Source organism: Macrobrachium nipponense, chromosome 17, assembly GCF_015104395.2.
Source record: "Macrobrachium nipponense isolate FS-2020 chromosome 17, ASM1510439v2, whole genome shotgun sequence".
Lineage (NCBI taxonomy): Eukaryota > Metazoa > Arthropoda > Malacostraca > Decapoda > Palaemonidae > Macrobrachium > Macrobrachium nipponense.
In genome coordinates, this window is record NC_087210.1 from 58,300,616 (window position 1) to 58,420,938 (window position 120,323).

At 41.7% G+C, this 120,323-nt stretch overlaps 2 protein-coding genes across 2 annotated transcripts; both read left to right on the forward strand.

Annotated features, from left to right (window-relative positions):
• The first annotated feature begins 8,987 nt into the window (after nt 1-8,987).
• LOC135196260 (uncharacterized protein DDB_G0284459-like) lies at nt 8,988-36,740 on the forward strand. The gene is made up of 5 exons (XM_064222954.1): nt 8,988-9,337; nt 13,310-13,518; nt 13,716-13,912; nt 14,486-14,638; nt 23,215-36,740. The coding sequence occupies exons 1-5, from the start codon at nt 9,042-9,044 to the stop codon at nt 23,659-23,661; spliced, it is 1,302 nt and encodes a 433-aa protein (XP_064079024.1). The 5' UTR covers nt 8,988-9,041; the 3' UTR covers nt 23,662-36,740.
• Nucleotides 36,741-43,880: 7,140 nt separating this feature from the next.
• Nucleotides 43,881-113,824, forward strand: LOC135196261 (uncharacterized). Its single transcript, XM_064222955.1, has 5 exons — nt 43,881-44,216; nt 95,617-95,749; nt 111,746-111,877; nt 112,188-112,362; nt 112,828-113,824. The coding sequence occupies exons 1-5, from the start codon at nt 43,918-43,920 to the stop codon at nt 113,631-113,633; spliced, it is 1,545 nt and encodes a 514-aa protein (XP_064079025.1). The 5' UTR covers nt 43,881-43,917; the 3' UTR covers nt 113,634-113,824.
• The last annotated feature ends 6,499 nt before the right edge of the window (nt 113,825-120,323 follow it).

Sequence of the window (120,323 nt, forward strand, 5' to 3'; positions counted from 1 at the left end):
TATATATATATTATAATAATATATATATATAATATATATATATATATATATATTATATATATACATATCTATATATACATATATATATAGATATATATATATTTACCAAATATAAATACATGTACTATATGTACACACACACACACACACAATTATATATATATGCATGTATGTATAAATAGATATGTATATTTTGTTTTAAAGATATATATATATATATATATATATATATATATATATATATATATATATATATATATATATATATATATATATATATTTTTGCATTTAAAGATTTTCCATGATCTTATAGTGTTACTGGTAACATTCTCACCCTGTTCAAAAACAGATGGATACTTATTTGAAACCAAATTCATCCTCCAATATTCTCAGTTTTGAATTAAGGGTGGGTAGCAGTGAGGGTGAAAAGGTCATAGGGCTAGCAACCTCATCCCAAAAGGATATGAAACCTACAGCCACAACCTGGAGCTTACACACTCCCAATGGAAACTTTTTAAGCCAAGGAATGTTCGCTGTGAAATACTTCCTGTGTGAGTTCTCTGATAGCACAAGAGAGAGAGAGAGAGAGAGAGAGAGAGAGAGAGAGAGGGAGAGAGAGAAAACGAAACTGTTACCATGAATGGTTTTCAATCAGGCGTCTCTGATGGCCTTCGTCGAAAATTCGAGAACAAGAACCTTGTAATTGAGCATGTTAGGAATGCCAGTTTCTTGCTCTCCGGAGACGCCATCTTGGGAAGACCGCTGAAGAAGACAACGGCCGAATCAGGACATTAGAGAAGTTTGTGACGTGAAAAAACTCCCGAATGCGGGGTGGTGTTTTTAATAGCGCTAATTACCTCTTTTTATCTCTCTCTCTCTCTCTCTCTCTCTCTCTCTCTCTCTTTGTAAGGGAATGTAACGGAACCTACAGAAAGTTGTTTATGTATCTTAATGGCCGCAAAACAAGAAAGAATATAAGTAAAATGAACAATTGCGAACTGATTTTATTTCTGGTGCCTACACTGAGCTAGAAACAGCCCATGAGTAGGAACTAGTATAGTAGATTCACATCAGCAGTGCATTTGATGTCTAAGCAAGTCCCTTACGACGCTCCTGATTGGCTGCTGATAAGCCATTCACAGGGCTGGAAACTCTCAATTTCTCTTGAGAGCTCACATAGGCAGGATGTATGTTCCACCTCTCTCGAGAACTCCCATAGTCAGGATGTTCCACTTCTCCTGAAAGACGTACTCCTCAGGAGAGGTGGAACATAGATCCTACCCATGTGAACTCTCGAGAGAGACTGAGAGTTTCCAGGCCTGTGACTGGCTTATCAGCAGCCAATCAGGAGCGTCGTAAGGGACTGGCGTAGACATCAAATGCACGGTTGATGTGAATCTACTATAGTAGTAAAGCCGAACTGCATAGTTAAATGTGGCTCTTGAAAACGTTAACGAAGGCTTATGACACACGCTTTATAATATCAAAAGATTAAGTGAGACGGGGTAGAGTACGTCACAGAAAAGACAGGACACTAAATCACTTTTATAGTCAGGTGGAATTTTCGACTACTTTCCCAGCTGGATAAAACACAGCTGGGTCCTGCATGAATCATCCTCTCGGGCTTTCTGGTAATCGTGGATTCTGAGCTTTCCTTTGAAACCACTACGAAGGTTCTGAGGACCTGTGCTGAGCGCCTACGTGGTTGCATTTCATATATCTCTAGTGTTATCTACTTAAAAGTAATTGACAATAACATGTACGACGTAAACAATCAAAGTGTTTTAATGGATATCAGAAATAATCAACCATTTGACAATTGAATGCTATAAAAAAAATACCGTGCTCACGAGATTTATTTTACACACCAACGAGTAGATCCCTATATATATATATATATATATATATAATATATATATATATATATAGTATATATATATATATATATCATCCATGCACACACTCACATACGATATATATAAATATATATATATATATATATAATATATATATATGTATATGTGTGTGTGTGTATGTATGTATGTATAAGGATGATTCATTCACGGTCCAGCCGTGTTGTATCCAGTTGGGAACGTAATCGAAAATTCCGTCTTATCTGGAATTTACAGGTAAGAAACTGCTCGTTGGTGTAACATACATACATACATACATAGAGACTTCCACTGGTGTAATCACTATCAGCGGTCATTTTCCATCATTTCGTGACTTTCCAGAGGGGAGAACCATTGTGAGTTTCCCCAGCAATATTCGCTACGTCATCAGTGCAACTTAAAGGTGGAATCCGGGAAAATAACGAGGCCTTCGGAGGTCATAAAACAAATGGATCTATTCTCTTCTCTCTTTTCTATCGTACCTCTTTCTTTTCATTCGCACTATTTTATTTAGCTGAGTAACTTGCGATATTTTGTCTCGTGTATGTTGAGTTATGCTAAAATACATTATAATGAGTGCCTGTGTGCAATGGCATTAGCAGATAGTGCATAAACAAACGAATGGTCATCATTTTGCAGTTTAAATCCTCAGCAACATTTAGAATCCTGGTCAGTGTTGTGTCGCATGCTAAGTTGTAAAGATTTATGCTCGAAAACCTTTGCATTGTTGAAGAATATCTTTGGTTATTCTGTCTTTATCCCCATTGTTTGTTAGCTCACTTTACTGTTTCTTCATGCAATTTTAACCATCAATTCTAATACATACAGTAACGAACCGGACCGTCCCAATTTCCATTTATTTGTTAAGTAAGTTCCCTGACCATTTTCATTTGTTTCAAGATAAAGGTATCGTTTTTGGAAATCTTAACAATATTTTTGTATGTGTATAAGCTAAAAATTAGTCGGATTTCTTAATCGTTTCAACACGTATTCAAAAATTGTATTTTAGACTTTCCAGTTGTACGTTATTGAGGTATTAGTTATCAGATCTATAAAGATTTTATTGTGCATACCTGAATTTTAATTCATCTGACTTAGATGAAATAATATTATAACAGATGTCCGAACCTGTTCCAATATACTGGGACAGGGTAGTGGCCCCTTGGAGGAATAATTGTCCTCCAAGAGTGGCCCAGGGATGGCTAAGGTTTGATGGGAGTGGGTTGAGATCACAGGAGGGGACGAGGAACGAATAATGAAAGTGAAACAGAAAAGAAAGTATGAGACAGACCCGTATCCATATGAGATGATGGTGGTGATGTATAAGCCGTCATTCATGAGTCTTGAAGGTCAGGCCCTGAGGCGTTCTTTTTGCTTACTCGGGGAGTGAACCTACAAACTACTTTGTTGTTGTTGTTGTTGTTCTTGTTGGGGGTTGGGAAGCCCTTTGGAAAAAAAGCCTTTAAAGATCTGAAAAAGGTGTTTCACGCTGAGTTAAAGATACAGGGATTATTTTAGGATAGGATATTTATGATTTATTTATTAGAATGAAAATGTAAAAAATAGATAGTGTGCATGTTAAACAATACAGAACAATTAATTATAATAAAATATACCGTATTTAAATAAAAAATTTCGTTGGTGAAACAATGGGCGATTTGACAATATATTTTAGCACGCGCCCCGAGTAAGCTGGAGGGTGGATCACGTCTTTTCCAAATGTTATTTGTGACTGTGTCCAAATAAAGGTGTCTTTTCAGGACCCTTTCCCTGAGCCTCTTCTTGGTGTTGTCATCCGATTTTTCCGCGCTTTTCGTCTTATTTGGGATTTTGACTTAACTTTGAGTTGCTGGTCTACAGCAATGTCTATTTGCATTCTATGCTTTTATTTTCAACATTTCTTTCCTTCACCGTCATCTTTTTCCAGATTCTTCTACATTCTTTTGTAAGAACGAGGCCAGTTGTGGACTTTCCATATTCTTTCACACAACGAATCCAGTAATAGACTCTCCATATTTTTTTTTTATTGAAACTTCAGTGCTGTATTAGAATTTCCACAATTCTTATTCATAATACTGAGTTAAGCAGTACGTTGTTTTATATTTTTTCATACGAAATAATTCAACTGTACACTTTTTTGACAGTTTTGTGAGCTGATTCCAAAGACAAATGACTTCACAGCTATTGTTGCTGAGACTGAGCACCATTTCAATTAATGTTTATAATTTACAAAAATACAGTATTTTCTTTCAATTTTCCTAAAGTTTTCTTGGTACTTAATCCGAATCTCTGAGCAATTTCTAAGGAGATCTGACGGTTTAGTAAAAACCCTTCAAAGAGCGACCCAGTAGCCGGGCATCCTCACACATTGAAAGCGGCTCCCACCCACCCCAGATCTCAACTCATCATCTTCTTCTTCTTCTTTATGATTAATTTTTTCCATCGGAAGATATCACATAAAGTACGACGCCCAAGGGAAAAGTGGCGAATATTTTTCGAGGAGGGTTAAAGTGGGTCTCTTTGATCTTCCCGCTCCCTTCATAGGAACCGAAGCAAAGGGTTTAATTTGATCCAGACGCAGTCTACTTCATTTGATCGAAATATGCAGAATGTGTTTTATGTTTGTGGGTGGAAGGAGGTACTTGTGCGTACTGAGGGAAAAAGGACCCATGCACATTGAGCCTTTCATACATTTGGGCTATCCTAAGTGTTCCTAATGCCAATACTTTTGCTAGTTTTTTTCATAACATCTTTTTTTTCAGTCAATTCTTGACTTTCTAACTGCAAGACTTACTCTTGCTATAAAACTGCCAAGTTTAAGTCCTCTCTCTCTCTCTCTCTCTCTATCTCTAATCTCTCTCTCGCTCTCTCTCTCATCTCTCTCTCTCTATATATATATATATATATATATATATATATATATATAGATATATATATATATATATATATGCGTGTCTGTGGATCAGAGGGAGTAAAAAAAAGACACAAAGAGAAGCAAGTGGATGTAAGTCGAAAGCTTCAGCGATTCAGGTCAATATTGTATTAGCTGACCAAGGAAAACTACGATATATGATAATTCTCACAGTAAAGTGGGTGCATTTTTATGCTCATTAATTTAACATATTGCTTAATTCGTAAAACATTTCCCTATAAAAAATGAACAATCACAACGTGACGGAAATACTCGGATACATTTTGCAATTTAAAAGGCTTCTCGCACGAAAACTTGTTGCTGCTTGGTATGAACAATTTTGGTAAACAGATAAAAGCGGGAACGAATTTATTTAAGCTCTACTCTGACGTCACAGGCGGGATGCAGTATCAAAATTGTTCGTTCAATTTTACTTTTTACCCACGATAAATTCATTTAATATAGTATCACCAGATGATATAGTATAAAAAAGGAAGCAGTACTGGTGAATACTTATTTTTGGTCATGCAACACTACGATACAAAACTAAGCTACTCCTGAGGTAAACCTATCGGAATATTTTGAAATACTCTTAAGGTAACTGAAATATTACAGCCCACGCTTCGTAATGGAGAATGGTGATTCAAACTGCGTTTTTTTTTTCTTTTTTATTTGTTCCTATCGCACTGTGACTGGGGAATTTTCTAAGACTTTCGTCTTCTAACTTTTATGAAGTGACCTTCACTATGGGAACTAGTTTTATTAATGGAGGACGCGGAACGCCGACATAATCGATAAAGGAAGACCATAACTCGCTGTAGTGGGTGCCAGTCTTCTGAATGTATCGTCTTGTCCCGCATGAATGAAAAAGAAAACTATCATTTCTGCTTCGTTTGTCTTGTATATTTCATTTTACTTCGCTTGACTTCTTTCCGGTTATTAATCGTACAGTTGGTAGTCGGCAATGATGAGAAACATTATCTTTGACTGAACATAAGCATATACTATTGTGCGCAAATTCACTAAACACAATAACATTTATCAGTTAAAATCATGTAGCCTCCAGCTGTAGCTAGAAATACGGATGCTAGCTCCTCAGCTGATTATCATTACTATCCGACTAATATTTGGGTCGAAAAATTCTGAAACGATTAAATTACAAGTGGTGTGGGTGTGTCGTTGTCTCGTATCAGTTTCTTAATACTTCGTTTGTTGAGCTATTCTCTTTGACTTATATTACCACTTAGAAAGTAAAAACTTTGGCTCAGAATATGAAAAATAAACAATATATGAATTAGTGTCATCAAATAAAACTCTTAAATCCCCAGACAATTTCATTCGTTGGCCGATAAGAAAGTCTGAGTGACGATAGAATTGAAAAAGCGAACAACAACGGAAAGTTAGTACGAAACATTTCCCACGCAGAGAGAGTTGTGTCGATACCTTGGTTTTATAATATTTCGCTTTCTTTCTATTGTTTCAGCTTATGGGGGTGTCTGTTCATCTGCTGTGCAAAAGGTTTACAATTAGGTTTTATCATTCACACCTGCTTAATCCATCTAAAGCACCCGCCATACAAGGTATGTTACTATTTCAGTAAGGATACTTCTCACTCGCGACAGATTTGCGTGAATGAAAAAACTGCAAAATCACTGGCAGCTGGATATTTATTTTTATTTCCTCTAACCAAAGCCAACAGCGCAAAGTTTTTGGGCTGTGGATTCCTGGAGTGGCACTCTAAATCTTCACGTTGCCCTTTTGGTGTTTTACTGTTAATTTTCATTTGTCCCGTTGTTAATTTTCAGAATAAAATCTAACGAGCGTGAACGAAACTGCCCTTTCGTTTAATTGTATATTCATGATGCAAAGCAGTCTATCTGAGTGATACCACCTGGCACCAGCAACATACGTCCACAAAGCAATGGTAAAAACGAACAAGTTAGAAACGACAGAGTCACAGGCACTGCCGGTTCTGTTTACTGCCGCGAATGTCAAGGTCGAACGTACTTATTTTTTACTTATTTTTATTGCCCGTGGGGAATCCCGGACATAACCCGTTACACGATCGCAGGAGACCGAATAAATTAAGATTATGAGACAATTTATTGCTATTCAGTTCAAATGTTCTCTCATCGAATATCGGTTGAAATATGGATTTCAAGTGAACGCAGTTTTTTCCCCCCACCTAGCAAAGAATGTATTAGCGTAGCACTCCGTGACACGTGAAAGTTTCAGCAGCAACGCTTAGTGAGTGTCGTGTCTGTCATGCTTCACCACTTCACACGTGCTCGCTGTGAGAAACGCTGGTCGTGCCACTGAAGTGTACGTTTCAAAGCGATTCCCTTCTTAGGCGTTTTCTCTTTGGAATACGCTCGCTCATGCTAAGAAATTCACAAGGAAGATTTCACGTCTAATTTCCGCTCTTATGCTGATCGTAGTATGAAGAGAAAATAACGTTTCGATAACGACATAATGCAATTTTTTTATAACGATTACCTGTGCGAAGCGGTTATGCAAGGTAATGTAGCGAAGGGCAAGGTCATTTCTTATTGAGAATTACCTGACATTCCTTTCATTCTGATCACGCACACTTGTTGCTAGTCTTTTTTTTATTCGGTTTACCAACGTTGTTCCCTCCCGCTCTCTCTCTCTCTCAAACTAGTTTGTACGATAGTAAAGTACTGGCTAGGATTTCAATCTACATTATAGAAAAACACTTTGTAAAATCTAATTTGTAGTTATTATTGAGAGAGAGAGAGAGAGAGAGAGAGAGGGGGGGGGGGGGGGGGGGGTGGAGTGGTAAGCGTCCTGATTTCTTGAGATTGTCTTTAGAAGATGCATGTCTTGTAGCATCCTAGAACCTTGGACTCCTGCGAGTAGATGCCAAATATTGTGTGGAAGTCTTACGGTTTTACAAATGAATTTGTCAATTGGTCAGAACTAAAGTGAAAATGAAAACAATGGTAACAGAAATATATACTGCAAACAATTTAAATATATAGATCATGGAAAAAATGATAGTGTATATGAGAAAAATCCGATCTGGAACAGTCTTATCAAATTAAAATGTAATAAAGAAAAATTCCACCGTAGGCCTATTTATCGGGAACCTTTATGTTTTTTCTTGAGAAATACAAAGGATATTTCAGAGGTTATGATCAGAACAGGTTTGCTAGTTTTGGCTCTACCAGATAGATCTTATGCTCCCAAAAACCATCTTATAGTAAGTAGTATAATTAATCATTGTTACTCTTAAGGCCTGTCCACACTATGAAACACTGTTTGGAAACTAAGTTAGCAAACCGTTTGAAAATTGTTTGCAAACAAAGTTTACAAACTGTTTGCAGAAACTTTTTACCATATTTTTGTTTCACCTTCAGAATGGAAAACATTCACTGCATCTGTATGTTTCTTTTTTTTGATATATATAATAATTAATAAGAAATATTATTACTTAAATAATAGGATATATATATATATAGATATATATATATAATAATATTATAATTATATATATATATACTTATACATATGTGGGTATATGTACATGTATATATTCACATATGTAGATGTGCATATGTATACGTATATTTATATATAGTATACATACGTATGTATGCATGTGTGCGTGACATGCTCTTTTTTCTAAAAACTTCTCCGCCATCTCTTTTTCTTTCTCTTATCCCTTCTCGAGTGCATTAAAACTGCCATGCAAAGTGCAGTGGCTTACTGCACCAATAGCCATCCCGACGGCAACTGAGGTCTGGCCAGGAAACGTTGTTTGCAGTTTCCAAGCTGTTTGTAAACCGTTGACAAACAGTTTTCAAGAAACTTTTTGCAAACAGCTTGCAAACTTTGTTTCCAGACAGTGTTTCCTACCGTAGACAGAGCTTGACAATGATCAACAGATTGACGACTAATGGACCAATAAAGCTGGCTTTTGTGTTACTCCGAAAAATTTTCAGTGGCTTAGTTATAACGATTAATACAATTAAAATTGCCCAACAAAGGTTTAAACGGAACGCAACGTCTTTAGTAAATTAAGGCTTTTAGAAAGCAAACACTGTCAACTAATGTGATGCTACGCAAAACTAGATCAAATGAGACTGATGGGCGTTTTGGAGAATGGGCGTTGGGAGGGAAGAGGGCCCTCCGGATTACAGGAGGATTTCAAACTGAGCGGGCGTTCCCATACGTGGCTTAAGTCGTGACGTCATTCCACAGTCAAAACATAAAAGATGGCGATGGCAAACATGTCTAGTGGTATGTGCCAGCAAATGGTTGTTCCAACGGCTTATCACTTTCCCCAGCCACAGCCACACCCGACTCCTACAGTGACACAGGAACCTGAACAAAAGAAAGAGCCAAAAAAGAGAAAAAAACCCGCTGAGAAGTCGAGTGGCGAGAAGAAGAAACCAAGGATCATAGGCCAGAATACGGATTATGTATCAGGCCTTAGGTTTGACAACGATGATCAACGCGGGGAATGCTCCAGGTGTAACAAGAAAAAATGCTTTAAGCATATTGATGCCAAGTAAGTGTTCAGAGCGACGTGTCCGGTTCACTGACAGAGGTTGTTGACGATGACAGGCCGGGATAGGTTACGTTCAAACTTGGTTTTATGAATGTAAACAACTACCAAGTGGGATAGCTAAATGTACCCCAATCGTAGGTTAAGAAGGAAGGCTGGTCCACTGTGGTTTGTGTTTTTAACTTCAGTTGGTTAACAGTTGTTTAGATGGCTTGCAGTGGGAAAAAGAAAGGATACGTATGAATATCGTGAGCTTGCTTGGAATGTTGGATGAACATTGATCACTTGGAAGTTTGACACTACTTAACACTTTGGTAAGGCTGACCTTATTGGCTCGAGAATTTTAAAAATGCAAAGATGTCCGTAGACCCATGAAATTTTAACAACTTTCAATTGTTACAACAGTTAGTTGTGAATCATTAGACTGGTTAGTGAGAGATTAGTGCAAGATACTCTTATGATAATTTGCCGTCCCCCCATAGCTAGCTAGGCAGAACAGAGTGCCACCCTGTCAGTGATATAACACAATGCAATTTTTTTAAGTATTGAAAGAATTTATGTAATCTTGAATTGCTCTTGAAATGGTTCACTGTGACTTGATACCATCCCATACAAATGAATACCTATACCTAGCCCTATACCTAGTAGCCTGTTACCAATGTATGCAACTTGTTATAAATACATTTGTCTTATGAAATTAGTTGCTCTTCATCTCAAACTTTTAAATGTATTGTAAAAGCGGTAAAAGTAGAAACAACACTACATTTGTGCCATACCTATCTGAGATATGGCCAATACCAGGTAACAGCCCAAGTTAGATTGGTGTTAGGTTAGGCTAATCGCTATAACGACGTATTGTTATAGAGGTTGTACATTAACGTGCTCCCCATCGTAAAATTACAAATTGCAATTGCAACATCATTAAATCTGTTTAAAAAAAGGTTTACCATTATGTTGGGGAATCTTGTATCATTTCTTTGGAGTAACTTTTTGGTATGAAATTAAAAATGGTGTTGACTATAGAAAAAAAATTTCCTTATACAAAGAAACGGTAAACCTTAGTATTTACCCAGAAATTTTGCAGTCAAAAGACAAACATGTACAAATTACAGATATCGGTAGATCTATGTAACTATTCTGTGGCGACCTACACTATGGCAGTTGCCGTTTTTCTGTGCAGTATATGCTTATGCATAGCCATAAAAGATTCATTCTATAAGTATATTTATCATTGCCATAAAAGATTCATTGTATAGCCAAAGTACAGTACAATAAATATCTCAAATAAGTCATCTTATAAAAGATATCAGTGGTTACATGGTACACTGATGGCTTTACTTTACCAGGTTTTTTTCCACCCTCATATAACCCAAGTCCAGTTATTATTTACATTAATGCCCATCAGTATAGCTGATTAAGTTGTTAATCTCCTTTAGTGACTGATGGAGATGACTAAACCAGGTCTGTTACTTATGCCTAGCACTCCATATATCCAGTGATATCTGGGATGTATTTTCTATATTTTTACATGGAATTTTGTTAGTACAAAATGCATTTTCAAATTGTTATTTTTATATCAAAGAGCAAGCTCAGTATACCTAAAGTACTTTGCAATTTAAATGTTAAACTTTAGATAATATATTCATAGGTCTATTTCTAAAAAAACTTTTCTTTGTTGGTTTTGATTTTGTGTTTTTGCTTTGAGTTGTTTGTGCTAAGAAAAAAAAAAATATACGTACGAGTTCTTTCATTTAGTGTAACATCAGGACACAAGTACATAAAAATGAAGGCAAGGAAAATGGCTTTTTTTTTTTTTTATAGTTGTAACATCATCAGATGTCATTTCAGAAATTAAGTGTACTTAATTTCAATCATCATGTATTGACATATTGTAGTGCCAAAGACCAGGTCAGTAGCCTTATATAATGAAAATTGACATAATTAAAAATTTAGGATATTTTAAGATTGAGTTCGTGTTGAATTACCATACTAAATTCATCTCGTATAGAGTTGGTTTTAGTTTTGGTAATTTATTCTGTGTAACTTATAATATTGTAAGGATCTTTTTATATAACTTATATTTAATAGTTATCCCAAATATTCAAAGTTAGGCTAACCTAATACAGCTCTGTCAAATGTTTTGAGTGTTTGGTTAGCCTTCAGTCTATATTTTTAGTTTAATCTTTAATGAAAATTCTGTACCCACATTACATATTTACTGCTATCAGTTCAGAGGCTGTTTATCATTGTCTGATGAGTTACAGCGTGCATGCTTGGTGGGTTATCTCCCCACTAGTATTGGTAGGAAGAGGATCATGTTTTTTCATATTATTAATATTATTCAGAAGATTGAACCTATTTGTATGGAACAAACACACAAAGGCCATTAACATGATATTCAAGCTTCAAAAAAAATAATTAATTGACAAATAGATAAAGATATAGTAAAATGCAAGGAAAATAGTGTTAGGGTAGTAATGTGTTGCATCTTTGCTTGAACTTCTGAAGTTCCAGTTGCACAACTTCCTCTGGGAGGAAGTTCCACAGTCAGAGGATGTGAGGAAAAAAACTTGAGTTAAGCTCTTGACCATCTTTATGGTCATTATATTAACCCCAGGCTGTGTAAACTTAGAGGTTGGCCAATTTAAGAAGACAAAACCTCAATGGAAAGAGGGAGATATGCAAATGCACAAGTTGTAAGAAAATAATTAAAGTATTTTCCTTACCTTTTATGAGAAGTTGAAAATGACTATTTACAACCCCCTGTGGGTCCTCTTTTACAAGGCAATTGTAAATTTTACCAAATGATACATGTTTTTTCTTTTAAATAGATTTATTTTATTTTATAAAATATTAATTACAGCTCATACACTATCAGAACATTTATGAACTAAAATCAGTAACAAATGATTATTATATTTGTTGTAAAATATGACCATAAATTTACTTGGATTCAAGATGCAGTAACATTTTTGGATTATACATGTCTTTTCTAATATTTCTTTGCAAAATTACAATTATAACTGACATACTATCATAAAAGATAAGAACCAAAACCAGCAAGCACCCTCAGTAGTTGCTCAAACTACTGCTTCCTTCTCTCTCACATGACGTCTTATTATATATTTGCTCATAGATATACCCAGGGGTTCTTGCTGGTTGTATTTCTTATGTTTTATGATAGTATGTCAGTTATAATTGTAATTTTGCAAAGAAATATTAGAAAAGACATGAATAATAAAAAAAAGTTACTGCATATTCAATCTCAGGAAATTTATGCACATATTTTACAACATATATACTCAGAATTTGTTACTGATTTTAGTTTGTATCTGTTTTGATAGTGTATGAGCTATAATTATGATTTTATAAAATAAAATAAATCTATTTAAAGGAAAAAATGTATAACTTCACAAAATTTACAATTGCCTTGTAGTCAGGATCATAACTAGCTCATGAGCTGCTTTCTTTGTGCCAGTTTAAAAGTTGCCATTTGTGAATTTATTAGCTGTAGAAGTATGTAATGGAAACTTTCTTGCCCGATTCCTTCAATCACTGGCGCGTAGTATTAATGCTCACCATGAGTGGATCCATCCACCACCCAAAACCTGTTATTGCTACTCATATGATGGTATCTCTTCATTAAGGGTTAAACATTGCTAATATCTATTACTGATTATTGATATGTCAATTTTTAAATTATTTAGGGAAATATTTGGCCTTTACTGAGTGCCTAATCAAAATTTGTTAGACTGTTTTGGATAAGAAAATCAGCAAGAATGCTCAATGTAGAGTGCAGCATAAAGTTAGGAATACTGTACAGTACATATCTATTTTGCTCTCTATGAAAGTGAATAGAAAGTACCTGTATGCTCATATATTCAAATACAGAAGTTTTGTATTGTAGTACAGTATTAAGTGAATTAATTTTATTAAGGTCCAGTAAGTAGTTTTTTGTACATTTTTATTTTCCAGAAATAAAAATCAGATGTCCAAAAAGACTCCTGAAGATACGGTGCTACAGATGAAGAAACACATGTTGAAGTTACTTTCTCTTCCTGATTATACTGTTTTTTGTAAAACTGAACAGAAAAATGGCCAATTAGATATAGATATTTCTAAGATGCATCGGTCGTACTTAGAAGAGCATGAACCTCAGGCATTTGAACCACCACCTTCCAACGGTTAGTATTTTTTAAGATTTGTTATATCAGTATTATTTAGCAATTGCCTTTCAGTGTGACAACAAAAGTTTTTTTTTTAAATATTGTACATTGATTAATCAAGGAATGCACTATAGCATTTAACTGGAACCCTCTCAAGGAAGCTTGATGACATTGATTTCTTAGGTTTTGATATGTGAATATTTTGTTTTTTCCAGATCCCAGTAGAGAGTACAAACCCAAAGTAAAGCAGTGGCTTTATAGAAAAATATTCCTTGACGAATTTAAAAATTTTGACTACAATGCTTGTAAGCGCCTTCTTGGTGACCTCCGTCGTAGCATTGAGAGTGTTATGTTGCAGAAGAAAAAGAAAACACCAAAGCCTAAGCCACCTGCTCCCCCTCCACAACAACAGGTAATTAAAAAAATTTTTAATGTTTCCTTTTTTAGTCGTACATACAGGTATTTCAGTAAAATATATAACAGGTTTTTATTAATCTAAGTTATAACAACCACCATACAGCCTTCTGCTACTCTGAGATCTATGATGAATGATTTACAAATAGTTGGATAGCTTGGAAGAGTTGCTGTGAAGAAGGGCTTTAATATCCAAGAATAGTGACTAAATTCTTTGTGCAAGGTAAAGATGAATAGATGTGTTGTATAGTGATTGAATTGCTGCTGATGTAACTTCTCTGTAGGTGTATGAAATATCTAAAATTGTGGAAGTTTACTGCCTAGGGGTTCATCTGTGATTTTGTGTGGGAGTGGTGGTTGTGTTGTTTATGCCTTGGAGCCATCCCTTGTTAGGGGAAATGGCTAAATATTGAAGAGTATGCGCATACAACCTGTGGAATTTATTTGTAAACAAATTAAATTTTTTATTGGTTTATCAAATATGCAAATATGAAACTAGTTAAATTAGTTGTATTTGCTAATTTGACTTTATCCTTCTGTGAAATATGATGTTTCTTGTAATTTTCTGTAGGTCATGCCGCAGGACTACAGCATGAATAACAGTCACAATGTAAATAATGGAGGACCTGCAGATATGAGTCGTACAGTTGCATTACCTCCAGGGACAATTTTTGCCACTACCTCAACACATCCACCTGTTAGTAATGCTGCACCAGGTTATCAAGTAAGTTTATGTTTGTTATGCTTCATGTTTAAAGCAGCAGTTTTTTGTCAGAATACAAGGATCATGCTTTTATTGATTGTGCACATCAATTTTTAGCTTCCTGTATCAGGATATGAAGAGTACTCACAAAAAATGTTATTGTTATAATACAATTAAGTTTGTTCATACTTACCTGGCAGATATATATATAGCTGTATTTTCTGAAGTCCGACAGAATTTAAAAATTCGCGGCACACGCAGTGGGCGGCCAGGTGGTAGTACCCATTCCCGCCGTGGGAGGCGGATATCAGGCACTATTCCCATTTTCTATTCATATTTTATCAGTGCCACTGTCTCCTGAGGGGAGGTGGGTGGGCACTTTAATTATATATATCTGCCAGGTAAGTATGAACAAACTTAATTGTATTATAACAATAACATTTTGTTCATGAAACTTACCTGACAGATATATATATAGCTGAATCCCACCTTCGGATGGTGGGAAGAGACAGAATAGGATTTTTTGGGAAACTAAATTAAGTAGATGATATACATCTTGGTTCCTCACCTGTTAGCATAGCCGACTTCGTGATTACTGTCACCAAAGTCTGCTTCTGCGTTACTAGAGTTGCCAGCGAGGTAGAGACCTGTAATGCTGGTGCGCTCTAGATGATTTGTCAACGGGGGCGTGACCACAATGTGACTAGACCATATGACCATACTTCTGAGGGCACCGAAGCTAAAACCACCACCTGACCTAACCTATCAAAGTTAGTTCCATAACTTCTAGGCTAAAGAAAAGGAACGCGCCTCAAGCGACCAACCCTTCAAAGTTAAAAGCACACCTATCCCTTTTCTATAGGATAGGATTCGTGTTGCTTCCTGCCCCCAATAATATATCTACGGAAATGTATGGTCCTAGCGACTTACAGATCTCAAATGTCGTCTTCACATCCCGTCGGAGTGTGAAGTGAACCACAGAGTTGCTTCGCTAAAGCGTGGCACTCAGGATGTTACTGAGTGTCATGCTCTGTTGAAATGCTTCCAGCCGCGCCCTCACCTCTTGAGCATTCATATTAAGAAAAAAAATCTCAAATCTTTATGCAAACATAATGATGAGACCTCTTAAAAGAACTCCTTGGCTATAATGCCAGGGTGTTCTTGGACATGAACCAGTCTGGTCTTTTACGGAACACCGCAGATTGTCGGGAGTGTGAAGCGAACACAGAGTTGCTTCGCTAAAGCGTGGCACTCAGGATGTTACTGAGTGTCATGTTCTGTTGAAATGCTTCCGAGGCCGCGCCCTCACCTCTTGAGCATTCATATTAAGAAAAAATCTCAAATCTTTATGCCAACATAATGAATGAGACCTCTTTAAAAGAACTCCTTGGCTATATGCCAGGGTGTTCTTGGACATGAACCAGTCTGGTCTTTTTACGGAGCACCGCAGATTGTCCGTTGACCTTGACTTTCTATAGTTTTATCAAGATAAAACTTGAGAGACCCTACAGGGCACAGGACTCTAATGCCCTTGCCCAATAATTTGTGCCATACCCTTGGTCTCCAAGCCTTCGGGTCAAGGGTTAGACAGGTTTTCGTTCTTATCAAGAACGGAAGGCTTAGAGGACAGACCGCATTATGTCCTTTAAAGCCAAAACCTCTGATGATGGCTAAAACTTCACTAACCCTCTTTGCCGTGGCTAGAGCGGTTAGAATATTAGCCTTTCTGGTCACGTGTATTAAGTTCGCAGAAAGGATAGGTTCGAAATGCTTTTGGCATCAGAAACTCAGACTACGTCTAAGTTCCATGCCGGAACCTTTGATCCAGAGAATTTCAAGATCTCCACAGACCTCAAAGATCGTGAAGCTTTGTTGTTTGACAGAACCGAATCTCTGAGCCTAGAGGCCGTCAACAACATATTTGCATATTCTACAATAGTTAGGACTTCTAGCTTATCTCATACTTCAGACGGAAAGATAGAACCATAAGGAAATTCACAGAGGTCGAGTTGGAGGAATAGTCATTTCCCTTCACTTACTCCAGAAACGGCCTCCTCCGATTGAACACTGAAAATAGGCAGCACTGCTTTGCCTTGGCCAAGAGACTGCCATCTCTTGAAGATCTTATCGCTATGTACTGTTGAAGACGAAGGTAGATATTGAATGCAACCTACGTCTTCACAGACGAATCGAGAGAAGGATTCTCAAGATTCTGAACCTGTGCTTACAAATGACTGAAAACGCTAACCGCTATTTCATTGCTGTCCGGTGAGAAGTCGTAGTTGCAATGAAAGCGGGGCGTTCTTCAGTAATGAAAACAGGGGAAAGCCGCCTGAAGAACTGCTTCTCATGGGCTGAACATTTGGAAGTAGAGCTGTCAGGTCGGAGAGTAGGCGATGTCTTTATGACATATCTGTTAATTCGGGATGAACAATGAACAATAGTACACCTACGAATATGAGATATTTTAAAGACAAACTCAGATGTCTGCAAAATCATTCGCATTATCGCAGTGCGATGCAGCGGGAGACTTGTACAGACTTCTGTTTACCGTGCGGTAAACAGTAAAATGAATAAGTCTAAGAGATATCTCTGTTGAAAATTCTCGCAATATCGAAGGCGATGGAATCTATCGTCACAGCAGTAGATGGTCCTTCATAATTGCGAGAATCCCTTTAATCAGAGACCTAAGTCCAAGATTGTTGGGCAGAGATACGGTTCGGTAGTCAATCAAAGCAGGGGAGAGAGAGAGACATAAACAACCGTGCATCTCGGAGGCCCAGCTGATACTGAGCTGCTATCAGGCACAGGCAGTTCAATACGCAGTAGCAGAGCCTGAGCTCCCGCTGACTCGTCATCCTGAGTTGCCAGGTAATCCATATTCCACAAAGGAATGCGTTCGGCTAGAACCACCGAGCATAAAAGATATGCTCGAGCAATTATATTTAGGCGAAACGAATTTCGGTAAATATAAAAGTTGAAATGGTGTTGTCGTGACAAAACCATAAGTATATAAAATTGAAACAAACTCCTGGGAGGTTGCAGGCAACCCCGAGTTGCAGTTCAATTAGAATACTTCTCGTCTAAGTCGCAATCCGTAGAAAAACTAGGATATGCGCCTACCCCTCGGACAATTCAACTGCTTAGTAGAATCATGTCGCGAGGTTAATATACGTAGTATATTTATAGGATTCTGAACAACGATCTCCATCCTAAATTCTTTCCTTCAAGAAAACAAAATAAGGATTGGAGATCGACCACCTTCGATCTCTATCAAAGAGAGTGAAGGAGAATTCTCCTCGAAGGAAAGCTTCAATGGTGAACAGAATACTAACTGCCTGAGTTGCCAGCTACTCCCTTTACGAAGGAATAGGTATGATATTATCGAGCAAAAGGAAACTCTCAAGCAGGCCTATTTAAACGAAACAGAATTCGCTAAATACAGAAGCTGAGTTGGTGTTGTCGTAACAATACCTGAAGAGTTGTTCTTACTCCGAAAACTCTTGGAAGGTTGAAGGGAGTGTCAAATAAATACATTAGAACAACAGTTCTTTCGGCTTCTATCCGCAGAGGTAAATACGATATGCGTAAATGACTTGACCCATGCGTTAGCAAAATGACGCAAAGATAAACTACATAAGTATTGTAGTAATTTGAACATCAAATTCTCTACTACATCTTTCCTCGACGAGGAAGAGAGAAAGAAAGGGAAAACGACTGTCCACGTTCTAATGAATGAGACTTTTTAAAAAAAAAACTCCTTGACTCTTTGCCAAGACTCTTTGCCAAGAAAAGGGAGTAATATTCGAATAGAGATCATCAAGAGAACCGAGGATCGAAAAGGACCGTTCAATGTTCTTATGATATTGGACATAAGACTTCCTGGATCTAGTCTACAAGTCTTTTTCTTACTCCCCGGATGAGCCTCTGAAAATGAATGAGAGCTCTTCCGAAATTTGTTAATGAGTTTATCCGCTTAAACGATAAAAACGTTAAAATCTATGTCAATGAGAACTACCCCATTTATGAGGGGTCCCCCACTTAAATGACAATGGGGAAAACGTCCTGACTTGACAAAACTATTAGCACTTTGCTAATAGGGGAAAACCCTTTAACATGACCGAAAGTCACCCAGGAATCCGAGTATATAATCTTCCCGATTCTCAAAGAAATCGATGAAAGAGGAAAGAGGGATCGAAGAAAAAATTCGGGTATGTCTCTCCGCTAACTCCGAATCCTTTTTAAAAATTTCTGTAAAGAAATGTCCTCAACAGCAATTAAGACGCCTTCAACAAGTCTTTTCTCTCGCAAAGCGTCCTGCCGAGCTTCCACCGAAGCGTCCTGGCGAATGTCCACAAAAGCGTCCTCATAAGCGTCCTGCTGACGTCCTCAGCGTCCTCAAAAGCGTCCTGGGAAAGCGTCCTGCTGAGCTTGTCCTCAAAAGCGTCCTGCTGAGCGTCCTCAAAAGCGTCCTGCTTAGCCGTCTTGGAGCGTCCTGCTGAGCGTCCTCAAAAAACGTCCTGCTTAGCTACGAGCGTGTCTGAGCAGAGAACACCAAGTCTTCTGAACGACGTTTCAGAGAGGAACTCGTTGAGCGCCTTGATGCATACAAGGCCCGCCAAGAGGCGTCCTGGCGAGCGACCTTGCCAACATCTCAATGTTATGACGAACCGCGTTTTGCGTATGACGTTGAATATTTTTAAGGGACGTCCTCATGCGAGTCTCCATGGAGAGCCGCACGCTGCTCCTGAAGAGTGTGAACACTAAAGAAGACGTATGGCTTTCGTCTTCCGCAAGGTGCTTGCCGAGCGTCCTGGAGAATGTCTCTACTTATAGGACGTCGAGCACCTCCAAAAGCTTCCTCACGTCTAAATTGCCCTTCTTATGCCGACCAGAAACATAAGTTGTTTGACTGTGCAAAGCAGCTTGCCGGCCGTCAAACTTATCAGCTTGCTTTTTCGAAGTAAAGCGAACGTTACATAACGTATACGGAGCGCCATGAGAGAGGAGACGAATACTGAGTTGCTCCTCCAAAAGGTGGAATCAAGAATGTCCTTGATTACCAAATTCTTTTGGAATGCTAGCGAGGTTGAAACAGCTCTAACTTCATGAGCGTTCACTCGCAGGAGGCTCAAATCACTCTTCTGGCAAGATGAATGAGCCTCCTTAATAATGTATAAATGATGTATACATGAGCGTTCACTCGCAGGAGGCTCAAATCACTCTTCTGGCAAGATGAATGAGCCTCCTTAAATGTCCCTTAGGAAAAGAGCCAGTGCATTCTTCTAAAAGGGAAAATGTGGTCTCTTTACTCTTTCATCCTCTCGTGACGAGAGAGAGGACGTGAAGCGTCCCTCTTTCTCTAAAGCTTCTTTAGGGGGCGCGAGTTCCTTCCGAGAACTCCAACCCCTGTGTGGGGAGGACGCCTCGGAGGACGAGAAGCAATCCTTCAAGATTCGTGCACGTGCTCGATCTTCGGCAGCCTGGGAAGCGACAACAGGACCTGCCGAAAGGAAGCCAGATCAGCATGAAAAACCCCTAACCCTCCTTCGGCTTTTGACATGCCCTCTCCCTGGTTTCCTGGGAGTCCGACAGAGGTCTAGGCCTAGAGGCGTTATGGGGCCGATCTGACGTTCCCTCCTAACGAGAGAGAGGACGTGAAGCTCCTTTTCTCTAAAGCTTCTTAGAGGGCGCGAGTCCTTCCGAGAGCTCCAACCCTTGCGCGGGGAGGACGCCTCGGAGGACGAGAAGCAATCCTCAAGATTCGTGCACGTGCACGATCTTAGCAGCCTGGGAAGCGTCAACAGGTTCTGCCGAAGGGACGCCAGATCGGTGGGGAGCCCCCGTAACCCTCTTGCGGCTTTCGACATGCCTGGGAGTCCGACAGAGGTCCAGGCCTAGAGGCATTATGGGGCCGATCTGACGCCCCCTCCACAACACAAGGGGCACTACACTTCACAACACTGATTGGAGAGCGAGCACTTTAGTCTAAGATTACTTGATGTAATCCTCTAGCAGACACTTCTTCTAGGCCCGTAAGCCATACCACAGGGTTAGGCAAAATAAAATCTACAGGAGGTTAGAAGGCTTATTTCTAACTTCTGTTTACTGTGGAGGAAAATTCCTGATTCTAACACGCTCTAAAATGTGTACATGAATCCTCCTTCTTCCGTAATCAGTCACACATTACACTAATTACATTGAACTTATGCAAAGAAAACATGTAAACGTCATATATACTAAGCGAGTGTCTACCGAAAGTTCCGGTAGCCTCACCTTACCATGCAGACAACAAAGTCTGAAACTAGGCTAACTAGCTTCAGACATCAAATGCAATGAAAAAATTTACGATAGCGTATGCCTAGCCACAAATCCAAGTTAATAATCGAAAGAATAATTAGGATACTTAAGCGGCTAATGAAGTTTTCAAAATCCTAGGCGGAGGTCTGTAAACAGTTGTTTACCGACCGGCGACAGAAAAAATATGAATAGAAAATGGGAATAGTTCCTGATATCCGCCTCCCACGGCGGGAATGGGTACTACCACCTGGCCGCCCACTGCGTGTGCCGCGAATTTTTAAATTCTGTCGGACTTCAGAAAATACAGCTATATATATATCTGTCAGGTAAGTTTCATGAACAAAATGTAGTTTTCAATTTGTGAAAACACTCAATGTCAACCACTTTAGATACCAATGTACTCATAGGCTATAATAGGGTGGTCATGGGCTACACCAGTATTATCTGCACAGTAACAGTAAAAATTGTTGCTTAGATGTTGGGAAATTTTATATCCAATTTTGTTGTCGTGTTATTTTAGTATTTTTTATTCTATCATTCAATAAGTAATTTTGTATTCTAATATCAATTATATGATTCCATATCTAATATATAATTTTATATACATAGACATACATTTTAATGCATAATGTTTCCACATAACAGCAACATGAACAGTATTAAGTTTCAGTCAAGAGTCAGCCATGAATCATAAGATTAAATGTACAAGTCAGTCAGTTTTGCATTTGTTGCATTTGTTATCCAATGTAGCACGAAGAAACATGTACTTGAGAATACTATCCTTAAATCAACAGTAGAAAGTGTTAATTAGTACGTATATACTTTATAATATCTGTATGTATTTGATAGTCAGTGTTATCTAAGAACTCTGATAACTCATTCTAAAAAAAAATCAAGGCAAGGTTTGTGTGAACATGTAGCTAACAAATTTGTCTAACTGATAATTAACTTCCTTTACAAGGCCTAGTCTTTGGAGCCAGTTGTAACACCAGGCAGGTATCACCTTTAGGATAGGAGTTAGAGAAAGCTTTGTGATCTTACTAAGTCCTCTTCTTATGTCATGGAATCCTCTGAGATATAGGTTTTTGGCATTACCAATAACTATGTTGCACATATGAGTTTTCTTCCTGGAGTCAGTCAGCGCCTACACATTACAAGCTCCTTGTTTTAATCTCACAGGAGATCTTTCTCTCTTATTAGATTCCTTTTCTGACCAAAGAATTAAATTCCTTAACTAGCATAATCCCTCAAAAACTCCATGGTTCTTGCAGGTCATAGCCAGCATTCTAGGACATCAGCATCTTGACCCTCCCTCCTAAATTGGGATTTGGGGTTGTATGAGAGTAGTATCAAGTTGGTTGTGCACCAGATCAAATAGAAAAAGCAATTTCATTCAAACCCATCATTCATTAACAAGCACCCTCCTCCCAACCCCATTGAGTTAGTAACTAATAATCCATGCTCCATAAATTTGTGGCACAAATGCAGTTATGTAGTTTCTGCTTTTGTCTAGAAAACAAAGGACTACAGAGACTGGAAAATTGGAAAACCATGGATACTGGATGTATTTGAGTGAGCAATTAGTGTTAAAAGATAATTTTTTTTTCTAACATATTGACTTAACAGTACTGCAGAGGATGATTATATCCAGAAAAGGCATTAGTAGTAGATAAGGCTTTGTTTTCCATTGCATTAATAGTTATTTTCCAAAAGAATAAAAATATCAAAGATAATTTTCTGTTAATCATTGTCTTATCTTGAAAGAAAAGTATCTTCTTCCCTGAGTGTAAACTATGATGTGGAACTTTATTGTATAATTAATAAAACTGGCCCAGCATTGTAGTAGCAGAATTTTGGTTTTTTGTATGGACAGAAGTAAAGAATTATCTAGAATATATGATTTATTATAGGTTTATCTAAGCATATAAGGTAATCCAACTGTTGATACAACAAGAGTTCACAGAGATTTAGAATGATTTTTCTAAGTTATAGATGTATGTCATTGTTCATCCAGTAACAAACTTGTTACAAGTATTAAAAAACAAAAGATTCAGTGGATTTTGGTAAGGTTTAAAGTATGTAATACCATACAAACATTTGAAAATTACGGGAAAGCTGGTGTTTATGGTCTTTTATCTGTGAATCTAAATTTTTCAAAAATAATTTAGAGCTTTCAGTGTAGCAGAATAAAATTGAATAGAAAACGTAGTTAGTGGACCCTTAAAATTAAGGTTTTTAGTGAAGAAATTTAATGAATTTGTGTCAAGGAGTAAATATATTCTTTCACTTTTCCACAGCCAAATTTAATGAACTTGGGGGTAGATGGTTCATCTGCACCAGTTTCCTCAATGGCTGCAATGGGGGCAACATCTACCTTACACAACTCTTTAGCAACATATATGACTCAGCAAGCACAACCAAATTTGTTGTTTGGTTTAGGTCAGCAGCAGCAGCCTCCACCTGCCCAACAACAGCCTTTAAATTTACAAACTAATCATCAAGGACAACCAACAATGCAACCTCCACCTCCCCATCAACCCCCTGGAGCTACTGCAGCTCCTCCAGCAGCTGCTCCTCCATTACCGCTAAACTTACATAATCCGTATTACGTATCTTTAGGGCCTATGTTACCTCTCCCTATGTCCACACCTCAACATAATCACCAGCAACAGTTTCAGCAGAATATGCTGCAACAACAGCAAGGCATTCCAGGGGGTTTTAATCAGCATACTATGTATCAGTGAGGCAAGGTGGCCCCTAGCCCCACCCACTACCCGTCCTCTGTGCCAGCGCAACATAGAAACCATCAGTATTCTCCTTACACTCGCATGCCAGCTTTAGTTGGCACGTACCAGTATACTTGGTCCATGGCACAAAGTAATTCATTGACTTCATCTAGACAAGTGAACTTTCCTCCATCATTTACCTCACAACCTCAGCATCCGTATTTAACACCCAATTCAGTCCCTCAACTTCCTCCTCAGCATTTTCCACATGCTCATCATCCCCCAGTTCCAGTATCACAGTTGTCTTCCACCACACAGCATCAGTCACCTGTTACGCTCACACAACCATTATATCAGCACCAGATCATGAACTGTTCCATTCCAACAAGAACAACTGAGCATCAGAAAGGTCCAGGTGTTGAAGCTTCCCCAAACCCAGTTCCTTGCACATCTGCATCTTCCCAGCCATTTTCAACTTGCGATCTTAGTTCAAATGTGCAACAGCATCCTCTCCACACCACTGAAAATAACTCGCAGGATATTTACAGGGAAGCTACTTTACCAGTTTCAACACAATAGAAATAATAGACCTCATGCTCATACATCATTATGGGTATTACTCGTTGTCATGTCTTTCCAGTCATCAAGACAGGTTGAATTCTTGTCAAAAGTCTTGTCAATGGACTGTTTTGTGCTAAACTGTGAAGGGAATTCCCTTTTGAGTGATTTATAATGGTACTTTTTTTCTTGTTTTTGGTTGTGCTTAAGTGGATAGAAAGTGCAGAAGCCCTTCAATGTGCTAATTGGTACAGATAAGGTTAGTGGCCATAAATGAACAATGTATTTTGGTGGGACTTTGGGGCCGAGCTGTCGTTTTTACTGCACCAGTAAGATATAAAATACAGTTCATGTAAACCCAAATGAATTTTTTATTTTTTGAAAATCATACATAGTATATTACAACTAGATTAAATCTTTGATATTAGTACAGTTGATGTACCTATTTGATATATAGTATTTAGGTATTTCATTTTATTGTTTCGAAAGTAACTTGTATTATTATTATTATTACGATAAGTTGCTTAACAAGAAAAGCCAAATTATCAAAAAATTACTATCCTTTAAATGTGGGCTTCCCGTAAGGATGGAATTTTCCTTATTTAGAATACTCTGAGAGCATATTGTTGACTTTAAAATTACAGGTGGATGTCCAAATATCTGTGATGGATTGAAATATTATAGTATTGTTTTATTATTACACTTCTAATCATTGTATTGACAGTGATTATTGCTGATATTTTTAGTTTAAAATGTAAGTTGATTACCCATGGACAAAAACCATTCATTTTTAAAAGTAAATTACATTTTGTGATCAGTGAATTCTATGCAGTATTTTTGTGCTTTTTTCAATTGTGTGCTAAAGTGCCATTACCTCCACTTTCCAAGAAAGGTATTAGCTGATATCTGAGGAAACCTTTAGTTGTGATGTAAGTAATGAACAGGTCGAACAGATCTTTTGAAAAAATGTTTCTCTCGTGACTTGGTTAATCTCTTTCTTGTTAGTCAAGGGTTAAATGTAGGCATAATTTGCATGTGGTCTTATTGAATATGCAGGAATTTTTGAGCTATTTTATTTTTTGTTACATAGATGTGTATATAATTGATGATGTTTATAACTTTCTGCCATGCTGTATGAGGGATTTCTGTTATACAGAATTCAGTATGGTTACAATTATGTATTTTTGTCAGATTGCATTATAAAACATATATTTTTTGGCCATATTAAGGGTAGGTAACTTGCCTTTTAAAAACTCCAGCAGTGATCAAAATAAACCATTATTATGGAAATTCATGCATTGTCATTTTATTTTGTGGTCAGTATGTCAATATTAGAATAAATACAATGGATAATAAGATGAACTCAAACTTATAAAAAGTGGTATTTTAGGAGACTTACTGTTAACTACCTAGGGAAACTCTCCAGAGAATTAGGGCATTGATCGGTGTGATAGATATAATCTCGATAGAACTAGAAAAACAGAAAGCCAGATATATTTACGGGCATTTCAAAATTTAGGAGACAATTCAGTATTTCTCCGTTTGAAAAATGTGCATGACAAAATTGATGGCTGTTACAAACAGAGGGTCTGAAATTTTATAGATGATTTTTACACTAGAAAAAATATGGTAGTTCAGTCAAGGCTCATTTGTATTTGGTTTAAAAGTCATGAGAATAAGGCATAAGAGCTCATGATGTCAATCTCTTTTCCTCTGATTATGTTGCCAATTATTATTTTATATTTGTATGAATTTACTATTGACAGCTTTGTAATTTTTTTACTATATAGGCTTGCATTACATAGTTATGATCGCAGAGATAGCTATGGGTAAATTTTTGGTTTGCAAGCTTTCTGACCCCAGGAATCCTTGTAAGTTGGACAATAGACTTCCATGCAATTGTATCTGGGGTCCAGCAAATGTTCCATTGTCTTTTGTATAACCAGTGGTGTTAGGCTCTACGTCAGAAGTTCTTTCTGTGATTTTATGGATATATTTCTTTCTGTTTTCTTCCTTCCTCATGTAACTTCACACTACTACATTTTGGTTATTCAAGATTTGAGTCCGTCCTAATCCATATGTAGGAAAGAGCTTTGACTGTACTTAAGGTATGTTTGTCTTGATCCTACTTCTTTGTATTTGAAACATATCATAGGTGCTGTTAGAGTGCATTGATGTAGAAAGCAACTGTGTGACAATGAATAGTATGTTTGTGCTCCAGCAGTGTAATTGGAAATGGCCTGTAAGAACAAAGATACGTATATGATTTTATTAAATTGGTTAGTTTTTAGAACTGAAGATCACTATCTTCAGTGTTTTGTCATCCCTTTAACTGAATGCCATAATCATTTTTTTCTTGGTTACTGTGATTACAGGAATTTGTTTCCTAGTACCTGGGCAAATAAGTTTTTTAGTAGTACTAGTTATACTAAATCTCAATTACTACATAATTATTCATAAGGTTAATTTGTGTAATTGTACTGTAAAAGTACAGTTGATTTTTTCAAATCTTGAAGTGTATAGCTATAACCTGTAATAATTACCATAACCAAGTAGGTTGTGCTGGTAGAATGGTGAAAAGTATTCAGGTTTTGACAAATTTCAGAGATCCTATCTTAATGTTTACTGTCTAACAAGACTACTGTAAATTTTCTACTATATACAAACCAGTTCCTAAATAGTTCTCATGCACTTTAGATTGTACTACCAATTCCTGTGTCTTATGTTTTCTTTTTTCAGTTCTTTAAGCTTTTGCTAGTATCTTTCATATATGTTGTTATTCTGATTTACAGTATATGTGTGTCATGAATTTTATAACTATTATTATATTTCATGTTGAAGTAACTTACTTTTTAAGTTTTGACAGGCCTTGGTTTCTTGGGTAGAATGTGTTTAACCATGTTGTAATTGCATTTAATCATTTTTCATGGTTGTGTGACCATTTGATAATTCTACTGGAACTTAACGTAGGTTTGGATTTGTCTGCAAGGCTCATGATTTGGTTTCTTGAGTTGGTATTTATTAATGATTCAAGTGTGCCAGCATCAGGAAATTTATTTTAGTATTTTAAATACATTCAACTTTTCTTTTGTTGAGTGGAAAAGAATTGGAGTAATATGCCTTTCATGTCCACCTATTAAAAGGTCTGGTGGAGGGTTACTTAACATCTGTCATTTTTAAGTTTCTCTGATTCCTATAATCTTTTTAAGAACTGTGGGTGTCCAGAGCCCGTTATGGTGAATTTTTTTTTTTTTTTTTTTTTTTTTTTTTTTTATAATATTGGCAATAGAAGCACAGTATAATTCGTAAGTTTTATAGTTTTCTCTGCCTTTTCAAAGCATTTTGAAAATTTGTTAGTTCTTCATACTTATTTTGTATTCAAATATTTAACGGTATTTTGAGCTCTGAAAAAATAGAGGTTTGGGAAAATGGTTGTTGAAGGTTTTTCTAAGTGCAGTGACTGCTGTGTGATGTGTAGACACAAAACCCCACATTCTTTTCACCAAGTGTTAATCTTGCTTTTATCTGTTTGGTGTCTAAAAAGCTCAAAGTTATACTATTGGTTTACTGTGAAATTCAGAGCCTTTTCCCGGTGTTTTTCCAGAATAACTTTTTCTGTGCATTTGACAAAGATATCACTTAGCCATAGTATACTTTACATCCCTACCTAATTTTTGGCATAATTTTTTATTACTTATATTAGAAAAAAGTATATTCACAAGAGTAAAATAAAGCAGCCGAAGCCAGTGGTGGAACACTCCAATGTATGGGTTCAAAGTTATATGTGATGTAAACATATGAAGATGGCCAACTCCTCCCACGAGGAGATGACGACAAATAGCTGTCTCCGAAATTGTGAATGAATATTCGTACCTTGTCAAGGCTTCAAGAATGGTCCCCGTGGTTGCAGGACAGCTTTTGTGATTCGACTTGCACAATTGTTTAGAAGTGAGGAAGCCCGTGGCAAACCTTAAGTTAGCTTGAACAGGTAAATGAATAATAGGGCCCTTTTTTTTGGTAACAAGTACACCCAGACATCCAAGGCAACCAAGTTTACGTCATTTGTTGACTTCCATAAGGTGCAGAAATACCATTATATATGCTCCAATTATTACAATGATCATCACTGTCATATTAGGAAAAATATCAAAGGCGTCACGACGAATACCGGTTTTCTTCACTTTGTTAATTGATTTTTAATTATATAATTTTTCAATGGAGAAATAGTGATAGAAAGTAATATCTTGGATTACTTGTGGAAACCCTTCTCTTCAAGGGTTCTATCATTCTACCTCATGGCATAAATCTTATATACTGCTATCACTACTACAAAATGTAAACAAGGAGTAATGGTTGTATTTCATTGTTGCCAGAGGTGGAGACTTTCACGAATAGCCAATCATCCATCGAGAAGGAGGCAAGTTAATAACGTCATTATATCTTTGAAAGACATTCCTCTGAGTTTGCTGGCGATGTCTACAAGAAGTCAGTGTTACTCTTATAATTACCAGAATTATGCAACTTCTGTAATACAGAATACAGTAAAAAATTAGGTAGGGATGTAAGATACCCTGTGACAGTGTCATCTTTGTCAGGTACGTTGATAAAATTTTTATCGGAAAAACACCTGGACACTGGCTGTGATTCTCATAGTAGTCTGGTATGAATATATTCAGTCTTAGAGAGGAATGTGGTAGGGTTCTTGGGGTTTTTCAGAATCATGAAAAATCTTGAAATTACAGACAGGCAATTATCTTGTTTCATCAAACAAGATAATTGCCTGTCTGTAATTTCAAGATTTTTCATGATTCTGAATATTTTCAGAATATTTTCGAAAATTTTTAACAGCCTTTTGTGTGCTTCAGATATATTTTAAGGGAAAAAGGATTTTACAATGTGTTTTGTGTTTTGCATGAAGGCCAAAATCTTATGTTTTCACTGATGAATTCTCTTGTTTTCACTGATGAATTCTCTAGAACTCTTTTTGTTATTGCATTTAAGAGCCTTTGTCCTTTTTTTATTTTTGTGGTTTTCTCCACAAATCAAGCCATTATTAGAAAGACTCCTATGACTCCAAAGGTAATACTTTAAATAGATCATTAGTTAGTGGATCATGTACATTTTTGATAACTGAAACACCATTATATATATATATATATATATATATATATATATATATATATATATATATATATATATATATATATATATATATATAATACACCTTAAAAGAATTCAAGACTAATATAAAAGATCAGTATGTCTTTGCTGTGAAATTTTTGGAGATTAGGCTAATTTCAATTTGACATTTCTATAGCTTTAAAATGAATAAGTTTTTCAAAAGATCTCTAAGAATTAGCCTTGTCTTTTCAGCATTCAGATAATCTCTCTATTATGTTGTTGAAGGTCAGAAATGATATTGAGCATCTGAATTCTTGTGAATATTTGTAAATGTATGTGTTGCTTCTATGTAGGTGGTGATGTGACATGGTGAAGTCACAATTTAGAAATATTTTACATTTCATTATTTTATATGTATTTAGCAGTTTTAATCTGAATATTATTCATTTGCTTCACCACAAGAGCATTACTTATAAATAGCCTTTACATGGTAACAAAATCGCTACAGATGATTTAGTCCCTATTTAAGCAAGAAAAATAGAAGTGATATGGTTGTACTTTGCATTAATGAGAGGATCCCAATCTCAGGCAGCCATCAGTCATATTATCTAGATGTTTATACATATAGACTAAATTTACTCTTGTGAAGTCATCTTACACTTCAGCTTATTGTGATATTTGTGACAAATTACACTTTTATACATGTCACCCATTATACTTTTTCTGATTTCCTTATCAATTTATTTCAGTTGTGGTTTATGTGTTTCAGCCATGTGATGGTGATTAATAATTTTTCTTGATTTCTGGAAATGGAATGCAGGAAACTGGATTTGGTGTTTTTTCCTCCAGTGTGCATAGAAGTTTAATAAGAATTTTTTAGTACTGGCTTCAGGTCTAGGGTGAGGTTTGCACTTAATTCCATTCCTTGTAAATATTTGGTCAATTTTAGTCAATTTGGTGTGGGTAAGTTTGAGCTTTTTTGTTAATGGTTAGGGTATTTATTATCTTATTTGATTCTTTGATAGAGATTTTGCTTAATTTGTAGGATTAGTTACTTAGGCATAAGTTTCCATTCTTTTCTTTTAGCCTTAACTCTTGGAAGTATTTGCTTATTTTTGTCTTGGGGGTTAATGACTAATGTCGTCAGTGTTAGTTTATTAACATTACTGTTGTACTTTTTACCTTTTGCTGTTTTGTAGTACATGATCTCTCAAACATTTACATTTTTGGTGCGCTGTATACTTTGTGCATTATTGTATCTCCACATTATTTCTTCCGTTTCATCTTATCTTGCTCAATTTAGGATTTCTAAGTGAGGGCATCCTTCATTACTGGGTAAAGCTTGCAATGCCCCTATGTCAGGCATTGAATTGGACCATATCTAGTGTGTAATAGATACCAGGGTCAATAATGTTTTTCCAAATACACTAGCCGCTTGTGCAGATATTTATTGGTAAAGTAGTCAGGATTTTAATACAAAGAGAAGGTGCCCTCAAGAGCAATGCAGCAGAATTTTGGTACTCTCCAGCATGTGAATATTTGGCCCTAGTCCTTAGCTTCTCAGCAAGACCACCTTTATTTGTTTAATTTTAGGATTTACCTTTGTGCCTGAGTTGTCAACCAATATTGCTCCTGCTCCCCTTTCCTTTTGCCCTGCTCCTGCTGAGGTAGTATAAGCCTGTGCTCCTGCTGTGACTAGGTTGATACCTAGTGCCTCTCCCATTGCCTTAGCAACTTGCAGAAGCAGATGTACATGAAGAGCAATTTAAGAAGAATTGACTAGCCTATCAGAAGAAATTGTGTTGCTTGTTAAAGAAGACTCCAAAGGTGTTCATTTTTGTCAAATGAACTGCAACAGTTTAGCACTGTTAAAGCTTTTATCAAGTGCCATTCTGATGACAGGAACCATGAAAAGAGGTGTTTAAGTTTTGATAACCAGTGTACTCAAAATGCTGGAAGTGTGATTAGAGCTACAATCAGAGTTGGTCTCCCCTTTCACGACCAGTGTTGCTCTGATATTAAGTCATTCCCTCTTTCATGAATAGTGCTGTTGCCATGGTCAGAACCATTTTTCCTTCATGGCTTGTGCTGCTTCAGTGACCAGAGCATTCCTACTCTAATGGTTGGTGCTTCTGATGACTGAAACCATGACCCAAGCAGCTCTAGTTGACTGGAGTTGATTCAACTTTCAAGACAAGTTTCATTTCAATGACTGCTCAAGTCTTCACCAGAGGAACTTTGACTAGAGCATAGTAAGCAGTAAATTAAGCACTTTTTTTGGAAGGAGCCACAGAAAAGAGAAATCTTCATAGCACCCAGTGCTTCTTTGAGGTTTCGAGTGTAGATTAAGTGTGCTGTTACAGGTAAGGACTGTAATAGGGACTCTAGAAGGTTCTGATGACCATATAATTGTACAGTGGATCATCCGTGTACACCACAAATGCTTTTCCTGTTAGTCATTCACTTCAACTTTATGTTACGACATCTTTAATCTGGAGAGTCAGCTGAGCACTTTAGATGGATCCAACTAAGTCAGAAGATTTATTCCTGTTCTTTGAGCTTTCTCTTACGGCCAATGCCATCACACCTAAAATTGCAGACATCTAGGAACTTACAGAGGGGATGAGCATTTGAGAGGGGTACAATAGGCCCATGACATTTCAGTAACTTTTCTAGCTTCTAGTCTTTGGGCTAAGGCACTTGAAAAGTTACTGGATGTTCAACTCATTTCCTATGTCCACCTTTGAGTATGAAGACATGATGTTCACAGTTTCAGAAGGATGGGACACTTTTTAAAGAAGTTCCTTGCCATAGCAAACTGGCTTAAATTTACCCTGGACCAGACAATGTCTCCTAGGTTGAGTAAACACTATTTAAGTGGCCACTGCTTTATAGAAAGATTGTTTGAAGGTGTAAATGATAAGACCGACATCACAGCCATTAGAACAGTGATGAGGAATCTGAGAATTTCCAATATTGGATGTAGGCACATTGTCAGAGACTGAGATGCAGAAATAGAAGGAATTCACAGGAGGCTGTCAAGTTTACACTGCTTATTTATCAAAGCTCATGAATTTTAGGACAAACAATGAAACTGATAGTAACTTGAGACCCTGGGATCTTCCATCCATGTGCTATATTACTAACTGATTGCCATTTATTTCTTTACATTTTAATAGGGACTGAAGAGACTGGGAAGATTTTATGACCATAAAAATGGCTAATTATAAGTACATACAGTAATAAATTGAAGGTAATTTATTCAGATTTAAGTTTGCCATAACTGACTTCATTATTTACTATTTTGACACATTGAAAGTTGCATATGTTTCCTTTTAGTATGGATATGAAGGCACCACTCTTTTTATTGGTTTAGTTGCTCATTGTTTTAAAATGCCTTTGCCATGCCTTTAGTTGAGGGTAAACAATTATCTTTCATCAATTTTGGTTATTATTTTTCCCGTAATTTGTCTTTCTTTTGCTGAAGTTCCTTATCAATCATTTGCATCTTACTTCATCTTCAAAATAATGTGCTACCCAAATGAAATCCTGGTGATTGTTTTGTCATTTTAGATATATGAAGAAGAGCATCTAGGTTCCTTTCTCATTATGATGATTTTGTTGCTCAAGAGAACTACTACTGTTGAATATATTAACAAAGATGTTTCAGTGAAATTAAAGTGAAAATGAAAAATTAAAATAAAATGTCAACTAATATTAGATTACTAAGTTTTTCGAGGAGACAGGAAAATAAAGTATGAACAGAAAAACACAAAATTAAGTTATATTAACTTTGATTTCACTTTATCATGACTTCGTAGATGACTCGTATTAGTTGTCTTTATCATTTTTTTTTTTTCTAGATGACTGTTAGTTGTTATAATTCAAAGCTCTTATGTCCAGGTTATTCAGTTTATTGTGTTTATTACTTGAATACTTTCTTGTCTTGCCTTATTTCATTTTACTATATTGAATAAAAAAGATGTAAGATACAGTGATAGAATTTGTATGTTCTATTTAGTGTCCAGAAATATCCATTGTACCAGGTTGCATTATAATTACTCCTATCAATTTTGTTTATTCTCATATAATTTGAAGGTTAATTGAATGTAGGGATGAACTGAAGAGTTTAGAATGTTTTTCTCATTCCTGATAATGAAGTGTTATCATTATAGAGTTCCTAACTTTTCAATATGTCCAGAATTTTACTGTGAAAATATGGTCTGCATAGGGTGTTAATTATTACAAACATTTTCTTTATGGCATTTAATTGCTGAGCTCTTAGTTATGTTATCTTTTTGTTGGAAGGAAACTCAGAATCTAAAATTGAACTCCAAGGAAAAGATTGTACGTATTATTGTATTCTATTCATGAAGTACATTTCCTAACTTTTGTCTAAAAACCAGGAATTTACTCCAGAAATACGTACTCTGGTTGCAACGAAGCATTTATAATTTATATTTTTATTGCTGGTTACCTTTTAATTAGTCATCTGTTAGCAGTGTATTCATGATTCAAGTAGAAATAAACTGAAATTAATACATTATTTAATGTTATTGAAGATTGCATGGAGCACACAAATTGTTTTGCCATTAAGATGATTTCTACTTACTGATGAAAATGAGATTTGTACATAGAGACTATTTTGCTGAGAGTACACTTGCACTAGAGTAGCAGAAATTATAACATATTGTAAGAGTCATTACAGATAAAAAAAAAACTTCAAATAAAGTAATATTTACATTAGCACAAGGAAAGGTGAAATGTATTAGACCACTCTATAATCATCCATATGTTTTAGTTTTCATTTTGTACTTATGAAGATTCTTCCTCAAGTTATATAATTTTTGTTAATCGTTTGTTCGTAAATTTTGTATTTGTTATATATAATAAAAAGGGATATGCTTGCCTTTTTTGCTGGGAAGACTAAAATTTGTCAACTAATTTCCGAGACGTGCTTCGGCATTAGGATTTATGCCTTTGTTCCAGTTGTTTCTTCCTCAATTTCTCTGTCAGCCTCTGCTTATAATGGAGTTGCCAAGGATTGTTGAGGATGATAAATATTTTATTTTGTGCCGATAAAGATTGTGATTTGCAAAGTGCTTTTCTTATGAGTTTACTGAAATGAGAAAAGTGACAGTTCATGGCTACTCTTTGGATTCATGTACGGGTCAGTCAGATACAGAATGTAGTGTGGAATTTTCTCATGTAGTTTTTACAATTATTTTATGAATCAATCATGATAGCTTAATATTTGTAGCAATTTTCTCTTGAATGACAAATTATTATTTGAACTTTTCACAGTACAGCCTGTATTGTATTTTATTACAAGACAGCAGATACTAGGGAGCATTGTTTACATAAAAGTAATGTTTGCTGGTAACTCTCAAACTTGCTATGAGATAAGTACAGGCAGTCCCCAGGTTACAACGGGGATTCCGTTCTTGAGACGCGTCGTAAGCCGGAACATCGTATAAAATCCTAAGAAAACCTTACTTTTAATGCTTGGGTGCATTGAAAACTTTGTAAACTGCATTATTATTGCATTTTTCATAAAAAAAAACTAAATATTGATTATTTTGCATTTTTGGTGTCATATTTCATCTGTCAGATGAGTGTTGTAGGTGTCGTAACCCTGGAAATAATGTCTGATGAATATAATTGAGAAGCACCTTAACCTCGGAACATCGTAACCTGAACCCGTCGTAACCCGGGGACTGTCTGTATACTCACTCTGTTTCTTTCTCTCTCTATGCTTTATCAAAGATTATCAACATGACATAGCTCAGCCATAATTAAGGTTACTGTAATAATATGCTGGGTTATCTGATATAAACAAAATAATGATTTACATTGATCCAGTGTATTATGTTAGGTTGTCTTTAAAGGCAATGCCATTGAGTTGGTTTTAGTCAAAATCAGCAATTTCAAGTATTTCTTTGTTTTTTATTTTTCAGTGTTTCACCCTCCTAGTGAATAGCATATGGTACTGTAAGTAGAAAAGAGCAGTATCCCATGAGACAAGGGCAAAATATGTTGTTGGGAAGGGTATATTTGCTGGTACAGAACCTACCATTTTGTAGTAGCTCTCTTTTGCTATATTTAATTTACCACAGCTGCCCAATTTTAATTGAATTACAACAGGATAATCAGGCAAATGCAAAGTATAAAAGCTTAATGGTGCTAAATCTGCTCAAACAGATCTGAAACCTGCTTTGTGTCACCACTAGCAATTTTTGTTTCCTTTCGTGTACATATTCTTTTGCAGGCTGTAGCACTGGAAGTTTTATGAACACTATTTTTTTTGTGGTAAATTCATATGGATTCTAGTAGGCTATTGTACTTCCTCAAAATTCTCCAACTGTCCTTTACTCTTAGTGTGTGTAGCCCAAGAAGAGCCGTGTTAGGCTTAGAGGTCTGGTTGCACTAATCTTTTATCCTATCCTATTCTATTCTTAGTGTCACATTGCTCTAATTTAATTATTTTCTCGTCACTGCTATTTTTATTTTTTCTAAATTGTTTAGCATTTATTAATGTTCTTCATATGTACTGTATATAGATATATTTTGATATTGAAAAATATTTTCTAGGATTAAGTATAGTCATATATACAGCAAGTGTCATTTGGAAATATTTTTTCCATTCCAGGTAACACAATTCGTGGCCAAGATTTGTATTTTTAGTTGTCTTATGTTGATGGCTGTTGAGTCATTTTGTCATCTTTAGTTTGTTTACTATTAATGTGATAGTTTCATGTTTGCTGAATCTACTTATGGTTGTGAAATTACTAGAGATAAGCTGCTGGCAGCAATTAATGTATGGAAGCTCCTTTTAAATATGTTGTGATTTGGAAGACCTATGAAAATATGGAGAGTGGACAGGCAATAAGCAATAGGGAATATAGTTTTTTCATAATCTAAATGAGAAGGGATCTTTTGCACACAGTGAATTGTTGAAGACATCATTGTAATAATACATGGCCTGATGGAAAATATTACTTGCTTTAGTGGTGTCTTTTGTATTTTCTTTCCCTAACACAAAAGAATCAGTATAGAGAAGTCTTTGAAGGCGTAATTAGGTTTATTTGTATTGTCCCAGAAAAATAAAGACTTAATTGGATTCACAGAGTAATTTTAATATTATTAAGCTTCAGTAATGTTTTTTACTCTAAGGCCGACACTGAAATTATGAAGTCTGTAAACATTACTTGTCAAGAGATATGATCAAGAGTACAATTTGTTGTAGGGTGTGAAGTGAGCCATCTTTAGTTAACAGGTTATTTTTGTGTGAACTGATGCACTTTTGGACATTTTGAGGGATATGTGACATTTTTTAAGGAATTATGATAGATCAACCAATAATTATAACAAATTATTTGTATACTGTACTGTATATTAATGTAAATATTGAACTTGAAGAGTTTTTTATTTAAGCCCATATTTTTGCCTGAGTAGGAAGGGTTTGGCTTTACAACTCACTCTATTTGATGCATAAGCTAATTGAATCTAATACAAGAAGGTGGTAGCCTGCTGTTTGAAAGATGGAAAGTTATACACAAGAAAAATGGAAGTAGGGATAATTCCACCACCCTGCAGTAGAGGGAATGCAGCAGCCAATGAACTGCATGAACTGCTTATTAGTTCAGGAAAGCTTTCTTTGCAGGTAAATACAGGAAGTGGTGGTCATGATGTGTTACAAGGTTGTAATTCATAGCTATTGTTTTTCATTTTGGTGACATTGCTCACTATAAGTTGGCTGCACCACTGAATTAATGTTGATAATGGTAATATTTTTTTTCTGTAGGTTAAGTCACCATATTGGTAGTTGTCTTAATTTATACCTCCATTTTGGGACATTTAGATATCCATACGTATATTGCAATTTTATTCATTTACTTGTGCTTTTTTCCCCAGTTCTCTTGTACTTAACTCGTCTTAAAAGGATTAACCAACAAATTTGTAGAATGAAAAATAGGTTTTAATAGCACAATATTTATGTGGTTTACGAACTTGAATTGGATGGTATGCCTTCATCAGGTGGAGTACCTCATGTGATGGAATAAGTGGAAAGTAATTTTTTCAAACCTTGCCCTTGCTGATGCGTCCAGTTACAACAGACTGGCAACCCTTAAAACTCTGAGGTCAAGGTGTATATTCAAAAAATCTCCTAGGGTAACTATTTATTTGGAAATAGTAATAATACTGTCCCTTAACTTTTGTAGGACCTCTGTGGAGGGCAGAGTCCAGCCTTGCTGAAGAGTTGCACTTTCGCATTATAAGTAAAATCAAACTGGTCTCAAGTTTCATTACAGTTGAGTTATACAGTGGAAAAGAAACTAAAAAATGTAACTAACAAAGAAAGGAAGAGAGGCGTTTAAATCAAATCTTCCTCTTATGATATCTGAAAATGTTTGGTCTTGATTGGTGATTAATAGTTTTAGTAATGAAATCAAAAGAAGGGATATCTTCAGCCAACTTAGAAAATGGTTTTGTGAGTAATCCGAGGCATGTTTTCTTCCAATAAGAACAAAAGAGTGGTTGACTGAAACAACCACAGGTAATCAGCCTGAAGTTTTCCTAAAGAGGCGACGCAGAAACAGACAGGACGTTTAAAATCATTTTGCTTCGGATACAGTAAAATAAACTACTTGAATTAAATGAAATTAAAAGCAAAAGGGGGAAACGACATGCTGCAATTTTCTAAGATAACAATTATGGGACACAACCTACGATAGTATTTGAAATGGAAATCGTAAGGTAAGATGGAGAACTCTCTCCTAACTAGTGTTACTATGAGGTTTACCTTTTATTATACCTTTTAAACCTTGTTACCCAATTTCCCTTTCAGCGCTGAATGGCCTTAGAGGTCCCAGCTGTTGTCCTAAGTATTATAGTCCTTTCCATGCCACCATGCCGAATCTAAGGCATGCCATTGAAACTACTTATGAGCAGAACTTAGTGACCAGCAAACAGTCTTGCCTCCTGAACTGCAGTATTGTTGAACAAAAGGTTAAAAATGAAATTAAAAGAGGCTACAAAACGTTTGCACAAGAACTGGCAATGTAACTCCAAATCCATTTGAGACACTGCTATGTAATATAGTCACCATAATATTATTGAAAACAGAATAAAATCAATAAACAAAGTACTAATAATGACGGTAAACAGTGTCCATGTGAAAGACTAAATGGAAATCCAGTGACAGAAGATTAAATCCTGACGTTCACTTATAAGTTGTAATCGAAAGAAGTGGCAGAGCACCAACTCCATCTGTTTTCCTGATACCTACTTAGTAAAATTTGTCTAATAAAGATAATCAGACATTTTTTTACAGCATACAACCAAAGAAGTTCTCGAAAACGCTAACTTATGTGTCGACCAATTAAAATGTAGAGAAAATCATATATCTTAGATCAATTTCTTGAAAAATCCCATAAAGGAAATTAGAAAGAAATCGTCTAGGGATCCCAAGCCATATATAAATATATAGATATATATATATATATATATATATATATATATATATATATATATCTGGAGAACAACCAAAATGCAACTCCAATTATAATTTTTGTATTCCGAGCCCACTGTGGTAACGCTAATGATAGCAACTTAGTAACCCAATTCTAACCGGCGTAATGAAAGTGGATGCCTGTTCTTCATGAACAGGATTTCAGTTTATTGTAGAAAACCAAATCATAATATTTTAGTTAAAAAAAACGAAAGAAAGATTACGAAATGAAATTAGGAAAGCAGACCTCCCCGCCCCCCACTTCGGCCAATAGCTATATGCTAAATTGCAACATTTCAAAGCAAAACCTTTTATATATAATTCCGGTATAAAGTGTTCACAGTAATACGTAAATAAAATCCCAAAATAAGAATGTCTTAAATCTACTAAAAAATATATGTCTTGCACCATGGATTCCTGACAGAACAATAATACTTTATACGGAAATTACTGTATCAGTATAGATTACTAAAGTTAAGTGTACGATTCAACCTCATGTTTCTGTTTGATCAGCAGATTCTTTTCCAGACAAAGAACTTAAAATATGTTCTGGGAATTTTAATATCCAGGACGGCATCTGTTAAGGTTGGAACTGTAATTCCCCGTTGGACTACGTGCTCAGAGTGCATTTAGATTCAAACAAATGAATCGCCTGCCAGAAGGTAATTGATCAAGCAAATTTCTAGTTTTGCAAATAATTATCCACCACCATTTCCAGTTCCCTTTGAGGGAGTAACGCCGCCAGTGCACCACGTGGTGCACTGTAAACACTACTAAATGATGTACGTATGGAGCGCCCCTTCAGCCACAAGCCACACCCACTTTTTAACCTTTTACTTTACCTCCATTTCGACTTCCTTTCGTCAATCATGCTGAACACCTCTAACTATTACTGCTTAGCACAATTGTGGGGTTTCTCCCAGATCCATCTTTTGATATTGAATCTCCGTTATTTCCTGGATCTCTTCATCTTGCTGTCCAACCACTCCAACTCACTTTCCGCTGTCTTAAATCAGACTCTTGTTGGGCCGTGAGTCCCCAAGTGCCTGGGCTGACAGCCTGAAGTTCATAAATCAATCGATCACCCATCTCCTGCTAAATCTAATTCTTGTATTGAGTTAATAAATGTAAACGTAATCATATCTTAAATAATAGATCTTCCTCCTTGGGTAGTATATGAAGTTCAGATCTAACCTATCTATATTATACATTGAAAAATTAGATGAACACCTTAAAGCACCATAAACAACATGCAATGGGGCATGATGTACTAGTACAATGAAAATTCCATACACTGCCATCCTTTATAAGATTATCATAGATATCTTATTGGTACCTATTGTCTTCCATCTTTTGCTTTAACATCTTTTCACAACTCCTTAGCTTTACCTGATTCCATTTTCAGTTCTCATCGTCTTCTCACAGTCTTTCCTCACGACGCTGGAAGGCTTTATATTTTGGATCCAGTCCTCTAGCTCAAAGAACCCTATATCTATCAATCTAATTTAAACCAACAGCAAATCACTAATCCTGGATGCGAGTTGGTCATACAAAATTTTTTGCACAAGTTCCATATTGTTTAGAATTACGCAATGCTTTCATTTGAAATGGGTTACTGGTTGATATATCGTTATTTTATTTTCAAGAGTGGTTGCTATATCATTATTTTATTTTTCCCCTATACGAACCAGCTTTTTTTCAAGTTATAAGTTTTATTTCTGTGTTAGCTGTTCGTATTTCTTACTGGTTAACCAGTAAAATTTGGGTATCAGAGGTGAACATTTAGAAACTCATAGAAATTGGGCCGTGCTTACAGGCCTGGTTTCTATAATAATTAGGACATTATATAACCAGGAGATATAACCAGGTTCCTCCTAAAATGAATGACTTTCCGTATTCGCAGCTTCTTAATGGGGTCAGGGAACAAAACACATATTTCAAATAGAACTAATTAGAGGAGCAAATTTTTACCTATCCGCGATCAACGGATGAGATAATTTCATGTCAGAAGCTGTCGCCGGCGTATTTTTGTTGCTGTAGCTACTGTACTCCGGCATCTACATTTTCTTTCATTTCGTATTTCGACGTTGCCAAGGTCATCCAGCTATTTTGTTTCCTCGTGTGGAAATCAAATAATTTCAGGGTCCGATTCTTGGAGGATTTCTGCCAAGAGTTGCATATTCCGAATATGTCAAGTAGGAATTTGGCAATCATCCTATCAAAGCGACAGGAGGACTGAGATTATATTAACAAGGTTGAGGATTGGTCACTGCCGAATGACACACAGTTTTCTTCTTGATGGTGGTAGTGCTCCAGTGTGTGTTCACTGTGATAGCCCTTTGACAGTTGAGCACATTCTGGTTCACTGCACCAGGTATGTAAATGAGAGGCGGATGTACCATCTGAATGGCAAAACTATATCTGAAATTTTAGGAGACAACATGGATGTTGGCCCTGTTATGAGTTTTTTAAAGGCTTGTGGATTTTATAAGAATGTCTAGTAATTTTATATAGATATAATTAATTTTTTTTATTTTAATTTTATTTTTACCATAAATGGTCATTTTACTTTTAATCCCACTAGAAATTTAGTGTCGATTTTACCGTTTTAAACATTGATCATCAGAGTATCTATTTTAAACTCATTATTTATATCATTCCCATTAAACTCATTATTTATACTTCCATTTGTACTCATTATCACTATAGCGCTGAATGACCCTATGGGTCCCAGTGCTTGGCTTTGTGCCAGAATCACATATTCTATTCTATTCTATCCGAATATGATCCCTTCATCTTAATGGGAATTTAGGAACCATAACAAGGAGCCTGGATTGCTGGAGAAGTCGCTGAGAAATATTCCTATTTTGTGAAAAGATTTATGAGGAATTCCTCTCACAACAATTTTATTTTCTAATGTTTTTGTGTATTCACTTGTTTCCGTGCTATCTATCGCTTATTATAGTTATATTAGTATTTGTCTCATAAGAAATTATTGATTGATAGATTACCGTCTGTCAGGTGATCGACAACACAGGAACTATGTTACTGTATTTGTATTCATGTGAAAACCAAATGTATTCTCATGTCCATGTATTTTATAAAGATATGTACGTCTATATTGCATGACATAAGGGTGAAAGAACCACATCTACAATAGAATGACACTCTCAACATTATTTTATCTGATTTTGCTATGTATCTGTGGTGCGGTTATAGCACCGAAAAGATGGTTTTGCACAAAGACGAAGTCCTTTGACATAAACGTCAATAGGCGTTTTAGTAACGAAGCATAATTATGATGATTGATTTATCCCTTTTATATATATATATATATATATATATATATATATATATATATATATATATCCATATATCATATATTAGTAACGAAAGCATTTATGATGATTATTGATTTATCCTTTTATATATATATATATATATATATATATATATATATATATATATATATATATAAATTGCTCTTGGTGAATGAATATTGCCCATATCACGTATGGTAAGAGTTGAAGGTGATTTTAGATCTTGTTTGTGCCTCTCGCCATAGAAGCCAAGAGATCGGGAGGGAAAGAAACGGTTACGTTAGAGTAGTTCGCTCCTCTGATCGCTCCTTTGCGTGCCCCTCTATGGGTGTGTATGCGTATATGCATAGTACACTGTATGGGCGTGACATCGCCCAAAATTGTCTTGACACACACACATTACCAATTAATTCACTACAGTTAACAAATATGTTGAAATTCCACATTATTATATTTTGAATTTTTTTACAACGAATTTGATAATTATTATAAAAAAAATTCTTATGTTCATGAAAACCTTGTAAGTCAGTTCTGCATTCGTGGTAATTGTATAATTTGTCTCCTTATGTCATTATTTTTTTTGCATGTTTAACGTTTAGTTATTAAATGAATTTTAACTTTAAATTCATCAAATGCGTTTCAATATCCTTCCATTTTATTTAATTTTTCCTGTGTTTCAGTTTTATAGGTGGTGAATATAAATTGATCTAATAAACTTTTATTGCGTTCATATTTTAAAGTTACGCAAGCAACTTGTAGAAACGAGGTAACACTGTTCCTCTAAGGTCTGAAAATCAAACCGCGAGTACGCAAGATTTTGAGAGAGAGAAGAGAGAGAGAGAGAGAGAGAGAGAGGAGAGAGAGAGAAGAGAGAGAGAGAGAGAGAGAGAGAGAGAGAGAGAGAGAGAGAGGCGCACCTATCGTCGCTCATCATATATGACTTCATGTCTACAATGACTGCTCAGTAAGTGAAAGAACTTAATTGTGTTACTGTTCATTAATGATATTGGTGTGTTATCCTAGTTAACAATGAATTGGGTTGAGAGATATCTCCCGCAATTTAGAAACCGCAAAGGGAGCATTGTGGTGTTATTACGTAAGGCTTTTAGCTGTTTTTGACCAAGTAACAACGTTAAGCATACAGTCCACTAAGTCCATCATTTTCGCCACAAGATTGCTCTCTCTGATTCACGGTTTATTTCGACATCTAAATTTTTTTCCTGGAATAACTCATACCTAAACTTTTAGTTTTCATGATGTTCTACTGCGGTTTAGCAGAAGATTTTCGTCGCAAATGCTTCCTGTAAATAAAGGTGAAGAAAACGTTTCAAACCGCTGCTGAGCGTAGCACGTGGTCTTGTTTATATCGTAAGCGAACATATGTCCTTTTTATTCTTTCAGCTTCTCCTCGCGAGTCGCATTTGAGGGAAGCAGGGAAACACAAGTATTGACCTACAGCCTCTAACAAAGGACTTTCTAGATCGCAGACCTTCAACCAATGACAGTTCGCTTTGCGAGTGACGTCATATTTTGGGCGGAACGATGAATGCGTTCGCTTGAGACGATTTGAATTTCGTGTAAAAATGCATGTTTTTTACCGATACAGAGTAATCTGTTACGTTATGGTGATTTTACACTGGTGTGTTTTATTAATTGAAATGACGAATATGGTCACTAATTCGTATCAATTTATAATTATGGAATTTTTTTATGTTATTCAGAAAAACCTCTTTCGAACGTTGTTCAGTATTTGTAAATATCAACATGGCTTCCAGCTTCTACCACTCCATGGTGCCTCAACCCACTTTTGTGCCCCCTACACAAAACTCAGTGCACCAAGAATCGCCCAAAGAGAAAAAGAAACGTACGAGAAACCCAGAAAATTGGAAAAAAGAGAAAAGAAAAAGGGCCATTTTGTCAGGCCAAGCCTATGTCAATACCAAGGGTGAACTTGTAGGCCCTCGAGCTATTGGACCGAATTGCAATTGTAAGAATAAGTGTTACAATCAAGTGTCAGACGAAAATAGGAATATGATCTTTAGAGGATATTATTCTCTTAACAGGTAATTAACATTTTGTGTGAAGCGTTATTTATTAATTCTAACTAGTAGTAGGTACTTAGGTAGCTACTAGCTACCTAGCTAGCCTAGTACCTAGGGGTACCTAGGGGGAAACATCAGTACCGCCAACCCTCATCACGGTAGACGGGTCTTATTCACTCGATATTTAATTGGTGAAACATGAATACAATTGCAACTCTAAGCATACCATTTAAAAGACTGAAGTTTCGTCAACATATTGTGATATATGAAAGCCCCATACGAACTAAAATAAGCATGTGAGCTCTTCGTAAAATATGTTTTCAAGGCAGTTTTGAAATCCAATATGGCGGCTACGTTTTTCATGGACAGTTCTCATCAGTGACGGACACCATCTTTCCCCACGCCTTTCCCAGCACTCATTTGAACAATGTTAGCGTATGTATGTAACGTTTATTGATCTTACTCAAGATTGCAGTTGTAATCAGCACAATAAAACAACATTTTGTTGCCATATTAGTGAAAGTATGAAACTTGTTATTCCCGGGTTATGGTTGGAACTGAATTCATTCTTACCTTGTAATCGGCGGTTTTTTATCCTTACTGCCATCACAACTGAAACTCCACATGCTTATTTGATTGTTATTATACACATTTTGGTCTCAGTTCACTCCACATTGCACTTTAAACCCGTTGCTGTTCCTGGTTTCTAAGCGCGCGCGCCATAAACACAATTACAAACAGCAGACGACGACAGACGACGAAACTGCAAAGTTTTATTACCCTAAACTGTTTACTTTACTCGTTATTTAGTTTAAATTTACATTGTTATTTAAAAATTTTGATTTAATTCATGTATATTATCCCTTTTTTGCAACCAAATTACCCCGAAAAATTACAGATATTTCTAACGTAGATAAAATCAAATGTTTCTAACGTTTCGTACATCATGGCTGCCGAAAAACCATAGAGGAACGAATACGGAAAAGTGCATAGAGGAACGACTACGTTTTTTTTTTTTTTGCTTTTTTTTTTTTTTTTTTTTTTGTTTTTGTAGCACTTTTCATTGATTTCAGTCTTTCTTAGTATTTTGAATTTCATTAAATAATCGTATGCCAGAAATAAATGTAACCTTTAATGTTTGCATGCTTTAATGTTTGCATGCTAAGAATGGCAAAATCATCGTTGCCACATTAGTGGAGGCTTCACACATACGCCGTTCCATTATCCTGTTAAGCGTCCGCCCCTGATGAGCTCGCTGCTAACGTACCGTCACGCTTTTTTTGTAATCAGCGATCATAGCACTGATGATAGTTTTTCAAAGTTAATATTGATTTTTATGCTTGTTATTCATACTGTAATTAACTGTAGGAAATCTCTCTCTCTCTCTCTCTCTCTACTCTCTCTCTCTCTCTCTCTCTCTCTCTCTCTCTCTCTCTCTCTCTCTCTCTCTCTCTCGGAGTCCAGGCACTCGGCAAAGAAAAGTCATCTTCACTCCCGCAATTGGAAGAAAAGTTTGTATCATCACTGGAGGATTCAGAACTAGAGCTCTCATCATCAAATAGGTTATCAATATCACACTCCTCATCTAGTATTTGATTGATCTCACCTAAAGAAATATGCCTCCTCTTTGGGACATTCATTGTGAAAGACGCGAAATCCAATTTGTCTCGATAAACGCCCGAAGCGTATTGAAAGAAAACCAACAGGGACAGGCAGTTTTCTAGCATAAGCGACCACCAGGAAAGAGTTGCCAGGCTGGAAATAAGTTTCCCATGTGCTGAGAGTGTTACCAAATGATGTTCCTACACTTTCTATACAGGTAAACGTAATTATTACGGGGCTGACGGCTTGACAAGCACAGTTAAAGTCTTGAACGTAATATCCCGTTGAAGGCGCTACCGAGTAGATCGCGGTAAACGTATTATTACGTTGGGTGACGCTTAACAGGTTATAAACTGTTTCCATGAATTCTAGTTGTCATAGTAATGCAATAATGATAAAATTGCTTTAATATTTATGTATATATACTTCCAATACTAGCCTAATTTCACCAATTTCAACGTTTTGTGTGTAGTTCATACCCAGTTTGGAGGGTCAACACATACCGAATGGCAACAGAGAGAGAGAGAGAGAGAGAGAGAGAGAGAGAGAGAGATAGAGAGAGGGCGAGAGAGAGAGAGAGAGAGAGAGAAAGGAAGGCGGAGGGGAACGAAGAAGAAAAGGGATGGCGGTGGAGGGGGGGGGGGGGGGGGGGTTGGGGAGAGGGTAGGTGGAGCGTTTATACGCGTGTTCGTATCCATTTTCTGCATAATGGAGTTTTTGTCTCTTGGTACAAGGACAAGTGTCGTTATTCTTTACGATTAGTGATCACGATACCCTTATAAATTACGGCACTGGGTGTAATGCACTATAGCAAAATCTCGTTCTGTTAAGAGTGTTCGTTACAGAAATAGGTATTGCCCAAAAAACAAACGCTTGCACTGTCTCTGAAACCCATAGTAGACATGCTGCTTAGTTGTCAATCAAGTTTTTATAACCAAGTATTTTTTACAAGCTAGCTATTGAATAAATTGTATTTTTCTCAGTCAAAACATATGCCCCTCAATGCTACTTTCCTCTTTTAACGACTTTCTGGTCATTGCAAATTCGGCCCCATAATTTCTTATGGTGCGAAAACAGACAAGAGGCCCATGGACCGAAAACGATTGCGTCACACTACGGCGATAATCCAGCAGTAAAACATCTTCATATATCCAAAAAGTAAATAATAAAGATATATATGCGCATTACGATTATAACAATTACATGTATAAGCTGATAACAATCTGCATGAATAACTGGTAAACTGTTCTGCAATGACAGTTTGAGTATAGAATTATTTACAATAGGTACGAAAGTCAGATGTCGTGACGTCATAATACAGAACTTGAAAGAACGTTCTAATTCAGAAAAATAAATTTACTTAAATTTGAGTCAGAGTCGAGTTACTTTTTCAATAACGAATATTTTCAAATTAATCATCATAAATATGTAAAATATTGATGTTTTACTACTTATTTAAAAATTAGCCAAGAGCACGCTTCTCGTCATCTTCTACCCAACAGCTGTTTAACGCCTGGCTTGTTGTTGATGAGAAATCGTGTTTCGATTGTTGTGATAAAAGTGCTCCAGCGTCTGTGGGTACAAGTGGTGTGCGGATTTATCACAGGAAATGGTTAGTTTATTGACACAAGCTACTCCGTAAACATCGAGATGGCGTCAATCTTCTAAATACCTCGAGTTGTAAGTAAAAATGTTGAACGCGTTTTGGTGAGATTTCCACTGCCGTGGGCGCCATTTTCAGTACCCTCTGTTTAAATCTGTTTAAATCTTAAAATTTGGCCTTAATTTCTAACTTTGGGGAAAATACTTACTTCGAAAGGAGAGTAGAGGTCTTTAGCTCCGTTTCTCACCACAACAAGTCGCGACTGATGCCCATCTCGGGTGTCAGGACGCGTTATAATGTACTTTTTCGGAGGGTGGCTTGCACTGATGGTAGCTGGCCTGCGTGGCCTGCTTTGATGTTTTACCCTAGATCCTACGCATGCTAGCTACCTAGCTAGCTAGTACCTAGGCTAGGTAGTAGTACTACTACTACCTAGCTACCTACTACTGCTAGGTAGGTACATAGGCTAGGTATACCTAGGTGGTAGTAGTAGTACTACTAGGTAGGCCTCACGCTGAGACCTACCATAACCCTAACTAGCACTGCCACTAACCGTTATAGGGTAGCCTAAACCGCTTTGAATCCATCTTACTCAAGAAGATCACCCTTTTTCACTCGATATTTAATTGGCGAAACAACAATACAATTACATCTTTAAGCATACCATTCAAAAGATTGAAATTTCGTCAACATAATGGGATATAGGGCTAGGCTAGGTATGAGAGCGCCATACAAACTAAAATAGGTAAATCTAAATAATAACTCCACATTGGGTATTTCTTTGGAAATTACAATTTCCTATAGTATTCGGGTTGCTTTTTAAGAATTTACTGTTATTTTTGGGTGGTCGACTGTAATTAACCCCCAGGGGCCAGTATTTAACACGGCGAAATACATTAGACGCACCAATCCTTAGTGGATGTCGTATTTGCGGTTAAGTTCCTTGCAGTCCATGTGGAGTTATTCTTTAGAATTACTCTAAAATAAGCATGTGAGGTCTTTGTCAAATATGTTTTCAAGGCAGTTTTTAAATCCAATGGCCTAGCTAGGCATTGGCCAGCTGTTTTGAATCGTACATTTAGGCTTAAACATAGACAAACTATTGTATTTAGGCTGCCCCATTGCCTGTCAAGTTCAACGTATTAGGTAGGACTTTTCTCCGACTACCTATTAGTATAGTTTTTCATGTAACTCTAATGAATTTAAAATTAGGCTACCTTAATTCATGTATGAAATGCATTTTCGCCTATAATTCATCCCCCTCTTTGCAACAGTAACAGGACCTCCCCAGCGAAAAACCACTTTTTGGTTGGTGGGATTCGATACTACTTATGAGAGAAATGCAATAATGTACCCTAACCCATGGTGCAGGGTGTCTACCTGGCTGTGGCTTCCCTGAGACTCCCCCACCCCCACCCCACCCCCCACCATCTACCTGATTTGATACCCTAGAATGCCACAAGTGCTAGAGTAAAATACAGGGATTCTTCCCAACCTAACCCAGAAAATTGGTTTTTATGCATGACACTTACCTGGCAGGTATATATATAGCTGTATTTTCTGAAGTCCGACAGAATTTAAAAAACTTCCGACACACGCAGTGGTCGGCCAGGTGGTTAGTACCCATTCCCGCCGCTGGGAGGCGGGTATCAGGAACCATTCCCATTTTCTATTCATAAATTTTCTGTCGCCGGTACTGAAAACACCTGTTTTCAGTACCTCCGGCTTAGGATTTTGGAAACTTCATTTGCTGCTAAGTATCCTAATTGTCTTTTAATTTATTTACTTGGATTTGTGGCTAGGCATACGCTATCTTAAATTGATTTGAATTTGATTCATTTTTGCATAAGATATCTGAATCTAGTTAGGCTAGTTTCAGAGGGTGTTGTCTGCAAAGATAGGGTGTGGCTACCGAAAGCTTCGGTAGTTCCGCACTTGGGGGGCGCAATTAATCAGTAAACATGTCTATTTCCGTAAGGAAAAAAGTATGATTCGTTATGTACGCAATTAATCAGTAAACGTGTCTAATTCCGTAAGGAAAAAGTTGGTTTAGTATGTATGCAATTAATCAATTACGAAAGTCAGGGTAGTGATACTGCTAACCTTCCGGTAGACTTTATTTTGCCTAACGCTGTAGTATGGCCTACGGGTTATGACTATGTCTGCGAGAGGTGATCGCTCTCCTTCATTGTTGTGAAGAGTTCTACTTCTGTTTTTGTTACGCCTAACCCTGTAATGTTGCCTTCGGGCCCTAAACAGTGTCTGTAGAGGTTATTGCCCTTTCTCTTATACTATTTCGATTCGTAACTTAGAATCGAAAGTGCTTGCTTTAGAGAGCAATAGTGAAGTGGCTAAGTGTAGTGACAGTGCCCTTGTGTAGTGGAGGGTGCGTCAGATCGGCCTTATAACGCCTCTAGGTCTAGACCTCTGTCGAACTCCCAGAAACCAAGGGAAGGGAGAGGGCATGTCGAAAGCCGAAGGAGGGTTACAGGGAACCCCACCGATCTGGCGTGCCTTCGGCAGTTCTGATGAAAATCCCCAGACTGCCAAAGTGCGTGCACATGCACGAATCCTGAAGGATTGCTTCTCGTCCTCCGGCGTCCTTCCCCGCACAAGGGTTGGAGCTCTCGGAAGGACTCGCGCCCTCTAAGAAGCTTTATAGAAGAGACGCTTTCACGTCCCTTCTCCCTCGTTATGTGTTTCAGTGAGAAGTAAGAAGGCGAAAGTTGCCTGATCACGTGTACTTCTTTAACCACCAAGAATAGGAAAAGAAGGCAGTTTCTCTCTCTTGTTTTGACGCCTGTCAGGAGCGTGACGCTTTTCTGCACGCTTATTTGGACGATCGGCTTGCAACAGGACGCTCGGATGGACGCACTCACCAGTGGACGCCGAGCGTCCTCGCCAGTGGCCGCCGCAGCCGCGCGCACCAGGCCGCCGATGAGTCCTCGCCAGTGGACGCCGAGCGCGCACCAGGACGCCGAGCGTCCTCGCCAGTGGACGCCGAGCGTCCTCGCCACGTGGACGCTGAGCGCGCACCAGAATGTTTCTGTTGAACTCTTCAGCTCTTGTTTAAGATTTGAGCCTCAAGAAAGTGAACAGACTTCGTCTTCGAAACCCAGCAAGACCTCGGGTTTCGTGAATTCAAGAGGTCTCTGTCAATATTATATTGCTTTTCGCGCAAAGGTGGATGGAGTTAAGGAAAGCTCAAGGGAAGATCTCGTTTTCTCTACCTCAGTCAAGACTTTGAGATAAGACAGTTACGGGTTATGTAAAGGCCTCGACGTCCTGAACGTCAGGATTTTTCGGCAAACGTTCAGTAGGATTCTTGCAAAGGCACTCATCAAAAGGACGCTCTTCAGGAAAGCGCAAGACAGGACTTCCTTTGCCATACTGCCATAAATTTAAAGCTTTTTAGACCATCTGAAAGGGTTTTTCAGATGATAGATTTTGTTAGTTTCTAGTCGAGACTTCCATGCCGATTGAGCATCGTCGTTCTACCTACCGTAAGCCCAGTCTCTTAACAGGATTCTTGTCCCTTCCTTGTTTGAGACGGGAATCGAAAAATAAAAGGCTCGACTTCCTGGATTACGTTTTGTCAATTCAGTGACTTTCCCCCATTGACAATATACTATCGTTTTATACATTCAACTTCCCTGCCAGATATATACTTAGCTATAGACTCCGTCGTCTCCGACAGAATTTCAAATTTCGCGGCACACGCTACAGGTAGGTCAGGTGATCTACCGCCCTGCCCTGGGTGCAGGACTAGGAACCATCCCCGTTTTCTAATCAGAATTCTTCTGTCGCCCGGACCATCAACATTGTTGTTGGTTCCTCTCGATTGATTTTCTTTTTTCACCGGCAATTGATCTTCTTGACCGACTTTTGGTGACGTATCTGGATTGTTGGATTGGCATACGCTTTTGTGGACTGTTTTGTGGACTTGATTTTGGAATTTTCTTTAATAATGTCTGACTCTGGTATGGTTGTGAGACGTTGTGTGAATGTAGGCTGTAAGGTGAGGTTGCCGAAAGCTTCGGTAGACCCTCACACGGTATGCAAGAGGTGCAGGGAGTATGAATGTTCTTTTACTAATACTTGTAAGGAATGTGAGAACTTGAGTGAGAACGAATGGAAGAATCTAACTAATTATTTAATAAAGTTAGAAAGAGAAAGAGTGAGGAACTTCTCATAGAAGTTTAAGTAGTTCTAGATCTGAACTAATTCCAAGCTTGGGATCTTCCCCAAGGGTAAGTATTGCTACTTCTCCTTCCATTGCAGCCCCTTCTCCTATTGCAGAACCTGTAGATCCAGCAAAAGAACTTGCGGATCTAAAAGCACCCTTCAAGTTGATGGAAAACAAAATGGCTGCCATACAAAGGTAAGGCTAGTGATTTTCAGTGGACAGTGATATGAGTGTCCCCAGTGTAGTGGATGGGGGCATACTGGTCGGCTCAGCAACGCTCCTAGGTCTAGACCTCTTCCAAGCTCACATGCCAGAGGAGAAGGAATGTTGAAAGCCGAAAGGAGGTTGTGGAGAATCCCCACCGATCAGGTGTCCCTTCGGCGGTTTCTGTGACACCCCAGACTGCCAAGACCGCTATTGTAAAAGCGTCCTACGTGAGTGTTTTTCGTCGTCGGGATCTTCATCACCGAGACGATTGGATTGGAGATTCAGATCGATTCTCGGCCTCTCAAGAGGAGTTGGAAGGCTCCGAATATTGACTCGAGCCCTGAAAACTTCCCTGAGGAGTCTCCATCGGGAGTGAAGAAGGCAAGAAGAGCCATTCTTTCAACCAGAGTGAGAAGGAGGCAGGAGGTGGAGGCTATGGACTCCTCCCCTCCTCCTTCCCCTCCTCCCGAAGAGGATAAAGAGGAGGCTACAAAGAGGTTAATGATGGCGATGCAGGGAACAGATTTTCGTCGTTTGTAGGAGTCCTGTCAAGGAGCCTCCTAGAAGGAAAGACACTTCCCTTCCTATTAAAAGATCCTCCAGACGTATGGAGGTATCTGCCTCCAGGATCGATACTCCTACTCGAGGTGAGGTTTCCGGTACGAACCTGGATGAACCGATCAGACGTCTGGCACCGGCCAGGAGTGAGGAGTCACCCAGGAGGCAGGAGCCAAGAACCAGGAGTGAGGAGTCAACCAGGAGGCAGGAGCCCAGAGCCAGGAGTGTAGAGGCATCCAGGCAGGAGGCAGGAGGCAAGAGCCAGGAGGCAAGAGGCAGGAGGCAGGAGCCAAGAGGCAGGAGCCAGGAGCCAAGAGGCAGGAGTCAGGAGGCAGGAGCCAGGAGTCCGGAGTCAGGAGGCAGGAGTCGGGGGTAGGAGGCAGGAGTCAGGAGGCAGGAGTCAGGAGGCAGGAGTCAGGAGGCAGGAGTCAGGAGGCAAGAGTCAAGAGCCAGGAGGCAAGAGTCGGGGACTCGTTCCTGGAGGTTATGACTCTTCTCCAAATAGGAGCTCCTCTCCTTCAGAACATAGGAGGTCTTGGAAGGACTCTCCCTCCAAACGTGAACTTTCTCCTTCGTCTGATCGAGGGTTAGACGAGTTGTCTGATGACGAACCTCCTGCTAATGAGGGACTTTCTAGTTATAAAGTCTTAGCCTCATTATTACTTCAAGAATTTGGAGATTCTCTTAGTCCGGCGGCTCCTCCTTCTCCTCGTTCGCTCTTTTCGAGCTCGGCTACGGCAAAATCGTCGGCCTTTTTAAAAATGATATTGTCATGTTACAATAAAGTTTTATACATACTTACCTGACAGATATATACTTAGCTATAGACTCCGTCGTCTCCGACAGAATTTCAAATTTCGCGCACGCTACCGGTAGGTCAGGTGATCTACGCCCTGCCCTGGGTGGCAGGACTAGGACCATTCCCGTTTTCTAATCAGAATTCTTCTCTTCCACCTGTCTCCTGCGGGGAGGGCTGGGTGGGCCATTAATCGTATATATCTGTCAGGTAAGTATGTATAAAACTTTATTGTAACATGACAATATCATTTTTATACATTCAACTTCCCTGCCAGATATATACTTAGCTGATTAGCACCCATTGGTGGTGGGTAAGAGACAGCTAACTACTGAAATAGACAGGTAAACAACATATGTTGTAGGTATTAATAAACCTTGGTTCCTACCTTATTAGGCTGAAGACTTCGCGGCTACTGCCTTGGAGTCTGTTTAGCCTCAAGAGCCTCAGCGAGATTTGATCTATGGCTAAGAGTTCTTGTGGGTCTGCCAATGGGGTCTTATCCATTACTCGGCAGAGCCTAAAGGCCTTTGTCATTGGTGCTATTCCACTAACATGACAATACACCTTGTTCAAGGAGCACAACACCGATCCCGATCACCTGATCCTAACATCCATGTTAGTTCTAAGATTGCAAGGAGTTATCCCCGAACTCCTTACAAACAACCAAAAACTCGAAACATAATTACACTTTCATTTTTACAAAATATACAAAAAAAAAATTTTGTACTCCCCGACTAGCCATACATACCCTTGATCCCCTACCAGCAATGACACTATGCTCCCGTGCGACATCAGTGAGCTTGCTAATAGAAAACCAAGCACATATCTGACAAGAGGGTTTATGTACGATAAAAACACAATATTTAAGGATCAGTCTTTGCTCCAAGACCCAGCACTGTATCTGCTGATACAAATGGACCTAGAGAGAAGCACTTCTCATAGGTCACCCTCTCACATCTTTAGATAATGAGATGCAAACACTGAATTGCACCTCCAATACGTAGTCTCAACGATATTTTTAAGAGACATTCTTTTGGAACGCCAAGGACGTTGCTACTGCTCTCACCTCATGGGTCTTGACCTTTAGAAGACCGAAGGATTCCTCTGAGCAGTTCTTGTGAGCGTCCGTAATTACGCTTCTCACAAAGAAGCCAAGGCGCTTCTTGGACATGAGTCTTTTGGGTTCTTCACCGCACACCAAAGACCTTGTTGACAAGCTCCCATCTGTCTCTTCCTCTCTAAATAAAATTTAAGAGCTCTCACTGGACAGAGAGACCTCTCTATCTCTCTGCCTACGAGGTTAGATAGGACCTTTTACTTCAAAGCTTCTGGGCCAAGGTTTGACGGGTTTTCGTTCTTCGCCAGAAACATTGTCTGGAACGAACAGATGGCAGCATCTCCTTTGAACCCCACTGTGGAATCTAGAGCGTGCAATTCGCTCGTCCTCTTGGCTGTAGCGAGAGACAACAGGAATAAGCATTTCCTAGTGACGTCGCGGAAGGAAGCCAGATGTAAAGGCTCGAATTTATCCGATGAAAGGAATTTCAGGGACCACGTCAGATTCCACTAGGTGTTCTAGGAGTTGTGCTGCTTTGAAGTTTCAAAGGATCTAATTAGATCGTGTAGATCTTTGTTGTCTGCAATATCTAGCCCTCGATTTCTAAATACTGAAGACAGCATGCTTCTGTATCCCTTTATTGTTTAAGACAGATAGGTGTGATTCCTCTCTCAGAAAGAGGAGGAAATCGGCAATATTCACTATAGAGGTACTGGAGAGGACAGCTTCTGACTCTTACACCACCTCCTAAAGACTTCCCACTTCGATTGGTATACTCTTCTCATCGAAGCTCTGCGGGCTCTAGCGATAGAGCCCGCAGCCTTGCGAGAAAAGCCCCTCGCTCTGACAAATCTTTCGATAGTCGAAAGGCAGTCAGAGCGAGACCTGGGAGGTTGTGATGAAACCTCTCGAAGTGGGTTGTCTGAGTAGATCTGGTCTGTTTGGAAGAGATCTGGGGAAGTCCACTATCCACTCCAGTACCTCCGTGAACCATTCTGGGCTGGCCAAAATGGGGCTATTAGTGTCAACTTCGTGTTCTTTGAAGCTACGAACTTCCTGAGCACTTCCCCCAGGATCTTGAACGGGGGAAAGGCGTATGCGTCCACACCCGACCAATCCAGGAGAAACGGCGTCTATTGCGAAGGCTCTCGGATCTTCACTAGAGAGCAAAAGATCTCTATTCTTTTGGAGAGGAACGTCGCAAACAGGTCTATGTGAGGTCTCCCCCACAGGGACCAAAGACTTCGACACACTTCTTCGTGTAGAGTCCATTCTGTGGGAAGGACCTGATTCCTCCTGCTCAGTCTGTCCGCTCTCACATTCTTTATCCCTTGAACAAATCTTGTGAGGAGAGTTATGCTCTTTCCTCTGTCCAGGTTAACAGGTGTCTTGTTAACTGAAAGAGGGAGAAAGAGTGCGTGCCTCCTTGCTTGCGTATGTAAGCCAGAGCCGTGGTGTTGTCCGAGTTTATCTGTATCACCCCGCCTCTGACTATCTCTTCGAAGAACTTTAAGGCTAGGTGTATGGCCACTAGTTCCTTGCAATTGATGTGCCAGGACACCTGTTCCTTTGTCCAGGTGCCTGACACCTCTCTTGCTCCTAGCGTCGCTCCCCATCCCGACTCCGAAGCGTCGGAATATAACACTTGGTCTGGGTTCTGCAGGGCAAGCGATACGCCTTCGTTCTTTTGAAGAGGAAGGATCCACCACTTCAAATGATCTTTTACCTCTTGTGGAAGCGGGAAAGATGTCCGAGAGTTGTCCGTCTTCCAACTCCACACCCCTTTCAGGAAAAACTGAGGAGGGCGAAGGTGAAGCCTTCCCAGAGAGAAGAACTTTTCCAGTGAGGACAGGGTTCCTTAAAAGGCTCAGAAAATCACTCGCTGAACTGTTCTTTCTCTCTAAGAAGCTCGAGATTTTCGACAAACCTTGAGTGATTCTTTCTCGCGAAGGAAATACTCGAAAACCCCGAGAATCCATCTGAATCCCCAGATAGACCAAGCTCTGGCTGGGGATCAGCTGCGACTTCTCGAGGTTCACGAGTAATCCCAGCGATTCTATCATGTTCCTTGTTACTGATAAGTCCTCCAAGCACTGAATCTCCGACTTGGCCCTGATCAGCCAGTCGTCCAAGTAGAGGAGATGTTTATTCCCTCTAGGTGAAGCCATCTTGCCACATTCGCCATCAGGTTGGTGAATACTTGCGGAGCTGTAGACAGACCGAAGCACAGAGCCCTGAATTGAAAAATCTTGTCTCCTATTACAAACCGAAGATATTTCTTTGACAAATGGTGAATGGGAACGTGGAAATACGCATCTTGCAAGTCCAGAGAGACCCATCCAATCTCCTGGACGAAGAGCCGACATTACTGAAGCGGACGTTTCCATGCGAAACTTCTTTTTCTGAACAAAGCGAGTTCAGAGCGCTTACGTCCAGAACTGGTCTCCACCCCCCGATGCCTTTGGTACTAGAAAAAAGGCGATTGTAAAAATCCCGGGGAGTGTGGATCCTGCACAAGTTCGATGGCCTCCTTTTCCCACATTTGTTCCACCATTTGAAGGAGAGTCTTTCTCATTACAGGGTCTCTGTATCTCGCTGACAGTTCCCGAGGCGTAGATGTTAGGGGAGGGCTGTCTCGAAGGGGATACATATCCTTTCTTTAGGACCGACACTGACCAAGGGTCGGCTCCCTTTTTTTTGCCACACTCCTGCAAGTTCAGGAGTCTGGCGCCCACTGGTGCTTGAATGGAGCAACAAGTCATTTGGTTTTTCTGAAAGGTCTAAAGGAAGACCTTCCTCTCTTGTCAGAGCTCTTCTTTCTGGCAGGGGGACGAGCCGCTGCACCTCCACGAAAGGGCTTCTGCTGAGGAGGACGAGATTCCTTCTTAATCGCCGACACTACAGGGCGTCCTTTCTTGGACGTTTGTGTTAGTAGGTCTGTGTCGTCCTTCTCAGTTAGCGAGCGAGATATAATCCTTCACTAACTGAGAAGGAAACAGATGATCCGACAGAGGGGCGAACAATAAAGCAGTCCTCTGGCTCGGAGAAACCCCTTTTGATAATAGGGATCCATATACCGATCTCTTCTTCAGGAGACCAGCACCAAAAAGGGAAGCCACTTCTCCCGAACCGTCCTGTACTGCCTTGTCCATGCAAGACAGGACGCTATGGAGAATCTCTGGGTTTTTAAGAAAACTCCGGATCTTTAGATTTGTTGGCCAGAACTCCGAGTGACCAATCCAGAAAGTTGAACACCTCTAAAGTAACAAAAAGTCCCTTTAGAAAGTGGTTCAACTCCGAAGTGCTCCACGTCGATCTGACCGATCCTAAGGAGTGACGTCTTAGAGGCCTCCACTAAATTGGAAAAGTCGGCATCTGCCGAGGCAGGCAGAGAAAGACCCATAGTCTCTCCTGTCCCATACCAAATACCTCTCTTTCCATGTAGTTTGGAAGGAGGCATGCAGAATACCGTCTTTCCAACTCTTTCTTCTTGTCCATCCAAGAATCTAAAGAATGGAGTGCCCTTCTTCATAGAAATTGCAGGCTTCATTTTCAGAAAGGCCGAAGATTTTGCCGTAGCCGAGCTCGAAAAGAGAGAACGAGGAGAAGGAGGAGCCGCCGGACTAAGAGAGTCTCCAAACTCTTGTAGCAATAATGAGGCTAAGACCTTATAACTCGAGAGTCCCTCATTTGCCGGAGGTTCGTCATCAGACAAATCGTCTAAACCTCGATCAGACGAAGGAGAAAGCTCACATTTGGAGGGAGAGTCCTTCCAAGACCTCCTACGATCTGAGGGAGAGGAGCTCCTATTTGGAGAAGAGTCATAAATTCCAGGAACGAGTCTCCGACTCCTGCCTCCTGGCTCTTGACTCTTGCCTCCTGACTCCTGGACTCCTGGCTCCTGACTCCTGACTCCGGACTCCTGCTCCTGACATCTGACTCCTGGCCTTGGCTCCTGGACTCCTGGCCTCTTGCCTCCTGACTCCTGCCTCTGACTCTTGCTCCTGCTCTGTTGCCTCCTGGCTCTTGCCTCCTGGCTCCTGCCTCCTGCCTGGATGACTCCACACTCCTGGCTCTTGGCTCCTGCCTCCTGGTTGACTCCTCACTCCTGGTTCTTGGCTCCTGCCTCCTGGGTGACTCCTCACTCCTGGCCGGTGCCAGACGTCTGATAGGTTCATCCACGTTCGTACAGGAAACCTCACGAGTAGGAGCATTGATCCTGGTGGCGAGATACCTCCATACGTCTGGAGGATCTTTTGATCGGAAGGGAAGAGTCTTTCCTTCTAGGAGGCTTCTTTGACAGAACTACAAAAGAAAAGACGAAATCTGCTCTTGCATAGCCATCATGAACCTCTTCGTAACCTCCTCTTTATCCTCTTCGGAGGAGGGGAGGAGTCCATAGCCTCCACCTCCTGACTCCTTCTCACTCTGGTTGCAAGAATGGCTCTTCTTGCCTTCTTAACTCCCGAAGGAGACTCCTCAGGGAAGTTTTCTGGGCTCGAATCAATCGTCGGAGCCTTCCAACTCCTCTTGAGTGGTCGAGATCGATCTGAATACCCTCCAATCATGTCTCGGAGATGAAGATCCCGACGACGAAAAACACTCACGCAGGACGCTTTACAATAGCGATCCTTGGCAGTCTGGGGTGTGCACAGAAAACCGCCGAAGGGACACCTGATCGGTGGGGATTCTCCACAACCTCCTTTCGGTTTTCGACATTCCTTCTCCTCTGGGCATGTGAGCTGGAAGAGGTCTAGACCTAGGAGCGTTGCGGAGCCGACCAGACCCCCTCCACTACACTGGGGACACTCATATCACTGTCCACTGAATAATCACTAGCCTTACCTTGTATGGCAGCCATTTGTTTTCCATCAACTTGAAGGCTGCTTTAGATCCGCAAGTTCTTTCGCTGAATCTACAGGTTCTGCAATAGGAGAAGGGGCTGCAATGGAAGGAGAAGTAGCAATACTTACCCTTGGGGAAGATCCCAAGCTAGGAATTAGTTCAGATCTCGAACTACTTAAACTTCTATAAGAAGCCTTCCTCACTCTTTCTCTCTCTAACTTTTTAAAATAATTAGTTAGATTCTTCCATTCGTTCTCACTCAAATTCTCACATTCCTTGCAAGTATTAGTAAAAGAAACATTCATACTCCCTGCAACCCTTGCATACAGTGTGAGGGTCTACCGAAGCTTTCGGCAACCTCACCTTACGCCTACTTCACACACGTCGGCACAACCATTCCAGAGTCAGACATTTTTAAAGAAAAATCCAAAATCAAGTCCACAAAACAGTCCACAAAAGCGTATGCCAATCCAACAATCCAGATACGTCACCAAAAGTCGGTCAAGAAGATCAATTGCCGGTGAAAAAAGAAAAACCAATCGAGAGGAACCAACAACAATGTTGATGGCCCGGGCGACAGAAGAATTCTGATTAGAAAACGGGAATGGTTCCTAGTCCTGCCACCCAGGGCAGGGCGGTAGATCACCTGACCTACCGGTAGCGTGTGCCGCGAAATTTGAAATTCTGTCGGAGACGACGGAGTCTATAGCTAAGTATATATCTGGCAGGGAAGTTGAATGTATAAAAATGAAGCCTGCGATATCTATGAAGAAGGCACTCCATTCTTTAGATTCTTGGATGGACAAGAAGAAGGAGTTAGGAAAGACAGTATTCTGCATGCCTCCTTCCAGATTGCACGGAAAGAGAGGTATTTGGTATGGGACAGGAGAGACTATGGGTCTTTCTCTACCTGCCTCGGCAGATGCCGACTTTTCCAATTTAGTGGAGGCCTCTAGACGTCACTCCTTAGGATCGGTCAGAGCGACGTGGAGCTCTTCAGAGTTGAACCACTTTCTAAAGGGACTTTTTGTCACTTTAGAGGTGTTCAATTTTCTGGATTGTCACTCGAGTTCTGGCCAACAAATCTAAGGATCCGGAGTTTCTGAAAAACCCAGAAATCTCCATAGCGTCCTGTCCTGCATGGACAAGGCAGTACAGGACGGTTTCGGGTGAAGTGGCTTCCCTTTTTGGTGCTGGTCTCCTGAAAAGAGATCAGTTTATGGATTCCCTATTATCGAAAGGGGTTTCTCGAGCCAGAGGACTGCCTTACTGTTCGCCCCTCTATCGGATCATCTGTTCCTTCTCAGTTAGGTGAAGGATATATCTCGCTCGCTAACTGAGAAGGCGACACAACGACCACTAACGCAAACGTCCAAGAAAGGACGCCCTGTTAGTTGTCGACGGTTAAGAAGGACTCTCGTCCTCCTCAGCAGCCCTTTTGTGGAGGTGCAGCGGCTCGTCCCCCTGCCAGAAAGAAGAGCTCTGAAAAGAGAGGAAGGTCTTCATTTAGGCCCTTCAAGAAATCAAAGTGACTTGTTGCTCCTCCAAGCACCAGTGGGCGCCAGACTCCTGAACTTTGCAGGAGTATGGGCAAAAAGGGAGCCGACCCTTGGTCAGTGTCGGTCCTGAAGAAGGGATATGTAATCCCCTTCGACGACAGCCCTCCCCTAACATCTACGCCTCGGGAACTGTCCAGCGAGGTACCGAGACCCGTTAATGAGAAAGACTCTCCTTCAAATGGTGGAGCAAATGTGGGAAAAAGAGGCCATCGAACTTGTGCAGGATCCACACTCCCCGGGATTTTACAATCGCCTTTTTCTAGTACCAAAGGCATCGGGGGGGGTGAGACCAGTTCTGGACGTAAGCGCTCTGAATCGCTTCGTACAGAAAAAGAAGTTTCGCATGGAAACGTCCGCCTCTGTAATGTCGGCTCTTCGTCCAGGAGATTGATGTCTCTCTGGACCTGCAAGACGCATATTTCCACGTTCCCATTCACCATTTGTCAAAGAAATATCTTCGCTTTGTAATAGGAGACAAGATCTTTCAGTTCAGGGCTCTGTGCTTCGGTCTGCTCTACAGCTCCACAAGTATTCACCAACCTGATTTGGTGAATGTTAGCAAGATGGCTTCAACCTAGAGGGATAAACATCTCCCTCTACTTGGACGACTGGCTGATCAGGGCCAAGTCGAAGATCCAGTGGCTTGGAGGACTTAGAAGTAACAAGGAACAAGATAGATTCGCTAGGGTTTGCTCGTCACCTCGAGAAGTCACAACTGATCCCCAGCCAGAACTTGTCTATCTGGGGATTCAGATGGATTCTCTGGGTTTTCGGGTATATCCTTCGTGAGAAAGAATCGCTCAGGTTTGTCGAGAATCTCGAGCTTCTTAGAGAGAGAACAGCTCAGCGAGGGATTACCTGAGCCTTTTAGGGACCCTGTCCTCACTGGAAAAGTTCTTCTCGCTAGGGAGACTTCACCTTCGCCCCTCTTCAGTTTTCCTCAAAGAGGTGTGGGAGTTGGAAGACGGGTCACTCTCGGACATCTTCCAACTTCCACAAGAAGTAAAAGATCATCTGAAGTGGTGGATCCCTCCGCTTCAAAAGAACGAGGGCGTATCGCTTGCTCTGCAGAACCCAGACCAAGTGTTTATTTACCGACGCTTCGGAGTCGGGATGGGGAGCGACGCTAGGAGCAAGGGAGGTGTCAGGCACCTGGACAAAGGAAAACGGTGTCCTGGCACATCAATTGCAAGGAACTTGTGGCCATACACCTAGCCTTAAAGTTCTTCGAAGAGATAGTCAGAGACGGGGTGATACAGATAAACTCGGACAACACCACGGCTCTGGCTTACATACGCAAGCAAGGAGGCACGCACTCTTTCTCCCCTCTATCAGTTAACAAGACACCTGTTAACCTGGACGGAAGAAAGAGGCATAACTCTCCTCACAAGGTTTGTTCAAGGGATCAAGAATGTGAGAGCGGACAGACTGAGCAGGAGAAATCAGGTCCTTCCCACAGAATGGACTCTACACGAAGAAGTGTGTCGAAGTCTTTGGTCCCTGTGGGGGAGACCTCACATAGACCTGTTTTGCGACGTTCCTCTCCAAAAAGAATAGAGATCTTTTGCTCTCTAGTGGAAGATCCGAGAGCCTTCGCAATAGACGCGTTTCTCATGGATTGGTCGGGTGTGGACGCATACGCCTTTCCCTTTCCCCCGTTCAAAATCCTGGGGGAAGTGCTCAGGAAGTTCGTAGCTTCGAAGAGCACGAAGTTGACACTCATAGCCCCATTTTGGCCAGCCCGGAATGGTTTCACGGAGGTACTGGAGTGGATAGTGGACTTCCCCAGATCGCTTCCAAACAGACACGATCTACTCAGCACAACCCCACTTCGAGAGGTTTCATCACAACCTCCTCAGGTCTCGCTCTGACTGCCTTTCGACTATCGAAAGGCTTGTCAGAGCGAGAGGCTTTTCTCGCAAGGCTGCGGGCTCTATCGCTAGAGCCCGCAGAGCTTCGACGAGAAGAGTATACCAGTCAAAGTGGGAAGTCTTTAGGAGGTGGTGTAAGGGTCAGAAGCTGTCCTCCTCCAGTACCTCTATAGTGAATATTGCCGATTTCCTCCTCTTTCTGAGAGAGGAATCACACCTATCTGTCTCGACAATAAAAGGATACAGAAGCATGCTGTCTTCAGTATTCAGGAATCGAAGCCTGGACATTGCTAACAACAAAGATCTACACGATCTAATTAGATCTTTTGAGACTTCGAAAGCAGCTACTCCTAGAACACCTAGTTGGAATCTAGACGTGGTCCTGAAATTCCTTTCATCGGATAAATTCGAGCCTTTACATCTGGCGTCCTTCCGCGACGTCACTAGGAAATGCTTGTTCTGGTGGCTCTCGCTACAGCCAAGAGGTACGAGCGAATTACACGCTCTGGATTCCACGGTGGGTTCAAAAGGAGATGCTGCCATCTGTTCTTTCCAGACAATGTTTCTGGCAAAGAACGAAAACCCGTCAAAACCGTGGCCCAGAAGTTTTGAGGTAAAAGGCCTATCTAACCTTGTAGGCAGAGAGATAGAGAGATCTCTCTGTCCAGTGAGAGCTCTTAAATATTATTTAGAGAGGAAGAGACAGATGGGAGCTTGTCAACAAGGTCTTTGGTGTGCGGTGAAGAACCCCAAAAGACTCATGTCCAAGAACGCCTTGGCTTTCTTGTGAGAAGCGTTATTACGGACGCTCACAAGAACTGCTCGGAGGAATCCTTCGGTCTTCTAAAGGTCAAGACTCATGAAGTGAGGGCAGTAGCAACGTCTTGGCGTTCCAAAAGAATATGTCTCTAAAGAATATCATTGAGACTATATTGGAGGTGCAATCAGTGTTTGCATCTCATTATCTGAAGGATGTGAGAGTGACCTATGAGAAGTGCTTCTCGCTAGGTCCTTTTGTATCAGCAGATACAGTACTGGGTCTTGGAGCAAAGACTGATTGATCCTTAATTTTGTGTTTTTATCGTACATAAACCCTCTTGTCAGATATGTGCTTGGTTTTCTATTAGCAAGCTCACTACTGTCGCACGGGAGCAGAGTGTCATTGCTGGTAGGGGATCAAGGGTATGTATGACTAGTAGGGGAGTACAAAAATTTTTTTTTTTTTTTTGGATATTTTGTAATGAAAGTGTAATTATGTTACGAGTTTTTGGTTGTTTGTAAGGAGTTCGGGGATAACTCCTTACAATCTTAGAACTAACATGGATGTTAGGATCAGGTGATCGGGTATCGGTTTGCTCCTTGAACAAGGTGTATTGTCATGTTAGTGGAATAGCACCCAATGACAAAGGCCTTTAGGCTCTGCCGAGTAAGTGGATAAGACCCCATTGGCAGACCCACAAGAACTCTTAGCCATAGATCAATATCTCGCTGAGGCTCTTGAGGCTAAGCAGACTCCAAGGCAGTAGCCGCGAAGTCTTCAGCCTAATAAGGTAGGAACCAAGGTTTATTAATACCTACAACATATGTTGTTTACCTGTCTATTTCAGTAGTTAGCTGTCTCTTACCCACCACCAATGGGTGCTAATCAGCTAAGTATATATCTGGGCAGGGAAGTTGAATGTAATAAAATGTATTTGTCATGTTACAATAAAGTTTTTATACATACTTACCTGACAAGATATATACGATTAATGGCCCCCCACCCAGCCTCCCCGCAGGAGACAGGTGGAAGAGAAGAATTCTGATTAGAAAACGGGGATGGTTCCTAGTCCTGCCACCCAGGGCAGGGCGGTAGATCACCTGACCTACCTGTAGCGTGTGCCGCGAAATTTGAAATTCTGTCAGAGACGACGGAGTCTATAGCTAAGTATATATCTGTCAGGTAAGTATGTATAAAACTTTATTGTAACATGACAATATCATTTTGTCAGTAAGTGGTCTCCCCTCATTGACAAAATATCTCTCTGTACCGTTAATGGGTTTAGTTTCTCATTGACAAACATCTCATTAACTTGATATTGCGTAAGCGAATAAGGACAAGGTTCGGAAGAGCTCTCCTTCCTCATTCGCAGACTCGTACAAGAAATAGACTGGTAGACTACGTCAATGAACGCTTATGTCCAGTATCTTAAGAAGCTTGAGCTGTCTGCTTCGATTCTCTAAGTTTTGTTCATGAAACTTGCCTGTCAGATATGTATGTAGCTGTATTTCCGAATTCAGCTATATATATGTCTGCCAGGTAAGTATGAACAAACTTTATTGTGATATAATAAAATTTTTTGCCTTGCGTTATTTTACTACTAGTTGGTTCAAGTCATACACGCTTGCTGTAGTTACCTCTTCGGATGGGCAACCGAGAGGTCTATTGTCTACTATTTTAGGACATTTAATCGTCACTCCCTGCAGCCTTCCAGGAGTTTCCGATTTATCTTTTTACCGTTGTATGGTAGTGTTCTGACGACACAAACGCATCTATATATTTTAGCGTTTTCTGTTTCGCTTAAAATATACCAGCTTGAGAGTCTCTTTTTGTTCAAAAATAACGGACCTATTTCTTCGTAGAATAGGGTAGCTGGCAACCCAGGACATAAGTTAAGAGACGACGTTCGTAAGCTGCTGGCTGCTGCTGTGTCTGACTGTCCAAGTTCCAACCGAGCCAGTAACAGATCGTGCGCTGTAGGTTACGTCTCTCTCTCCTGCGGGATTGACTGACTAACCGTATCTCTGTGCTGGCGGTTACGTCTCTCCTGCGGGGGGGGGGGGGTATTTGAAAAAAACTGACTAACTGTATCTCTGTCCTACAATCACGGACTTTAGCCTAAGATTGAGGGGATTTCTTACGTGAATGAATAAACGTTGCATTAGTTTTGCCTTACTATGTTCACAGAGTTATCTCTTAATCCTTTCGGTGCTCGTTACCGCCACGGTATAGAACTACGAGTCTACCGCAACATTGCACTTTTATATGCTCTCCTGCTTAGGCAAAGCGCAGCCTTATAGGGAAGTAAGCATACTCGGGGAGGGAATGGATGAGCTTGCTGGGGACCATTTCCTTCCTGAAGAAGTTTGTTTCCCCGAATAGACTGCAATTCAGACCACAGTTTTTTACTACGGGAAACTGAAATATTATTCAAGATCTAGGAATATTCTGAACATCTCTCAGTGCGTCATGATAGAAGGAGGTGCCGGACATCTGGATAGTGTTTCAGATGTCCTGGATCTTAATCTGAAAGAAGTAAATGCAATAATTTCGGTCGTCCTCCAGTCCTCGAAACGAGTTTTTGGAACCAGTGGTCCACATCAACTCTGATATTCCACAGCTCTCTCATATCTTTAGAAGTATCTTCTCTCGGTCCCTGCTCGAGTTTACGAGAAAGAGCCTATTATAACAACAGGCGTAGAATGTAACGATCATCTAGAGGTTCGTTACAGGATTGCAAAAGTCCGTACGAATCGTCTCGATAGATTACTAACATGCTAGGTATTTTAATTAAGTGGTGTTCTTTTTATGGTTGTCTGAGAGGGTTATTTCCTCTTCAGTATGTGAAGTGTATGTGTTACGTTAGCTTTGTGTGTGGTTCAGGTGGTCTACTAACTTATCCTAGCATGAATGCCCCTGGTAAGAGAGGGCTAGGGTTTCCTGTCAACAAATTGGTCACGTCCAGTTGTCAGACCCTTGTTGTTAGCTTTCTCAACAAACAGGTCACATCCTAGTTGAGAGCTACTAAGGTTTAGCAGGCTAAGAGGCAGGACCTACGAAGTCAGGCTACCTTAGCAGGTAAGGAACTTAATAAATAATTTAAAAAATTAGGTTTAATTTTTGAATTATGACGATATTGCTGTCTGTGACCCACCTCCAAATGTGTCAATCAGCTATATATATACCTGCCAGGTAAGTGTCATGCGATAAAAATGATATTGTTATGATACAATAAAGTTTTATGCATACTTACCTGGCAGGTATATATAATTAAATTCCCACCCTCCTCCCCTCAGGAGACAGGGTTCAGAGAAAATCTGAGGAAAACGGGAATACTAGTTCCAAGTACCAGCGCCACGGGAACGTGGGGGAGATCACCTGAACTACCAGTGGTCTAGCGGTTGCCAGAGTTTTTGAAAATTCTGCCAGTGCGAACAGACAACAGAGAATGTTGTTTGACAGATTTGCATCTGTCAAACAACAAAGACCTTCACGATCATTGAGGTCTGTGGAATCTCGATTCTAGCTCACCATCTACTTTTTGTCTCGCCTGTTTTCTCGGAGTCAGACACTCGTGCGAGATCAGGCGACATATAGTAGCCCTGAGTTTCTTATTGACGAAGTCGATTGCGGACGACGTTGGGTTGCGTTTGATACACCCCAAGGTTTGCTTAGAGTGAATCGCCCAGGCAGTCCAGACACTCATCCTTCAGCTAAGAATAGTGCCTTTTGGTCTTCAGGGTACAGCCTTGCTGTCCTTGATTCGTCTGAGGTCAACTGGGTCGTTCACCTGACTTTAGTACAGACGTAGTCTGAAGTTCTTGATGTCAAAGCATTCGAACCTCTCCTGCCTGTTAACTTCTTGTATGTGATCAGGAAGGCCTTCTTCTAACCACCCTAGATACGACAAAGAGGGTTAGTGAGATTTTAAGCCATCGTCACAAGTTTTTTGGCTTTAGAGAACACAAGGAGGTGTGCTCTCTAAGCCTTTCGTTATGGCCTAAGAATGGAAACCCTTTTTGTCCTTGGGCCAGGATCTTGGAAGCAAGGATGGCACAAGTAGTGGGGAGGAGCCAGAGAGAGTCCTGTGCCCTGTCAGGTCTCTCAAGTTTTATCTACTTAAAATCAAGAAAGTCGGAGTCAGTCGGGCAATCTGCAATGTTCCGAAAAAGACCAGACTTGCCCATATCGAAGTACACCCTGGTTTTAGGGTTAAGGAGTTCTTTCAAAAAAAAAAAAAATGCTCCTTCATTGTGTTTGCACAAAGATTTGAAATCTTTTTATCTGAATGCTCACGAGGTGAGGGGCGCGGCCTCGGAAGCATTTCAAACAGAGCATGGCAACTCACAACAGATCCTGAGTACCATATTTTAGCAAAGCAACTCTGGGTCACTTCACACTCCCTGCGAGATGTGAAGATGGCATATGAGATCTGCTGCTCGCTAGGGCCATACGTGTCTGCAGACACAATCTTGGGGGCAAGAAGTACTACTCATCCTATCCTGTAGAAAATGGTTAGGAAGAGCTCTTAATTTAGTTGTGGAGTCGCTGACAACGGCGACTTCTTAACTCTGAAGCCTTAGTTAACACACATTAAACTTTGGCTAGGTTGGTCAGGGGTGATATATAATAATATATATATATTTATTTTACTTCTTAGCCCTCATGGTATGGTCAATATGGTCTAGTACATTGTGGTCATGCCCCCGTTGACAGATCATCTGGAGTGCACCAGCTTTATAGGTCTCTACCTAGCTGGCAACTCTAGTAAAGCAGAAGCAGACTTGGGTGACAGTAATCACGAAGTCGGCTATGCTAACAGGTGGAACCAAGATGTAAATCATCTGCATGCATTTGTGTCCAAAATCCTTCTATCTGTCCCTTCCCACCTCCAACGGTGGGGTTCAACTATATATATATCTGACAGGTAAGTTCAATGAGCAAAATGATATTGTTATGATACAATAAAGTTTGTTCATACTTAACTGGCAGATATATATATATTCAAGTACCCACCCACCTCCCCTCAGGGGACAGTGGAAATAAAAATTATGAATAGAAAATGGGAATGGTTCCTGATACCCGCCTCCCAGCGGCGGGAATGGGTACTAACCACCTGGCCGACCACTGCGTGTGTCGGAAGTTTTTTAAATTCTGTCGGACTTCAGAAAATACAGCTATATATATACCTGCCAGGTAAGTATGCATAAAACTTTATTGTATCATAACAATATCATTTCTTACTTGGGTAGGGTGGGATTGTTTTTCCCTTGCTTAAAGCAGAATGCAGGGTTGCAGCCTAATTTGACATAAATGAGGGTGTTTAGCTTCGTGCAGAGCACTGTAGGCATTATATTGCAATACACCCCCTGAACACCTGAACTAGCCCTGGTCACTTACCAGCCCGAACCATCATTTATTAAAAATTTACCAAATCTTTGGTTAAAATAAACGATCAGTGTTGCCAATCTCCTGGCACACACCCTCGTTACCTATAGTTGGTTCACTTAAGGTAGATTCTTGGATGAGCCCTATGCTTAAGAGACGTTTGTTTGGCGGCCGCTGATTGGCTGGTACCGGGAGGTAGGCAGCTCCCAGCCAGTCAGCGGTAGCCAAACAAACGTCTCGTATGAGTAAGGCTCACCCAAGAATCTACCTTAAGTGAACCAGCTATAGTTACCAGCCCACCGCTAGTAGCCCTGCCTCACGGGCCGGTCACACCTGCCCTCTCACGTCAATCACTTATCGTTCGCGGTGGAGTACAGATGTATCCACAGCGAACTCCTTTTTGGTCTTGCCCGGCCTTCATTTGCACCTTTGATTTGATTGAATTTGGTGACGAATTACGCATCCCTTTGGATTACGGTTGGATTGCTCTTAATACCTTGTCATTAGACATTGATTCTGCAAAGGGAAGAAACACACAGGCTACGACAACGACTACTGCATCCTCGGCCACGACATCACAGAAAACGACGAGCGGGAGTTCAACAACGTATCGTCTTTGCCAACAATGCAAGAAAAGGATGAGTACCCTATGACACGATAGTCATTCCTTATGCGTAAATTGTAGGCCTGTTCAATATAATGTAAAGACCAGATGTTTGGAATGTCAGGAGTGGTCTTTGGACCAGATGTTAGGGTATCTCAAACATAGGAAAGGTCTCGTATTAAGAAGTAACTGTAGGCAGGAAGAGACTAACGTAGATCAAGATAAAGACTTAGAGACAGTGCTCTTTAAGAGACTTGAGAGTACGCTGACATCGAGTATGACACTCTGTTACCGATTTTATGTCAAGAATATGTGAGGATAGATCGAGCAATAGGGATACTGAAATTACTAATCGTTCTGTTCCAGCTCCCCTGCCTGTTCCAGAATCAGCCCTAACCGGTGCTGGGGGTTATGGGGATCCGCAAGCCACGGGCAGGATCCGCCGTCCCCCCTGGCGCGGAGCAGGCAGTGTTGGCAGCAGATTCCCCTTCCCTCGATGACATCTCTGTTACCGATTTAGGTCAAGAAATATGTGAGGATAGATCGAGCAATAGGGATAACTGAGAAAATTACTAATCGTTCTTTTTCCAGATCCCCTGCCTGTTCCAGAAATCAGCCCTAACCAGGTGCTGGGGGTTATGGGGATCCGCAAGCCCACGGGCAGGTATCCGCCGTCCCCCCTGGCGCGGAGCAGGCAGTGTTTTTGGCAGCAGATTCCCCGTTCCCTCGATGTGTAAGTTCTCAGGATGATAAAAACTTAGGTCAGAATAGACGAGTAGGGATAATAGGCTACATAGTGTTTAGTTTAGGAAGAGAAGTGCAGGCTTCTTCGGGTCGGTTTTCTATTAAAAGTAGTAGTTTTTAGAGGCACAGTGTCCTTAGAGCATCTTTAGGCTTTTTCCTGCTTCGAGTTCCTTGCATCAGAAGCTTTTAGGCCAGGGTTGGTCTTTCAGATAGCTCCTTCGTCTTTAAGGTTACTTTCCTCTACGTATACGATACGATAATTGTTAATATCAACTAATTCTCCGTTCAATGCATATTGACTTACGATATTCAGTATGAAGAGAAATCGAATAAAATTAACTACGGTTAGCCTAGTGTTCACGATGATATATCGTATGCATATTCAGTAGCCTAGCCTAACCTAAAGTATTCGCTGTACAACATATCGGTAGTTATTTTTATTTTGGCTAACGCTGTAGGCTAAGGCATTCTTGACTTCGGATAATTCAATACAGGTGTAATTGAAAACGAACGAGAATCCGATCTGAGGATAATTAATATGAATGTAATCGAACAGAATGGAGATCGGATTCTGTCCGACTAAGCATTATAATTGTGTATGTGTATCATCATATTGGCGTAGTATAAACACTAAACTCGGCAGTCATTCACGCTGGAATCAGCGGATGACGAATACGGGTTTTGCGTCGCCGTATCCATCTCATTCTCTCCTGATTGACTAAAAAGACTAACGTAACAACACTCTCACTTATGCCAAGTTTGTACAAACGTCTTAAAGGAGACGTGTCTTCAACTATGTTGACATTTAATATAGTCAATGAGGTATCTATGTTGGGGCATATAATCAGATGTCAGATATAAGGAATTTGTATGTAGACGTCTTCATACGTTTAACAGACTATTGCCGTCAGTATTTACATTGAGCTTATGTCAATTACAGTTACAAATTATTACCAGTCGTATTATCAAATTACAATGACAACTGAAATTTAATATTAGGCCTAATAAAGTTAATTTAATTACCTTTAAATATTATTTTTTATTACTTTTCAATTAAATTAAATAACACTATGCTTGTCGTCAAACAGCACTATTGTAAGGAGGTGTGGTTAGACAGACAAGGATGCCGGCTAGTCTATTTTTTTTTTCTCCTTGGCTTCAGATTCAACCATATCACTTGGTCTCGGCTAATGTTTTTGTCCTTAGTTAGCATATTAATGAATATCTGGATACTTAACTTATGTAACGAAGTCATACTGTTCGTCTTACGATGTAATTTAAGACCAAAATTTGACTGATACGTCTCATCGGAAGCTAGTTTTTCCCTCGGGTTAGATGGCGTTAAATTTAGGATTCCGTTCGTTTTTCACTCGTTTTCATAGGTATTACGAACCTTACACTTTATATACGTTATTAATCCTTTGTCTGTGTGAAAACAACAGTAATGAGGGCTCTTCATGCTATTAGTTTTTCTTTTACCACGGCTGCGTTGGAATTCATACATAACCTCGGGACTCTGTCCAGGTTGCTGATGAACGTAATTTTGCCTTATTAGCTTCAGCTGCATTTATAACATGAATACAGTAATTACCGTCCCACGCGGATGAATACAATAACGGATGTTGCTATCGGATTCGATTACTGTCACACGCTGATCAATACAATAAAGTGATGTTGTTATAGGAGTCGATCGCATTAGCAACAAGTTCTCGTTCGGTGTTCATAGCTGTACGGAGTTATACGAGTATTATCGTTTAAGATAATACCTTTTAACTTGCTGCAATTTGCGGAGGTGGAGATATTAGACGATCGTAATTTCTCTCTCTCTCTCTCTCTCTCTCTCTCTCTCTCTCTCTCTCTCTCTCTCTCTCTCTCTCTTCCTGATTTTATCTCTCTCTCTCTCTTTTCCCTGTTTTTATATTCTCTTTATCCTAGACGATTGTGTTTCTCTCTCTCTCTCTCTCTCTCTCTCTCTCTCTCTCTCTCTCTCACTTTTCTGATTTCATATTCTCTCCATATTCTCTCATCCTATTTTCCACGCTCTCCTAACACTGGACTCATTGTGCAAACAGAGGTTTTTCTTCCTTTCACACTTTTCAAACTTCTCAATTTCCTTTTTCCCTTCAGCGCTGACTGACCTCATAGGTCCCAATACTCGGAATCGGCCTTTGGCCTAAATTCTATTTTTAAACCCAACAATCTTGCTGTCTGAGTTAGTATTAGAGTAGGGAGCGAATATTCGGAATATGTATAAGGTATTCATGATATGATATACACAAGAGGATTTTAAGTATTAGGAAAGATAGGAAAGAACATGTCTGGGTCTATCTGAGGTATTCTTCCAAGTGCCAACCAGGCAGAGTACAGACAGGCAGGTACAACACTACAAGAGAGGACATCACTACGATCGACGACACCGTTGTCTCCTCCGTACATGAGAGGCCTAAGGCCACATGGGAGGTCTTCAGTTTCCCTCCATACATGAGAGCGAGAGCCACATGGGAGGTCTTCAGATTCCCTCCATACATGAGAGGCCGAGAGCCACATGGGAGGTCTTCAGATTCCCTCCATACATGAGAGGCCGAGAGCCACATGGGAGGTCTTCAGTTTTTCCTCTACTCAGGTGAGGCACATAGCCAGCTGAGAGGAAACAGGTTTGTATCCCTTCCGCACTCCAATGAGTTTTGACCTTAGGGTAGAGGTGCAGGGAGTTTTTTCCCTCCACATATGGCAGGCCTAGAAGGCCACACATGGGAGATTAGCTTGGACGAGTGACAAATGAACTTGAGACTGACTCGCGTACTCAATTATAATGACTGACAATAGTACAGTGGAGGCCCGGGCAGATTGATTCCCACTCAAATTAATGTGTTTAATCGGGCTAGTTCAGGTGGGTCAGGGGGTGTATTGCAATATGAAGTTTTTATTGTAAAACTAATATTGTAATACCTACCTGAACACCTGAATGATTCCCACCCTCCTCCCCTCTCATACAGAGTTATTGAGTTATGATTGACGTGAGAGGGCAGGTGTGACCGGCCCGTGAGGCAGGGCTACTAGCGGTGGGCTGGTAACTAGGTAACGAGGGTGTTTGCCAGGAGATTGGCAACACTGATCGTTTATTTTAACCAAAGATTTGGTAAATTTTTAATAAATGATGGTTCGGGCTGGTAAGTGACCAGGGCTAGTTCAGGTGTTCAGGTAGGTATTACAATATTAGTTTTACAATAAAAACTTCATACTTAAGGTTTTTTGCCATGTCTCTTCACCCCCTGGCTGCAACCCCTTTCTTTTTGTTTAGTGTAGTACATCCGTTCATGTTCTTTTTTCTATTTTACTTTCCTCCCTCTCCCAACAATTGTTTCATGGTGTAACTGCAAGGTTTTCCTCTTGTTACACATTTCAAACCTTTTTACTGTCAATTTTGGTTTCAGCCTAAATTCTCTATTCTGTCTGTCTTTGAGCCCTAAATTAACCAGCCTAGTGCACCACAACTGACTCGCCTTTAACTTTTATAATCTTATTTTACTGAGGGTGCTAGAGACAGCAGAGTCTTAACAAAAATATGAAATTGTATACAGGAAGGGGACAACTTACTACCTTGAGCTGTATGCTATAAAATTTCAGTTTAGAGAATTTTAAAAATAGATAGTATGGCAAAGTACTGCTATAAAATCTTAGCACAAATCCCAGGCCATTTTATCCAGTGCCTTTTTCTGAAAATAGAAAAAAAGGACTAAAGATTAAGCTCCTGCCACAACCCCTTTTCTGTGGGGCTGTCTGGTTCAAAATCACTTGGCAATATGAGTCTGGACTGGACTGATGGACTGAGAAAACTGAGGAGGAGGGAGCAAAGAAAATACTACAATACCTTAAACCTATTGATTAATATTAAATTGTTTATTTATACATATATACAGTGAGTACAGATCATCATAATGAATACACATACTTTACTTTAACAATTTAGTTAATAAATTCTAAAAAAAATAACAAATAACAACCCAGTAGCAGTTAGTAATAGAGTATAAAATATATCAGAGTAGCTCTTAAACTTGCTCATCGATAATGATAATATCGATTATCAAATGAATCTTACTTGCTTATTACTAACAAATACAACAAGTCATACCTGCTCAAAAGCAACAACTACACGAGCTACTCGCTCAAATAACAGTGCCACTAATAACAATCTCCATTCAACATAATCCATGAGATTAAATAAAACTGATGATTAATAAAGTTTCTCAAAACCTTGATATAATGAGCAATATACCTGCTCTTGAGCCACATACTTGCTCCAACAGTCAGTAATTGATGACATCAATAGTAACAAACCATCAAGTGGTTGAAATCTAAGGACCACGATAATATGAGCCATACCTGCTCCTGAGCCACATACTTGCTTCCACAAACATAACTGACATCAATAACAACATAATCAAGATGTTAAAATCGAAGAACCACGAGGAATACCACCGGACACTGCTGCTCCATTGCCAGTCCAACACTGTACGACCACCACAGTGTCGATGTGACAGCTAACTACTGTCTTGAAGAATTCTTCCCCAACACTAGCAACCATGGTTTGGTCACTACCTCAACCTCGGGAACTGGATTTCCTCGACCATCGAGAACTCCAAAATACTGCTACTGCTGCTGTACTCTAGTGGCTGATCCCGAGTACCAGTCTCTCTACCTTCCAAGACCTGACTGAAGATACAGAAAACGAAGAGACCAACATCACTTTGCTTTCAAGACAAACCATGGAGGGCAGGTTAACATGTGTAAAAAGATAGTTTGAAACTACATACTTAACCAAACCTTACACTCCATATTAAACATTCTCATTTCATGTGCAATATAGGCTATAGGTCTTGGAGTTTAAATAGGTAAATGATTTACAAATGGGTATGTCTGCTGGTATGGTTATTGTTGTGACATGCTGCTCACATGGTGAGAGTTTGTGTTTCCCCCAGGGCAACGAAGAAATCACTATATATCATGATCAGTTATTGCCGCAGTGTAGGGTCTGCGGTGGAGGTTGAAACCAAAATTCTTTGGAAGCTTGAATTTCACGTCAATGGCCCCTATAATAATAATATAAATATAGCCAAGTACAATGGCCCCTATAATAATAATATAAATATAACCCAATATGAATTATTACAGACCATTTAGGCTAACAAAAATTGGTGCAGTGAAAAGTTTAAATAAAAGTATATTATCCTGTTGAAAATAACAGATGTGGAGTCATGACAAAATTAAAAGTTTGCTCATGTAGAGGCTATAGGGTAGAGAGGAAGCCTTGAGAAAAAGGGAATGGATAGAGAATTAATTACTGTATGAAAATAACTATTAATTTTTTATGTTCCATCATCTCCATAGGGATTTATCAGTTTGTGGTTGAAGAAGCAATTCCAGATGGCTATCTAGTCAGTGGCTGAAGAAAAATAATCACAGATTGTTAGCCAAAGTGCAGTCTTTGGTTAGATGTCTGAAATTGAAAGGCTAGTCTCAGACCTTAACCTTTTGGTTTTGGATGGCTAATGATTTAGGTAGCACCAGCATTCAGCAACAAAAATATCTTATATTTAACCTGCAAACCACAGGCCATAGCTCCAATCAGGCAGATAACCAGGCAGAGAGAGTGAGTTTGCACATACAAACACACTTAAGTTTATAGCATGTACTAATAATAATACTGTAGTGATGATGGTAAGTCTCAAACTGCAGCTCATGCCTATAATGGTCTGTATAACATTTATAAAATGAGGTTGCTGTTACATGTGAACACAATATGTACACTATAGTATATATATAGTATAGGAGAGCAGCTTCATACTTGGCATAAAATAACTTATTAAGCAAGAAAGTCACTAATACATACTTGGAGACTGATAACTGTAAAGATGATGATAACCATGGCTACTGATGCCAGGGACTTCATGAAATTGGTGTTACATGACTATAGTTGTAAATATAGTATTAAATATAGTACAGTTACCTTGTTCATGCTCTACAATGGAAAAGGTGCTCAAATAATCTCGTTTGTCCAAAATTGATGTTTTGCCTTTAATGGCTGAACCAGTGCTACCAAGAATACTTGTAGATAAAAGTCTTCAAGTTTTAAATTATGAAAAAATGCAATGTACCTATAAAATTTCCATATACTTTTTAAAATTCCCATACAGTACTTATAACTCCTATTCTGCTGTTAAGGAAATATTTGAGAAAAGTAAACATGAGGATTTTGAGACTTGAATTTCTCAGGTATTGGTGAATTCAATTTATCAGGTATTGATGAATTCAATTTTACTTAAGTATACAAGCTGTTAACACAACCTGTACATTTTGCAGTACTGCAGCTTACCCTATGATCTCCAAAAGTAACTAAAAAGTATGTTGATTATAGACAATAGGTGTTTTCTAAATTAATATTGTAGTGTTGTAAATTGAAATTGGCAATAAAAATGCATAATTGTTCAAACACAATACAAACCTGGGTTCTTAACATTAGGATAAATCTTCAAGTGCCATCTGGAAACCAGTAAAAAATTCAGTAGAATTGTATATGCAAGTTGCTGTTGGCATCTGTCCTCTGTCATGGGTTAGGTGGATCAGCCAATGACCAAGTTGCGCCTTTTGACATCTAACTTTTCTTCTTGCCATCTTTGAGGGAGGACATATTGTTCACTCTCTCTCCTCCCTAAAGTTGGTTCTTTGTTTGCCAGTTTCTTTCTGTGTTTTGTGTGCTTGTGACGAAGAGTTGTGTTATTATGGATTCCCTTAACCTTTCTGCAGCTCTACTACTAAATCCAGGAAACCTCAAAGGTTATGCCCCGGTCTAGGTGGTTTTCCTTGTTCATGCTTCCTAGCCTCCATGAATATGGATCTTCATTCAACATGCATCAGGTGCAGAGCAAATGCATGTAATAACACTAATCCTTGTTCTGAATGTTATTTCTGGTTGGTGGATCAGTGGATGAGGTTCTCTGAGAAGGGTCAGCACGATAGGAAGATGAAAACGCCAACCTTGTTGGGTGGTCCTTCATCTTTTGTTCAGTCTCCTCTTGAGGCTGCCCCTTTTGAGAGGCCTATTCCAGTTTCTTTGTCATCTCTCCTAGATTTTCCGATACCCCTTCCTCTTCTTCTAACGACTTGTTGAGGAAAGTATCAGGAGGGGTTTCAGGAGATTTTTTTGGTCTAATTTTTCCTCGTCTTTTCCTTCTGGGAGAGGGTGTGGGGATCGCCATCTTTGTCCCTATTTCCAGCCTCTGATGCACAGAAGATGGTGACTGTTTGGGCATTGCTGTGTCTCTTAGGAGTACCAACCTTGGATTGCCTATTGTCCCATTGCTTGGTTTCCTGCTACCCAGTACCATCTACCATGGCTGTTCCTTTTCCCCCGGGGGTCCACTATATGGGGTCTTGTGCTGTGACATCTAGTGGGATACACATGGTACCAGCAGCGCACCAGTTTGGGTTGCCCGTTGTTCTGCTGACAGAAGTACCAACATGTGATTCGTCTGCTTTGTGACGTCACAGCCAGATGCCTCCGTGATGTTACCATCAGCTTTGCTTGCGTTAGTGACATCACAGAGCCTATCACTATGAGGACTTCGTCTTCTCCACTGTCTGCAGCTTTCCTAGTCAAGGCAGTGTTGGAAAGACTGGATTTGATGGTTGAAGAGAAGTGTACTCATGCTTAATAAAAAGAAGAGACATGTATCTTCTCATTTTTCTTCTTCTTCCTTTTCATTGTCGTCAGTGTCGCAGTTGTCCCTTTCCCCTGTAAGGCCTCCGGGTAAGCGTTGGAGAATCAGGGACTTTGAGTCTCATCCTAGTGCCAAGAAAAGAAGGATTATTTCTTCTTTGAGCTGGGACAGTCACATTACATTCAAGAGACGAGCTCTGGAATCGGCAGTGGCTCCGAAGTCGTCAGCTTCTCACAGATATAGTTCGCCCATGTTCTTTTGTCCTCAGAAGGCAATGGACGTAGTACATAGTTGAACCTCTATCTCCTTAGCTCTGGATTGTGATGTTACTGCTGTGGACGATGTTAGGACGACTTCAAATTCTGTACGGATGTAAGTGGAGGATGTTCGTACACCGACCTCGGATATGTTAAGGCCTCTTGCTAACAGGAACTCGAAGTAGTACCTGTTTTGTTTGTTCGGGCTATTAAAGTACGGAGGAAGGATGTCAATGCTCCAATCAAGAGATCCTGGGTTACAGAGTCTTTTGACAACTGTGCAGTGGTGAACTTCCGTGCAGTGGTGAACGTCTGTGATGCTTTTAGGCCTGCAGGGTTTGGTATTAATTGTTATCTGTCAGACCGTTGATCCAGGTCGTGTTCACCCAGTAGTGTTCCAGGTTCCTCTTTAGTGAGTCATGACCGAAGGAGCTTGGGTAGTCACGGTCGTGATTTGCCTCCAGAACAGATGGATGTGAGGAGAAGTCGACATTCACATTCAAGTTAGGGGAGCAGGGACCATGGCTTTCGTTTGCATTCAAGATCGAGGAGCGGGGACCATGGCTGACATTCATCTTCCCTGGGCCTTGGATGTGACACAACCAGATTGTGGGAAGATTCATGTCCGTCTTGCTAGAGAGGTTTCTCGTTTTCCAGAGTGAGCTTTTTAGATTTTGTTCCCTCTACTTCGGCTGGTCACCACATGAGCTGGAGAATTTGAATAACCAGGATTTCCATTCCTCTTATGCAGAGGTTATAGATCTGATTCGTCAGTTCAGTAACCTCTCTAAGAGGACTGAAACTCCTTTCATGATCGCTCATATAGGTATCGAAGCTCTGCTAGGATCTAAGAAGGATGTTAAGACTTCCTTTGAGTTGCTATGCACCAGTCATGCAGATTCAGCTCTATGACATGTGAATTTATTGATTGGTGGCTGGGATAACTCGTTAAGGTCAAAAAGATCTTTCAAGTTTCTTCCAGCTCCTCTTCTTCATCATAGGAGATAATATACGACACCTATTGTTCCACTACTGAGTAGGCAGACTAATCTGGACATCATGCGATTAAACCTGACCTAACTTTGGATCAGGTTAGGACAGTGTCCCTTTCTAACATTTCAAGAAATGGCTGCTTTAGAAGTGACAGCATCTTCAATCTTTCAGACAGTGTCTTGGTTAGATTTATGGTCTACAGCTTTGGCCAAAATCAATTTGTCTGCTTCAACTAGGAGTTTGTTAAGAAAGAAGTGTCTAAGAATACAATCTCATCATAGATACAAGAAACAATCACGAAAGCTTATGCATCACCATAAGTTGCTTCAGCCAATATCGGGCATGCAAAACCACATGACCTCTGAGGGCTGAGTTCCTCATTAGCATTCAAGTATAATTTATCTGTTCATAGAGTATTGAATGTTGGTCAATGGCATTGCCAAACCACATTCACTTCCCTCTACCTGAAAGATATTGCCCGTAGGTCCTTGGACACTCCTTGCGTCTGGTGGTGGCTGCTCAACAGGTTGTGTAGCTTATCCAGTGCCCCTGGTGAGACAGTTTTTATCAAGTTTAAGATGGTGGTGTGAGAGTGAAATGAATGAGATGACTGGTCTCTTCTTTTTATCATGCTGTCATCTCTACATACAGGCAGTATAAAGATTGTTCCATCATAAGCTGTAATGGGCACAATACAGGTGAGTGCAGTGGTTATGCTGTTAGAGTAATCATTTCAGTAGCAAAACGTTCCTCTCCTCAGCAAGGAAAGAGAGGGATGATAACAAACATACATAAGTGTGCACATGGGTTTGTTATTTGAACAGATAGCTTTTCATCTGCTCATGCAATGAACTATGGCATTGTATGAAAACCCAGAAGTCTGAGCCTAAGAGATACCCATATCTAAGGTTCAGAGATGTAGGTCTTCTTTCTTAGCTTTATACAAGAAGAATGACCTGATGTGGCAAACCTTCAGTTGGTTAATGATACTTCCAACCTGGTTAATGATACTTACTTCCAACCAAGAGTAAGTCTATCTTAATGTTAAGACCCCAGGTTTGTTCATTATATGAACAAGTGACAAATTTTAAGAATAATTTGTATTTTCATACAATCAACTTACCTGTCAGATATATACATAGCTAAGACTCCGTCATCCCCGACAGAAATTCAAATTTCGCGCCACTCGCTACAGGTAGGTCAGGTGATCTACCGGCCTGCCCTGGGCGGCAGGACTAGGAACCATCCCCGTTTTCTATCATATTTTCTCTGTCGCCGGTGGTATCAACATTGTTGCTATTACCTCCTGACTTAGATTCATATTTCATCCTTTGATCATCGTTTTTCGGCTTTTGGTGACGTATCGGATCGTGGTTTTGGCATTCGCTACTGTGGACTGTTTTTGGAATAACTCTTTTGGATTTTTCTCAGTATGTCTGATTCAACTGTGAGTGTGAGAATGTGTGTGAATGTAGGCTGCAGGGTGAGGATACCGAAAGCTTCGGTTGATCCTCACACTGTATGCCGTAAATGTAGGGGGTTTCAGTGTTCTGCTAATAATACTTGTAAGGAATGCGAGGGATTGAATGCAGAAGAGTGGAAGACTTTGACTTCTTATTTGAAGAAGTTAGAGAGGGATAGGGTTAGACGTCTGAAAGGTGTGAGTTCAAGGCCTATTGAGCCTTCACGGATAATTCTAATCCTACTGATGTAGATTCTCCCTATGTATCTCATTCTCAGAGTGCTTTTTCGGATTCGGCCTCGGAAATCGCCAATCTGAAAGCTACAATTAGAGACATGAAGTCCAAGATGGCTGACTTCAAAGGTAAGGCTAGTGAAAGTGAGCATTACAGTGAAGTGAGGTTCTCCCACCAGTTGTGGAGGGGGCGTCTTTGATCGTCCCTGCGACGCTCCCAGGCCTAGACCTCTTCCAAGCTCCCATGCCCAGAGGAGAAGGAAAGTCGAAAGCCTTAAGGAGGTCGTGGGAATCCCCAACGGTCAGACGTCCCTTCAGCTAGCTCTGCTTCATGGCAGGCGGCTCAAGGACGCTACAGAAAAAGCGTCCTTCGTGAGTGTTTCTCGTCCTCTCCCTCTCCCTCACCTAAACGAGGGTGGAAGGAGTCGAACTTGTCGAGACCGTTGAAGCGTCATATGAAGGAACCTGAAATAGATTCTAGCCCAGAGCGCTTCTCAGATGACGCTCCTTCTTCTATTAAGAAAGCGAAGGTGGCGTCAGCGTCACCTGACGTGTACGCAGAAGTACCCTTTCCTTCTTCTCCCCCGAGTGATGACGAAAGGCGTCATGCACTAGACGTGGGAGAAGCGTCAAGGAAGATAATTATGGCAGTTCAAGAGCAACTGTCCTCTCTAGTGGGAGTTTTAGCGCCCCGTCGGAAGGACGTGACGCTTCCAATTAAAGAAGTCTTGTCCTCTCTCACCTGCTCAACGAGAAGCGTCAGGCAGACGTGAAGCTGCTAAACGTCTTACAGAAGCTTCGAGTTCGAGAGCGAGAACGGGGGCTTAAGAGAGTTTCGTAACGCCAGAGAGACGTAAGACGTCTTTTAGACCGTGAAGCGTCATTGAATTCGGATCATAGACGTGACGCTCCGTCCAATATTGTGACGCCAATAAGGACGCCTTTGGAGAGCGGAGCGTCTTCCAGGCGCGAAGCGTCATCAAGACGTCAGCAAGAGACGTCAGCCAGGACGCTTGACGAACGGGAAGCGTCATACAAGTGGGAAGCGTCTTCTAATTTTCAAGAGAAGCCGGAGCTTGTGACGCCTTCCAAGACTATTAGAGCGGGAAAGAGGAAAGATTATCATTCCCTTAGCCCCTCTCCTATTAGGAGTTTGTCTCCTCCAGAAGAGGATCGTACGGAAAGGAGAGCGGAGACTCATGTAGATACCGAGTTGGATGAAAACTCGGATGATGAACATCATGGAAGAGAGGGTCTGTCTAACTATAAGGTTTTGTTTTGACTACCCTGCTTCTTGAGGAGTATGGAGACGAATTGATACTGCCGTCTCATCCTTCTCCGCGCTCGCTCTTTTCTAGTGCTAAGACGAAGAAGCCTTCGTCTTTTCTCAAAATGAAGCCCACCATTTCGATGAAGAGGGCCTTACAATCCTTAGACTCTGGATGAAGTCTAAAAGAATTAGTGAGAACAGTATTCTGCATGCCTCCAGCAAGATTAGCTGGGAAAAGAGGCATTTGGTATCAGACGGAGAAAATATGGGTATTGCTCTCCCTTCTACAACGGAAGCAGATTTTTCGACCTTAGTTGACGCTTCACGTCGACAAAGTCTCAATTCGGCACGTATTACGTGGGGAATTCGGAACTGGATCATCTCCTCAAGGGACTCTTTCATGTATTGGAAGTCTTCAACTTCTTAGATTGGTCCCCTTGGGTGATGTCCAAGAAAGCACATGATTCAGAAGGAATCGAACCTGAAGCCCCTGTTTATGCAATATTGTCTTGTATTGACAAAGCGGTACAGGATGGATCTTTGAAATCTCCTCATTGTTTGGAGCAGGTCTTCTAAAGAAGAGGACTGTATATGGCGCCTTCTTAACAAAGGCAGTCTCTCATGCTCAGAGGGCAGCTCTACTGTATTCGCCTCTATCTGACTTTTTGTTCCCTTCTCAGTTAGTAAAGGACATTGCGCATTCTTTAACTGAGAAGGCGACTCAGGATCTTCTGACGCAGTCAGCAAGAAAGAAGAAAACCTGTTTCTGCATCGGACAAGAAAGGACCTAGTACACTCTGGCAGCCCTTTCGAGGTGGTCCGACCTCCAGACCTCCCACTAGAAGGAAGGCTCCGGAAAAGAGAGGTGGTCTGCCTTTCGTCCCTTTAAAAAGGGAAAATGAAGATTCTCTCCTCCAAGCACCAGTAGGTGCCAGGCTCCTGGGATTTGTGGAAGCCTGGACATGATAAACGCAGGACGCGTCTTCATTGGCGATCTTAAGGAAGGGATATCGTATCCCTTTCCTGAAACACTCCTCCCCTAACGTCAATACCAAGGGAACTATCAGCCAAGTACAAGGATCCTGTGCTGAGGGATACTCTTCGATCGATGGTGGAACAAATGTGGGACAAAGAGAGCGATAGAACTAGTAAGGGATCAAAAACTCCCGGGGTTTTACAATCTCTTTTTCTGGTCGCGAAAGCCTCGGGAGGCTGGAGACCAGTACTGGACGTCAGCTCTCTGAACAAATTTGTTCAGAAGGAGAACGTTCTCCATGGAGACTTCTGCTTCAGTCCTAGCGTCATTACGACAAGGAGATGGATGGTGTCTCTAGATCTCCAGGACGCCTACTTTCACGTCCCGATCCACCCTTCATCGAAGAAGTACCTCCGTTTCATGACGGGGGGAAGGATCTATCAGTTCAGAGCCTTGTGTTTCGGCCTGTTCCACAGCTCCTCAGGTCTTCACAAGTCTGATGAAGAATGTGGCGAGGTTTCTTCACCTCAAAGGATAAATGTCTCTCTGTATCTGGACGACTGGCTCATCAGGGCCAGATCAGAAGAGACAGTGCTTGGAGGACCTAAAGTTAACTCTAGATTTGATCAAAGCGTTGGGATTGCTCGTGAACCTCGAGAAGTCTCAGCTGACCCCAGACAGGACCTTGTCTATCTGGGGATTCGGATGGATTCTCGGGGTTTTCGAGTATTTCCTTCGCAAGAGAGAATCGCAAAAGGTTTGCGGATAGTGTCTCTCTTCTTAGGGAAGCAACATACGTCGGCGAGGGAATTGTTGAGCCATTCTAGGGACGCTTTCCTCGCTAGAACAGTTCTTCCCACTAGGAAGACTTCATTTACGTCCGCTTCAATTCTTCCTCAAGAAGTCTTGGAGCTGGAAAACCGGACAACTTTCAGACGTTTTTCCCATTCCAGTGGAGATAAAGTCGCACCTAGAGTGGTGGTTGCCCCCTCTGGAAGAGAACAAAGGGATCTCTCTAAAAACACAGAACCCAGACCTAGTGTTTGTACTCCGACGCTCGGAGAAATGGTGGGGAGCGACATTAGGCTCAGAAGAGGTGTCAGGCACCTGGGAACCAGCACAGGTGACTTGGCACATAAACTGCAAAGAGCTCTTCGCCGTACATCTGGCTTTGAAGAGCCTAGAAACCTCTGGTGTCAAACAAAGTAGTGCAAGTAAATGTGGACAACACCACCGCACTTGCCTACATTCGGAAACAAACAGGGAGGACGCACTCCTCGTTCCTTTACGAACTGACGAGAGACCTATTGCTTTGGACGTCTCACAGGAACATCTCCCTGCTGACAAGATTCGTACAGGGAGTAAAGAATGTGAGGGCGGACAGACTCAGCAGGAGGAAACCAGGTCCTTCATACAGAATGGACACTACACGAGGAAGTGTGTCTCGATCTCTGGTCTCTGTGGGGGACTCCTCATGTGGATCTCTTCGCAACATTCATTTCCAAAAGGCTTCCCAGTTTTTTGCTCGGTCGTGGAAGATCCAAGAGCACTTATGGTAGACGCCTTCCTGCTAAATTGGTCTCGAGTAGACGTATATGCTTTTCCCCCATTCAAAATCTCGGGGTTAGTAATGAAAAAGTTTGTGGCATCAAAGGAGACGAGGATGACGTTAATAGCCCCCGTTGGCCGGCCCAGGAATGGTTCACGGAGGTGGTAGAGTGGATCGTAGACTTTCCAAGATCCACCCTACCAGAAGGACGGATCTTCTCAAGACAACACACTTCAAGAGGTACCATCAAAAACCTCCCCGCTCTCGCTCTGACTGCCTTTCGACTATCGAAAGACTTGTCAGAGCGATAGGCTTTTCTCGCGAAGTGGCAAGCGCGGATCGCGAGAGCACGCAGAACCTCCACTACGAAAGTATACCAATCGAAGTGGGAGGTATTTAGAAGGTGGTGTAGATCCAAGAAGTTGTCCTCCTCCACTACCTCTATAGCGGAAATTGCTGATTTCCTGCATTTCCTGAGAGAGCAATCTCATCTAGCCGTATCCACAATAAAGGGATACAGAACGGTATGCACTCGGCTGTATTCAGGAATAGAGGGTTAGATCGGCGATAATAAAGATCTCCACGATCTCATAAGGTCTTTTGAGACTTCAAAGTCTAAGGAAACAGTACCTCCGAACTGGAACCTAGACGTAGTCCTCAAGTTTCTGTCATCGAAAGATTCGAACCTCCTCATCTGGCATCGTTTAGAGACATAACCAGAAATGCCTATTCCTATTATCTTTAGCTACGGCAAAGAAAGAATAGTGAATTACATCGCTCTTTGTGGGTGGTGGGGGGTCAGGATAAAGTAGGATTCAAGGGAGACTCGGCTATTGCTCGTTTAAGACCCTGTTTTTAGCGAAAAACGAGAATCCCACGAATCCCTTGGCCTAAGTCATTCGAAGTCAAAGGAATGTCGAGTCTCGTAGCAGAGAAGCAGAGAGGTCTCTATGCCTGTTAGAGCTCTGAAGTTCTACCTTCAGAGAAAGCATCAGATGGGCGGCTCTAGACAAGGTCTTTGGTGCGCGGGTAAAAGACCCCCACAAGACTGATGTCCAAGAATGCGCTGGCATTCTTTGTAAGAAACTCATTACAGACGCTCATAAGGTCTGTCCTGACGAACAGTTACAACTGTTGAGAGTAAAAGCTCATGAAGTAAGAGCTGTAGCGACGTCTCTCTGTTTCATAAGAATATGTCGCTTAAAAAACATCATAGATACGACATTTTGGAGATGCAACTCAGTATTTGCATCTCATTACTTGAAAGACGTTCGTGTGACATATGAGAAGTGTTTTTCTCTAGGTCCTTTCGTATCGGCGGATACGATTCTGGGTACGGGAGCCGACACCAAATCCTTAAATGTATATACTTTTCTTCTTTGGATATGGTCTGGAGTCTCTTCGAACAATGGAGGACTTGGTTTAGCACGGGCGGCCGTCTTAGTTGTTCAGTAAGAGACTCATTGTCATGTCCCAATTAGATGAGTATAATTTTTTTTTTGGAAATTATGTATGTGTGCATAGTGGTTTTGAGTTACGGTTGTTGTGACGAGTTCGGGGATAACTCGAAGCAATCCTTAGTTCTAACATATGGTTAGGATCAGGTGGTCGGGATTGGTTGTGTGCTCCTTCATAAGGTGTATTGTCATATAAGTGGTCAGCACCCCATTGACAAAGTCTTTTAGGCTCTGCCGAGTAAGCGGATAAGAACCCCTTCGGCAGACCCACAAGAACTCTTGGCCATAGATCATATCTCGCTAAAGTTTCTTGAGGTGATGCAGACTACTGGGCAAACACCCACGAAGTCTACCACCTATCAGGTAGGAACCAAGGTTTTATTTATACCTACAACATATGTTGTTTACCTGTCTATTCCATATAGAAAGCTGTCTCTTACCCTCCACCGAAGGGTGCCAATCAGCTATGTATATATCTGACAGGTAAGTTGATTGTATGAAAATGATATTGTTATGTTACAATAAAGTTTCATACATACTTACCTGGCAGATATATACAATTAAAAGCCCACCAGCCTCCCCGCAGGAGACAGGTGGAGAGAGAAAATATGATAGAAAACTGGGATGGTTTCCCTAGTCCTGCCGCCAGGGCAGGCCGGTAGATCACCTGACCTACCTGTAGCGAGTGGCGCGAAATTTGAATTTCTGTCGGGGACGACGGAGTCTTAGCTATGTATATATCTGCCAGGTAAGTATGTATGAAACTTTATTGTAACATAACAATATCATTTTTCATAATTAACAAACCTGCAGTCTTAACATTCAAGGCCCACCTCTAACCACCCCTCTGAAAAATTAACTGGGGTTGGAAGAATTAACTGAGATGTCATGAGGCCCAACTTGGGTTGGTGACTGTTCCACCTAACTCATGACAGAGGACAGATACCACTAGTTCATGTCATCGATGGAAGTGACGTCATAAGTGGCGATGACGTCATGGCTTCCCCTCGATCCGAACGGGAAGCAAGACGCCACTGGCGGAGGGATACAAAATGGCTGAACCTGTGACTCGAAGAAGCGGCAATCGTCACTGGCAGAGCAATACAATATGGCTGACCTCGGCTACCAGCAAAGACGAGGCCAGGAGGAGGGGGGAGGGCCTGGACAGCGTGAGGAGGGGGATAGTGGGCGTTCAAGAAGTGCGACAGCAAACCCTCCAAAGAGGGTGGACCCCGTAGCCCAAGCGTCCCTCAGAGCAGAGCGCTGCCATTTTGGATGCCTCCGAATCTGAAATTAAAGACACTGACGAAAAAGCCTCCTCCCTCTCAGGAATCAAATTAACTCCCGAGGAAGAGGGGATGACATTACTTAAATCAGCCTGAGAGCCTCCTGATACTTCCAACAACAAAGGAAGGGGACAAAGGCACAACACTAGCATGGGATGTGACAGCGGCAGGAGACGAAGCATTGGGAAGAGGAGAAGAAAAACCCTCCCACGAAGGAAGAGTAGAAATTCTACGATGCTCCCTCTTTTTAAAATAACTTCCACTGCTCTCTAGGCCATGCACGGCATTCCGTGCAGGGATTCGTTATTGTACAAACATTAGAACAGCACCTACTACAAGTGACGTGTGGATTCATCGCAGCTGAAGCCAAAAAACGAGAACACGGAAAACCTGGAGTTCCGGGAACACGCATTGACGAGGCCAAGGAGGAGCAGAAGAAGCTATAATAACAGCACACACACACACACTCAAACACAAGTGAAAACGGGCAATGAACCAGGTAAAGGTCGAGAGAGGTCAACCACAACTCTCATCCAGGCGGTTTTAAGAAAGACTGACGCTGTGGCATGGGTGTGTGGTCCTTGACCACTCTTTACCCACTACAGGCAGTCCCCGGGTTACGGCGCGGGTTCCGTTCTCCAGATGCGTTGTAACCCGAAAATCATCGTAAGCCGGAACATCGTCAAAAATCCTAAGAAAACCTTACTTTTAATGCTTTTAATACTTCTAATGCTTTGGGTGCATTAAAAGCTATGTAAACTGCATTCTTATTGCATTTTTCATAATAGAAACTTCCACTATTGATTATTTTGCTTTTTTGGCATCATATTTCTTGTGCCAGATGAGCGCTGTAGGCGTGGTAACCCTGGAACATGTGTCGTAACCCTGGAAATAATTTCTGATGAATATAATTGAAAAGTGCCTTAACCTTGGAACGTTGTAAGCCGAACCCGTCGTAACTCGGAAACTGCCTGTATATGCACGCGTTGCCAGATCTCACAAGATTCCTTGCTTTCATCTGCGATTTAACCGGATGCAGCTAGGTCCTAGAAATTATCCTATTGTTAAGACCTCAGGTTTGTAGCTATGAAAAATACAAATTGTCAGAGAAAATTTGTCATTTCTATTAAATTTTTTACTGGTTTCCAGCTGTTGCTTGAAGATTTATCCTAATGTTCAGACTGCAGGTTTATTAGTTATGAAAAATGCAAATTATTTTAAAAATTTGTCATTTCATACAATGAACTTACCTGTCAGATATATACATAGCTAAGACTCCGTCGTCCCCGACAGAAATTCAAATTTCGCGCCACTCGCTACCGGTAGGTCAGGTGATCTACCTGCCTGCCCTGGGCGGCAGGACTAGGAACCATTCCCGTTTTCTATCATATTTTCTCTGTCGCCGGTGGTATCAACATTGTTGTTACTACCTCCTGACTGGAATTCGCTTTTCAAGACTTTATTGATCATCTTTATTGGATTTCTTGGTGACGTACTGGATCGTTGTTTTGGCATTCGCTACTGTGGACTGGATTTGGACTTGCTTTTGATTTTTCTGATAGAATGTCTGATTCAAGTGTTAGTGTGAGAGAGTGTGTGAATGTAGGCTGCAAGGTGAGGATACCGAAGGCTTCGGTTGATCCTCACACTGTATGTCGTAAATGTAGGGGGTTTGACTGTTCTTTGGCTAACACCTGTATTGAGTGTGAAAAGTTGGATGCTAATGAATGGAAGACTCTAACTTCTTACTTGAAGAAGTTAGAGAGGGATAGGATTAGACGGGCTGCACAAAAGAGTGTGAGTACAAGGCCTATTGAGCCTTTTTCTGAGTCTAACTCTCCTTTTGTTAATGAATATGATTCTCCCTATGTATCTGAATCCTCACAGGCTTTGCATTCGGATTCGGCTTCTGAAATCGCCAATCTGAAGGCTACTCTTCGTAAAATGAAGACAAAGATGGCGGCCATGCAAGGTAAGGCTAGTGATTGTGAATTACAAAGTGAAGTGAGTGTTCCCAGTGTTGTGGAGGGGGCGTCTGACCGTCCCTGCGATGCTCCAGGCCTAGACCTCTTCCAAACTCACATACCCAGAGGAGTAGGAAAGTCGAAAGTCGTACGGAGGTTGTGGGGAATCCCCAACGGTCAGGCGTCCTTCAGCAGGTTCTGTTTCGTTACAGTCTGCTCAGGACCGCTCAAATAGAAGCGTCCTACGAGATTGTTTCTCGTTCGTCCGGTTCTCCTTCACCTAAAACGAGGGTGGAAAGGACTCGGATCTTTCTATGGCCACTGAAAAAGGCATTGGAAAGAGGCGCGCGTTCGACTCGAGCCCGGAGCGCTTCTCGGAGGAAGCTCCTTCTTCTATCAAGAAGGCTAAGCTGGTTTCGACGCCTCCTAGAGCTGTATTTGAGGATCGCACTCCTTCGAGTTCTCCTGCTTTCTTTATATTGAAAGAGGACGCATGGGGGTGGCTTCCAAGAGGATTTTGCTTGCAGTTCAAGAGCAGATTGCCTCTTTGGTTGGAGTTCTTTTCAAGGGATCCCCCATCGCAAGAAGGACGCTAGAACTTTCCTATTAAGAAGTCTCGGTCTTCATTCTTTCCAAGCCCAGGACGTTGGCAAGCGTCGCCCCAGAACATGGGACGTCTTTCCAGGCACGAAGAGTCGTACAAACGTCAGGATCTATCCGAGCGAGTTGCTCGAGATCAGGATACGCTCAGGCCTTGAGGCGCCAGCCCAGCGCGAGGCGCCAGTTAGGCGTGAGGATTCAGCCAAGCGCGAGGCGCCAGCCAAGCGCGAGGATTCAGCCAGGCGCGAGGCGCCAGCCAGGCGCGAGGAGTTGCGTGAGGCGCCAGACAAGCGCGAGACGTCAGCCAGGCGCGAGATGCCAGCCAGGCTACACGCTCCAGCCAAGCGTGAAGCGCCAGCCAAGCGCGAGGCGCGAAGCGCAGCAAGCGCGAGGCGCAAGACAAGCGAGGCGCAAGAAGCGCGAGGCGCTAGCCAAGCGCGAGGAGCTGTTCAGGCACGAGAAGTCAAGCAGACGCGAGACTTCTTTTAGACGTGAGAGAGAGTTGGTTCACTCTATGAGCCCCTCTCCTAGTAGGAGTTTGTCACCAGTAGAGAGAGAACGGGATGAAGATCCTCTCGTTTTTCAGGCCGATTCTCCACAAGGTGGAGAAGGAGATTCGGAAGAAGAGGGTGACGGGAGAGAAGGAGTCTCGAACTATAAAGTTCTAACTGACCTTCTTTTACGAGAATACGGAGAGATTCTTTAACTCCTGCCGCTCCTCCTTCGCCTCGATCACTGTTTTCGAGTGCGATTGTGCCTAAGTCTTCGTCGGTCTTGAAGATGAGACCTACGATCTCTATGAAGAGAGCGCTTCAGTCCTTAGACAAATGGATGTTGTCTAAGAAGGATCTGGGCAGGACCACCTTCTGTATGCCTCCAGCCATACTTTCTGGCAAGAGAGGTTTCTGGTACCGAACGGGGTGAGAACCATGGGCCTTTCTCTTCCAGCGGCAGCCGAAGCGGACTTTTCAACCTTGGTTGACTCGTCAAGGAGACACGCTTTGAATGGAGCTCGCGTGTCTTGGGCTATTCGGAGACGGATCATCTCCTCAAGGGACTCTTCCATATTTTGGAAGTGTTTAATTTCCTAGACTGGTCCCTTGGGGTGATGTCTAAGAAAGCTCATGACTCGGATGGTCTTGACCCCGAAGTCATTCTGAGTATTCTTGCTTGTATTGACAAGGCGGTACAAGACGGGATCGGGAGAAATCTCCTTCCTTTTCTCTTTTCGGAGCAGTACTCCTTAAGAAGAGGAGTATTTTTAGTTCATTCCTAACCAAGGCGGTTTCTCCCTCACAGAGAGCAGCCCTGGTTTTCGCTCCATGTCTGACTTCCTGTTTCCTTCTCAGTTAGTGAAGGACATTTCTCGATCACTGACTGAGAAAGGCGACTCAGGATCTTCTCCTGCAAACTGCAAGGAAGAAGAGACCTCTTGTTTCTGTTGACAAGAAAGGACCGACTTCTACGGTTCAGCCCTTTCGAGGAGGGACCTCTCTCCAGAGCTACCTCTAAGAGAAGAGGTCTTGAGAGGAGAGGTAGGCTCCTTCCCGTCCCTTTAAGAAAGGGAAGTGAGACAGACAGCCTCCAAACACCAGTGGGGGCCAGGCTTCTCGAATTTGCAGAGGCGCCTGGTCACTCATAAACTCAGACGCCTCTTCCATGTCCATAATCAGGAAGGGATATCTTATCCCCTTCCAAGACAGTCCTCCACTAACGACCATTCCGCGGGAACTGTCAGCCAGATACAGGGACCCTGTACTGAGGGATACTCTTCGTCTGATGGTGTAATCAAATGTGGGACAAAAGAGCTATAGAACTGGTTTCTAGAGCAAAACTCTCCGGGGTTTTACAATCGGCCTTTTTCCTGGTTGCGAAAGCCCTCGGGGGGCTGGAGACCAGTTCTAGATGTCAGCGCTCTGAACAAGTTCGTTCGAAAGGAGAAGTTCTCTATGGAGACTTTCGGCCTAGTCCTTGCGGCGTTACGTCAAGGAGATTGGATGGTGTCGCTGGATCTCCAGGACGCCTATTTTCATGTCCCGATTCACCCTTCGTCGAAGAAGTACCTCCGTTCATGACGGGGGGAAGGATCTTTCAGTTCAGGGCCTTGTGTTTCGGCCTATCCACAGCTCCTCAGGTCTTCACAAGCCTGATGAAGAATGTGGCGAGGTTTCTTCACCTCAAAGGCGTCAACATCTCTCTATATTTGGACGATTGGCTCATCAGGGCCAGAACAAAGAGAGACAGTGTTTGGAGGACCTTTCTTTGACCCTAGACCTGATAAAGGCGTTGGGACTACTCGTGAACCTCGAGAAGTCACAGCTGATTCCAGACAGAACTGGGTCTATCTGGGGATTCAGATGGATTCTCGGGGTTTTCGAGTATTTCCTTCGCAAGAGAGAATCGTGAGAGGCTTGGAAAAACTCTCTCTCTTCTTAGGGAAAGAACGAACTTCGGCGAGGGAATGGTTAAGCCTACTAGGCACCCTTTCCTTGCTCGAACAGTTCTTTCTCTAGAAGACTACATCTTCGCCCTCTTCAGTTTTTCCTAAGGAAGATCTTGGAACTGGAAGACGGGACTTTTCTCTCCGACAGTTTTCTCCTTCCAATGGAGATGAAAAACCACCCACCTGCAATGGTGGTTGTCCCCTCCCCTCTAAAAGAGAACAAGGGGATTTCTCTGGAAGTTCCGAACCCAAGCCGAGTGTTGTATTCCGACGCATCGGAGAAGGGTTGGGGAGCAACACTAGGACCGAGAGAAGTGTCAGGCACCTGGAAGGCAGCACAGGTGTCCTGGCACATAAATTGCAAAGAACTTCTAGCAGTTCACTTAGCGCTAAAGCTCTTCGAACCCTTTGTGACGAACAGTGTGGTCCAAGTGAATGTGGACAACACTACAGCCCTGTCCTACATTCGGAAGCAAGGAGGAACACACTCAGTGTCGCTTTACGAGATAGCAAGAGATCTGCCTAATAATTTGGGCCTGCACAAAGAAAACTTCGCCCTCCCTCTAACAAAGATTTGTTCAGGGGACGAGAAACATCAGGGCGGACAGACTGAGCAGGAGAAGCCAGGTCCTTCACACAGAATGGACTCTTCATTCAGAGGTGTGTCAGAGTCTTTGGGATCTTTGGGGCACTCCTCACGTGGATCTGTTCGCCACATTCCTTTCCAAAAGGCTGGAAGTCTTTTGTTCAGTGGTGGAAGACCCAAGAGCTCTCGTGGTCGACGCCTTCCTGCTGGACTGGTGTCATGTGGACGTGTACGCTTTCCCCCCTTTCAAAATCCTGGGACAAGTGTTGAGAAAGTTCGTAGCGTCCAACGGGACAAGGATGACCCTGATAGCCCCGTTTTGGCCAGCACAAGATTGGTTTGCAGAGGTGCTGGAGGTGGACAGTAGACTTCCCAAGATCCCTTCCAAAAAGGATGGATCTTCTCAGACAGCCACACTTCGAGAGGTTTCATCAAAAACCTCCCCGCTTCTCGCTCTGACTGCCTTTCGACTATCGAAAGACTTGTCAGAGCGAGGGGGTTTTCTCGCGAAGCTGCAAGCGCTATCGCTAGAGCCCGCAGAGCTTCCACTAGATGAGTCTATCAGTCGAACGTGGGAGGTATTCAGAAGGTGGTGTAAGTCTAAAGAAGTTGTCCTCCTCCAGTACCTCTATAACCGAAATCGCCGATTCCTGTTGTTCTTGAGAGAGGTCTCTCATTTGTCTGTATCGACAATCAAAGGATACAGGAGCATGCTGTCGGCAGTATTTAGAAACAGAGGCCTAGACATTGCTGACAATAAAGATCTGCACGACTTGATTAGATCGTTTGAAACGACAAAAATCGAAGGAACTAACTCCACCCAGCTGGAACCTGGACGTAGTTCTCAAGTTCCTTTCGTCTGACAGATTTGAGCCGACCCCACGTAGCTTCGTTCAGGGATATAACAAGAAAATGCTTGTTTCTCCATCTTTGGCGACAGCCAAAAGAGTTAGCGAACTTCATGCCCTAGAAGATGAAGTCGGCTTTAACAAAGACTCGGCCTTTTGCTCGTTTAGAACTCTGTTTCTAGCGAAGAATGAAAATCCATCGAATCCCTGGCCCAAGAGATTCGAGATCAAAGGCTTATCGAGTCTAGTAGGGAGAGAAACAGAGAGGTCTCTTTGCCCGGTAAGAGCCTTGAAGTTCTTCTTACAAAGAAAGAAACAAATGGGAGGCTCTAAACAAAGTCTTTGGTGTTCGATTAAGGACCCCACAAGAATCATGTCTAAGAACGCATTAGCTTTCTTCATTAGGAGCGTCATTACGGATGCTCACAAGTTCTGTCCTGACGACTCTTTTCCGCTTTTAAGAGTAAAAGCCCATGAAGTTAGAGCAGTGGCGACGTCTCTCTCTTTTCAGAAGAATATGTCATTAAAGAAAATCATTGACACGACATATTGGAGGTGCAATTCAGTTTTTGCATCTCACTATCTTAAAGACGTTTCGCGTGACCTACGAGAAATGTTTTTCTCTGGGGACCATTTGTATCGGCGGATACAATACTGGGTACGGGAGCAAACATCAATCCTTAAATTTGTACATACCTTCTACTAGATATGTTCTAGATTCCTGCTGACAAAGAGGGCTTGGTGCTGCACTGGCGGCCAGTCACTGTTGTTCAGTAAGGAACTCTTGTGATATCTTTTAGGGGAGTATTTAATTTTTTTTTTGAGAATTTTTGTATAAATGAGTTTTTCGTTTCGAGTTATGGGTTGTTTGTTATGAGTTCGGGGATAACTCAGAGCAATTCTTTATACTAACATGGTGGTTAGGATCAGGTGGTCGGGATTGGTTATGCTCCTTCACAAGGTGTGTTGTCATAGAAGTGGTCCAGTACCCATTGACAAAGTCCTTTTAGGCTCTGCCGAGTAAGCGGTTCTTATACCCATCGACAGACCCACAAGAACTCTAGCCATAGATCTAATATCTCGCTAAAGTCTTGAGGTGATGCAGACTACCGGGCTACAGCCACGAAGTCTACCACCTATCAGGTAGGAACCAAGGTTTTTTTTTTTCTTTTATACCTACAACATATGTTGTTTACCTGTCTATTCCATATTAGCTGTCTCTGACCCTCCACCAAAGGGTGCCAATCAGCTATGTATATATCTGACAGGTAAGTTCATTGTATGAAAATGATATTGTTATAATACAATAAAGTTTCATACATACTTACCTGGCAGATATATACGATTAATGGCCCACCCAGCCTCCTCGCAGGAGACAGGTGGAAGAGAGAAAATATGATAGAAAACGGGAATGGTTCCTAGTCCTGCCGCCCAGGGCAGGCAGGTAGATCACCTGACCTACCGGTAGCGAGTGGCGCGAAATTTGAATTTCTGTCGGGGACGACGGAGTCTTAGCTATGTATATATCTGCCAGGTAAGTATGTATGAAACTTTATTGTATTATAACAATATCATTTTTCCTGTCATAAGTTGGGGCAAGAATGGGTAGAAAGTAAGGAAATCATGTTTAAAATGCTGAGAATGTCTGAATTAATGGCATATTTTAAAGAGAATGTATGAATTAATGGTACATTTTAAAGAGTTCCATTGCGTACAGTGTTTTGCATTTCAGTTTCTTTTAACTGTTAATATCTATGTGTCTATCTATAGTTTTGGTAGAGATCTGCATACTTTTTCAATTGTCAGTGTATTATGTGTTCATTGAAAAATACTACCATTTTTGTGTGTTGAATTTTACATGGTTAATTGACGAAATTGAAATTAGAAATACAGGACTGTGTAGTGAGATATAAAGTCCATTTTGTGGAAATAAGATTCTGCAATGTATTTCATAAAATTTGACTTTGCATATGTAATTTAGTTATCTATTTCCAGTTATGATGAACAAAATGCCTACCTTTATGGTTTGATTAGAAGGCATGATATTCAACGAAAGCGACAACCAGTCTCAGAACGTAGGACTTGTTCTTATAAATATTATGTGAGAATAAAAGGAAAAGAGATTCAGGTTAGTAAAATGGAATGTTCAAGTCTAATTTTTTTTTTTCACCTACTTATCCCTAACATATACAGTTGAGAAGTTTGTCTCCTAAAATTTAATTGTTTTGAATATGCTAGAAGGCATACAACTGTTTAATAATTAAAAACAAGTTGTGACCGAGTTCAGGGGTTCATGTATTTTTAAAGTGCAACAAAACTTCAGAGATTATGTTTTAATGTTGTTTTCTATATATATTACCATTAAATTCTCTCTCTCTCTCTCTCATTTTTTTGTAAAACTTAAGAAACAGCAATTGATACATAATCTTTGTCAAATTATGTAAAACAATTAAAAGTAATACAGTAATATTCATATGGATAATGAAGTGTGTAATAATAAATGAAATCCAAGAGAAAGCTTTACTATTAATACAAAATCCATGGTACTACTAATAAAACAAAATCCAAGAGAGAGCTGTAATACTTAATACAAAATCCAAGAGAAGGCAAGTAGTCACAGGTGTGTGTGTTGAGTATTAGGCCGAAGTCCTAGCTACTAACTTCATTGAACCATTTTTTTAAATTGCTCTAGAGTGAACTTATCTCTGCTTTATAGTATATAAGAGAGACAAGCCACGTGACTGAGGCCAATTCAGTGCATGGTTTTCTATCTACCCATACTCAGTCTATATAGTACTTGATTACCCCTTTCCACCCCCATATCCCACCTAAACAGAAAGCCAATTGACACTTGCTATTCTCATCAAACCAAGCAGTGTATGCAGATGTTCAGGTGGATTGCATGGCTGAACATGGGCAATTTTTGTGATACCAACCAAACACAGTTTGATCTTAGCTCTGCATCTTAGTTTTATACATTCAACTTACCTGTCAGATATATACATAGCTATTACTCCGTCGTCCGACAGAAATTCGAATTTCGCGGCACACGCGGCAGGTAGGTCAGGTGATCTACCCCCCCGCCGCTGGGTGGCGGGAATAGGAACCATACCCGTTTTCTAATTCATATTTTTTCTGTCGCTTGGAATGTAAACAACGTTTGCAGTTCCTCCTGATGGATTTTCGTGTTTCATCGCCATCGATCGTCTGGGCTAACTTTTACAGGGAAGTAATGGATCTTTGGTTCGGCATACGCTTTTGTTAACTTTTAGAATTTTTTGATAAAATTAACTTCGAAAATTTAGAAGATTAGTGACGTGTAACTACCGAAGTTTGTTTTCGGTAGACACTCGTCCACTTTCACGAAAAGTGAATTACGTATACTTTCATGAAAGGGAATTACTTATATTTATTCATTAATACAAATAAGTGTTAGAGTTTGATTATCTTTCTTCCTAGTTGGGGAAGTCAGAAAAGTAACTATCCTTTAGAAGCTTTATTAGCTCTTGTGTTAACGAGCAATTATAGTAGTAACAGTACTAGTAGTTGTTGCATCCTCATCACCTTCTTACTCCGCAGAATCTACAATATCATATTTGCAAATTGTAGACTTTGGATATAGTTCGAATGCGAACTCTTAGAACGTAAGAAGTGAATATAGTGTTCCCCCATTACAATGGAGGGTGCGTCTGATCGGCTCTGTCTCGCTCTCAGGTCTAGACCTCTTCCAAGCTCACAAGCCCAGAGGAGAAGGAATGTCGAAAACCAGTAAGGAGGTTTCAGAGAATCCCCACCGGTCAGGCGTCCCTCGGCAGGTTCTGTAGAGCGTCCCAGACTGCCAGGGATAGCCATGGGAAACGGCATCCTAAAACAGTGTTTCTCCCTTTTTATGCCTACGGTTCCTCGATGGATAGAAGAACTTCAAATGAATGAAATTGGCGAAGATCCTCGTATAATGCCTTCTGGTAGAATTATTCAAAATTAGAATGACATTAATCGATCCACCTTTCGGAATCAGGCGACGATTTAGCGCCTTCTAATATAGTAGATCATTCGATAACATTTGTGATAAAGTCATTGTTCGAACATTTTTTTTCGCAACTAGACGAGAGCGCTATCCAATGGGGGTATGAAATTGTTATTTCAACATAAGATTCCCCATTGGTGCATTTTTAGATATAAATCTATTATGATGAGAACGATTTAGATTGTTTGTCAATCGAATGAATTATATGGATCTCGTTGAGTGATAAAGCATATATGTATGACTTTTAAGCTTCTAGCTCCTACCATGCTTAGGACAAATCGCCTTAGGACTACGGTATGGCAAGGCATAGACACATACCGAAATTTATGCTATAATGGTCAAGTGAAATCCTTACAAAATTTCCTAAATTAATACGGTTTACCTTAATGTAATAGTATTATAGAGGATTCTATTAAGCTAGAGTATGAGTTATATGATGCTATCGTGTCTTCGAGAAGAGATCGGAGAAGCATATCTTTATGCGTGGATTGAGAGTAGGATAGAACATTTTTCTTCGTGTTAGAAGAGGTTTCCATGAATTACCAGTACTCTTCTAGGACTTTCCTAGGAAGGAATAGGTTTAAAAGAATTGTTTAGACGACACCTATTTAGTTTCTAGACTTGTCGAAGTCTCGTTAGCTTAATTATGCTTATATAAAAACTTCCTGAAGTTCGATAATAATTTATAAGATTCCTTTATTTAATGGAGTAACTGGCAACTATGGAAAGGGAAGGCCAGACTGCTTTCGCTTTGAAGACCAACCAACGCAGTCGCAGTACCATCTTGTTCTCAGTCGTGAGAGGTCGTTTACAGCTCTCTCTCCTGCGGAATGGGATAACTATAACCGTATCTCTTCCCTACAATCGTGGTCTTAGCCTCGGATTGAGGGAATACTGAAGCTATCATAAATAATATAGTGTCTGCCTTTTGTTAGGAATCTTTCAATAAGAAGGATATTACAACCTTTCAATGCTGTTTTAACCGTAGGTAACATGATTAAAGGATTCTAATGCAGCAGAACATGATGTTATTTAATGCACTCATACTTACGAAAGCATGGCTTATTAGAATACATACTTAGTGAGAAAGAGAGATGTAATAGAGATTCACTTCAAGACTAACGGTAAATGGTTTAAGTCTTTCGAAAAAGGACACAACCGTATTTAGAATCGGATATTGCGCAGAAGTTGTATGAGTCGGATGGGAAACATTCTTTTAGTGGGAAATGGTTTCCCTGAATGGATTATACTACGTATATAAAAGTTTATTCATAATAAGAACGGAATTAACATATGAAAGGATGGTCGGGGGGTACCATAAAGACACAGATGTTATGGCACATAACATAAAGATAATTAGTAGGAGGCGCCAGCCTGGCGCAGATGCGCCACCCTGGCACGGGTTGCGCCGGCCTGGCGCAGGTTGCGGCCCAACCCAGGCGCAAGTTGCGCCCACCCTTGGCGCAAATTGCGCCAGATTGGGTGCAATAGGCCTAGAGCACCCATCCAAAATATTTCTCGTTTGAGCGAGTTATTAAATAAAAGCAATGCAAGAATTTGCGAGGTTCGAGTCCGTGAGAACCAATCGACGACGATAATAACTGTTAAAGTATGTCTAACATTTATTGCAAAAGAGTTGTGAGAACCTGCGAGAAGGTCTTCTTCATAGATCTCTTAGCAAGAAGACGAAGAACAGTCTTCCTGTAGACTGCTTCCTTTTCCTCAAACCATGCCATAAGGAATCATAAGCGCCAGCCAGACGCCTGGCTCTAACTAGAAAATAATTAGTTAATAGATATACCTTAGAGCAAATTATGCCTTTCCCCTTACAATAGAGCTGGGAAGGTTACTCAGTCCCCTCGGCACTGGTAGTGGGTTCCTTCTCGCTCAGGAAAAAAGGGGGGGATACGGAAGAATTAACCGAGGAAAGAATAATTCCCCTTCCGATATACTCGTATTAGAGGAAAATTGAGAAGAAACATCCAACTATGGAAGTACTGTAGAATTATAGGATTCTTACAGCACCTCTTCTTATTTTGATATCGAGATTTCCTGACCAAGGTTGCGAGTAATAGGCCATAAAGGCTCCAGCCAGGCTTTAACCAGGCGATAGGCGCCAACCAGGCGCGAGCGCCAGGCTTTAACCAGGCGATAGGCGCCAACCAGGCGCGAGGCGTCAGCCAGGCGCGAGCGCCAGGCTTTAACCAGGCGATAGGCGCCAACCAGGCGCGAGCGCCAGCCAGGCGCAAGACATCAGGATCTCCAATTTCTCAGTATTTGGAGATAGACTTTCCAAGAGTTTCCTCTTTGAGAACTGACACAAGATCAGTTTTTTCCTGACAGGGACACAAGTTGTCGCACAGGCGGCCGTGGCCCTTGTCAGGATTAACTGAAAATTGTGGAAGTCTCTTAACAAGAACAGACTTCTCATGTCAGGTAATATAGTGGTCGCTGAGCGACTTCTTTCCTGGCAAGAGGAGTTGTTTTGGGAGAAACTCTTTTTGCCAGATCAACCCTCTACTGACAATTATTCTAGATATCGCACAGGCGAACGTAGTACGTGTCAGGATAAGTGGGTTCTTCTGCTTTATAGACCTTTACATGGTGAAGAGAACTGATATCTTTAGAGGTATCTTGCTTTCCTCAACCTTATGAGACAAGTGATAGAAAATATATCGGACTCATAAGTTTAATCTGGGTGGCAGGTTTTTTAGAAAGACCTTGGCAACCCCTTTTTTATTGCACGTTTCGGCTAGTCCCTTGAACCATGCAGCTCCTCTTTCTCCTCTTTCATTGTTATTAACAGGATGGTATATTATCCTACTCCTATGTAAACATAACAAGGGAGACCTTGTAATGTTTTGGTACTGGAAAAGACTCGTAGGAGCTCAGTAGGGTGAGAGGCTCTTTCAAGTATCTGAACCGTACATTACGGCCTGATGTCCTAGGATAGGAATCTTGAATGATTCTCCTCGATCCTGGATCAGTTAGTAGGAGAATAGGATAATAATAATTTGTTTTCATACAATCAACTTACCTGTCAGATATATACATAGCTAAGACTCCGTCGTCCCCGACAGAAATTCAAATTTCGCGCCACTCGCTACAGGTAGGTCAGGTGATCTACCGGCCTGCCCTGGGCGGCAGGACTAGGAACCATCCCCGTTTTCTATCATATTTTCTCTGTCGCCGGTGGTATCAACATTGGTGCTATTACCTCCTGACTTAGATTCTTATTTCATCCTTTGATCATCGTTTCTCGCTTTTTGGTGACGTATCTGGATCGTTGTTTTTTGGCATTCGCTACTGTGGACTGTTTTGGAATTGCTTTTTGGATTTTTTCTCAGTATGTATGATTCAAATTGTAGAGTGAGAATGTGTGTGAATGTAGGCTGCAGGGTGAGGATGCCGAAAGCTTCGGTTGATCCTCACACTGTATGCCGTAAATGTAGGGGGTTTCAGTGTTCTGCTAATAATACTTGTAATGAATGCGAGGGATTAAATGCAGAAGAGTGGAAGACTTTAACTTCTTATTTGAAGAAGTTAGAGAGGGGGATAGGGTTTAGACGTCTGAAAGGTGTGAGTTCAAGGACCTATTGAGCCTTTTACTGATAATTCTAATCCTACTGATTTAGATTCTCCCTATGTTTCTCATTTCAAAGTTGTACCTTTCCCCCCCGGAATCGGGCTCGGAAATCGCGATCGCCGCATCTGAAAGCTACAATTAGAGACATGAAGTCCAAAATGGCGGACTTACAAGGTAAGGCTAGTGAAAGTGAGCATTACAGTGAAGTGAGTTCTCCCAGTGTTGTGGAGGTGCGTTTGATCGTCCCTGCGACGCTCCCAGGCCTAGACCTCTTCCAAGCTCCCATGCCCAGAGGAGAAGGAAAGTCGAAAGCCTTAAGGAGGTCGTGGGGAATCCCCAACGGTCAGACGTCCCTTCAGCTAGCTCTGTTTCGTGGCAGGCTGCTCAAGGGCGCTCTAGAAAAAAGCGTCCTTCGTGAGTGTTTCTCATCCTCTCCCCTCTCCCTCACCTAAACGAGGGTGGAAGGAGTCGAATTTATCGAGACCTCTGAAGCGTCATATGAAAGAACCCGAAATTGATTCGAGCCCCAGAGCGTTTCTCAGATGACGCTCCCTCTTCTATTAAGAAGGCGAAGGTGGCGGTCAGCGGTCACCCGTCGAGTACGCAGAAGTACCCTTTCCTACTTCTCCCCGAGTGATGACGAAAGGCGTCATGCAGTTGACGTGGGAGAAGCTTCAAGGAGAATTATTATGGCAGTTCAAGAGCAACTGACCTCTCTAGTGGAGTTTTAGCGCCTCGTAGGAAGGACGTTGCGCTTCCAATCAAGAAGTCTCGTCCTCTCTCCCCTGCTAAACGAGAAGCATCATGCAGACGTGAAGCTTCCAAACATCTTACAGAAGCTTCGGGTTCGAGAGCGAGAGCGGTTGCTTACGAAAGTTTCGTAACGCCAGAGAGACGTGAGACGTCTTTTAGACATGAAGCGTCTTTGAGAGCTGTTGGTAGACGTGAAGCTCCGACCAATATTTTGGCGCCAAGTACGACGCCTTTTGAGAGCGGAGCGTCTTCCAGGCGCGAGGCGTCATCCGGACGTCAGCAGCAAAGTAAGCAGGAGACGTCAGCCAGGACGCTTGGCGGACGAGAAGCGTCATCCAAGCGGGAAGCGTCTTCTTTTTATCGAGAGAAGCCTGAGCTTTTGGCGCCTTCCAAGGCTATTAAAGCGGGGAAGAGGAAAGAATATCATTCCCTTAGCCCCTCTCCTATTCCTATTAGGAGTTTGTCTCTCCAGAGGAGGAACGTACACGAAAGGGGAGCGGAGACTCATTTAGATCCCGAGTTGGAAGGAAACTTGGAGGATGAATATCAAGGAAGAGAAGGACTGTCGAACTATAAAGTTTTGACTGCCTTGCTTCTTGAGGAGTATGGAGACGAATTGACTCCTGCCGCTCCTCCTTCTCCGCGCTCTCTGTTTTCGAGTGCTAAGACGAAGAAGTCTCGTCTTTTCTCAAAAATCAATGAACCCACCATTTCTATGAAGAGGGCTCTACAATCATTAGACTCGTGGATGAAGTCTAAGAAAGACTTAGTAAGAACGGTCTTCTACATGCCTCCAGCGAGACTAGCTGGTAAAAGAGGCATTTGGTATCAGACGGGAGAGAATATGGGTATTGCTCTCCCGTCTACGTCAGAAGCAGACTTTTCGACCTTAGTTGACGCTTCACGTCGACAAGGTCTCAACTCGGCACGGATTACGTGGGGCATTTCTGAACTGGACCATCTCCTCAAGGGACTCTTCATGTATTGGAAGTTTTCAACTTCTTAGATTGGTCCTTGGGGTGATGTCCAAGAAAGCCCATGATTCGGAAGGAATCGAACCGGAAGCCCTTTTGTGCATATTGTCTTGTATAGACAAAGCGGTACAGGATGGCTCTTTTGAAATCTCCTCTTTGTTTGGAGCAGGTCTTCTAAAGAAGAGGGAGGTATATGGTCCTTTTAACCAAGGCAGTCTCACGCTCGAGGGCAGCGCTGCTGTATTCGCCTTGTCTGACTTTTTGTTCCCTTCTCAGTTGGTGAAGGACATTGCTCATTCATTAACTGAGAAGGCGACTCAGGATCTTCTGACGCAGTCAGCAAGGAAGAAGAAGCCTGCTTCTACATTCTGACAAAGAAAGGACCGAGTACATCGGTTCAGCCCTTTCGAGGTGGTCCGACCTCCAGACCTCCCGCAAGAAGGAAGGCTCCGGAGAAGAGAGGTAGGTCTGCCTTTCGTCCCTTTAAAAAGGGAAAATGAAGCTTCTCTCCTCCAAACACCTGTAGGTGCCAGGCTCCTGGGATTTGTGGAGGCCTGGACACTTATAAACGCAGACGCGTCATCGTTGGCTATAATAAGGAAGGGATATCGTATCCCTTTCCTGAACACTCCTCCCCTAACGTCAATACCAAGGGAACTAACAGCCAAGTACAAGGATCCTGTGCTGAGGGATACTCTTCGATCGATGGTGGAACAAATGTGGGACAAGAGAGCGATAGAACTAGTACTAGATCAAAATAAAAACTCCCCAGGGTTTTACAATCGCCTTTTTTATGGTTGCGAAAGCCTCGGGAGGCTGGAGACCAGTACTGGACGTCAGCTCTCTGAACAAATTTGTTCGGAAGGAGAAGTTCTCCATGGAGACTTCTGCTTCAGTCCTGGCGTCATTACGACAAGGAGATTGGATGGTGTCTCTAGATCTCCAGGACGCCTACTTTCACGTCCCGATCCACCCTTCATCGAAGAAGTACCTCCGTTTCATGACGGGGGGAAGGATCTTTCAGTTCAGAGCCTTATGTTTTCGGCCTGTCCCACAGCTCCTCAGGTCTTCACAAGCCTGATGAAGATGTGGCGAGGTTTCTTCACCTCAAAGGAGTAAATATCTCTCTGTATCTGGACGACTGGCTCATCAGGGCCAGATCAGAGAGACAGTGTTTGGAGGACCTGAAGTTAACTTTAGATCTGATCAAAGCGTTGGGATTGCTCGTGAACCTCGAGAAGTCGCAGCTGACCCCCAGACAGGACTTTAGTCTATCTGGGGATTCGGATGGATTCTCGGGGTTTTCGAGTATTTCCTTCGCAAGAGAGAATCGCAAAGGTTGGTTTTGCGGATAGTCTCTCTCTTCTTAAGGAAGGAACAGACGCGGCGAGGGAATGGTTAGAGCCTTCTAGGGACCCTTTCCTCGCTCGAACAGTTCTTCCCACTAGGAAGACTTCATTTACGTCCGCTTCAATTCTTCCTCAAGAAGTCTTGGAGTTGGAAAACTGGACAACTTTCGGACGTCTTTCCCATTCCAGTGGAGATAAGATCGCACCTGGAATGGTGGTTGCCCCCTCTGGAAGAGACAAAGGGATCTCTCTAAGTACACAGAACCCAGACTAGTGTTGTACTCCGACGCGTCGGAGAAAGGTTGGGGAGCAACATTAGGCTCGAAGGAGGTGTCAGGCACCTGGGAACCAGCGCAGGTGACTTGGCACATAAACTGCAAAGAGCTCTTCGCCGTGCATCTGGCTTTGAAGAGTCTAGAAACCTCTGGTGTTCGAAACAACAGTAGTGCAAGTAAACGTGGACAACACTACCGCACTTGCCTACATTCGATAACAGGGAGGGACTCACTCCTCGTTTCCTTTACGAAACGACAGATGAGACCTTTTTGCTTTGGACGTCTCACAGGAACATCTCCCTTCGACAGGTTCGTGCAGGGAGTAAAGAATGTGAGGGCGGACAGACTCAGCAGGAGGAACCAGGTCCTTCATACAGAGTGGACCCTACACGAGGAAGTGTGTCAGATCTCTGGTCGCTCTGTGGGGACACCTCATGTGGTATCTCTTCGCCACATTCATTTCCAAAAAGGCTGGCAGTCTTTTTCTGCTCGGTCGCGGAAGATCCAAGAGCTCTTATGGTAGAGCGCCTTCCTGCTAGATTGGTCTCGAGTAGACGTATATGCCTTTTCCTCCTTTCAAAATCCTGGGATTAGTAATGAAACAAAAAAGTTTTTTGGTGGCGTCAAAGGAGACGAGGATGACATTGATAGCCCCCTTTTGGCCGGCCCAAGATTGGTTTCTCGGAGGTGGTAGAGTGGATCGTAGACTTTCCAAGATCCCTACCAAGAAGGACGGATCTTCTCAGACAACAGCACTTCAAGAGGTACCATCAAAACCTCCCCGCTCTCGCTCTGACTGCCTTCGACTATCGAAAGACTCGTCAGAGCGAGAGGGTTTTCTCGCACGAAGTGGCAAGCGCGATCGCGAGAGCACGCAGAACCTCCACTACGAAAGTATATCAATCGAAGTGGGAGGTTTTAGAAGGTGGTGTAGATCTAAGAAGTTGTCCTCCTCCACTACCTCTATAGCGGAAATTGCTGATTTCCTTCTATTCCTGAGAGAGCAATCTCATCTAGCTGTATCCACAATAAAGGGATACAGAAGTATGCTCTCGGCTGTCTTCAGGAATAGAGGATTAGATCTGGCAGATAATAAAGATCTCCACGATCTCATAAGGTCATTTTGAGACTTCAAAGTCTAAGGAACTGGTCCCTCCGAACTGGAACCTAGACGTGGTCTCAAGTTTCTTTCATCTGAAAGATTCGAACCTCCTCATCTGGCTTCGTTTCGAGACATCACCAGAAAATGCCTATTCCTATTATCTTTAGCTACGGCAAAGAGAGTTAGTGAATTACATGCTCTGCAAGATAAAGTAGGTTTCAAGGGAGACTCAGCTATTTGCTCGTTTAAGACACTGTTTTTAGCTAAGAATGAGAATCCCTCGAATCCCTGGCCTAAGTCATTGAAGTTCAAAGGACCATATCGAGTCGCGTAGGAAGGTGAAGCAGAAAGATCTCTATGCCCTGTAAGAGCTCTAAAGTTTTACATTCAGAGAAAGCATCAGCATGGGAGGCTCTAGACAAGGTCTTTGGTGCGCCGGTTAAAAGACCCCACAAGACTGATGTCCAAGAATGCGCTGGCATTCTTTGTGAGGAACGTCATTACAGACGCGCATAAGGTCTGTTCTGACGAACAGTTACGACTGTTGAGAGTTAAAGCTCATGAAGTGAGAGCAGTAGCGACGTGTCTCTCGTTTCATAAGAATATGTCGCTTAAAAACATCATAGATACGACATTTTGGAGATGCAACCTCAGTATTTGCATCTCATTACTTGAAAGACGTTCGTGTGACATATGAGAAGTGTTTTCTCTAGGTTCTTTCGTATCGGCGGATACGATTCTGGGTACGGGAGCCGACACCAAGCCTTAAAAGTATATACTTTTCTTCTTTTTGGATATGGTCTGGAGTCTCTTCGAACAATGGAGGACTTGGTTTAGCACGGGCGCGGCCGTCTATGTTGTTCAGTAAGGGAATCTTGTCATATCTAATTAGATGAGTATAATTTTTTTTTTTTTTTTTTAGAAATTATGTATGTGTGCGTAGTGGTTTTGAGTTACGGTTGTTGTGACGAGTTCGGGGATAACTCGGAACAATCCTTAGTTCTAACATATGGTTAGGATCAGGTGGTCGGGATTGGTGTGTGCTCCTTCATAAGGTGTATTGTCATATAAGTGGATCAGCACCCATTGACAAAGTCCTTTCAGCTCTGCCGAGTAAGCGGATAAGACCCCATCGGCAGACCCACAAGAACTCTTGGCCATAGATCATATATCTCGCTAAAGTTTCTTGAGGTGATGCAGACTACTGGGCAAACACCCACGAAGTCTACCACCTATCAGGTAGGAACCAAGGTTTTATTTATACCTACAACATATGTTGTTTACCTGTCTATTCCATATAGTAGCTGTCTCTTACCCTCCACCGAAAGGTGCCAATCAGCTATGTATATATCTGACAGGTAAGTTGATTGTATGAAAATGATATTATTATGTTTACAATAAAGTTTCATACATACTTACCTGGCAGATATATACAATTAAAGGCCCACCCAGCCTCCCCGCAGGAGACAGGTGGAAGAGAGAAAATATGATAGAAAACGGGGATGGTTCCTAGTCCTGCCGCCCAGGGCAGGCCGGTAGATCACCTGACCTACCTGTAGCGAGTGGCGCGAAATTTGAATTTCTGTCGGGGACGACGGAGTCTTAGCTATGTATATATCTGCCAGGTAAGTATGTATGAAACTTTATTGTAACATAACAATATCATTTTGCAGAATAACGATGATAGAATTTTTCCATTCTCTCGTTGCCCAGGCACGAGGACAGGAAGAAAGAATATAAGAGAGAGGTAGCAATATACGCCATCTTTATGTTATAGAAAGGGGAATAAAATTTAGTCTTTTTCCCCTAAAAGATAAACTCTTTACAGAATGTAAGACACAGGGCGTCAAAGAAAGAGAGGATATATGTTATGCCTCATTTTAGACTTAGAGAGGTTGGATTCTCAGAGGTCACGTTCTTCTCACAGCAGGTTTTGGAAGTCTTTTCCAAGACAGTCTGAATATTCTTTCAGCATCTATTTTAAATGGACCTTAACAACCTCTCCACTCTGAGTCTGTCTGCGTGCAGACTGACCAGAAGTGGACATGAATGAGAGGATGTTTCAAGGTAAATGACAGTAGTCATGGATAAGATATATAATTACTGCAGATCGTGCTTGAGGGAATGAGGAAACTGTCCTCTTCCGATACCTCTGTGAACCACATAGCGGTTTTTTTTTTCTTCCCTTTCAGAGGGAAGAATTACCTTTGTATATATCTGCTATCAAAGAACGCAGTAAAAGGCTATACTCTGTCTCTATAAAGGGAATTGGAGATAGCAGAGCATTAAGATCTTCGGGATCTTACACAATACCTCTATACGACAAGACTTGGAGATCTTATAGTTACAATGGGATCCTATTTGGGCCTCAGATTCCGTGTTCTGACAAGATGGAACTGCTCCTCATCAATGTTTCTCTTGGTACTAATCGACCAAAAGGACGAGTGAGATTTTGGGCTTGGAATCTGGAATCAAATTCTAGAAAGACTCGGCAATGGGTTCCTGCCAGCATGGTATGTTTGGCAAAAGAACTATAACCTTTTATTCCTGGATCAACGCTTTCAGATAAAGGATTCGTTGTCCAGGCAATGTATTTACGTTGTTATCTACAAAAGAAGATAAGGTTTAAACGTTTGCTGACAGAATCTTTGGAATACGATGAGGGCTCAAAACTACTTCCCAGAACGTTCGAAGAGATATATTTAAAAGAGCTAGAAATCGGGAGTCCTCCCAATTTCAGCTCAGAGTCTCCTTAAACTTCCAGGCTCTTTCCCTGCCTTCGTGCAAGGATAGGGAAGATTTTGCAACGAGAGAACTCGTCAACATGTAGGAAGAGTGCTCGTTAGCAACTGAAGTATCAAGTATGATCCTCCTCGGAGGAAGACTGGTCTCTCGGACTATTAGATTTCCTATCGTCTACTGGATGTAGCCGACTAAAATTACCTCCCCTTGTTGCAGAGGCCATAAGCTCAAAGTGAAAGAATTTCTTCCTCCCTTTTCCTTTCTCCTGATAAACGATTGTGGATGTTCAGACTTTCGGACAATGTAGCGCCAATCAGCGCCAAATGCCAAACAGGCGTAAAGACGCCAGAGCAAGGCAGTCCAAATAAACACTGTCATTGTCTGATGAGGAGAAGGAGTAGGCCTCCAATCTGGCGCAGATGCGCTAGAGGCGAATAAATCAGGCAAATAAAGTGTCCGAGGTGGACATCGCCAGTTTTCATCGAGACTTAACAAGCTCGAATCTCCTGCAAAGTGGGGAGAAGTCAGCCAGGCGCGAGGCGCCAGGCAAGCGAAGCACCAGCCAGACGAGGGCGCCAGCCAGGCGCGAGAAACGCCAGGCAGCGAAGACGCCAGGCAGGCGTGAGGCGCCAGGCTGGCGCGAGGGCCAGCCAGGCGCCAAAGACGCCAGGCAGGCGCAGGCGGCCCAGCCCAGGCATCGAGAGGCGCCAGGCGCAAGACGCCAGGGCAGACGCGAGGCGCCAGGCAGGCGCGAGGCGCCAGACAGGCGCGAGGCGCCAGCCAGGGGCGAGGTGCCAGCCAGGGGCGAGGCGCCAGCCAGGCGCAATCCAGGCTCTGGGCTTCATCCAGAAGAGATCTGTTGCAAAGAAAGCCCTGGTCTTCTTTGGAAGAGTGGAATAATTTCTAAAGCACTTCTTGAGTAACTTGATGTTTCCTTCAAACGCTAATGAATTAAAAGCGCTTGAAGTGCGAGCTTTTAACAATTCTTGTTCTTTCCATAACAATATGTCGTGAGAGTCATATTAGCTGTAATAACGGGAGATGCAACTCTGTGTTGACTTCTCTTTGCACGAAGGAGATCAAGTGGGCCTATGAGAGATCCTTCTCTCTTTGTTATACATGTCCACGGATGCGTTGCTGGGATAGGGAGCCGACACTGATCCTTAACTAGTGAATTAAAATTTTTTTTATTTTAACATAAGTGTATTATTTTGTGGGGTTATTTGAAATGAGTTTGGGGATAGCTCTTTTCAAAATTAAGCACAAACCCTCGTGTTAGGATCAGGTGATCGGGATCGGTGTTGTGCTCCTTAAATTATGCCAATAGGCATTGGTGTATTGTCATGTAAGTGGATAAGACCCCATTGACAAATGACCACTAGATTCTGTCAAGTAAGTGGATAAGACCCCATTGACAGATCTACAAGAACTCTTAGCCATAGGTCACATCTTCGCTGAGGCTCTTGAGACGAAGCAGACTACTAGCAATAGCTAGGAAGTCGACCCTTCGTCTAAACACATAGGAACCAAGGTTTTATTTATTTATTACCTACAACGTATGTTGTTTACCTGTCTATTCAGTAATAGCTGTCTTTTACCCTCCACCAATGGTGTGAATCAGCTATGTATATATCTGACAGGTAAGTTGAATGTATAAAAATGATATTGTTATGATACAATAAAGTTTTATACATACTTACCTGGCAGATATATACAATTAAATGGCCCACCCAGCCTCCCCTCAGGAGACAGCTGGAAGAAAAAATATGAATTAGAAAACGGGTATGGTTCCTATTCCCGCCACCCAGGCAGGCGGGGGCGGGGGGGTAGATCACCTGACCTACCTGCCGCGTGTGCCGCGAAATTCGAATTTCTGTCGGACGACGGAGTAATAGCTATGTATATATCTGCCAGGTAAGTATGTATAAAACTTTATTGTATCATAACAATATCATTTTTCATTTATACAATTTTATTTGCCCTTAGTATACCATTTAGTTCAGCATAGAAAAAGTATCTGATGACACTGAGCAAGATGTGATCGTAGGTGTAGTTGTTCCTCTTGCTCATGTTCTCTGTAAGCTGACTGTCCTGATGAATATATCCCCATGTATCTGCTGCAGTGAGAGTAAAAGTGATGATGTGCAAATGTCCTGGGATTGGCTTATTTGTGGTAGGTTTATCCACCTGTGACATTGAGCCTCACATCTTCTGGCACCATTGTAAGGAGTGTGAAGAAAGGTTGCTTAGCTCTGAGTTCACCCTTAAACAGATTTAAAGCAAGAAGGTGTCTATGTTAATCAACTTTCCTTTACCCCAAGACTCCTTCAGCAGTCAATAGTTAACTCCATTCACAGCATCTGTCTATCCTCTTTCCTCTTGCTGTTCTCTCCACTAAAGGCTTGATGTCTTTCCTTGCTTTCTTCAGGCAATGAACTCGGTATGCTGTTAGTAAGGGCTTTGTATGCTGATTGAGTAGCCCATCAGCATTACTACATGATACTTGTGAAAGATTTTTTTGAAGCTCCTGTGTTGTCCCCTAAGATATGTAAGGTTCTCTGGCAGTCCATTCCTTTGCTGCTTTTTGAATGAAGCTAGGTAGGCTGATGCTGTTCTGCTACAGGTGCACCTAAGTTTTCCCAAAAACTTGTCTTGACCACTTCCTTGGGATTAGATGAAGATCAAGTGAGAGAAGTAGGAGATAGGCTGAGAAGTGCCATTGTACAGTTCCCTCTTCCTTTTCCTTCCCCGAGCTCATTATCAATCCTTTTTGTGTACCTGTTCATCCTCATATGACTACTTGATCTCTGGATCAACAAAGCGGTAAAAGGGCTTGAAAGTCTTCTACCCATGAAATTTATAATGTGGTTACTGTGTCTAGTACTGGTCCCCATCACTTGTAATGGTTGCCAGTCAGTATGGTACCTGCAGCTGGTGATTAATTATTTTGCATAATAGGTATGATCTCCATCATCATTGTAGCCTCCCAAAGAGAGAATAGTTCATAATATCAGCAGGCCCTATGGGCACTCATAGAATTTGAAGATAGACCTACTATTTGATTGAGAGCTGTGAGAGATTGGAAGTTTATGGAAGATGGTGCTAAGGAAAGATATGAGTGGTGGAATTTCACAAGGCTATTTGTGTTGCGCATGTGTAAGTAAATGTGGCAAGTAGAAAAAAGTATGGACAACTTTTGTTGTTGCTTGTATACTGATTGTGTCTTCAACTGTATCATAATAGTTCCTTCTTTTCAGTTGTGTAAAAAAGCTATTACCAGTATTAATGGAATATCATAATGGCACCTTTTTTTCAGGTGTGTAAAAAAGCTTTTGCCAATATCCATGGAATATCGGATAAGAAAATCCGGACGCTTTGCATAAAGCATGAACAGAATATACTGTTTCCTAAAGACAATAGAGGCCGCCATCAGAATCGTCCCAAAAAGGTAAGGTATAGTTCAAGTACTGTGTAAATATTTCTTAATATGTGTTAGTGTTTTATATCCAATTTCCTTGAACATTTTATATATTTGTTCTATATTGAATTAAAGCCTCGCATGACCAGACGAGTTCAACCAAGGTCTTGTCAAACATCAAATATATGTAGGAATAAAGCTAAACACAGATAGGTAAGAACATGAAAAATGAAGCTACCTCATATTTTGATGAATGCTGGTTGTAGTTTGAATAATGTATGAACTTTGTTTGCTACTGGGTATGATACAGGAAATAAAACTAATTGTTGCATTTTCACAGGTAACACCAGAGTTGATAACATTAATTAAGCATCATATTTTGAAGATGTTGTCAGGTCCAAATGGTAGTGATTTTATCAAGACTGATAAAAATCAAGGACCAGATGTTAACATATCAAAGCTTCATAAAAGTTTCCTCCAGCAGTATGAGCCAGAGGCTATTGATCAAGAAAGTGGTAAGTAGAAACTGATATTCCTTTGTGTGATCATACACATGAGGTTGTTATGTACATATTTGCATGTACAGACTTGTCATTTTACTAATACTTTGGTTTCTGTTGCCAGGCATTTCAGTTGTAGTGAAATGAAGGCTTTGATGTATGGAACAAAACTTCAAATTCACTGGAGGAATGCTATTACAAATATAATCATTACTTCAGTGTGTCTTGCAAATGAATGTAATTTAGTACTGTTGATATTTAATATTAAATGAAGATAAAAATGCTGTATTACAAATATCACAAAGAAGACATTCTTTCAGGATGTTGCTTTTTGTTGGTTTGGTTTTATGTCTGGAATATGATACCAGAACAGTGAAGTGGTTCTGATATGCTTTGTGAAATGAAGAATAGAAAAGCACATTAATCCATAATTACAGTGATTTAATTTTCAGTAATGTTGTTACATATGTTATTTTTCAGATAAAGTGATAAAAGACTATGATGCAAAAGTCAAGTCGTGGTTATATTTCAAAGTATTCCATGAGGAATTCAAGTCAATGGATTTCAACACAGTGAAAAGAAAATTATCAGATCTTCGGAAAAGTTTGGAGGCATCAGGTGCTCTTCAGGTTACTAAAAAGAAAGCCACCAAGCAATCCCGGCCCCGACCTCGCGTCCAAGAAAATTCAGCAGGTAGAACCACAACACCAAATGAAGCCTCAGCATCTTCTGTGGGTGTGGCAGTTTCGACAGGTCATGCAGCTCAAATGGGTGGTGGTTATATGGGAGGCCAACAGCCTCATCCACATCCTCTTCCAGCAAACCTACAATTAAGTGTCCTTGGTCTGCAGCACTTGGGTAACAATGCTCATACAGGAGCAGCTTTCAATCCAGCTGCCGGACAGCAACCTCAGCAACAGCCACTTAATCTCCAGACAGGTGGTGGTGGAACAGGCCAAGGTGGGGGTGGGAGTGAGCAGCCGCAACCAATTCCTCTAAATCTTCACTCTGTTGGAGGACATATGCCTTCCTATTACCTATCCCTTGGTCACATGTCTAATTTAATTTCCCTTCCAGTCTCTCCGGGTGGGGGAGTTCAGACTGCAAACACACAGGGAGGCAATTTCCCAGCACAGCATAACATGCAGCAATTTCAGCCTGGTACCATTATACCAGCTCATGCTGTAGCTCAAAGTGGACCTGCACCCTCAGGTCAGCCTCACGTTTTACAAGGTGGTGTAGGGGTAACTTATACTGGTCCTCAGCATAATCATACAATGTATTAACTGTTGATTCACATTAGAAATGTGCATGTGTATATTGTTACAAAAACAGTATATTCCTTGGATGTTGTTATTTTTATGTAAATTTGAAGTTTTTCAGATGCAAGAATTTTATGTTTCGTATCAACAGTGATGTTTTAATATACTGTATTTGAGTTGTATATGCTGTGGTATATAAACGAAGTTTTACATAATATATTCTTTCATTATAGAGTTCTAACAGCCTTGCATGTATGAATTGTCTATTTTCTTGACAATTGCTATGTAAATATAGTATAAATTGATGCCCTGACAGTATTGCCTATACATAAATTAGGTAAAAACTGGTAGAAGTAAAGGGTAATATTTATCCTAAAGAATCTTTCTCTAATTTGGGCTATATTGATCAAAATTTAAAAATCTAGTATTCAAGAATACATTTATATCACTTTTCCTTGATTGTATGTCTTCATTGGATTGCCCTTACATGTGTGATTTGGGGTTACTCTCCATCACCGCTGTGTTGGTGGGTCTCTGGTTTTAGTTGAGAAGTTTTATATTTCAGTCACTGGTTTTTGTGTACATTAGGGATACAAGATCAACATAGTTTTCTGGGTGAGCATATGTGTTCATTTTGACGGTAATTATTCTTTTGCAAATCTGTGGACTTTACATAAGTGAAAATTTTGTATCTTGGGGGAAAAACAATTCTGTGTACAATTTCACCTCAACTAAACGGACTTCATATTACTGGATTTTGTTACTTATGGGGTACTATATCTGAATATGGAAAGATAAAATTCCTATTTCTTACTTAATGAAATAATCTGGTAATCATATTGGATGTATCAGATGCTAAAATAACACAACCAATGCTTCCCTGTGTAAACGTGAGAGCATGAGTTCAATGTTTTCAGGGTAACTGATCCATCTTGTATTTGCCTGCCTTATAAAGAAATTGCTGTTCTTATCAATAATAGCGTCTGTGAAATCTCTAATATATCAAGACTGGCATACAGGTTGGCCTTCAGTACAATAGCAAACAAGCTGAAAATATAAAATCTGAAGTGCACCCATGGGTTTCATTGTCGCAAAAAGCGAGATCTAAAGAAGTAATCATAACAAGGCTCCATATAGGTCATACTACATTTTCTCATGATCTCATTCTCACCCAAGGAATTGTAATAGATGCCAGGTTCCTATGACTGTCTAGAACTTGCACGTTGAATGCCAAAATTGGAACCAACTGAGACGCATTTATTTACGAAATCCAACAATGTCAGCAATTCTCACTGAAGGCAAAGATTTCATACTTGAAATTATCATGTTCCTAAGCAAAGTCTTGAGTTTTTTTTTCTCAGGTTAATTCCTGGGAACCAGCCGGAGAAGAGCCTGGTTAAACTAATCCTTCACCCTATCCTATGTCTTCTTATGCAAATACGTACTACACTAAAACCCACATAACTTGTACTTTTTTCTGTGGTAATCCTTGGTTACGTTTTTGTTGTGCTACTTTTCTCTTTTGTATAATAATTGATATATTCTTATACAGTGTATAAGATAAATTATTTTACTCCCAGGCCTTATATAAACAGTTAATTTTCAAGGAAGTGCATTTGGGCAGATTAATTGAGTATGCATCCATACAAATTTTAATTTTTTATTGAAGAATGAATTTTTAGCTTATAAAACTGCAGTTCTCAGTTAACAAAGAATGATACACTCATGCTATAAAGTATAATTCGTAACATAACATATTAAGTTATAACCAGACCACTGATTTAATTTAGTATTTAGTTTTCAAAAATCTGGCCTGAATGATTTGTTCTTTATTAATACTACTAGTATATTCATTGTAGGGAATAGATTCGTAAATACACGCAATGCATCTACAAGAAGAAAGCAAAAGTGAAAATGTAAAAATGGTGTGATGTCCTTTTAATCCTATAATCCCTGACTGACTTTGACATAAGCATATTGTCCATTTCAATGTTCAGTAGATACTGAATGTAATAAAATGCCAGTTAATTATGTACAGAAATATATATTGAAGATTAAAATTTAAAGTTTTACACTAATTCAGTGAGTTGTCAACACAAATACTTTTTGTTCCGACACGGCATACAAACCTTCGGTCCTTTTACAATAGGAAGGTACTAGCGGCAGCTGGATAGGTCGTAAGCTTTCGAACAAGGGGTTCGGTAGTTAACTGCTTGTCCGACAGGCGCGCGCGCGCGACTGGGAGGTAAACAAATCACTTTTGCTTTCGGCCTCACAGCGAGTGGACGTGTGTGTTCGACGCTCTCTGCCCGTTCTCTCGTTTCGTTTGCTTTCCTGAGTATATGGTTGTGTTTGTGTATGAAAGAATCATTGTAAGTACAATCATTTCTCTCTTTCTAATTAATTGTGATCTATTGGTCAATGATGGAATCTCCTCGCCTCGCTACCCCACGGAGACTATGCCCGGGTACCGAAGGGCGTAAATGCGGAAAGTTCCGCTCATTACCGGAGATTGACCCTCATATTTTGTGCGCTCGTGTCGGTGGGGGCGCGAATGCACCCGAGCCGAGCCATGTGAAGTTTGTAATAATTGGTCGGGAGCGCAGTGGACTTTGTATGAGGGCAGGAAGAAGCGAAGGCCTGCAAAGGAGTCGTCGGAAAGCTCTGTCCCGCGACTCCTTTGGTTACGGACACTTCGTCTTCTTTCCTGCCACCCGCTCAGCTTCCACGTTTGGCGCCTTCCCCTTCGGGGGGGGTTTCTAGGTCCTTCTCCTCACCTGACTTGTCGAGTGTGGAGGAGGGCGCTAGATACCCTGACTTCGAGTTGTACTCTGGGTCCTCTATCCGTTCGTTCGTTGGCGCAGCGAGCGGGTAGAGGATCCTCCTAATCACCGACTTTTTTGCTTCCTCAGGTGCCCCCGGTTGCCGCGAAGGACGACCTCGGACAGGTGTGGGCATCGTTGGGGCTGCAGGGCTGCCGAGTGTCCAGGGGCTGCTCTACCATCTCGCTGGCTCCGTGGCGGTCACCCATGCGACGGTTACGACCACCACCACGACCCTTACAACACCTGGCTACGCTTCACCTCCTCAACCTGGTGTACACCCCACACGCGGTCTCTGTAACAACCTACTACATCGGTGCAGGGGCCAGTCGCCGTACCTCGGGGGAGTGTGATGTCCGGCCAACCTGTGGGTTTGCCGTGCTGCCGCGACCGGACTTCGTGTGCCCGAAGAGCTCGCCCCTGGACCTCCCACCAGTACCAAGGATGGCTGTGCCGCTGGTCCGTCCATCTGGACCGCCTGCACAGCCTGCCGTACCTGCCCAGCCGCCGTTCACGGACGTGACGTTGACCACTGCTGCCGTTCCTGTACCTGCTCCTGCCGTCTCTACTGCCGTTCCTGTGATGCCTGCACCTGTGACGTTGTTCCTGTTCCTGGCGCCGCTGCTCCCGATGCTGATCTGTTCGGACAGGTGCGTCGGGCCCTGTTGCTTCGGCAACAGCAGCCCCGGCTCCGCTCTGGATGAAAGATCTGACGTCGGGGGGGGGGGTCCTGAGGAGGTTGACGAAGAGAAGAAGAAGAGGAGGAAGGTGTCGTCGTCGTCTTCATCGTCTTCTTCGTCGTCGTCGTCGTCTGCCGCCTCTTCCCCTTCTTCTTCTAAGGCTCCCCCGCCGAAGAAGAAGAAGGTCGCCTCCCCCCCCCCTAAGAAGTCTCCTTCGGGAACTTCTAAGGGCCCGTCTCGCTCTGGTGAGACGGGGGGTTCTTCCGCTGGTCACCCTGCTCCTTCGGGGGCAGGACCCGTTCTCTTCTTCCGCAAGGAAGAAGACTACGGGACCAGAGGAGTGCCGGCTAACACCGGACTTCCTCACCTGCTGTTAGTGGTTCGGCCACGGCAGCAGGGTCCGTCTCGGCCTCTCGTTCGCGAGAGGTACCGAGTGTACGGTCGCCTAACAGCGGCCGTGCAGCCAAGAACCAGACCTCTGAGTCCGCTCAGCGTCAGGTTCACGGCACGGAGCGGAAGACTGGTGGACAGCCGCTCACGCGACTCTCACCAGACCAGCTCTCGCTCTCGCGGCGAGCAGCTGGCTACCCGGTCGGACGTGACGGTCCATGACCGGCCACGGGCTGAGGCTGGGAAGAGGTCCCCCCGTTCGCCGGCAACCAGCCACGGCTGGTACCAGCGAACTGACGCACCGTGAGGATACGCCACCGGTCTCACCGTAACAGTGGAGCTCGCCGGTCGCCTGACCGTCACTCTCACAGAGAGATCGGGTACGGCGACCAGCACCAGCTCCTCTGACACACGAGACGGCCGCTGTTCTCGGTCCAGCCGTTCTCCACAGCGAGACGGCTCGACTAGGTCTGCAGCTCGATCGCCACCGCGGGTTGGCGATCGCTGCAGTCTTCCAAGCCCACTGGTTCTGCCAGCGAGCGAGGAGGGAGCGTCAGGTCTGCCTCTCCCATACCTTCAACCTCCTCGGGTTACACCGGGATGGGGCGAGGTATTGAGGAGTGATCGTGAGGGGTGCGCCCCTCAGGATCCCACCACGTCGTCGTTACGTACCAGGCACGGTTCTCGGACCAGCCAGGTCATACGCACAAGTGGTTGGAGGAGACCGAGAGGGGTCTGTCGCTGTTCCTCCCCTTGAGGGAGGTCTCGGGAGATGCTCCTGTTTGAGGGACTGGATGGTCCGACTCCGCAGGACGCAGTCACTCCAATGAGATCCAGAGGAACTTTGCCGAGGTTATTGCGCTGATTCGTCAGCACAACGACCTCGCGGAAGGATCGCCGCTCCCACCTTCCGAGCCCACGTCCCGGCTCGAGTCGTTCTGGCCGGGGCCCGAAGAGGGAACCCAGACCGACGGTGAGTTTGCCGCGTTCTGAGCTTGCGGACTCAGTGCTGGACCAGGTTGAATCGCTTGTCTCCGGACAAGACGGTTCGCTCAAGTCTGGCAGGTCGAGCAAGCTGCTTCCACCTCCTCTGCTGCGACAGCGGCGTTTTTACGTGCCATCTGAAGACCCGATGCCGCCCAAACAGGCTGAACCCGGAGTTAGCCAGGCTGACTCCGGGTGTGTCTCTGCAGCAGCTCCTGTCCGAGAACCTATGGTTCTCGCAGCAAGAGCACTCGGCCTGGAAATTCTACCGCCATGGCAGCTTTCCAGGCCGTCTCCTGGCTAGATCTGTGGTCCCTCACAGTATCTAAGGTCGCAGCCAACTCCGGGGGAATTTCTCCCGAAGATGACTCGGCCTTTAGGAGACTTTGCCAGTCTGGAGGAAGAGCCATCTCCTCCTTGCCCACCAGACGGTGAACCTGTGGGCCAACCTGGTTCTCCGACGAAGGGACGCTGTCCTTACTCGGGTTTCCAGGGCGGCCGGGCGTGAAGCGGCGTTGGGACTTCGCAACGGACCTTTACGGAGTTCCATGTCTCTCTTCCCAGGAGAGATGGTGGACGCTGCGGTGGACAGGCGGCGCACTGACGACAGTGACCGCTGGTTCACCAGGCAGTCTCGAAGGCTTCTGGGCAGCCTCGGACTGCGGGCCAAGTCTAAGAGCTCGGCTAGCGCTTCCTCGGTGGCTAAGACGGTAGCTGCGTCGAAGCCCCGGGGAAAGACTCTGTCTTCTTCGACTTCTACCAAGGGGAGCCGTAACCAGCCCTCCTCCCAGCCCTCCTCCTCCCGTGGAGGCTCTGGGAAGAAGTCGAAGAAAGGGGGGAAACGCTAGGGACGGCGTTCCCCCTCACCTGCTGCCGGAAGTGGGGGGGTGCCTGGCCAGCCATTGGGCAACTTGGCAGCGCTACGGCGCCGAGACCTGGATTGTAGATGTCCTTCGGGAGGGATATCTATTACCCTTCGAACTCGGCCACCCCTCACCTCCAACCCGGTCCAACAGCAGTCGTACGTTCCAGGGTCATCGAAGGACGTAGCATTGAGACAGGAGATCAAGACATGCTGAGCAAGAGAGCTGTAGAAATCGTCACGGATCAGTCACCGGGCTTTTACAGTCGACTCTTCCTGGTGGAAAAGTCTACGGGAGGCTGGCGCCCGGTGATAGATCTCTCTCCCCTGAACCGGTTTGTTCGCCAGACCCGGTTCACGATGGAGACGGCACGCTCAGTGCTCGACTCCATCAGGGATGAACGATTTCATGCTTTCAGTGGACTTGAAGGATGCGTATTTCCAAATACCCATTCATCAGTCCTCCAGAAAGTACCTCCGCTTCATCCTCGACGGGACGGTGTACCAGTTCAGGCACTTTGCTTCGGTCTCTCAACCGCCCCACAGGTGTTCACTGCGAGTGTTCACTCTGGTGTCTGCTTGGGCCCATTCGCACGGGATACGCTGATGAGGTATCTCGACGATTGGTTAGTCCTGGCGAGCTCCCGCTCGCAGTTGCTACAGGACAGGGATCGACTGCTCGAGTTCTGTCGCGATCTGGGGATCGTTGTGAACTTCGAAAAGTCCGATCTCGAGCCCAAGCAGAGGATGAAGTACCTGGGTATGCTGATCGACACGGTAGCAGGGCGAGTCTTCCCCGCAGACTCGCGGATCAGCAGATTCAGGGAGGCAGCCAACCAGTTCCTGTCTCGGCAGGAACAGGTAGCTCAGCGATGGCAATCGTGATCGGACACCTGTCGTCACTCGAGAAGTTAGTCCCTCAACGGGCGTCTTCACACCTGCGGTCTCTTCAGTGGAGACTAAAAGGAGAGTTGGT

What these genes read in the sequence shown, in the direction of transcription:
- LOC135196260 (XM_064222954.1), top strand. Translation starts at nt 9,042, where the DNA reads ATGGCGATGGCAAACATGTCTAGTGGTATGTGCCAGCAAATGGTTGTT. An exon ending in CTCCCCCTCCACAACAACAG is followed by an intron (nt 13,913 to 14,485) that starts GTAATTAAAAAA and finishes AATTTTCTGTAG; the next exon opens with GTCATGCCGCAGGACTACAG. An exon ending in ATGCTGCACCAGGTTATCAA is followed by an intron (nt 14,639 to 23,214) that starts GTAAGTTTATGT and finishes ACTTTTCCACAG; the next exon opens with CCAAATTTAATGAACTTGGG.
- LOC135196261 (XM_064222955.1), top strand. Translation starts at nt 43,918, where the DNA reads ATGGCTTCCAGCTTCTACCACTCCATGGTGCCTCAACCCACTTTTGTG. An exon ending in GGATATTATTCTCTTAACAG is followed by an intron (nt 44,217 to 95,616) that starts GTAATTAACATT and finishes ATCTATTTCCAG; the next exon opens with TTATGATGAACAAAATGCCT. An exon ending in GGCTATTGATCAAGAAAGTG is followed by an intron (nt 112,363 to 112,827) that starts GTAAGTAGAAAC and finishes GTTATTTTTCAG; the next exon opens with ATAAAGTGATAAAAGACTAT.